The sequence below is a fragment of the Thalia democratica genome, chromosome 9, assembly GCF_965202585.1.
Source record: "Thalia democratica chromosome 9, ktThaDemo2.hap1.1, whole genome shotgun sequence".
In the NCBI taxonomy this organism is placed as follows: Eukaryota; Metazoa; Chordata; class Thaliacea; order Salpida; family Salpidae; genus Thalia; species Thalia democratica.
Genome location: NC_139173.1, coordinates 34,802,934 through 34,921,586, shown reverse-complemented (window position 1 = coordinate 34,921,586; position 118,653 = coordinate 34,802,934). Strand labels below are relative to the sequence as shown.

General features: G+C 25.1%; 4 protein-coding genes across 6 annotated transcripts; 1 reads left to right on the top strand and 3 right to left on the bottom strand.

The window, feature by feature from the left end:
* Window positions 1-3,795: 3,795 nt before the first annotated feature.
* On the bottom strand, window positions 3,796-33,340 carry LOC145843942 (PAN2-PAN3 deadenylation complex subunit pan3-like). Its single transcript, XM_082951222.1, has 18 exons — window positions 33,276-33,340; window positions 31,600-31,803; window positions 30,939-31,004; window positions 30,157-30,272; window positions 29,567-29,636; window positions 27,316-27,387; window positions 23,051-23,212; window positions 19,689-19,816; window positions 14,993-15,107; window positions 14,511-14,669; window positions 13,618-13,728; window positions 12,201-12,402; window positions 10,577-10,679; window positions 9,349-9,461; window positions 7,897-8,029; window positions 7,158-7,267; window positions 5,641-5,740; window positions 3,796-5,222 (listed from the first exon to the last, which is right to left on the bottom strand). The coding sequence occupies exons 1-18, from the start codon at window positions 33,310-33,312 to the stop codon at window positions 5,085-5,087; spliced, it is 2,139 nt and encodes a 712-aa protein (XP_082807348.1). The 5' UTR covers window positions 33,313-33,340; the 3' UTR covers window positions 3,796-5,084.
* Window positions 33,341-37,514: 4,174 nt separating this feature from the next.
* LOC145845226 (uncharacterized) lies at window positions 37,515-38,564 on the bottom strand. Its single transcript, XM_082952649.1, has 4 exons — window positions 38,407-38,564; window positions 38,204-38,335; window positions 38,039-38,138; window positions 37,515-37,748 (listed from the first exon to the last, which is right to left on the bottom strand). Exons 1-4 carry the CDS (start codon window positions 38,562-38,564, stop codon window positions 37,515-37,517), a joined length of 624 nt encoding a protein of 207 aa, XP_082808775.1.
* A 6,462-nt stretch (window positions 38,565-45,026) lies between these two features.
* On the top strand, window positions 45,027-51,407 carry LOC145844096 (uncharacterized). Its single transcript, XM_082951443.1, has 7 exons — window positions 45,027-45,176; window positions 46,767-47,000; window positions 47,251-47,819; window positions 48,213-48,368; window positions 48,818-48,961; window positions 49,388-49,733; window positions 50,952-51,407. Exons 1-7 carry the CDS (start codon window positions 45,042-45,044, stop codon window positions 51,006-51,008), a joined length of 1,641 nt encoding a protein of 546 aa, XP_082807569.1. The 5' UTR covers window positions 45,027-45,041; the 3' UTR covers window positions 51,009-51,407.
* A 6,370-nt stretch (window positions 51,408-57,777) lies between these two features.
* Window positions 57,778-97,099, bottom strand: LOC145844061 (uncharacterized). Of its 3 annotated transcripts, none has more exons than XM_082951397.1 (12): window positions 96,997-97,099; window positions 95,559-95,661; window positions 94,275-94,286; window positions 92,256-92,374; window positions 90,705-90,843; window positions 89,105-89,234; window positions 78,496-78,571; window positions 72,091-72,243; window positions 70,909-70,954; window positions 67,549-68,240; window positions 65,891-66,054; window positions 57,778-59,085 (listed from the first exon to the last, which is right to left on the bottom strand). In XM_082951397.1, exons 1-12 carry the CDS (start codon window positions 97,056-97,058, stop codon window positions 58,961-58,963), a joined length of 1,821 nt encoding a protein of 606 aa, XP_082807523.1. In that variant the 5' UTR covers window positions 97,059-97,099; the 3' UTR covers window positions 57,778-58,960. The 3 variants fall into 3 exon arrangements, with proteins under 3 accessions (XP_082807523.1, XP_082807524.1, XP_082807525.1); XM_082951399.1 differs by lacking the exon at window positions 57,778-59,085 and adding an exon at window positions 62,752-63,025; XM_082951398.1 differs by lacking the exon at window positions 94,275-94,286.
* Between the last annotated feature and the right edge of the window lie 21,554 nt (window positions 97,100-118,653).

The following is a 118,653-nucleotide window of genomic DNA, read 5'->3' as shown; positions in this document are numbered from 1 at the left end:
AGTTTAGCTGAATTAAATATTTTGTTTAAGGGCTGCACAAAAAGAAAAACTTAATTTAACATATAAAACATGATTGATTCTATAAAAAATTCAGGTTGCAAATTAAAAACTTATAGCTATTAAAAAACATTAAGCTTAATTAATATAGCTTTTTTAGTTTAAGAAAAAATATTTCCAATGCATAAAAACTTTGCAATGCTAATAAAGATTGTTTACAAAACAGTTATATTTCGTAAGGCTTACGTTTGGTGACGACTGTTCTAGTGGGCCACATTTGCCATTAAGTACCTTTCGCGGGTTTACTTGTCAAAGAATGCGAAAGCGAGTCGGAAATTTTTGAAACAAAGCTTTTAAAAAGCAAATAAGTGATATAATGGCTCACTTAATAAGAATTGCTGTGCAGTTTATATCAAGTTAAAAACTCCTACTAATACATATATCAATCTCCATTTTTTTGCATTATCTAACCAATAGAATTCGTCGCGGGCTATACATTACCCGACCCTAGGTTAACAAGAAGTAAGGAATCAGTAAAACTAGTTATTTGGCTCTACAAAGTTTTTACAATAAGCAATTTAGCATTATGTTAAGATCTTTTTTATTTCATAAGAGTTTGCCTTGAAGAACTGCCGTTCTAATGTTTGGACACTACATTTAATATCATGAGTGACTCTAGTTAATAAACTTGGCTTAATTAATATATTTACTTAATGACTGTTTTTTTCCACAGCTTTATATTTTGATACCATAGTAAACTTTTATGTAAGTCATCAAATATTGTTTCTGCTGTGTAGTTAGACCTCATAGTTGCGCGTTTTTAGAACACGCCTTCCTTACTTTTTTGTTTATGTTTTTGAACCCATATATAGTTTTTTTAATGTAAATGTACTGTTAAATTTGTTTTGAACTTACTTTGTATGGAATAAACACAATATTTATAACCATGTTAACTATTTAAGGACACATGTATTTATAATTTTAGATTTTAAATTTTGGAGGTTTTGTTGCTAAAACTCCTGGACTCATTTTCTTTGTTTTCTTAAATTAGTTTCTCAATATTAATTAAAAGGCAAGTTGTTCGTTTTACTATTTTATGGTTTTTACACAAAAGTTACTAAGAAAAAACTAAAAATCCTTTTTTGAAAATCTTATTATCATATAACAGAAAATGTATATTTTTGTTTATGTTTGAAAAAAGTTTTTAAGTGAAAAAAAAAACATTATAGAACCTTTAACTTATCATGGAAACAAAGATTAATCAATTAATTATAATGATATATCTTGATGCAAAACTTAAAACTAAGTGATTTTACACTTAAACCTTAAATTTTTAGAAGTCTTGATTAAAAAATTAAAAGTTGTTTTTAATCAAAAAAGGTAACAAATCAATTTTTAAACATATAAGTATATGTAAGTAAAAAGGTATAATAAAGCTTTTATAGATTTTATAAACTATTCTAAAACTGATTAATCTAGTATGAAACAACTGAGATAAATATATATTCTTTAAAATGTTCTAAAAAAGACTTAAACAAAACAAATCTTCATATTTTGAACAATAAAAAAAAGAATAGAATTAAGATTGTACCATAATTTACTAACTAACAACACTGCTCTTAAAAATATTAATATATAAATCTAAAATTGTAAATATTCACAAATAATACTATCTAGCTAAATATCACTTTACTGCTCATGGCCCACTTTGGGAAACACTGATTTATATGCATGTGGAAATTGGTATGGAATAATACTAAATGCTTAAAATAAAATTTATTTTTACAGTGGTAATTAAATTACAATATTATAGTTTATTAATATATTGTTTTTAAGTTAATAAAAGCCTATAAACTTAAATAACACATCAAAAATATTTTAACAAATTAGAAGCCTGCTTGAAATGTCATTTAAAAGTAGTAAACTTTAATTTAAAAAACAAAATCAATTAAAATATAGTAGGACAATCAACCAATACATCTTATATTTTACAAATAGTGATCATTAGATTGATTAATCAAATAACTTCCTTTTGACATCTATCATTTTTATCTGTATATTTTGTTAATACACAGGGTTGCCACTCTTTGAGGCAAAAAAATTAGCCTGAGCGACCAAAAAAGTTCCGAGTTACATCAAACCATTATTCTACTGAACTTATAAAAATAACAACACAAGTTTTAATTTTTTGCATTTTATTTGTTTTTATATAAGTTTTGTATATATAGGCGAATCTACGTAATCAAGAAATAAACGTAAAAAAATAATTAAACTAAAACAGCCTAATTTCATTAGTAATAAAAAAAGGGTGAAAATTAGCTTAAAAACACGATAAAAGTAAACTTAACTGTTTGTACAAATAAAAGGTGATATTTTGAACTGTTTTGGCAGTCCAAAAAGTAGAGATTCCAAAGAAAAATAACAGAATATTTTAAATAGTTAACTTTTTTCAACAATAATCTTTTGAGCATTAGTAGAAAGATAAAAATATTAACTTCATTTGTACTGAAAAATTTAAATTTGGTCCAAAATAAAATCTAATTTTTAATAAGCAAAACGTTTTGAAACATTTAAAAAAATTACTTAATATACTAGAATTTTGAAAATTTTACTTTTCAAAAATTTTACTTAGCAAGTTTTTTTAAAATTGAACAAAAATAATCATAAAAAATTTGTAAACGTCTAACTAGTATACCCTGAGAACTAACTGTTCAAATTTCAAATAAAACCCATAATTAGTTTTTTTAATGTAAATTTTTTTGACGATCAAACCTTGTTTTAAGCTGAATGAAATACCATCTTAACAACTCCAATCAATAAACAAAAGTAGCACCTTAACAATAATCATTTAACAATAAAGTCACAACCATAGCAGCTGTATAATGACTGAAATAAAAAATTCATACAACAACCGATGCTTTTTAAACAACCCTGAATTAAACTGGTTAAGTTCCTAAAACCTACTGGGATTGCAAAATGTCAACAATTTCAACCAATATTATTAAATATTCCGTAAATTTAAACAGAATTTTGCCTTAACATTGTAATTTTTGGAAAACTTTGTTGGTATGATTAACTAAAACATAAAACTGTTTATTTTTACATGTTTACCTCAACAAATATGTTATGTCGTTTATTTTATATATTTTATACTTATCTATTATTTTTGTTAGTTATAAAATAAATTATTTTAGATATCAATATTTTAATTAGTTTTTTAGTATAAAGTTGGCAAATAATAAAACAAATACATATTGTGATAATTGCTCAGACAGGTTTTTTAAACAAGTATCATAAATAATATCTTATTAACTTCTGTTTTATAATAATTTTTTTTAATTAAGTGATAGTTGTTTATAACAGATTTATTTAAATTTCAACAGCAAAAATATTCATATGATTAAATATAATTAATTAAACATACTTGAAATTAATTATTGTTTTTTTCGTAATATCTTTTAATTTTAAAATATTTTAGTCTCAGACCAAAATATTTTTGAAGGCACATAAAAATAAAAAACAAATAAACAGTTTAATTTGTTTTAAATGCCCCGTTTTAATTATAACACAAACAACTTTAAATCCATGCTACATAGATTAACATAAATTTACTTTTAAACTTGAAAAAAATATTATTTTGAATGTTAACCTAATTTATTATTATTTTGATATTATAGTTAATATTTTATACATTTTTTTAAACAAACTAACGTGTTTTAATCTATGCAATAAAATACAAATCGATTATTAAAATGAAAATAATAATGCCTAATAAACAGCACTATGTATTGTATATAATTAGGAATGTTTATATAACATCCTTTAAGATTCTTATAAAGATATTATTATTTTTCACAAAAAAGTTAGAACTAATGAAAAAAAATTCTAAATACTAATACTTTAGGTTAGTTATCAATAACACTAATATTTTTAATAGTACAAAGTTTATCTTAAAGTAACAAAAAAAAGATTAATCCAGAATAAAACTACTTATTATAGATTATTTGACTATAAATATTTTTTTACTTAAAAAGAAAAATCTTATAAATAGCAAATCCGAAACCAAAGTGCCAATTAAATCTTTAAGAACTTTGAAAAGTGAAAAAATAGTATGTTGGCGAACAATTAGTATTTTTAGCTTTGTTTACCAAAAATACCTAAGACTTACAAATTGGAAAACTTGAATCTTTTCACTAAACTTTAAAAATTTCAACTATTTTGTTTTGTCATTAAAAGTCTATCAAAAAAATTTTTTTTCAACTTTTTATTGGGTTTTAGTGGATAATTTAATAAATTCAGACTAAATTGGTTTTATATTTTGACACCCAAAAGAACCTGATTAAAAGTCCAAATACTTTATAAATAACTTTTCAACAAATTAACCACAAAAAAGTATATTTCCCCTAATTTTTTCTTTAACCACAAATGACTTTAAACTTGAAACTAAAAAAACTTCAAGTATTTCAGTACTAATATTATACCAAAAAGCTTAATCACAATAAAATAACAAAATTATATCAATTTTTCAAATCAGTCTTGGTCAATTTTTTTTTACCCATAAACTTTACCATACATAAGTTCGACTGGAAACTTGAAAAATTTCAAGCAGTCAAGGTTCTAGTATGATATCGAAACGTCTAACTGATAAATTCAACAAAGTGGTAAAAAATTCAAATCATTCTCAGTCACTTATGAAAAATTCCTTAAATTTCTACCATAAACAATTTTAGACTAGAAGCTTTCAAACAATCAAATATGATATCAAAATTCTTAATTAATAAAACGACTAATTTATAACAACTTTTTTCAAACCAGTCTTAGTAAATCATAAGAAAATCCATAAATTTTAAAACTTAAACACTGGAAGCTTAAAAAACAAATTCCAAGAAATTTACTTCTAGTATGATATCAAAAAAGCCTACTTAATCAAACAACAAAACTATAATAAATTTTTCCAAACCAGTTTTAGTCAGTTAAAACCCATAAATTTTTACCACAAATTAGTTACACTAGAAACCTGAAAAATTCCAAGCAGAAGTTTCTAGTGTGATATCAAAAAATCCTAATCAACAAAACTAATATTCTCCTCAGTCGGATTCGGCCAGTTGCCTCAGCTCCTCATAGCACTTGTTCATGGCCTTCTTGATGTCATGGTAACTGACGATCAGCAGGTTGTTGGAGTCACGTGACATCAACATCACCTGCTCCTCCGTGCCCGCGTCCAACTGGAACGAACTCGGTTTTAGTTTTAGTCGGAAAATTTAAACAGTTTTTTAGTTTTAGTCAGAAAATTTCAACGGTTGTTTTTAAGTCTTAGTCACAGAATTCTAGGTTTTAAGTAATATTTTAATATTTTATTATTTGTCAGCATATCTACCAAAGGTTTTATTCAGTATATTTAAATTACCGCAATCTTTACAACTCTACTTTGACATTTCCCAATTCAATTTGATGAAGAAAACTACTTGTCAACTCAACTCACGAGTAAATCGGAAACTTGTGAAGCGTTTTAGCGTTTCGCAAACAAATATTCAGAAAGAGAGTTTATAAATATATAAAAATTAACAAAAACAGTACCTTGTTCAAGCAACTGGTAATATGTGCAAATGAATTAATACAAAATATATCTAGTATTAATCTTACCTTGTTCAAGCAACTGGTAATATGTGCAAGGTCGATGAATGGTTTCCCACTTTCAGTTTGTTGATGAAAAACGTAATCTCTAAATAGCTTCAACATGTACCTAAATAATAATAAATATTTAAAATCTCTGAACAACTTCAACATGTATCTGTGAAAATTAAATGTTTAATAATCTCTGGAAAGTTCACTATGTACCTATAAATTAATTATTTAAAATTTTTTAAAATAAGTTCAATATGTACCTATAAAAATAATGTACTTAATAATATTCTTCAAAACTAAATAATAAATATAACTTCAAAATGTATCTTTAAAAGTATTAATTTTTTTTTAAATCTATTCACTATGTAACTAAGCCAGACAAATAAGTGAATTGTATTAATTAAATTAGTTTATAGGTACATATTTTTTATGTATGGCTATTTTACACACACGTCTACAACATTTTTGCTAATCGATGCACTTGGGTAAAACTAAATATTAAATTGAAACACTATATATTTTAACTTGTTTAATTATTTATAGCTTTTATGGTTAGTTATTTTCACACGACTGACATAAGTTATAAGCGTCGCGCTTAAAATTAAGTAAAGTACAAAAAGTTACATTCGTAACGTAAGATGCCTCAATATATAATAGCATTTTGAAGCTTATGTTTGCTTTTTAAAGCATACGACGTCATCAGAGACTTTTCGTGCAACACCATTGATATTATTATTGTTTTCTACAGTTTACGAGTTTGCTTACCTTTATAGAGAATTTGTTGTCATTGAAATATCATAACTTTTATAAATGGAAAATTTATCTCATCAAACAGTAGGTGACCAAACGAAGGAAAATTATTTTAAGCTAAAACTGTGACAATACCTACCGTTTTATTGAAAATTTAAAAAACCCTAATTTTATTTGTGAAATAAACATTCTTAAAGTTTTTGTAAACAAGTTTTCATCTACAAAGGGAGTAATTTTTTATCGGGATCTGTATAAAACAGACATTTTTTAAAAACTGTTTAGTTGACACGTTCGAGATGAAATAAAACGTTTATTATATAATTATAGATTAAAAGTTTGATAAAATTCAGATAACAGCAAAGTTTGGAACAATCACTGTTAGCTATATACGTTTACTTATTTAGTGCGTATAGTATGAATATTTTATTTGTGTAGTGTTTACGAACAGTTTCTTTTATTTAGTACTCATAGCTTGTGTAAATAAACACAGGTGTAAATGATATTAAAAGTTTATCACTGAATAATATTTGAAACTAGAAGCAAGCATAATCCCACACATCAACTTAAAAACATCTCATGCTTACAAAACTTTTATAAATGTTTTTTTAGTTGTTTATTATAAAAAATTTTATGATATTTAAGAAAAAAAAGTGCATCTATTAGCAAAAACTTTAAATTAGTAAAAAAAAAAACTTTTTTGAAAACATATCTAATTAGCTAATGCTAAATACCTATGTCCAATGTTAGCCCATTTAGACTGAGTTTTAATAATTAAATATAACTACCTATCTCCAGTATCGGCCCACGTAGATTGAGTCTTGTTCATTTTATCCGGCCTTTCGTTAATTGTTCCCAACTTGCACACAAGTCTGTACAGCTTGCTGTTTTCCGCCTCCTATGACGCAATAATAGTAAATAAAATAAATAAATTAAAATTTATAATATCAACAGTAAATATGACATGATTCCTGTGGTGGTAATAATAAATAAAGTAAGTATAATAATAGATGACAGCAAAATAACAACTGTAAATATGAAATAATTTTCTAATACTTTTTAGCGTATATCGTTGTAGAGGGAATCATGAGATTGATATTTTTTTTGTTAAAAAGTGTTTGGTATTAGTATTTATGTAAACGTTAAAACATTAATAAAAACAATACTACAATTATTGATGAACAGTAAGTTAGATTTCGTTGAAAAATTAAGTCTGCAAATAATTATATCTCAGTATATAAAAGAAATATTTATTATTTTTCATACAAATATCCAAGTTTTAAAAGCAGCTGATTTAACAATAAAATAATTTCGAAAAACATTAAATTTAATTTTTTAAGCTTGTGTTTTGAAAACAATAAAAAAAACAATCTAACAATCTTTCACTGAAGCGTATTAAAATTATTTTAACTTTTAACTAAAAACATTTCAACAAACTATCAACGCTCTCTCTTTAAAGCAGTTCCTTTGAAATCAAAAACATTTGAAACTTGTCAAAATTATTTAATGAAAAAAATTTCAACAAACTTTCAAAGCTCTCTCAAGGTGAACGTCGGACTTTTTGGTGACCGTGTCCAGCTGAGATATGAACCTGGCGCCTATGAAAGGCATGATCGCCTCAATCTGCAGCTGTTTGGACTGCGGGGACACCAGCAAGTACCTGCGAGATGATGTCTTGTTTATTTTGAGTTTATTTACTTGTTTAATATATTTATAGCTTATTTTTATATTATTATATACTTATTTTATTTATATATTTTATATATTTATTTTATATACTTATTATACTTATTAGTAAGTACCTGAGAGTATAAATACAATTTATTGTGAGTTTATTTACTACTATTTGTTTTTTTAATATATTTACAGCTTATAAGTGGAGTTGTTTGGACTGCGGGGACACCAGCAAGTACCTGCGATGTTTTGTTTATTTTTGTTCATAGACTTTTATAAGTTTATTTAATATCATTATAGCTTATATTTGGAGTTGTTTTGACTGTAGATATACTAGTAGGTATCTACGAGATGATGTTTTGTTTATTTTGATTAATTTACTTTCATACACGTTTATTTAATATTATAATTGCAGGGTTGCCACTGATCTTTGAGAAATTTTTTCCAGGTCTTTGAAAGTAAACATTTTTCGGTCTATTTTTAGTCTAGGGTAAAGCTGTATTAAATAGTATAACAACATAAAAAAGATATTATAAAGTTACTTTAAATATGTTTTTAGCAAAAAAAATTTGGCTATGACAAAATTTTTTAATTTGTATGATAGATTTTTTGTGTCAAACCAAAATTTTACTACTTAACATGTAAAAGTTGCAAAAGATTCCAGGTTTTCAAGTGATTTTGTTCGAAATTCCTGGTTTTTCCAGGAGTCCAGGTTTAGTGGCCATCATGCTATTTACACTTGAATTTAACTTTAACTTCAAGAACTCCTACACTATATATTCGTATGATACATTTTTTGATCTGTTATTTCATTAAATGCGTTTCATTACATTTGCGTTTTACGAAATTTATACACTATAAAAAAAATCAAATTGGAATTCTAATAGATTTTAATTCTTGGTTTAACTGAAATTATTAATTTCAAACATGCTTTAACTAAATCTTATTATATTTATTTGAATAAGAAACTAAATTCTCAACTGATTATTAAAACGATAACGTATTTGTATACTTTTGGTTAGTTTTAAACAACTAAACTAACTCCATTGGGTTTGTTTTTCTTAATCAAAATAACCTATAAGTTAACTGACTTTTTACAAATAAGAACAAAGCAAGTTGAACAAAATTCCATTATATTTTTTTATTAATTTTTTTGTTTAACTAATTACTAAAATGTATTTGTACATTTTTTGGATTAGGTCTATTATAAGCCAGGGGTTTTAAATTGGACTGAGTTTTAAATGTCTACGCAATAAAAACCTAAAAATTAAATAATTTTTTATACGTATTGAAACAATAACAAACGTCATGATTTTCTTGAGATCGGAGTCGCAGCTTGTTCTTTGTATCAAGCTTTCAACGTTCGAAAGCTGGCTGAAGTTCAAGTTAGGCGCTTTGTGGGCCAGGCATAGTATTACCTGTGAAAATGATATACACTTTTTATTTATTTTTTATTTATTTTTGCAAGTTTATTGTCCATGTGATGGGCCTAGGCATCAAAACCTAAACCACTTAACAGAAAGACACATAACGAAATAGATCAAAAATAAAAAATCACAAAAAGTTCATTGTTTAAAACAAAAATAAAAAACATTTTTTTTTATCTAGAAAAAAAATTCGTGTGTACAATTTTTATAGCTGAGTTATTGAAAAACAAATCAGAAATAAGGCAGGATGTTACAGGTGTAAAAATTTATTTAATAAGTGCATGTATAATGTACATGTTTTCAAATAAGTATATCAAGAAACAATCCGAAGTAAGGAGTAATAATATGACCAGTGATAATATAAAAAAGCAGAAATGATACCTATTAACTGAAACAGGCACAGTATCACCTGTAAAAATAATATAAGCAGATAGTAAAAAAATACATACACTGTATTTTTATTTAAATTTATCAAAAAAAAATCAGAAATAAGGCATAATGTTATCTTTAAAATAACTATTAAAAAAAAATTCAATTTAATCTGACAAAAATAGCAATAAAATTAAATAACAAACTTGCTTATCTAATTTTAAAATGCTCGTTTAATACGTTAGATATATTTAATTAGTAAAAACTTAAGCAAAAAAAGGTTTAAAGCATTTATTTTGAAGTTTGATTTATATGATGTGTTATAACATTGTTTAATTGAAAAAAAAATAGTACATAAATGTGCATTAACATTTGTGTTAACCAAATTCTTAGTGTTGGTAATTTTCAGCTTGTTGAATATTCAACTGTTGTTTTTATATAATAAATTTAAATAGAACATACTTGTCAGAATTTATTTAAATTTTGTTTTCGGTAACTTTTAATTTGTTAAATATTTAATTATTATTCGTATAAAACAAGTCTATAATAATCCATCTTGTCTGAATTTGATTAAATCTTGTTGCTGATAATTTTTTATTTGTTGAATATCTAACTATTATTTTTACAAAATAAATTAAATTAAACCAACTTGTCCGAATTTAATTAAATCTTGCTGCTGATAATTTTTTATTTGTTGAATATTTAATTATTATTTTTATCAAATAAACAAAACAAACTTGTCCGAATTTAATTAAATCTTGCTGCTGGTAATTTTTTATTTGTTGGGGATTCGATTCCGTCGAAATGGCGTCGTGAGTCCCACAAGCACTGATTCGTAATCTGAAAATTAAAACATTAATAAAACAATTAAATAATTTTTTTTTATAATAATCAAAGTAGTCAGTTGCCTAATGCTTAAAACTATTTACTTTAAATACATGTGAGTCAGACGGGTCATAATTACACTATTTCTAAAAACACTTATTGCTCAAGTATTAATAACAGCCAATTTTTCAATTCACTTAAAATATTTTAAATTGGGTGTAAAATTTCAATGTAAAAAAATCTGCACAATTTCCTAGGTACTTTTTGTCAACTGAAATCGATAAAAGATATATTAAACAACAACGAAGCGTAAAAGACTAACATAAGTTGATTTTAATAAAAAATAGAAAAAAGAAAGAATGAAAAGCTTAAAATTGAACAAAAATAGAGTCTTTTTGATGTAATTTCAAGAAAATAGCATATAAATCAATTGTAGTTAAATAAATTTATAAAACACCAAAAAAATTAAATGTAAACTAATCTATCAATAATGCTGACGTTTTTATAACTATAAATTTTGTAAAAAAATAACTGGATAAAATTTAAGACACATGATGAAATAATAATAAAACAATTTATTTCCAAAACAGATTTGGCTAACTTTTAGATAAAAAACGCGAATAATTTTTAATCAGTTTCTGAAGAAAAACTTAAAAATTTAAAGAAGATAGATACTTTTACTTGAAAACTAAATCTCAAATCGAACTTTTAATAATAAGTCTAACTAATTTTTCGAAGGTTTACTTTAAATAAAGAATTTCGTCTTTGTTATTGAAAAAAACTTGTATAAAAGTTTTAATAATTTCATCAAACAAATAATCTCAATCCAAACAATCACAAAAAATTATCTCGATGTCAACACAAATAAAAATTTTTATTATAATTTATTAATATTCAACAACCTTAAACAATTACTAACAATAATTTCGATCACATTTCCAAAAAAAAATTGTGGAAAATTTTAACTTTTTTGTTTACTTAAAGTGATAACCTAAGGCAGACGCTGTCGACGGTTTTGTTCATTTTAATGCAAAAAATAATAAAAATTTTATATTAGCTCATTAAATTATTAAATTCAGATGATCGCAAACAATGACTTATTCATGTTAAAACAGAAATTAGAATACTTAAAGAAACTAACTACATCAAACAGTCGGAAACAATAACTTGCTCTTGTTGACAGAAAAACTTGTAGCAAGTTATTCTCAGTCTACTTGACTAATTCTCACGTCAAACAGTCGCAAACAATGATTTTGTTCATGTAAACGCAAAAAATTTTTTTTTTTTGTAATTTATTAATATTCAACCAACCTTAACAATCGCAAACAACTATATTGTTTATAATAATGATAAAATAAAAATAGATTTGTTCATTTTAAGGCAAAAATTTGTAGATTTTTTTTTTCGTTTTTTAATAAAATTCTCACCTCAAACAGTCGCCAACAATATTTTTGTTCATGTTCACGCAAAAAATTATTAATATTTATAGAAACTAATTACCACAAACAAAACATTTTCAATCAAAGTTATAATCACCTCAAGCAGTCGCAAACGATGATCTTGTTCATGTTGACGCAACCCCTGCAGTGCAACTGCTTCGAGTGCACGTTGAACAGCGCCACGCTCAGCTGTATGACGTAGTTCCACAGGTGGCTCTCCTGATCCTGGGCGACCGATGTAAAGTGCCGCTCCATCAACGTTTGCGCGGTCGGGTGGAAGTCATGCACTATTATGGTGGCTGTATGGAGAAAATGTAAAGTTCACTATTAACATTTATTTTAATATGTCGCTTTTAGTGACAAATGCAAGTGTTGCAACACAACAATCGATTTGTGAACTTTTACTATCTTAGCGTCAGTCCTTTAGAATTTATACACAAATATTAATTTGTTGTTATGTTATGATTATAGCTCAATCTAATTTTTATACATGGTTGCCACTCTTTGAGCCAAAAAATCTTCCCTGAGTGACCAAAAATTTCCCTGAGTAACCTTAAATTTCCCTGAGTTTCCCTGAGTATTTTTCAAATCTTAAAAAAAAAATTTCTCTTCTAACACAAATTATTAATACCTCATTCTCATTTTTCTTTTTTAATAATAAAAGGAAGGTTGTATGTGTATGCTTCTGCATTAAATTTATGAAAAAAACTGTTTTCAAAAACTCAATCTAAAAGGTTTAAACCAATTAAAAATTAAAAACTAAATTTTTGCACAACTTTGTGTAAACTTGTTAGTTAATTTTCTACATAAAAGAATAAAGTTTAATTTGTTTGACATTTTAATTGACAAAATTTAATTATACTATGATAATAATTTCACATGAAGAACTCACTTAAATGCATACATAAGAACTTTTCAATGAATAGTTAACAACAACTTTCATTTCTCTAAACTGTTTGATTTTACTTAAGTAGATATAAATTTAAAACATAAAAAAACTACTATGTTAATACTAAGAATATTGAAGAACTAGCCGCAAGGCTAAAAAAATTCTAAATAACCACTTAAATAATAAAAATTACTACATTTAAACAAAATATTGAAACTGGATTAGCTAAACCTCATTCTAAGATCTAGAAAAAAATTTCCCTGAGATTTTCAAAAACTTCCCTGAAATTTAGAGAAAAAATCAAAACTTCCCTGAGTTTCCCTGAGTTAAAAGAAAAATGCCAAAATTCCCTGAGTTTCCCTGAGATTTTCTACAGTTTGAAAATTCCCTGAGATTCCCTGAGTACCCTGAGTGTGTGGCAACCCTGTTTATACTCATAAATGTATTGTTTACATTATTTTCTGGAAATTTTAAATGATGGTTGTAAAAAATTTAAAGGAACTTACAAATTATAATTTTTATAATAACATTCTACTACACCCATTAAACATTTACAATTTTGACATAAAATTTTATAAACAATAACAGGTACTTTTCCTCAATACAAATAAAACAAACAACTCACAAATATCGCCGAAAGCCTTGGTTGAAAACACTTCTCTCAGAGTAACAACGTTCGCGTTGTCCACAGACTTCCACTGTTCTACAGACGGGTTTTCACTCGGTTTGCTGATACCTTGAAATAAATTTTGTGATAAAACAACATAATTTTAAATAACAATAAAAATACGATTAACTTTGTTTACATCTAATTACATGCTGGTTGCTATTAAAAACTGCTAGTTTTTATATATAAGATAAAAACAAATTATACAGTAATCTTCCTTTATTGTACCAACATATGTTTCTGGAATAAAGAAAGAATACTGTATAATTTGTTTTTATTTATGTTCCAGTGAACTTGTTTCACTAGGATCTTTTGTTAGCAAATGATTAAATATATATTTCAAACCGTTAGTTTTTTACACAAAACTTATTTTAAAGTTTATAAACGCTGACTCAAATTAAAAAATACAATAAACAGCACAAAAAGTTATTATCATTAAAAAGCTATTTTTTAAATTTACCATTTATACAATAAGTATTTTTAAGCATATAACAACTATAATTTTCAATTAAACCCTTACCATTCATAGATGAAAAGCCTACAATGTTTGATTCAAGTTAAACAAGTTTATAAGATAAAAATTATTTATTTTTCAACAACTTCAAAGTTGGGTTAATTATATTTGTTAAATTATCAAAATTTTATGCTTTTTTACAACATAAACAACTACAAATATTAATACTAATTTAACAATGTCTGTTCTAAGAAAACAATGTTGTTTCCAAAGAATTTATTGCTGTGCAATTACAAGCTACTAAGATTTTTTTCCAAGAATAAGAATGCGAAAAAGTCTGATTTGAACAAGTTTATGAAATAAACAGGACTTTTACTTTTAACAACCAACTCCTTACCATGCATTCTTCTGAGGAAATAGGGTTTCCCGTCGTTCCTGTTGAAAGCCTTGTAAGAAGTGGTTCTGCACGGGAACTCGTTGTTGGCGTGGTTGCCATGGCGACCGTCCAGGGGGTACAGCTCGACGTAAGCCCCAACTTCCGCCGGGATCCCTTGCTCTGTTGCCATGGTGACGTTAGTTGTTAGGGTTTAGTTAAGAATGTAATGTAAAAATTAAGATATTTTGCTACTTAAAAACCAAATTATGAAATTTAAGTAAGTTAGTTTTAAATTAAAAAATCAGCCTGTTTGTTTGTAATAAAAGATAATAAACAATCTAGTTACAATAAACCTATTTGAGACTATTTTGCAAATTACCTCTGTCATAATATTACTTTATTTATATATTAAATCTGTTGAGGAAAAAAAGTATTATCATTAGACAAACTGTTACTACATCTTTGTAATATTCGCAAAACTTAAATAATTAAAATAAATATACTTCTGCTGTCCTGGGGTGGCAGTGTGGCGTTCACGTGGGCCTGCCTCAACTTGTTCATCTGCCTGTAATCCGGTCCCTGGTTGTGAACTAACATTTCCTGGTGATGGGAGTTTCCCTTTTTATAAAAAATTTGAACTAAAAAATCAAAAAAATAACTTTATTCGATGCCTACTTGTGATAAAATATTAGACAGTTCTGATACTCTGATGAACAGTTTAAAACGTACACGACATTTTTGTAAAAACAATATAATTATTAAAATATATACTGCCGTGCAATAATCACTTGGTTACAAATTGAAATAACTTATCAATTAAATTATCAAAGAAACACAACTTTTAATACGTTATAAATTAAATTAAGTTGTTCAGTAAAAAATTAACAGTAAAGTTCCAAAATATTTTTTTATTTTGTTTGTCTTATATGTTTGTCTTAAGTAAAACTTATAACGAAAACTTATTTAATGTGGTTGATAATACGTTGTAACAAACTAAAAATTTTGTTCGCGTTATTTTAATAAGTTTTCAAAACTCCTTGTTAATTTAAACTTTTATCCACTTAAAAAAAAACAATAAATTAGTTTGAGCTATTGAAATAGAATGCAAACTTTGCTATTAAGCAATAAAAGTCTTATCAACAAAATATCAAGAAAAGTTTTATTTCAGATGCAAAAAAGTTTATAAAAACAGTTAAAACGAAAAATATTATTTATTTTGATGCTATTTATAATTATTATTCATCACTTGAAAACAACCTTGAACATTTAAATACGATATCTTAAGTAGAATAAAAACAAATACATTTATAAAAAATAATTATATTTTTATTGCAACTATTAATGTTTTAAAACATTGTTAAAAGTTAAAAACAACTTCAAATATCTTAATATGAAATCACAGGTGAAACGTATGTAAAAACAACATAGTATGACGTCATAAATAATTAGCTGCTTGTTTCAAATTCAGCCGAGCAAAACTTTCATTGCAAATGAAATTAACTGCAATCAACTTTTATTTGCAGAGGAACTCGGTATATTAATAATACGTTTATTTTATTTATATTCATTAGATACAATGCATTTATTTTTAGCACACTAAAACCTGTTGTGTAAAAATTTGAAGAATTTTTTTTTTAATAAAACTAGATGATAAATTTAAAACTGTTGTTAGAACTAAAAACAAAATACTTTTATTTATTTATAGTTGCACTTGGACAAACTTGAAAGTTTTTAAAATAAATTTATAGTAATTTTAGATAACTATCATAAACTTTTTTTTCAATTATAAACTTGGACAAATGTAAACATATTAAAGATAAATGCCTAACTTACAATTTCAAATAATATTTAAATCTAAACAGAAAACAAAATAGAAAATTGTTAATGTATTAATAATTCAGTAGCTGATCACTGTAAACTGCGTTTTTTAAATTTCACTTAATAACATAAATACTTCCCATTTTTTATTAAACTATCTACTTTATTTAATCTTTAGCCACTTACTGCTAGTAATATTACTTTAACTGTTTTTTAAACTAAACACATTGTTTACTTCGTTTTAAAAGTACAATAAAAATAATTGCGCATTTAAGTAATTTCAAATACACAAGAGCACATACAAAATTAAAACTTAACTACATTAGTAAGCGGTAAAAATTACTTTAATAACAAAAACAAATTTTCAAATAACAATAAGGAATAATTAATATTGATTTTAAAAAGTAAAATTCATTAAACTAGAAAATAAGGAAATAATCAGATGATTCAACATGATTAAATAATAACTATAAAACTTTTTTTATCTTAAAACTATTATTATTTTTAATTTTTATAGATGTTTTTAACACTTTTGAAACAGTTTTAACCCTTTCAAAGCAAAACTATCTATTTTTTTATTCCGTTTTAGATAAAAAGCACTCAATTTTATTATTTATAGTTTCATCCAATAAAAGAATAGTTTTTTTATTGATAATCTATCAGTATATAATGTGAATAGCTTTGAACATATAAAAACAAAAGTTGTCAAATTATCATCACTTTTGTTTTTATTAAAGTTATTTAACACAGTTATTTTTAAGTTGTTATTTTAAAGGTTGTTGAATAAATTTTTAAATTTAAATGATGTTTTAAGTTTAAAATATCATAAAATGTCAAGTCTTCCTAACATTTAGTTTTAAAGAGCTAATTTTCAATATAAATGTTCTGATTGGTTGTAAAAAATATTGTGTCGAAATCTAAGTATAATTTATCAATACATGTTAAACTAATATAAAATATGTAAAGTAAAACACCTATTAAGTTTAGCTACGTAAAATGTCAACTTTATCTTTTTTAAAGGTTTTCTATCAAATGTTTTCATTGTAAAGTTTGGTTAGATTTTAAAAAATACATTGTTAAAATATAAATTGCAATTCCTGTATAAAACTTAAGAACAAATAAAAAAAATGTTATTAAAGTTTAAATAAACTCTGTAAAATGTCAACTTTATCTTTTTATTTTTAATGCTTTCCATTCAAACGCTTTCAGCGTGAAAACGTGAATGGTTTTCAAAAACAAATTGAAATTTAGAGTGTAATTCATCAATGGATTTGAAGTGCACTTGAACGAAAAAGTTAAATAAACAACTGACTTGATAAAAACAAATGTTTTACAAATTGCAGCACACATATAAAAATATTTATTAATTTTTAATAATATGGTAATTACAATTAATATATCAATGTATTGATTAAACAGATGTATATAGTTACATGTTTTTTTATATTGGTTATTTATATTTAAAGACTAATATTTACTTTTTATTTTTGATTTTTAATTAAAACAACTTTTTTTTCATAAAAAAAATTTAATAAAGTTGTTTTGCAAACATTAAAATAAAAAATATTATGCAACAGTCTAAGTGTGAACAACAATTTAATTTTTGAGCATATTTAAATTATTAATTTTTGCTAATCTTAAATGTATAAAAAAATATATATTCAGACATACACTTTTCAAAACAAAAATCATAAACTTGAAATTTGTTTTTATTTCAAAAATAAAAATCTAACTATTTTTAACAGTCTATTATTAAACCTAGATTAAAAAGATGTCTTTTTTTAAACATTTTTTTAATAATAGTGTTATTCTCAGTTTATTTACTACCAATGTCAAAATAGCACACGCATGCATTCATTTTAGAAAGTAATTTTTTTGAATTTTTAGAATTTAATTTGATAATACACGCTCTTATTATTACTTAAATGCTATAAATAAAATCAAATTTATTGGCTCTTAAAATTATTTTTGTAAAATTGTGAGGTATAACAGAAGAAAAAATAAAAACTCTTACGTAAGTGGGAATTTTTATTTTACAAAACAGCATGATTCACAAAATTAACCTTTAATAATTAAAATAAAAATATTACACAACACAAAACCAATAGGAGTTGAATTTTGACAAAGCGATGTTTTTTTATAAATATTTAATAAAAAACATTGCTTTTAAAAGGTTATTTAATTTACTTGAGCTGTTGAAATAATGTACATAAAAGCTCAACAATTACACTCAATAGCAAAAACAATGATTATCACTAACTTGTATAATTACAATAACTAGTGATATTATTATAATTACTGTAAACTAGCTTATATAAAATATTATACAATTAACAATATACTAACAATTATACCAAACAATTTTAACAACTATTTCTTTTCGCAAGATAAAAATAAGTTTATACAATATACTATATATATATATAACATACTATAATTATAATATCTGACTACTAGCTATTATAAAATGTTATAATATAACAATTATTCCAAACACTTTTTATAATTATTTCTTTTCGCAAGGTATAAGTTCAACTAAAATTAAGTTTTTTACTCTTTTTTTTTATGTATTTAGTTAATAGAATCTGTATTTAATGAAGCCAAGCAGTTTATTGAAAATGATTAATCATTCTGCATTGTAAAGTCAACTTTTTTTCAAACTTTTAACATTAACAACTAGTATCTGATCAATAAGTATCGTTTATTTAAAATAACTTCATCTGCATGGGAAAAATAAGTGTGCGTCGAGTACAAATTAAAAGTCATGCAATTATCTCCTTTGTATGAAACGAGCTGAGAGCCAGTAAATATTCAATTATACAAAATAAAATTAAATTACCAGTATTGTTTAATTAAATTGTTATCAGTACGGTAGTAGTAGGTTCGCATGAAATTCTACACCAGTAGAAAATTAAACCCATCTCATACAGTCACATTTCGCGAATCTACGCACATTGTGTCCACAGAAACGTGCGTAAATAAACGAGATAACGTAACTAACCGACAAGTTTTTTTGTTGTTTTTGCAGATTCGTAGAGGTTTTTTGAGAAAATGTTGTATTTTTTAAGATTTCTAAATGCGTAACAAAGCGAGTGCGTAGATTGGCGAGAGGCGACTTTACTTTGTGAATCACAACTTATAATCATTATTCAACCAAACAACTAAACCTACTTTTTTTTTCAGCGTACGCACAAAACAAAACATAAAAACCTATTTTTTATTTAAAGAGCTAGTAAATATTCAAAATAGTTACTTTTTTATCAGATATCATTGACCTAAAAACAAATTTGATCTACTTTTATGTCAGATACGTACAAAACGAAAAAAAACAAAATCTTTCTTTCAAATATTATTTTATTATTTATTTGTAATAATGTTTACTTTTTTATCGGCGTGGTAGAAATATGTGGTGCCACCGTTGTTGTACATCATCTGCTGCTGTTGAAGTGTCATCTCTGCGTTCTGTAATGACATTTCTACTTGCTGGCCGTGCATAGATGACAAATCTCCTAAAGATATAAATATTAACTTTTTGAAATTTTTATTAAGGGTTTTGTACATTTAATCATATAATTTTTTTTTGTTACAAATTAATGTGAATCCTGAAACAAATGGCGGGCAAATAAATTAAAAAGCGACATTTAAGTTTGCTAGTCATACAAAGATGACATTTCTCTCGTGTAAAAACTTTTTCACTGAATAAAAAATCTGGGCTATTTTATTGAGTTATAACCATTCAATAACTCAAGTATATTGTGTATACATCCAAAAAAAAAAAAACTAATTGCATAACAAAAAAAAGTACGTTTTTAGTTTTAAGCAAGTTGAGTTGGCTGTGTGTTTCAAGAACAAATAAATTGAATATTTACAAAGACTACGAACTATCTCATCGGTTTTCTAAAGTATTTTTTAATATCTGAAAAGGGTTAAAACAAACTTCATTTGTGTTTGTATTAGTTCTGAACATATTTAATTACTTATTTAAACTGAGTTATTAAATTTTAAATTTTAGAAGCAGGCAAGTTAAATATTGAAATAAAAAACTTTTTTAGTTTATAGTACACAACAATTGCTTATGGCAGTGAAGCAGATGATAGAAACTTTCAAATTCAATTTAATAAAAACCGCATATAAAATTTGAAATAAAGAATTGAAACTATTAATATAACTGCACGTGATTTTTGCACACTTTTGGGGTTGATCTTTCAAGAAATTTCATCGAGCAAGACAATCAACAATGTGAAGCTTTGTTATTTTAAATATTTATACACAAAATGCAGATTTTTACACAATATTTGTTTCAACGTGGGTTTGTTTCTAATAAAACCAATTTATAACTAAAACAGATTAGTTGAAAATAAAATAAAAAAGGTTTAATTTTTAAAAAGGTTTTATACAATTTCTAACAATGGCAGCTTTCGTTTTTAAATTATTTACATTATACAAAAGAAAAGTATTTACTCACTGGTTTGTAATTTTACCTGGGAAAACACTTTTTTAAACAACAAAGTTTGCAAAAGTAGGAAAAAACAAAATTTACTATTATGTTGAAAATAAATACTTACTGCTTATAATTTTGTTTTGTGTGTGTGACTAAAATTAAAATAATAAACAAACACAAATGACAATAGTGTTTAAAATATCAATTAAACATTTTAAGGGATAACATTTAAATTATAATGCTCAAAGGGTTTACAAAATGACAAAACACAATAAAATGTTTTTTCAATAATCAAATTTGTTTTAAAATAACTGGCTAGCAATAAGATTTACATTACAAGCAACATTTTTTTTAACTTAATTACAAAAACATGCCAAAAAAGCTCAAACAAGACAAACATAGGCTTAAAAGCAATTTCCAAATACAATTAAATGAAATTCTCAGCTACGTTTTCGGACGGTATTACTTCAAGACGAGTTTTTTATGACGTAATACTAAAAGGCAGGCTTAAAAGCATTAAACTTGTTTACGAGACCGAAAATGTGAAAAAAATTTAAAGGTCGCTTGTGGAAAAACTAATTTTTCAAAACAATATTTTATTAATTAGAAAAGGGACAATCATAACATTGCAAAGGAAAGTATAAATTCACTTATTTAAAACTTTTACTATCTTCAAATCAATATTTTTTTTTATTGATAAGTTATATACTACAATTAAATAATATTTTTACCTAAAAGTTGGCAATTTTTAAAATAAACTTATAAAAATCAATTATAACCATATATACTTTTGTTTACAAGTCAATTAAAAATCCATTAGAAAGTAATTAAACAAAAAATTGCTAGCTTTCGACTTAATTGTTGACGAAATTTCAAGCAACTACTTTTAAAACTACAAATAAAAACTGACCAAAATACTTTCAAAACAAATTTAAGAATATATGAAGTAAATCATCAAAACTATTTATGATTTGCATATGTTTTTACATAAAAATTTTTTAATTACGTAAAATTTTCACGTCATAAATGTATTACACGATTAGATGACTTAATGAGATTAAAAATGTTGTTACATTTAATTTACACACAAAAGTAATGTTTCGTAATTTAAAATCAATTAAGTAAAAATATTAGTGTAGTATGCCTAAAAACTAATATGTACAGTTTTGGTAATAAAAAATTAATTGTTTATTATTACCGTAAATTTGCGAACTACGCTAAAATATTGGTTTCAAAATAATCCTTATATTTTTTTATGTTTTTTGTTTTTATTGATGTAAATTAACATTGTTTTGATTGGTTTTATTTTTTTAACTAGTTAAGATTATTAATTTATACGTTTTATACAGGGCTTAAACTGTTTAAAGTAAAAAGCTAGCCTGGTTAAAAAAAAATGTGTGCCAAAAAAATATTCTAAACCTAAAACATTTAAATTAAAACGTAATAAATCAAAAAAAATTCAGAAAAAAAAATTCAAGCAAAAAATTGTCTTACTTTAAGTCTCAAATAGCCTGAGTGTGTGGCAACCCTGTTATTCTGCATATTTATATAATGTGTACTTTTTACTTTATAGATCAAAATAAAAGTTCTCGTTTTAGTAAGAAGGAGAATGATCAATTCAAATTTTAAATTTTATAACAAAACACTGTTTCACTCGTTTGAATAAAATCAAATAGATCATCAGTTGAATAAAATTTTATTCGAATAGAACTCTATTTTAATTTTTTCTAAAATAGAATAAAACATTTCTAGAATAATATTATATTTTAATAAGATTTTATTCAACTGATGATCTCGTTTGATTTAGTTTAAACGAATGAAACATTATTTTGTTATAAAATTTGAGTTAATATTTACATGGTTGCCACATGTTTTTGAGGCAAATTTTCTCCAGAATTTCAAAATTTCCTCCAGTTTTTTTATAATAAACATATTTGGGTTTATTTTTAGTTTAAAGTTAAGTTTTAGGTAAGAAACTGTGTTAAACAGTATAAAAACATTGAAAAATACTGTTAAAATACTTTAAATGTTTTTTTAATAAAACAATTTTAATGATGACAAAAAATTTTCATCTCTATGGTAGATCTTTTGAGTCAAATCAAAATTTTGCTACTTAAGTGTTAAAATTGTTAAAACTCCAGGTTTTTTAGTGATTTTTATTCAAAACTCCAGGTTTTTCACGTTTTTTTTTTTTTTCAAAATCTCTCAAATTCCAGGTTTTTTGGAAACCCTGTTTATACAATTAAAAAAAAATCAAAGTAATTAGTTTCACAATTTTTCTCTAACAAACATTATTTCCAACCTTGTTTGTTGTTTTTTCCAGTCACGTGGTTGGTTGGCGATGACGTCATCACGTCGTGCGGTGACGTCATCAGGTGCCTCGACCTCATCGTGACGTCGTTGTTGAGGCCGGCACTGGGTGACGCTGCGGAGAAGTGAGGAGAATATCGCATCTGATTGGCTGCTGTGGGGAGAAAATAACAAATTTAATTTAAAAAATATAATATTAATAATATTTAATTAATATAAACATTACACAATAAATTGTTATTAACAGTACAGTGCTTATTCAATTATCCGGACACGTTGGGCAAGTCTGGAAACATGTTCGGATAACCAAACTTCCGGATAAGTGAAGTCCGGATAAGTGAATAAGCACTGTTCTTTTAAGTTAACACATATTATTGTCTGAATTTTTAAAAAAATGTCATAAGTTGGTAATAGTTATTGATTTGCTGTGAAAATAAGTGGAAATTAATTATTTTAAAATATTTATTAAATTGCCTACTGCGAGTGTACAATTTATAATGACTTAATAAAAACTTTGATTTCAAATGAATGTAAGTAGTAATTAAACAATAATAAACAAATTTCGTAAACTATACAAATATAATTGATAAATGTTAATAATGTTCTTAAATGTTTTTGGAAAAAGTTCCGTTGATCAGTATAATTTTTTATGTATGTATCTAAATTTATATTGTATTTTAATAACGTTGTTATAAAGGTGTTTCTCAAAAAAGTAAATGCAAATGCGCACAGAAACATAAGTAACTGAAAAAAACTAGGTGCAAAACATTTAAAACTTCAAATGAAATAGGGTAGATAAATGAACGATATTTTAAACAAATAAGTTCAGTTTAATTTTTTAATTATAAATAAAGTGTTACACGAACGGTATATACGACCATTTCGTGTTTCAAATATTCTCAAAATTAACCTTACAAAACTTTCAAATAAGGTTCTCTTCAAAAACATAAATATTTGTAAAAATATTTTGTTTGTTTTAAAACGACCATGACGTCAGTAAAGACTTTTCGTGCAAAATTCAAAATTTTCAAACAAAACTGCAAATTCAAGTATTTTTTCCTTTACAGGCTTTTTGTTGCTATCTAAACACTGTAAATTTATTTTTATAACACAAAGAGTTATAGAACTTTCATGGAATCATGACATTGGAAAGACTTTTAATCACCATAAAATACGTGTTTAGCTTAAGGACTGGACTTATATCTTTTGAAAGAGAGTACAATAAAATATTTTATAAACTAGACAAATGAAAAGTGAAGCTTTAAAAGTCATGTCAATTTTTTTTTTTCGGTTTAAAAATATTGAAACCATCAAGTGAGCATATGCTATTTAAGCAAATTTAAAAACCTATCTACTGCTAAACACCTGTAAAAGAAAAATTACATTAACAAATGTGATAAAAAGAATTTTACGTTGCTAATAAAACTGCAATTGTGATAAAATATCATTATTACAAGTTGTTATCTTCATATAAACTATCATGTACTTGTATACAAAACAAAATATAAATAACTTTCGAACATGGTTGCCACTTTTTAAGTCAAAATAGTAAAAAAAATCCTGACCTTATCATATAAAAATCCTGACTAAATTACAATCATATTTGAACCAAACCAAAAACGACCTTATTTAATTCATTCCGATTCACATAATTCATACGTAAAACCATTATGAAACTATTACGTAAATACAACAAATTTCAAGTTAATCAGGATAATAAAAAAAACTTAATAATGTTCAAGAAAACTTTCCTGACTAAATGGTAACCGAAGAAAAAAAAAAACTGCCTAATATCAATACCTTCTAATAATTTATTCTACAATACAAAAAATGTTGTGACATTGGTGTTTTGAACTAAATTATCCGACTGAAACTGCCTTTTTTATTCAATCTAACAAACTATCTACTTATGCTTTTAGTAAAAACCATTGTGGTATTCATTCTAATCATCTATCGTATAATACCATTATGAAACTAATTTGGGCAATTCAAAGCTATAAAAAAAATCTTAATAATAATAATAATAATAATAATAATAATAATAATAATGATTAGTAACTAAAGAATACTTGATGAACTAAACCATCAAACTATAAACTGTTTCATTTCAATTCTTTTTAACTATTTTAAACAAAAACCATTGTGAAACCGATTGACTTAATCGACCAAATAAAAACTGCTTTGTTTCTAACACAATGCATTCTAACTGTCTATTTATAGAAAAATATGCTACACATTAATTCTCTTTCTAATAATATGTCACGTAAAAACCGTTGTGAAACTGGTGAGTGGGCAACCTCAGCGACTGGCTGCTCTTGCACCTCCTGAACCCCTCCTTCGAGGTGGTTTCCCTGAACAGCGAATCTCTGAACAGCGAGCTTTCACGCATGAGCGAGTTTGTTGTGAACAAGCTTCTCGGTGATCGATCTATGGTGAAAAAAAAATAAGATAATTAAAAAAAACAACTTGTTTCTGTATTATGAATAAAAAACTTAAAACTAACTATAACGGAAAAATTAATTAAAAATAAAATATAATTTACACTAGCTAAATTGTTTAACGAAACTACCAGGCTGTTATCTCAAAGTCTTTTACAAAAAACAAAAAGACAAATAATCTTCTTGGTGATAATAATAATATTCTTGGTGAGCAATCTACAGTGGAATAATGTTTAAAAAAATATATATATATAAAATCGAATAACTCAAAGGTGAGGACATTTTGTGCTGAAACAGCTTGTGTGTCTGACTAAAATAAAGTTTTGCTAAAATAAAATCTAACGAGCTTGGTAAAACTATTAAGCTTTGATCTCAAAATCTTTCTGACAATGAGCAAAACAATTATAATAATCAAGTGAATGAGAGTATGAAACAATTCCACATTGTGATAATTCGAAACTAAAATCATCTCACAATCATTTAGTTAAATATTTATTTAAGACTAGGTAAAAGGGGGACTTTTCTGAAATAAAATCTACTCAATGTTTTCAATATATTAAGTGTAAAAAAACTATTATAAATATTACTAACATTCGTCTAGAAACAAAAAAAAAACATAATTGCCTTTAAAAATAAAAAAACGTGTAATCTTAATAGTGAGAATCAAATCAAAAACTACCAACTTTGTAAACATCTTTCTAAATTCTGAGCTTTAACATTTGAAATTTTTAATACCCAAAACAATGTTTTTGTAAAATCAAAATAATCCAGGTTTTTTTTTCAAAATTTATCAAATTCCAGGACTAGTGGCCACCCAGAATTAATGTATTTTAACAGTTTTTATAGCTACAACTACGTGTTTGAGGCATTTTCTGTTTGCCGCAGGTTTATTTGTTACAATATAAAGTAGGAAACAGAAATTGATGTGCTTGTTGAAGACAAATATGGAGCAAATGATAATTTATGAACAACTTATTGACATAAACTTAAAGTTTTTGCTTTAAATAATGTACAAAATTTTGTATACGATTATATAAAAACAATATTTTTTATTACTGTATTCAATACATGTGATTTTTATCTTAGCTATTACTTATAAAATTCAATATACAACATCTAATTAAAATTAAATATAAACACTTGTGGAAAAAAAAGGAATAATTTTGATAGATTTTATTTTAGTTAAGATATATATATGTTTTAAATAAACAATCAAAGCGACCATTTATAGTCGATCTACTCAAAAGTCATTCAAGTGCAATTAAACATTTTTCCGGATGTATTATCACATGCTTCAAGCGTAAACACTTGATAAAAGTAAACAACTATTTTTATGAATATTAAGTTATTTTGTTCATAAATATAAAGACTTATTTAAAACAACACTGATGTTTGAGAATTGTTTATATCTAAATTAAAACAAAACAAATGTTTTGTTTTAAGTCATTTTTAAAGTACTATGAATTTATTAAAGGTCATGATTTAATTTTTTATTAACCAACAAAAAACTCTTATTAAGTTTTAATTTAAAACTATGTAAGAACGCTTATTAGAAAAAAATATTTTTCTATCTTCTAATTTGTATACTTTAGAACTTTTTAAAACAAAGCAAACATAAAAGTTTAAATTTTTGTAATCACCAGTCAGCTACTTAGTAAAATATTTCCTTTTAACAAAATGTTTTTTTAAATCCAAATAAAAACCTTGTTACTGATAAAACATTTAATTTCAAAACCAACTACACAAAATGAAGGTTGAGTATAACATATTAAAGTTTTATCTAATTTATACTTATACATTTTTATTTGTTATTTAATACCTTGTGGTTGGTGCATATTAGAAGATTCCTGGTTGAAATAATTGTTCGAATAATACATGTTTCTGTCGCCATCTGCATAAAATATTAATAATAAATAAAAGTATTTTTATTAAATATATTGTTCGAATTATTCATGTTTCTATCGCCATCTGCATAAAATATTACTAATAAATAAAAGTATTTTTATTAAATATATTGTTCGAATTATTCATGTTTCTATCGCCATCTGCATAAAATAAGAGTATTTTTATTAAATAAATTGTTCGAATAATACATATTTTTATCACCATCTGTACAAAATATTGTTAATTAATAAATTTTATTAAATAAGTTGTTTGAATAGTACATATTTCTATCTCCATCTGCATAAAAAGTTATTAAGGTTATAGATAGGATAAAACACTTTTTTCACAATTTGATCTTATTTTATATAGTTTTTACTAAGCTACAAGATGCTTTTAACAGACTAAAATTCAAAATAACTTTTGAGATGTAGCCAGTCAAAGTCGGAGGCAACAATAGGTTCCTTATGGGAGGCGCAAACTAAAACGGCAAATAACTAAAAATCACTAAAAATCTATCTCCTCCTACGTTTTTTGAGATAAACACCTCAAAAATTTGGAAAGTGTTCCTTGCAATATTTAGAAAATTCTGTCGGAACAAAATAAATTTAAAAATATATATAATAAATAAAACTCGTTTTTTGTTTATTTTTTATATAAAACTTTTGTTTTTTAATCTTTTTTTAATTCTTTCCGACAGAATTTTCTAAACATATCAAGGAACACGTCCTGAAATTTTGAGGTAGTTTTCTATATAAAATAAGATCAAATTGTGAAAAAAGTGTTTACCCCCCCCCCTATGCTCTTAATACTGATAAGTATTTTTTAGATCAATTATTTGAATAGTAAATACTTCTATCTACATCTGTAAAACTAGATACCATAAAAACGAGATAAACTTTTTATTTTGATCTTAATTCTAAGCTTTAAGCGCATACTAATCACACATGCATCACTTCAATTTCTAGACAGAACTTTTGTCTCTAAAAAAAAAATTATCAGTCAAAGTCACGAGGTGAGAAATACACAAGCAGACAAAAACAGTTAAGATAAAATTATTATTTCATACATATATTTACTGTAATTAAAACAGTCGGGACAACATTAGTTAAATAAATATACCATTAACCTAAATTTCATCTTAACTTAAATTTTTGTAGATCTTATTTAGATTAGCAATTTCTTTATTCGAAATTTTCGCTAAGCAAACATTTTTTGTTTGCTCAAAAAAATAAATATTTGCCTCTCAATTACAATTTGCAAACACAAAATACTTATCAATCTAAACACAAAATACTTGTAAAATGTTAAAAAACACACTTTATTACTTAAAATTTCGCACTGTGTAAAAATTAAATGCAAATGTAGTAAAAATATGATTGCTTTGTTTATTCGTTACTGCTAATGAATATATTTATTTTATTTGTTCATACTTTGACTTAACACTATTTAGTCTGCTTAGAAAAAAATACAAAACTAGAAAAAACTAAATTTATATTTTAAAAAAGATCTTTTTTTAATGTTTTTTTATTTATTTAACTCTTTGTATAAATAATGTATACTTGTAAAATGTTTAAAAACACACTTTTTTACTTAAAATTTTTGCTATGCAAAAAAATCAAATGCAATCAATACAAATACAGTTTTAAAATAAACTAAAAAAATATACTGTTAATACATTACTTCTGGTACTGAAAATATATGATTTTTTGTTTATTTTTTAACTCAATGCTATTTAGTCTGCTTAGACAAAAAAATTTTATATAACTAAAAAAGCTACTTCAAGTTTTGAAACTTTTTTTTTTTGTTTTCATATACTTAACTTTTTGTATATTTGGCAAAATACTATATTATTTTAAATTGAATTCGTATGTTAATTAAATATTAATAAATTTTTTATTTTTAGAATTTTTTTGAAAAATTTAAGTTGTTCCTTAGTTATTTTAAAGATACAATCAAATATCAAGACTATTTAAGTCATGAAAAATTGTGAATTTCACAAAATATGATCTTTTTGATTGCTTAAAACATAGTTTACTAAAGTTCACTTTTTAAAAACCTCTAAAAGGTAAATCTATGACCTAAAGTCTAAAAACTATAAAAGTTTCCCTCGAACTTTATTATCATTTAAAATTATACAGGTATTAAATAATTATTTTTTTTTACTTTATCATTTAATAAAAACCAACCGCTTGTGAAGTCGTTATTATTTCTGCTAGTGGATCCATTGCTGTAATTAGATGAGAAGTAGTTGTTGAACTGTTAAAAAAACTTGGTTTACTATAAAGTGTATAGTAATTTGTATATAGTCAATTTTGTTCTGTGAGTTAAATTTATACTTATGGTACAACATTAATGAATTTAAAATTTCAAACTAGAATACTAGGTAAAAAATGTAATTTTATTTTTCCAACAAAATTATCAATAAACAATCAAATACTTGCTAAGAAGTAATAATATAAGTTGCTGATAAAAATTATAACAGTTGTTATTTTGATAGTTCTAACAGAAAATTATTTAATTAAACTAGATACGAAACAAAAAGTTTATTAAAAGATACAATAACTAACTTGCTGTTGATAAATACCATTATTGTGATTAATTTAATTGAAAAATAAGTTAGTTGAACTATTACAACATAATATTTTTTTTTATTATTTTACAAACTTGCTGTTGATGAACACCATTATTGTGATTTTTGTTTTTTAAACATTTTTTTAAATATAACATTTTTTTTGAAGCTATTTAAATTTTTGTTTTATATTATACAACAACAAACTTGCTGTTGGTGAACGCCATTGTTGTGATTTTTGTTGTTAAAATCCGGCTGGTTCAGCATTCTTGGCACAAACTCTCTGGCTGATGGGTTGGGCTGCATACTTCTGGTGTCTGATTCTATGCACACGTTGAATAATCATTTATTAATATTGTGAACATGGTAATTATTTAGTAAATGATATCTTAAATATTTTTAGATTTTTGAATATTTGATTGTTGAGAACTTTTCTTTGTTGAGTTATGTTGTGCATGTCAAATTATAAATGTTAATTTTATTTGTAAAATAAAAATTTACCAATAGTGTAATTTAGTTAAGAATTCGATTATTTTAAAGTTTTGAAAGTAATTATGGGTGCTCATGTATTAAAAGTTAGATGATAATTATGTATTAGTTTCATATATATATATGTTCATACACTGATTATTTGAATAACTTTGCCGATTCTGAATATTTGTGATAAGAATGTATATATTTTCAATGTTTTAGTTTATAATTTGGCTTTAAACTCCCCTTTTCTACATAAATATTAAACATGTTATTTATCCATAGCTTACAAACAAACTCAATTTAAAAAAATACTTTTAAGAGCAAATACTCAAAAATTAACCAAAAAATATAGAAAATATTTAAATATACATGATTAAAATCAAATACAAACAAACTGTTAGTTTTATTTGCATACCTATTTAAACTAACAAGTTCATAACAAGATGTTAAAACTAACATATATACATATTACTGTTATAAATACCAATTACATTTATTATTATAAAAACCAAAACCTTGCAATGAAAATTGGTTGAGTTTCATGTGAGTCATTTGCATTTCGCTGGACATCATTGATTGGTCTGAATGAAGTTATATTTATCAATTTAAATACAATATTTTGGAGTATTGTTAATTTGTTGGCAAAAAGAATCAATGTTTTTGAGGTAAGTAAATGTTTGTTCAAAAAATCTTAAACATTGTAAACACAATTAGTCTAAATGTTAACATAACTTTTTTATTAAAATACTATTACAAGCTTTGAGTAAAATTATTAGCATAACAAACAGTTTGTGTTTCACAAATTGAGTGAAAAACACTTTAGATAAAATAAAAATCCCTATGAAAGAAAATTATTTGAGAAAAGTTTTATTTTCACTCAAAAAAAAACTTTAAGTATGTTATACATTTAATTGATGGACTTCATTTTGAATAGAATTGTTATTTCTCATTGAATGCAATGTTTATATTTATAAACTTAAAACTCTATGATACTTAAGTTTTCAAATTTTCCTGTTAAAATTATCATCTGTTCAACCAATCTTTTGTAATTGAAACTCTTTAGCATCAACAGAGTAGCAAATTATAAAAATGAAAAGTACAGCAACTAAAATGATACAAAACTCAAACTTAGAAGAGTATTTAAGTGCTTTCAAAAGTATTATTTTTCCAACCAACCCTTGATGGGCTGAAACGCTTTAGCATCAACAGAAAGATTGGCAGCAGCCCTTGGCGACATGTAACTGCTGTTGTAACCGTTGCTCATCTTGCCCTCACTCTGGTAACCGTTCATTTTGGTTGGAGTCATCATGCTGGACAGCTTGTCTGACATCTGGCTCTTTGTGGGAGAGCTGAAAGTTGACGAGTCACCGTTGTAACCTGCTGTTAAGTACTCTTTTTTAAACTAAGACTTCAAGTTAGTACATGCTATTGTGTATACACATTAGTACTAGGTTTTGTACTTTGTAAACCCCTTTTGGCAGGCAAACCCTGCCAAAATTGTAACGTTTTTGCTGTGAAAGACTCTTAATACAATTGGGAAATGTAAAAAGTAAAAGTTTTAATTGTGTATATAAAATTACTGAAAATTGATGAGACCCCGTTGTAACCTGCTGTGAATATCATGAATTCTTTTGTTATTTTGTCATATGTTAATATATAAAAAACTAAGCTCCAAAAGTTTTTTACAATTTTTTAACTCAAAACAAACACATGTAAGTAATGCACTTCAAGTTTTAAAATGGATAGCAGAGTCCTGCAAACCAGTGGTTTTAAGTTTTGAAAACAACTGTACTGAGTAAAAGTAAAATTTTGTCAATGTTAGACTTTTATAAATACATATTTTAAGGCCATAGAAAGGGTCAACTTAGCTTTTAAAAAATTGATCTTAATTTGTTCTTTTATCTTAGCTATCAAAAACTTTTAACAAGTTAATAAAATTCTAAGTAACTTTTAAAATACAAAATATTAAAGTTGGTGAACTTATTAAGCTCCTTGTGTTGGTGCAAATCAATAAGTCAAAATAAAATTCACTAAAACATAACGTCCACTCAACTTTTAAACTAATATTTCTAGAGATAGTTTATTACTTATATTTAAATACAAGGCAATTTTTAAGAAATAAGTATATTAATCAAGAAATTTATTTTTGTTTTAGTAAAAACCTATAATTTTTAACTTTTTTGATAATTCCAACATTCAAACTTTTTTAATAATTCAAAAGTTAATTTTCAGAAAACTTTAAAGACCTTTTAAATGATTTTTTTTTTTGAGTAAATTTCCAAGAAAATTAATAATAGAAAGAGTTCCATTCCATATGCATTTGTGGTAAAAAAAATTTACAAATTATGTATATTTAAGTTTAACTGAAATCATGTTTTTTTAAACTTTACTGAAGCTAATACTTAAATCTTTTATGAATAAGCCTTTATACTGAATCTTTTTTTCAAGTCTTTATTTCCATATCTTGTTAATCAAAAAACTTTTGTTGTTTTAATATGTATTGTCTGGTTAAGTATAATCTATTATGAGCAGTAAAAGTTAATGAAAAAATATTTCTACAATATGATTTAAAAATGTAATAAAAAACTCTTTAACTATAATCTATGCAAATATATTTTTAAAACTACTTAGTCAAATTTAAAATAAATAATTTAAATAACACCAAGTACAATTATCAAAACTTCAGAAAGATGTTGTATAAAAACAACTCAAATCATTCCTAAAGAAACAAAAAAGTAACTTATTCCATATAATAACACTTAAAAAAGTATTATGACTAATAAAAATGTGCCTTAGAAATACAAGTTAATTTCAATTAAAATAAAAATCAATAAAATAACTTGTAAACTAACAATAGGTCTTCATTTGATAATATTGCTGGTCTTCCATTAATTTTTAACTTTAAAATAAAATAGCCTGAAAAAATACTTGCATTGAGATTGAAATAAAATATTTTATTTGAAATTTATAAATTTGTCTTCATATAACCTAATTATTCATTTGACTTAATCTAATCGGGCCATAGGCATTAAGCAAGCTTGAATCTCTTGATGATTTTGATAAAAAGTAGACTGATTAAATTATGTAAAATCAAAAATATTTTTGACAACAATATATGCACATACCAAAACACATTAAACAAATCAAATTTTGAACACAAACTGACTTCTACGGAAGATTTTAACAAACAGAAAAATAAAAGAAACATATTTAGAAAAAATAATTTATTTCAATCCACAATTTTGCAAACCAGTTAAGACAAATATGTAGGAAAAATACTTTTTGAATTAATCAACAAGCATTGTAAAGAAAATAACAGTCTAAACAGTTAAATAAATAAAAACAATTAAGGCCATATGGGGAATAAGACATGTTTTTTACAAGTTGATTTTATTTTATAGAGTTTTTAAGCTTCAAGATGCTTTTTATTCTTATAAAAAATCTAAATTATTTTTTGACATATGATTAGTCAAAGTTGGGCCACATAATAGGTTCCCTATGGAAAGGGAAAACTAAAACAGTAAAAAAAGACTTTTTCATTTAAAATATATCTCCTCCTACATTTTTCAAGCAATCTTCTTTATCATAGTCTAATCTTTATACAATAAAAAAAAATTTACTTTGGAATTTAAAAAAATTTAAGTAAAAATATTAAAAAAAAAAATTTTTTTTTAATTTTTGTCATTAAATTTTTATTTTTTTCGAGTTATTAAAATTCATAAGTAACGTTTTTTTCTTTTAATATAAGGAATATTTCCTGAAAATTTGAAGAAGATAGCTTGAAAATGAAGGAGGAGAAAGATTTTTAGTAATTTCAGGGTTGCCACTCTATTAGTCAAAAAATCTTCATTGAGTAACCAGAAACTTCCCTGAGTAACCTTAAACTTACCTGAGTTTCCCTGAGTTTTTTCAAACCCTTAAAATTATTTTTATTTATTAAAAATTTACCATTTTAGTTCTAAGAATATTGAAGAACTTGCTGCAAGGCTAAAATTTTTTAAATAAGCACTTAAAAATAAATAAAATAAACTTTTATGAACAAAATATTGAAACAGGATTAACTAAATCTCATTCTAGATCTAGAAAAAAAATTCCCTGAGATTTTTTTAAAAATCTTAAAATTTCCCTTAAATTTTTAAAAAAAACCAAAACTGCCCTGAGTTTCCCTGAATTAAAAAAAGAGAATCAAAATTCCCTGAGTTTCCCTGAGATTTTCTACAACTTAAAAATTCCCTGAGTTTCCCTGAATTCTCTGAGTTCCCTGAGTGTGTGGCAACCCTGTAATTTTAAAAATTTCAGAGATAATTGACCCAAAAAAATTTTTGATCCATACATTTGTATCTGAAACTTTTTACAAAAAATAAAATATCTCATAAGTTAAATGATATTTTTGAATTCTATAAAAACTAGCTTGTAGTTTGTACTTGAAGCTTTCATATAAAAGCCAAAGTTAATTTTTGTAATAAAAAGTGTTGGATTATCATTTAGTTATTAAAATTTTTATAATGCTATTGTTAGATATTTATTATGCTGAATCAAACTTCAGTTTCTTTCATACGATGTTTTAAGAAAAAAACATGATACATGTATTTTAGCTTCATATCCAGCAACAAATTAATTAATTTGAGATGAAGCTAGTTTCATTTAAAGCAGATATCAAAAAGTAGGAAATAATAAGATTAAAAGTAGTTTAAAGGCTAAAATTAAAACTGTAAAATGTATATGCAATTAAAGATAGTCAAAAAAAAGTAAGTCATTTAATTGTAGTTACTTGAAACTCTGCTGTTTTATCTATTTTATTATCATTTATCATTTACAACAATTAAAATGTGGTAATCTAATCCAAGAAAACGTTTATTGATTAGTAGAAAAAACAAATATATTATTTATATTTTAAATATCATGTGGTGAAGTCATATGACAAACAAAAAAATAGTTGGATTTTAATGATAAAACAACAAAGTTCAAAAAAATCCAGAAATAGTATTAAGAAAATTAAAAAACTTTTGTTTTTTGGATTTTTATTTTAAAATTTTTCTACAAACCTTGTGACACAAAAGTATGTACATGGGTGAGCAGAGAGTTTTTTTTCAAAAAACATTTAAACATTGTGATGAAACTTAGCTTTAAGCAGTTTCGCCCATATAATTTTTTAGGACGATGATTAAATAAAAATTATTGACGAAAGTTTAAATCAGGGTTTCCCAAAAAGGGTCAAGTGGCCCCCTTGAAAGCCGTTGCAGAAATTTAGAGAGCCATAAACAGCAAAGGGGTCAAAGAAGGGGCCATGAGGTTAAAATTTAAAACTTAAACTAGATATTCTTGAGTTGATAATAAAGAGCTAAAATAAAATGTCTTAGACGTTTTTAACGGTAATCTTGAAATTTATGTTAGATATTATAGAAAAACTTATTTTTTTCCATTTGAAAACCAAGCTACTTTTCACTTGTTTTTATTTGAAAAAGTGGACTAGTTTCTTAAAAATTTAACCACATTCGCAATTCTTTACAAAGTTAAACAAAAAACATCTCAAACGATTTCTTGTGCTTTGTAGAGCCGAGATCATAAGTTTTTACTAAATATAAAGGACGATAAGTATTAGTTTTCTTCTATCAGAATGTCTAGCTTTTATACTATGTCAAGGTTAACACCTAGCTTAATACACATGTTAGTTTGTATTTAATTAAAATTTTCTTATTAACACTTCATTTTATAAGAAATAAGCTCATATTTGAAAAGTAAAAACAGGAAAGGTTTATCAAAAAGAAAAGTTTTGTTAAGTTACAATAAATATTTTTAAAACATAGTTTTAAAAGATTTTCAAAAAGTTTGTTTTGTTTTTTGTGCGTCTTAGCAATTTGTATACAGTGACGTTTTTAGATTAAATCAAAGTCACCTTTAAATTGGTTTCTATTGAAAGTTTGAACATTAAACAGGCAAATACTATAAAACTTTGATGATTTTTTTTTTAAACCTTACTTATAAATAACTTTTAAATAGCTGTGAATAATTTTTAATATTTAGTTTAGGGTTAAACTTAATTTAATTCAATTTAGTAGTTTTAAGCTTATCCTTATTATTAATTTTTCTTATGAACAAAGTTTCATCAATTGAAACGCAACTTTGAAACAAACATTAACAGATCCGCCCTTAAATAAAATATTTTTGAATTTCTGTTTCTTAAATTAAAACATAATGATTATATAATGTGGGCAGCTGTCAAATTTGCACGAGCGTACAAAATTGCACGAGTGCACAAAATTGCACGAAGATACTTTTGCACGAGAAATAAAACTGCACGAAGATAAAATTGCTGGAAGATAAAATTACATGAAGATACTTTTGCACGAAGGGTAACTTTTGCACGAGCAGACAATTTTACATGGGTTAAGTTTTATTTATTTACTTTTCAATTTTTTTAATAATTTTTTTTCTTTTTCTTTTTTTGACTACAACTATTACCCCTAACCCTTACCCTCGGTCGGTAAATTTTTGTTTTAGTTTTTTTTTAATATTATCAATGTTACCCCTAACTCTTACCCTCGGTAAGTAACTTTTATATTAATTTTTTTTTTTGTAGTTTTTTACTTTCGTGCAAAATTGACCCTTGGTACAAATTTGGCTCCATGCAATTTTGTGCACTCGTGCAACTTAGTCCCCTCGTGCGATTTAGTAACCTCATGCAATTTAGACCCGTTCCCATTTAATGTAGCTATATATACTTCTTAACGGTATAATAAAAAAATTCAATACTAATATACTATAATAGCTTAACGGACCTAATAAGGTTTTTTGTTGTTGTGTTGTTTATTAAATTATTTATAATATATTAAAACAAGTTTCATAACTCCCTTATAATTTTGCATTGACACATTGATATTATTAATAAAAAAATCATCCAGCAGTTATTCTATTTTATTAATAAAAGTATGAACATAAATACGAAATATTAAACAAAGTCAAAACAGAAACTATTCCAAACTAAAGTTTATTATACCTTGAAAGGAAAACTTAATATTCTTACCAAAGAACAAAATCACTCTACAAAGAACTAACTTTTCCCACGAACAAAGTTTGAGTTTTACACAAAATCATGAACACAACGGATGATCCACAACAAACGGAATCGGTTTAGGTCTGACTTGACTCATGACTCTCCACCTAGACGCTGTTGCTGCAGCAGCTTCAGTTCCTTCTTCGTTCACATCAACGAATGCTTTGTGGACCACTTCTGACACGTGAAGCTGACGATCTGGGTGCAAAGCGGACATCGAGCTGAAATTCGCTTCCTTTCCATCAAAAGCGTCTTCTACTCCCGCCGCAGACTATCTTTCAAGCTTGCGTCGCATTCAATCTTAAATTTAAGCAGTTTTAAATCAATATACTGGTACTCAAACTTGCTGCTATCGTCTTTGAGATCTTCAATAGTCTTGGCATCTAGTCTTTGGATAACGCCATCCAAGCCGCTCATCAGGCAAAATTATCATCATACTAAAATCCTTCTCCTCATAATCGAGTTTCACACACTTAAACTTTTTCGCATCTGCAGAACAATACTGATAAGTTTCAAGTTTTCCTATAATTTTAACGGTAGATGGTTGCTTTTCTTCTGTACATCTTTAGCATCTTTGGTGGCCTCTGCATTAAACTCTTCATTGAGATACCAATCAACTTTGAAGTAGATACAACTGACTAACACACATGCAGTGTCAGGGCTAAATTCAGAAAACATGTTTTCAATTTTACCATCTGAAACCCATTTATTAACAGTCTTCTTTACCCCTCCGCGTCTTTTTCATAGTCTAAATTCTGCATTTGGCATTTGAAAGCAGTTTCTATTTCACTTTTGTACTCAGCGGTCATCTGAAAAGCTTCCGAAGGACAGACGGAGTTAGCAACTTTGAGCTTTACACTTTTGGTATGATCATTTAATAGTAGTGGTTTAAGTTTTCAAGAATGTCATTATCTTCATTAAAACCCAACGCCTCTTCAAGCTGCTCCTTGGTTTTCCCGTCAGACCCTAAGAGTAGCATGGAAAGAGCAAGCGAAATGCTCAGTGGAGAAAATAAAACATTTCTGTCTTCATCCGAGCTTTCACAAAACTTGTTGAAGAGATCGACATAAAATGAATTGAAATTCATGCTGAATTAAATAACTATTAATTATCCACGCTGAAATTATTTATGGTATTAAATATTTATTAAATCTAGTTGTATATTGACAAATTAATAAACACTTTTAGTAAATATTAATTCTTTATATTTTAGTTTTGGTGGTATGGAAAATTGATTTATTCTTAAAGCTTTGATATAAGGTCAAAACCATATTTAAAAAAAAAAAGATTAATAGCCATGATAAAAAGCCTTTTATGTTCATTAAGGTAGAAGTTTTCAGAGCAGTTTTAGGCTGTATTATTTTTTATTTTTTTAAGTTGAAAAATGTTACTTTAAGAACAGTAAACAAAGCATTAAAGTGAGTATATTTTCAAACGTAAGGAAAAATTTTTGAAAAAAACCAAAACTTTACTTTTAATGCATTTCTTATTTTGTTTGTTTATAAATACTACTATGTTTGTTATTTTTTTCTAATTATTGCCAGCATTACAATACTTTTTAGTTACTAAAAAACTAATTTTTAAGAATTTAACAACAGTTCTAACATTATTTAATAATTAATTTTTTTAAATAATAACTGTTTTTTTGAAACCAGTATGTTTAAAACTATCTAGTGCGCAAAACTTAAGTATAAAATCGGTTTTCTTAGTAATCTTAGTTAAAATTGCTGATAATTTGATTGTGAAAACTGACAATTTAATATTTTATGATTTTCTATAAACTTATTGTAAAAAAAAAATCGTAATTTTTTTTTTGTTTTTAATAAGTAGTTTGACGGGTAAGTTGTTTTATTAATTTCTTTTTATTTGTTTAAACCATTCTTTATATAATCTAGTAGTTCTATTCAATTTATACCTATTGATAAATGAGTCATAGGTTAATATAACATTTCAATTAAAACATTCATGATAAAAATTTTTCAACATTTACAGGCACACTAATGTACAGAAATACTCATTTTTAAACCACCTTTATGATTAATACGTAAGTTAGTAAAAATACCTCGAATAAAAATTCTCAAATAAGCAGTATTTGTTGTATCAAGGTTCTATTCTAATCTTAACAGATCGATTAAAGTCTTAATTTGATTTATGCGGTTTTATAATGTTTAGACATTTTGTTGTTTGTTGGAAATATAAAAAATAAACCACAAACACAAATTATTAAAAAAAGTTTTCAATTCTAAACGGTTTTTTTTTTAATAGTTACTTTTGCTACTTTTAAACTAACTACTTGACAATTATTTTTGATCAGTATGTAGTTACTGAAGGTATTATTAACTTATTTTACCTATAAACGGCTACTATACTTAAAGATGAGTATGAGCTGAAAAAGTTGCGGAATCAGTCTTTTTTTTTAGTTTCTTATTTTAACTTTTAGAACTTTTTTTTTTAATCCTTGACGTTAAAAGGTATTAGTGCAACTAAAAGATATTTCGTGCACCAGTTCCTGGGACTAAATATTCCGAGCGTTATCTTTTGTGTTCAAATATACAATAATGATTATCAATTTTTAATATGTTTAGGTAGAAGGGTTAGGGACTAACCAAGGTGTTAGGGATATGGATTCATATTTAGAAAAAAAGCTTTACATACATTCAAAAACTATATGAAGTAGAGTGATTTAATTTTTTTTTGATGACTCAGTTTTTCTTCATCCTTTTCAGCCCAGACTGACTTATAAATTAACTTTCCCTTATAAATAGAATAAAAATTAAACAATATTAAAAAAAAAAGAATCTTAACAAAAATATTAAAAGTTCGTTTGTATTTAATCAAAATATAATAGGAAAAAACTTGGAATTACGTATGAACTTTATTTAATCTTTTAGTTATAATAAAACTTAATTATTATGCTTTTACATTTCCAATTTATTTGTTGCAAAGTGCTTTAACATATTTTTTAGTAGTTTTAATAAAATTTTGACTTGGTAGATTTTTACAAAGTTAAAAAGTAAGGAGAATGATAACAAAAATGGCTGATTTGAGACTAATTTTTATGTTCATTGTTCACAAGCTTAGTAGAAGCCAAGTGGTTACAAATATTAAAGTATAATGCAAAAGATCACCTATTCTGTGCTAAAAAGTGCATATTCATCACAAAATTGTATAATATTAATAGCTCAAAAGAATCTTCTGTGGATTTTAAAAATAAAAATGTGTCAAAATTAGCATTTGCTTAACTTTAGGTGAGCACCAATATCAACTTGAAATTATAATACATTTGATGTCCTATTTAATCATAACTTTAGGCATAACAAGCTATATAAATACATAAAAAGAACTGAATTAATATACTATAAACTAAAATGTTTAATCAACTTATTTTAGAATATCATAATCAATTAAATTATTGTATTGATATAATTTTTTTTATAAGTTAGAAAAACATCAGAAAATACTCACTCTCCCCTCTGCAATGATAAACGTTTTCTGAAGGTCAAGCAAGTGAGTTTGAGCTCATCTCATGTTATTCCATCTGCCCTATCTTTAAATTTACTACTAAATAATCACTTTATATTGTAAAATGAAAAGCAATTAAATATTTAAGTTTATTAGTTTAATATATATAGTTTAATTTTATTTGTGTATTTATAAAAGACAAATTTTAACCTTAAATTATGACTACATAAGATATCAAATGTATTTTAATTTCAGCTTGATATTGGTTCTCACTTAAAGTTAACCATAACCCCAATTTTTTTATTGATTGTAATAAAATTTTAAACAAACTTTAGTTTTCACTTACTGTTATTTTCAAATATTGTAAAAAAATATTGGCTTCAAGTTTGTGTTTATTAAGATGACAGGTTATTGGTAAGGTTGAAGTTTTGGTAATAATCAAGTTAGTTAAAATTTGGTTTGTAAAAGTTTATTGTAATTTTATTGAAATTAGGTGAATTTTTCAAAATCAAGTTTTGTAGTGTAGTTGAAAACAATGTTGTTTAACTGTTAGTTTAAAAAACTTAAATTTAAAATAAACTTACTTAGTTTATTGCTGCAATAAAAATAATTTGAAGCTTTGAACTTCTATATACTTAAACTAATTAAAAATTAAGTATATTTGAAGCCTTCATAGTAATTAGTAAAACTTAATAACATTGTCTGCTAATTGCAGCTTAAAACTCAAGAGAAGTTTTAAATACAATTTACAGTAAATATGGTTGCTTCAGTCTCTTAGTTTAAAGTTTTTTAAATCTCTGTTAGTTTGTATAAGTGTTAACCATTGGGCTTTGATCTTGCAACGCTCCACTCAGAAAGTTTTTAAAGCCATGTTATTAGGACCCTGAATAATTCAGGATTGCCACACACTCAGGGAAACTCAGGGAATTTTGATTTTTTCAAACTCAGAGAAACTCAAGGCAGTTTTGATTATTTTTATTTCAGGGAAGATTTTACAAGTTGATTTTAATTTATAGAGTTTTATCTGAGCTATCAGACATTTTTAACTACTTGAAAAATTCAAAGTAATTTTTGAGATATGAGAGATCAAAGTTGGTGACCTCAATAGGCTCCTAATGGAAAGCTCAATAGGTGGGTAGCTGTCAAATTTGCACGAGAGTACAAAATCGCACAGTACAACAGACATTTGCTCAAAGACATTTTTGCACAAGGGGATGAGATTGTACAAATATTAAATTGCTGACACTTTTGCACAAAGGGTCACTTTTGCACAAATGTGTATCATTTAACTTACCAACAAAAACAAAACTTGATCTATTTTAGTGCTTCCTTCATGCAGGGTTGCCACTTTACCTGGAAACCTGGAAAACTCTGGAATTTGACAATTTAGGCTAAAATAACATTTAAATACCTGGAATTTGAGAAATTTTGAAAATCCTGGAAAAACCTGGAATTTCGATCAAAAAACCTAGAATTTTTGATAATTTTAACATTTTCAGTTGTAAAATTTTGATTTGACTCAAAAAATCTATCATATATTTAAGATTTTTTGTCATCATCAAAAAATTTTTTTATTAAAAAACACATTTAAAATAACTTTTACAGTATCTTTTCAATATTTTTATACTGTTTAACACAGTTTCTTAAATAGAAATTAACTTAAAACTAAAAATAGACCCAAAAATGTGTACTTTTAAAAACCTGGAAGAAATTTGGAAAACCTGGAAAAAATTTTGAAAAAACGAGTGGCAACCCTGTTAGTGACTTATACTCTAACTTTTTTTCGAATTTAACATTTATCACTTGAGAATGAAACTAGTATAGCTTTGAAAAGCTTTGTGAAATAAAATACAAAGCAAAATGAGTAATTTATTTATAATAAAACTTTTAATTCTATAAAAACTGGCTTGTAGTTTGTACTTCAAGCTTTCATATAAGATCTAATGTTGTTTTTAGTAAAAATAAATGTTGGACCCTCCTATGCCCTTAACATATCATTTAGAGATTTGTTTGTCATAAAAAAAAATTAGTAGTGCTACAGTACTTTTTAATAGTATATACTGTTGAAAACATTTTTGTCTAAAGTTTATTTTTCTGCTGAAAGTGATAAAGTAATGTTTTACTTGAAAAAACCTGAAGAAATTTACAACCAGCGGCCAACCTTAAATATGACACGTAATTAATAAATTTGGCTAATTGTATATTTTCATACTGTTGTTTTTTTTGTTTAAAATAAAGGCAAGTTAATTAATTTCAAGTATTTTAATTTACACTTCTTTTCAGAGTTCTGAATGAGAACCTTGTTTTGGCAAATTCATAACAGATACGCTTGAGGAAATCTTTTGTGTACTACTTGGGACATTTTTATAACTACTTTTTAATTTTATCCATTCATGAAAACATTATTTTTTACTATATAAGTTTGTATTAAATTATAAACCATTTTAGCCAAAGTTACTGCGAAGTTAATAAAACCTGGAGTTTGATAAAAAACAACTTTTGTAAAAAAAACATGGAAAAGTTAGGAATTATTTTTATTTGAATTTTTTACAAATTTGATATAATAAACAGTAAATTCTAGCATTTTAAGACAAAATGAGTGTTTTTAGAAATGTTATTTTGGTATTTCAACAGTATTATTTTATCATTATAATTTTTTTTTATCACAGAAAAGTACTCGAAACAAGTGAGTCATCATTTTTGACTATTTTGCTTTTTTAGTATTGTACCACTTTGAAATAAAATATAAAAGATTTTTCAGTTAATAAGTGATTTACATATATTATCTTGTACTTTGTGATTTAATTTAAATAACTAAAGACCAATTTGTAAAAAATTGAATACCCTTTTTTGCCCTTTTTTCTATAACAAATGTTCAAGCAAATGAGAAACATGCTTTAAACCCAATTTTTTTTATACTAAATCATAATGTAAACACAAATTTTAAGTACAAATATTCCCTTTGACACTTTCTTGCACTTGCATAGCTCCAATGAAGTGTGTTGACACACAGAAACATTTTCTCAATATACTAACTAATATTAAGAAAATGAAAAGAATATAATAACTAATACACTATTTTATTTAATTTATAACTATTTTATTAACACTTGACATAATCAGAATTCCTAACCACCAAACCCTGGTAATAAATAGAATAGTTGATTTGCACTTTTATTACTAATACTTAAATAAGATCTATACTCAGTGATTTGAGAACTTTTTTAGTAGGTAAAACAAATATTTTTATAGCATGATGCTTACCAAACTAATTTAATACACAATATGTACTTGATCATTTATTGTCTATAACAAATGTTCCAGCAGATATTAAACATGGTTTTAACCTAATTTAATTTATACAGAATATTTTGATAAACATAAATTTAAGTATCAAGCTTGTCAAATTTATTTCATACAGACTATGTTATTTTATCATTTATTTTTATCATATTTTTCAGCAAATAATGCACATGCTTTGAAAAAATTCATTTTAAAATAGGATAATTTAAAAAATATAAATAGACTTTATTAGCATAATTAATATAAACTTTTAAATATCATTGTTTTTTATAAAAAATTTCCTTAAAATAAAACATATAATTCAAAAATTTTTTATAAAAAACAGAATCAATTTGTAAATATAATTTTTATTTCAAACAGAATCAGTTAGTAAATATAACTTATATTTAAAACAGAATCAGTTAGTAAATATAACTTATATTTAAAACAGAATCAGTTTGTAATTATAATTTTTATTTCAAACAGAATCAGTTAGTAAATATAATTTTTATTTCAAACAGAATCAGTTAGTAAATATAATTTTTATTTCAAACAGAATCAGTTTGTAAATATAATTTTTATTTCAAACAGAATCAGTTAGTAAATGTAACTTACATTTAAAACAGAATCAGTTAGTAAATATAACTTATATTTAAAACAGAATAAATTTGTAATTATAATTTATATTTCAAACAGAATCAGTTAGTAAATATAACTTATATTTAAAACAGAATCAGTTAGTAAATATAATTTTAAATAAAAACAGAATAAGTTTGTAATTGTAATTATTATTTAAAACAGAATCAGTTAGTAAATATAAATGTCAAACTTGTCAATGGAAGAGCAGAGTGGGTTTCTGCCCCCCAACAAGCAGTTCATTGAAAACCACCCACCGCCCCCCATGCCACCTCAGCAAGACAAGCAGCAGCTGTTTCAGTTGCCGCACAGAAATCAGGTTTGGTTGTTTTATTTAACTAAATTAAAATTTGTGCACACAGTTGATTTTTGATCAATTTTGAGTTATTTAATTTACATGTTATAAGAATTTAATAGTGTTTTTCAAAAGCCACATAGAAATAAGGTTTTATTATTCTGTTCCAATACAATGGTTTCTATTAAAACTTTTGTTGTAAATAATTTAAATAAAGAAATTTAACTGACATTGCAGATGAATTTCATTTTTTGATTATAAAATGTTTGCTAACCAAGCAAAAACTGTCCTAGAAATCAGGTAAGATTATTTATCTTAAAATTGACCGTCAAATTGATAATGAAAGTTTTAATAATTTAATTTGTACTTCTATTGTGTTTGTTGGAAAACAGGCAGTTTGCTAATGCAAAGTTTTTATTTTTATTTTACAAAACAAAAAGAAACAACTCTTATAATTGCTGCATAGAAATCAGTTTTGATCATTTAAGTTGAAAACGTTTCCAACAGATGCTTTTTCATCATTTCTAAGTTATTTGTTTGATTATTGAGCTTTATGTAAAAAATACTAATATTGAATGTTAAGTGAAAAAAAAATCTACTCTTTAGTCTTTAATTTTTTGTTGTATTATTTGTATATTTAGCCCAATGATTTAAATAGTTTAGTAGATGATAAAATAAATAGTTGACATTTACTTTACAATGCAGTTGATAATAGCAATTTTACCATAACAGTTTGTTCGTTTATGTCTAAAATATTTATGTACTGTATAAATCAAAGTTTATGCTTTTTATAAGTTTTTTATGTTTGTTGAAAAAAATTGGTTTGTTTGATCTGTAATGAAATAATAAAATGAAAATAGTTTTTGTTTTGAAACAACAATTTAACATGAGTTGAATACGCTACAAACAATTTGTTTTTTGAAACCTTAACCTCAAGAACTCTAAATAAACTTTTTATTTTATATTCCATAGTAGATTCAATAAAGCAAATTGTTTTTTATGTATAATAAGTTGACATTGCATAAAGACCTTCATAACATTTTTGTTGAAATTTGAGCCTTAATGCTTAAAAATGTTTCTATGTTTCTACATTAAGCTTTTCTATTTATAATATTTTTGTTTATTTTAGATAAACACCATCAAACATCAACTGTAATAAAATATTTAATTCCTTTACTAGTTAAGTTGTAACAAAATTAAAACTTGATCGAATACAATTTTTAACCAACTGGCATACCCAATGAACTTAAGTTTACAATAAAAATTAACATATAAACTATGATAGTATTAATAATAGTATACAAGCAAGTTTGATTGTATAACCAGGCACATCCAATGAAGGGCTTGCAGAAAGTTTAATATATAATGTTTTATTTCTATTGTTAGAGCTTTTTTAGGACTCCGTAGATCTGTTCTTAAATTTGTTTGAGAGCAGTGAAACACCATTAGTCGGAATAAAGTTTTAACACAAAAACATCTGTGGTATATAATGTTTTATGTGTACAACATTTATTGACATAACCAGGCTTACCCAAGGAACTAAGATAAACATCAAAGTTCTAAGATTTAAACTATAATAATAATAATAAAATTTATTTAAAATAATATATTCAGGCCTACCCAATGAACGGGTCGCAGAACCACTCTGAAGTGCCCACCAACTACCCCCTCCACCCCCCTCCAAACCTCAACCAGCCCCCTCCCCAGCAACCGAGACCCCAGATGCAGTACTACCAGTACAGCAACCACGGTTACCACGTGCCGCATCACCATGGTTACAGCGGGGACAGCCAACAGCCACCCCCACCTCCCCTGCAGGGATTCAACAGCATGTACGGCAGCAACCCCGTTGGTTTTTGATTCTTTTAATTTAAATACATTGTTTGTTATTTATTAGTAGGTTAAGTATAGTTTGTTGCCCAATTTATTATTCTGTTTTATTAATGCCTTCAGTAAATTATATGTTATACTGCAACTGAAATTAAATCTTAAGAGTTCATCAAAAGTTGACAAAAACTTTAATAAAGCATATCAAATACTAGAACCTTATAAATTTAGTTTATATAAGGCTTCCCACTAACAATAATAAAATGTTTAGTACTCAAGTTACCATGGAAACAATCAAGTTTGGGTGCCACAGCAGCAGCAAGTTGAACCCACAAACAAGCAGCCACCGGTCCACCATCACTACCAACAACCCCCACCTCCCCCTAGCAACACCAGTTTCCATAGCAACAGTTTCTACACTCCCACACCCCAGCAACAAACCAGGACCCCACACGTTCCACCCCCTGCCTTCCAGGAACACCTGGTTGCCAAGGAAGCGGCTGTTGCCAGGGACACCTACCAGCAACCAGACCCTGTTCACTTCATCAGCCACACATTGTCTGGTATTGACCTGGGCCTGTCCAAGAAAATTCAGGTTACCAAGGAAACACCACAGCAACCAAAAAAGGATCAAAAGGTTCAGTCATGGGCAGCCATTGCGTCAAAACCTGCCAAGACCCAGGGTCAGGGCGTTGTTAAACAGAAACAGGTTGCCAAGCAGCAGGGTAATGTGTTGCTAGGGAAACCCAAGGAAGCTGCCCCTGCAACTTTTGGTGGGGGTAACAAGGTTGCCTCCCCGCAGAAGAATTGGGGAAATAAAAGTTTTGGAAAGTATCCCAAGTTTGTTTAATTAAATTTTTCGCAAGTTATAGCTTTTCAATTAACAGAATGAACTTTGATAAGAGATTAAAAAATAAGAGTTTTAAATTAAAATAACAAAATATATGCCAATATATAATATAACTTATTGTAGCCAGTATTTATTTCGGCCATCGTCAACAAGTTGAGATGTTTTATGCCATCGAATATAAACAATGAACTTCACAGCACGATCAACAACAACAGCATCCGAGATTGTCTCGGATGCTGTTGTTGTTGATCGTGCGGTGAAGTTCATTGTTATATTATATTATATTTTATAACTTATTGTAGAATTGTATAACAATATGAAATATTAATAAGTTACAAAACAACTAGTGTTTGAATGTGTAAATCATAATAAATACCATGCAGTTCCGCAATGCAATCACCAAGGCAGCAGCAACACAGCGAAGAAAGCCACAACGGAAGTGCGGAAGATGAGGGAAAAGTTTCGGAGACGCTGAGAAAATTGAGGGCTGAAAACGATTTCAACCCGAAAAGGCTGACACTAGATGTCAGGAACGCCAGGTAAAATTAATAAATAGAATTTAATTGATGAATTAGATTGATGATTTCAGCAGATTAATGTAAATATGCTGAAATACAAGGTAAACAACTAAGCAGCCTTTTTTTGTAAAATAACTTTACTATTAAGATCTTAAAAAACCTGCTATCCAGTTTGAATTATAAGTTGTTCATTCATATGTTAGCAGCATCAAAACTAGTTATTTGACACCAGCCACGAATCAGAGGTATTAAATTAAATGAAAAGATTTTAGGTTAAAGGGTTAAACAAAAGATTTAAAGTTAGGAAGTATTGATTGGCGAAGAATTACAGGTTAAGTTCAAAAACTGCAAACAGAATTTTAAATGAAGGTTTAAAAGTTAAAGTCAGGCGTTAAACATACTCAATCTCACTCTACATAAACAAACAAGAAGTAACTTCAAACATGTATTATATATATAATTTCAAACAGGTATTTCGTCATCAAGTCTTACAGCGAAGACGACATCCACAGAAGCATCAAATATTCTTCTTGGTGCTCCACGGATCACGGGAACAAAAGATTGGATGCCGCGTTCAAACAACAGAACGGAAAACCTGTTATTTTATTGTACAGGTAGAAACTATAATAAGTATATTGTATTGATGTGCAAGTAGAAAATATCCTACGGAAAATAAGAATGATAATTTTTAAACATACATGAAAAACTGTTCTTTTAAATGTTTTTGTACGCATGAATAATTGTAAACGTAGTAAAAAGAAATACTTACACTCTTGAATGAACAAGTTACATAATGTATCACTTTAACAAAATAAGCATGAAACAAACATAATTTCTTGCCATTTAGCAACAACCTAAACTAGAAAAACTTATCTTTTAAATATTTTGTACGCATGAATAGCTGTAAACGTAGTAAACATTGTGTGATTTGCATCATACAGGTGACATGCAAATCACACAATGTGTTACTCTAATAAAATTTTCTTGAAACAAATACATTTTTTCTCCTTCTAGTTTAACTAAATTTTCAAAACAAAAAGCGTGAACGGGAGCGGGCACTTTTGCGGGGTGGCGGAGATGACCACCTCGATCGACTACACGAAGAAGGCGACGTACTGGACGCAGGACAAGTGGCGGGGGTCGTTCACGGTCAGGTGGATCTACTGCAAGGACGTGCCCAACTCCTCGCTGCGCCACATCCGGCTCGAAAACAACGAGAACAAGCCGGTGACGAACTCGCGGGACGCGCAGGAGGTGCTGGGGGAGAAGGGGGTGCAGTGTCTGAAGGTGATGAGCAACTACAAGCACACGACGAGCATTTTCGACGACTTCGACCACTACGAGGCGCGGCAGAGGGAGGCCGAGAACAACAGGAAGAAAAATCAGGTTTGTTTTTTTTGTTGTTGATTTGTAAGTTTTTTATATTGTGATTGAGGAAGAAATCAGGTTTGTTTTTTGTTTGTTCGACATGTTTGTTTTCCGACTTCCGGTTTTAACCAATACAACAGCTGAATTGCTTCTTAATAACTTTATCAAAAAACAAGCTTTCATTAAGTTATATCTATATATATTATGATTGAGGAAGAAAAATCAGGTTTGTTTTTTGTTTGTTCGGCATGTTTGTTTACGTTTATCATTGCTGATGTCTTTTTGAGTGATAAACGATGAACTTTACCACGAGATCAACAACAACAACAGCATCCGAGACAATCCTACGACCGGTTTCGTCCTAATTACCGGTCGTAGGATTGTCTCGGATGCTGTTGTTGTTTTTGATCTTGTGGTAAAGTTCATCGTTTATTATCAATGGCAAAAAACATCTCAACTTTGTTGATGATGGCCGAAATAAATACTGGTCTTTTTGAGTGGTTATCCTTAAAATAACTTGTGTAAATAAGTATCTCTTATTAAAGGTTTAGTGGTTAAGATGAAAATGTAAACTTGTTATTTTTCATACTTAAATACAAGGTTAATGTTATCAGTAATTATTCTATATAACTGTTTTTAAAGAAATTTAAAGTTAAAAAAAACTTTTTACAAGTTAAATCAAGCTTATACTCAGTTGAGATGTAACTTAATGAAAGCTTGTGTTTTTTTGATAAAGTTATTAAGAAGCAATTCAGCTGTTGTATTGGTTTAAACCGGAAGCTGGGAAAAAAAGTTGAATCATTCCAAAAAAAATATAAACTTATAGCTTTATTGATAATAAAACTTGGCTGTATATATTTTTTTAATTAATAAATCTAAACTTTTTAAAGTTTACATGTGTTTTTTAGAATCATGACATTTAGTTTAATTCTAGTGTTAGTTTTCTGAAAAATCGAAAGTTGTTGTTTTTTTCAACTCATTGTATCTACAAATTTAACTTTTGAGTTTTATTTTCCAAATCTATTATATTTAGAATTCTTACATGGAAGACTTATAAAAACTTTAAACTCACCCTAATTCAGGTTTTTTAACTAGACAAACCGATTCGGTACTTGATTTAATTTCAAACTTATAATTTATTACGCGCTACTGATTGTTAACTTTTAGTACTACTCAATACTTACTATTTAATCTGTAATTTAGTTTTTATAATAATTTATATATATTTTTTTACAGAACGGGAAACCTGAAAGATCTAAAAACTTCCATCAGTACAATAAAAAAGACAATTAATAAAAAAAAAACTGAAAAAATTAATTCATCAACTTTGCTGTTTTATATAACACGAACAAATAGACTATGTATTTATATAAATTAAAATAATCTGCAATATTAATAAATTCGCACTAACTAATTTAAATGTTTTTGATCGTAGCTTAGATGAAGTTATTTTTGTTAAGTAAGCTGATAATTTTTTATAAAAGTTAAAGTTAACACGTTGTTTCATTTAAATTTGAACATAAATTTTTCTTCGTTAGGATTAAAATTTTGGCTAAACTTTTTTGTAAACAAGTTTACATAAATTAGGATAAAAATTGAATTTAAATACATGTTTTGAATTGTTTCTAAATTTAAACAATATACATGATTTACATTCAAATTAGTAGTCGTTTTTTTCTCCTGTGTTCAAAGCTAACATTTATTTATTTAAAAGGTGAACTTGATAATTAACAAAATAGTAGTGCTAGCTTTAATACATCATTTTATTAAAAACTTATATTTTTTAACATTAAAATAAAACACATCAGTCTTTCTGAGCGATTAAGAAATGTTTTTAAATTAATAGCTTTTTATTTAAGTTGTCTTAGTCATTTTCAAAAAGTAAATTTTTGACACAAACTGAATTAAAAGGCAAATTGATTGAATTAATAAATATTTAATTGCATATTACTTTTATTGAGTTGTTGTTGTTTTTTTTTTCGAAAATTTTTTGTGGTGTTTTGTATATTTTCATATATTTATAAGGTAAGCTTTAGATATTTATAAGGTAGTCACATTTAGAATTATGTTTTAAAACAAAATTACCTTAGTATAAAATCTAAGTATGTTTAGAGCTTATAAAGCTATTTTTTGTAATTTAAATTACTTACTGTACATAAAAATGATAAAAGATATCAAAAAAATTAAGCTAGTGTGATAACCACATTAGACAGGGTTACCACTTTACCAGGAAACCTGGAAAAACCTGGAATTTGAGAAATGTTGAAAAAAAACCTGGAAAAACCTGGAGTTTAAAACTTTTCTCATGTTCAGTAGTAAAATTTCGATTTGAATCAAAAAATCTATCATATAAAAATAAATTTCTGTTATCATCAAATTTTTTTAAAAAGTAATTTAATTTTTAATTTAAAGTAGCATTACATTATGTTTTCAATGTTCTTATACTATTTAACACAGTTTCTTACCTTAGACTTAATTTTAAACTAATATAATAAAAATAGACCTAAAAATGTGTACTTTAAGAAGGAAGAAATTTAGAAAACCTGAAAAAATTTTTTGAAAATACGAATGGCAACCCTGATTAGAAAAAGTACTTAAATGTTGGTTTTGAAAATTAACCTTTATTATCTACAAAACTATTCTTTTAAGTAAGAAAAAATACTATTTATATATCAGGGTTTCCAAAATACCTTAAGTTTGATGATTTAGCTTTAAAATATTGAGTTTTAGAAATTTCGAAGAAAAGTTTTATCCATAATTTCATCTAAAGTAATGAAATTTAGATTTGACACAAAAAATCTGTCATAAGGATTCAAATAGACTAATTATTAATTTCTTTTTATAAAGAAATACATTTACAGAAGTCTTACAATATTTTGCTTTTGACAGTTTTATACGTTTTTAATACTTCATTGTATATTAAAAAAAAAAACCAAAAACTTCTAATTGCGAAAAACAATAGCCAGGTTTGCTACACATTCAGACTTGTTTATTTTTGGTAAAACTCTGGCTAGTTTTCATTTTTTACCCAAGCAGCAGGCTAGTTATATTAGACTTTAAATGTTTTTTGCATTATGTTTATGATCTTATTACGTCCTTTTGTTATGGTACTTCTAGATATTTAAAATTAATTAACATAAGTTTTTGGCTAATATTACTTCAGGTTTTGCCACTCGGGTTAGATCCCAAAGATTCGCAGCCCTGTATAACAATTGCATGAAAAGGTATACTTTTAAAAGCCTTGAAGGGTTGACACACACAAGGCTAGTTTGGTATAAGTTTCAGAATCTATACTAAAATACTTGATAAAAATTCAACTACACTTTAAAAAAAATTCTTAAACCTCGAATGGTTTTCAAATCGAGTCTAGCTTGTTATTCAGCTTTTCCGTACTTTGCTGTTTAACTTTATTTAGTAATTGAAATTTCCCTCGTGGTTCTTTCTTTTTCAAACATTTACAAGTTTATTTTTGGGCTGAAACTATTGATAATAACGGAAATCGATTAGATGAACAGTTATACATTTCACTTAACATTTAGTTGATAATGTTTACTCTTTGTACTGACTACTGTTGTATAAGGATAAAAATGCTTCCCGAAAAATTGCATGTTGTTAAAATTTATTTAACCACATTTAAAGGTACGAACTATAAAATTAAATTTCTTAAACAAGTTAATTAGACCAAAAATCTTGTACTTGGCTAAAACTTAAATCTTAAAAACGTTAGTATATGTTGTTAGTAACGTAAATATTATGTATTAAGTACTAAAGTTAAGTCAATGATACAGATTTTGAATTAAAACAATATTTATTGTCTGGCAATAGTTATTTTACACCTATTCTACATTTATTAACTTGAAGCAAATTCCTTTGAAAACTTTTTTAAAGAGTAATGATGTACTTTAAAACTTACATATTCTTAAGTTTAAAGTCAGGTTGATGTATTATGTTTAGTCAAAACGTGATACATTTGAAAATTTGCTCACTAAAATGCTTTGTTAATTGTTTTATAACTAAAGTAACAGTTTTGAAATTTTAGAAATATAATCCTGGACATAACGTTAAACTGTTTTGGTGTATGACTCGATAACCGAAATGTTTTTTCGTTCACCAGGTCCTTGGACCAAACTTTTTGAACGTTTTTTTTTGTTCAATAAACAACAATAAAGCATTATGTAGCTTGAAATAACTATGAAAAATTCTATCTTAATGAACATTTTATAAGGCTCTTTTATCATGGCTTTTATTTGACTTTTTGACCTTAGAAAAATAAATCATTTTTAAACACCATTACAACTAAGAGATAAAAGAACTAATATTTATAAAAAAAGTTTTATATAGTTGTCAGTCTACAACTCAATTTATTAATTATTTAATACTATAAACTGTTTCAGCGTAGATAATTAATATTTATTTAATTTAGCGTGAATTTCAATTCGTTTGATGTCAATATCTTCAACAAGTTTTGTGAAAGCTCGGGTGAAGACGGAAATGTTTTATTTTCTACACTGAGCATTTCGCTTGCTGTTTCTATGCTACTGTTAGGATCTGACTGGAAAATCAAGGAGCAGCTTGAAAAGGCGTTGGGTTTTAATAAAGACGATGACATTCTTGAAAAGCTTAAACCACTAGCGTTCAATCATCATGCCAAAAGTGTAAAGCTTAAATTTGCCAACTCCGTCTCGTTCCCAAGATCCACCCGCGATCAAAATCCACTCAGCCAAACTCGTGAACCGCTTATCGATCGAGGGTAAGGGTTAGGGTAACAGTGATAGTGAAAAAATAATATAAAATAAATAATTAAAAAAAAAAAAAAGGATTTTGAACGCAGGTGGATTTTGATAGTATACCAGATCTAGTACCATTGAAAAATTACAGTTAACATTTTGTAAGCTCTGAGACAAGATCTTGTGGCGTGCTTGTTTACATTAAAAACTCAATCTATAACCAATAAGACAAGACCTCAAATTTAATGTCAGTAAATATGAGTAATTATGGCTAGAAATATCTGTAGAAATAATTAATAATAATAGTAAGAACATCTTAGTAGGGCTAATTTATAGACATCCAGGACATCCAATTAATGAGTTTAACACAGAAATTTCAGATGTTTTAATTAAGAACATAAACAGTTATAAGGATTGGAGCCATAAATATAAACTCTTTAAATGATGAGGTTACCTCAGTGAAAAATTATTTTAATCAAGTCAATAGTTTTGGTCTAACAAAACTTATCTAAGTACCAATTAAGATAAATAGTATAGAAGGTACATTGATTGATTATTTTTTTTGTTCGTGTCCAGAAAAAGTAACTAATTCTTAAATATTACTGTCAAATATATCAGACCATTTTCTACTTTATACTAAGCTATAAATTTAGATTTAATTAAAAACAACTCTAAGTACAAAAATAAATATTTTCAAGACTTTTCAAAATTGACACCAATAAAATTTTTTAGTGGTGCTTCTCACATTCTCAACAAACATGAAACAGACAAAAATATTAAATCTAAAAATTCCTTAAATACCAAATTTGATTACTTAATAGACAAAATAAAAAAGATTACTAACCAAAATGTTCCAACTAAAAAACTTTTAGAGCTAAATTAAAATTAAAGTCTAAACCCTGGATAACAAAAGAAATACTTAAGTTTAAAAAAAGAAAAAACAAGCTATATAAAAACCTCTGCAAAAAAAATTATTAACCCAGTTAAACTAAAAAAATTGAAAAATATAGAAATAAATTTACAAAAAGCATAACAAATTCTATAAAAGCATGCTTTGAAAACATGCCAAAATTTTTCTATAAAAGTACATCGAAAATTTAGACTGTAATAAATAACATCTCTAATAGACAGAAAAAATCAGCTATGTTCCACATTGGCTAGAAGTGAATTAAAAATACTATACAAAACCAATAGATGTAGTAAAAAACTAAAAACTCATTTTTCTAAGACTGGAAAGCTAACCTCATCAAACATAGCTAACCCCTAGGCTTTAATGAAAATCTGAGAAATGTAAGTAACAGTTTTTATTGGTTGAAACTAAAGTGTCTAATAATATAAGAGCTTGAATCCAAACAAAGCCAGTGGTGAGGATAGTATATCCATAAAGGGCCATATAAAAATCTATAAAGAAAATGAACATTTTAATATTTTCATTACTAAATGAATTTTATAAAGGCGTATTTTAAAGTATCCTAAAGCTTGCAAAAATAGTACCAATTTTTAAACCAGTACCAAAAAAAAAAATACCAGGAAGTTATGCACTTATTTCACTTCTAACTGATTTAAATAAAATATTTGAAAAATTAATCTGCGATCGCAATTGCGGTTTTTTTCTAAAAACAATGTTTTAAGTTAGTCGGAATGTTTTTGAAGGGGTATTGTTCAATTTTTATAAGAGAGATGCAGCTTGTACAGTCTTTTTGGGTTCAAGTAGAGCATTTGATAGTGTAGATAGAAGTATCTTAGTAAGGATTTCCTAATATTATTTCGAATATTAAGGCAAAACTAGCACAGAATTTCTTGACGTCTCCCTGGATCTATCCCTAAACACCTACAGTCCCTACCGTAAACCTAATTCCAAAACTAGCTACTTCAACAACAATTCCAACCACCCTAAAAATATACGTAACAATATACCAAAAATGATTGAAAAAAGATTATGCAAACTGTCTAAAAATGAAGAAGTTTTTAATAACATAAAAGGCTTATACCAAAATGCATTGGTTAAAAAACAAAAGTAATTTTATATATAATCTAACCTACAAACAATTTAATAGTACAAACAATAGCAAAATTAGAAAAAGAAATTGCATTTATCACAATCCCTCCTTTTGTAAATCTGTACAGACTAAAATTGGCAAACTTTTCCTGGATTTAGTAGATAAACATTTTACAAAGACAGCATCTACCACAAAATAATTAACAGAAATTTTATAAAAATATCATACTGCTGCACACCAAATACTATGGCCCTCATAAATTCACACAACAAAAAACTCATGAAAAAATCAGATAAAAACGAAAAACTTTGTAATTGTAGATCAAAAACAAACTGCCCCGTGGATAACAAGTGTTGCCTTAATAACGTCATATATCAAGCTAAGGTTTCCACATCCGTAAATGACCACAAAATTTACATTGGTACAACCAAAAGAACATTTAAGTCTAGATATAATGAACACAAAACCCTTTCCCCAAACCTTTTAAAAGCAAACCCAAAAATTGTACCAGGCTTGCGAATCACCTATGGGATCTACACAGTAACCATATAAGATACTTAATTTAAAATAGTAGAATCAGTAAAATCTAACACAAACCATACTAACATGTGCACTTAATGTAATCTAGAAAGACTCCATTTAGCTTAGTAGACAAAAGAAAAACCTTAAACAAGAGAAACGAACAGATAACCCAATGCCCACATTAAAGATAAAGTTAATTAGTTTTAAGTCTAAAAATGTTCTCTACTTCTATACTATATTTTTAAGTTTTAGTCTTAGCCTGTATTTTCATTTTTATCATATTAGACAAGTTTTTGAGTACAATTTAAATAAAACAAATCTAAAGTAAACACATAGATGATTAATTTTTGTTTAATTCACATTTCTATCATTAACTTTATTGATTGTTTTATTTCTTTAGGTTTGAAAGTTTAGATTAAATGTTTAGTTTTTTTTAGATAGTAAGAAATTGTAAAAGTATAAATAAAGATTTATTTAAACATTTTATAGATAATTCAGTTTTATACATGTTAACAGACAAATAAAAAGTTTATTAGCAAATAAAAAAAAATCGCTAAAACTTAAAATTAACAAATCAGAACTTTAAAGTATACCATTTAAATGACTTGTATAAAAAGTTATTAGAAAGCAAAATCTATTTCAAAAACTCTTATATCATATAAAATTAAACAAGTATTTTAAAAAGCCTAGGCTAAAACTTAAAAGCAACATTTTTTTGTAAAAATAAACTTAAAATAGTATTTGTTGTTTAACTTCTTACATTTAAAAAATCTATAAGTTAGAAAATAGAAACTCAATTTAACCTCATTAAAGTATGTCTCTTGATAACAATTCATCAATAAAAAGGTATATAAAATTTATATCAAATGATTTTATTAAACTTTTTTTTTTTTGAGCTTGAATAAAAAAATAAAAAGTGTTAAAAAAGAAATTTGTCTTAAAAAAGTTATTATTAGTACATAGTAATAGTACACACATAAAGTTTAAGTAACTTTAGTTAAAATTATACAATCTAATTTATAATCTTTTTAGTTTTCAATTATTTACAAACTGATGTTCTCAATGTGACTTCATAACACAAGTTAAAGTTTTTCACCACTAGAAGGCGATATTAAGCACTCTAAATAGTCAGTTTGATGCTCAAAATGCAGCAAAAAGATCAAAAAAATTATTAACTTTCAACTAATTTACATAATAGATTTTTGTAAAAATATTTGCAAAATGTGAACAATAGCTTATAGAAATATATGTAGAGTTTAACAAAAGGGCAAATCATTTAAGCGAAAGATGTCAGATGTTTTTACAAAAATACTACTTAAACGGAGAGTGAACCTTGTATACGATCGTGCAAAATAAATATTGTTTTTATCATAAGCTTCTTCGACTGCAAAATAACAAAATAAAAATTCTACAAAAGTTATAAACATTTTTATTAAATCTAAGGTCAACAACAGATCCTATCAGGCAAATAAAAATTTTATTATTTTTTATAATTATGTAAACATTAAAAATGTTTTGATTCACCGCGCTTTTTGTTAGAAAAAAAAATCGATGAAACAAAATGGCTTCGCGCGCATTCGGCACTCACATGTTCGTCACGTGGTTCTGACGCCAAATATGGTCAAATAGAGAATAAAAAACTACCGCGAAATTTTTTAGAAAGCAATCGACCGAAAAAAACAACATCGCAATAAATTAGTTGAAAGAGAGAGCGAAATTATCCGGAAGCAAAATAGTTTTTATCAGCATGTTTACTTTTGCAATCTGAAAACCTGAGAAATTCGACTGAAATTAATCAAAATAACTACCAAAAAAACAGTTCCTCTCTATTAAATGTGTTAGTAAAAGGGTGTGAAATAAATTAAATTGAAATTTTCCTGATTTTTCATTTCGTGTGTAATCCAAGCCAACCGGGCTACAAGGTACCAAAAAAAACACAAAAATCCGCGGGAAATTCGAGACAACCGTGCAATACGAGAGAGCCTCTATCACATGTTCAGTCGTCGGACCTGAGAGACCCGGATGTGGAACCGGGATTGTGGGACTTCCTGATTAGGTTGTTCAGGTTTTGGTACCTCGCCTTGGATTGCAGGAATCTCCTCTGCAGGAGAACTAGTTCGTCTGTTTTTATTAATTTATTTGTTTATATTAATTTTGTTTTTAATTAATATCTTAAACTCATAACAGTTTTATAAATGCTTATAAATTAATAATCAGGTTACTAGGAAAAAAAAATCACAAAGACTTTTATAAATCAAAAAAAAAAAAAAAAAAACAAATTTTTAGTAAGATAATAAACAAGTAACTAATTTTTACTTACTTCAGTTTAATAAAAAATAATAAAAAATCAACGTTTTCTATATTATTTATTGTAAAAAAACCAAAATTTGAATTGTGTAGTAAATAAGTGCACCTTTTGACTTTGAATCAATTAAAATAGAAAATTTATTATTCAAAACCAAAGCTTCTAAACATTATTGAAATCAATCTTTTTCCCTGGTATTTTGGTTATTTTAATATTTTAATTTTATTGATACAGTCCCTACTTTGGTAAACTTTAAAACACAAACTATTGTTATTTAGTTCCCTCAAATAAAAAACTGAAGGTTTGTGTTTTGATAAAAAGCTCAAAAAACTTTTTATATGTCGCAGAGGTTGAAATACACTTTTTATAATAATTTAACTTATGTGTACTTTAAAAAAAAGTTTTTATAATTAATAAGTAACTTTATTTTTGGTGTCCTGTATGATTTTATTGTTGGATAGAGTTAAAAAGTAGCCATATAGAAAGTAATATAAAACAAATTGCATTTAAGAACAAAATTACTAAAGTATTGGACGATTTTTGAGACTCAATAGTTATAGAAGACTTTAATTATTCTTACAAATTTAAACTTTAACATCTCACTTTTGTCAAATACATATATATATATAGTTATTAAAAAGTTTTAAGATGTACGATTATTTGCTAACAAATTTGTTAAACAACATAAATAAACTGTGAAGTACATATAGAATAAACTAAAACTTGTTTATAAACTATAGCATTGTAATAATAATTTAAATTGATGTGAGCTTTTGTATAAGCGTGATTTTAAATAAAATGCCTTTTTTTGTGTCAAAGCAACATTTTTGTATAAATTTACTAAAAAAAAAATTAGTTCAAACCTTTAATGGTAAAAATAATTTACAGCTAAGCATAAACTTTATAGAAGTTAAAAAGTCCATATCATTAAAAAGTGACAATTAATAAAATATCCAAAGTTTATGATTTTAAGAAAGCTCAGAACTATTTTGTTATAAACTAATTTTTGATTATAGCTGAACAAACTAAGAAAAACGTTTAATGGCGAGCACTGTCAAACTATTACAATTAAAATATGTAGTGATATAACAACTTATATTGCTTAAATTTTATACTTGGTAAAATTTAGTGAAAATCTAGTAACACAGATCATGAACAAGAGTGTGTAGAGTTATTTTATTCCTTATCACTAAATCCATCAATTTAGTGAGTCCCTTTAATTTATAACTTTGAACTAAAAATATATTTGCGTATTAAATTTTAGGGTTTTTCCAAACAATTTGTCAAAATTGTATATTAGAAGAGAAAAACAATAAGAATACTAATTTTACCTTATCTCATGTGTAACTTAAGGTTATTATACAGTTTTTACATAACATTTATCAACTAAAGTTGTATTGTTACTTAGCTTAATAAACTGATTTAAAGTATACAATTATTGACTTTAATGTAAAATTATGTGTTTTAATTTCTTTAGAATTAGTGTATTTAGATACAATAAAAAAAAACAAGTACTAATATAAAATTATAATACTAGTTTAATAATAAATTAATTGCTTAACTTTTAAATAACCGACCATAGTTGAACATATTTTTCAATTAAAGTTTTATTATAAGATATAATATACATAAAGTTACACCACTAAAAATATTTTAAAAAGAAAATTTAACAAATAACTCTATACAAAAATAATTTAAACTTTATATAATAAACAATTTGATTATAGGTAGGTTAAATTCTTAAGATCATAATGTTCAAAAATCAACAAAAAAAATAAATGTTATATTATCTATTCTTGGTTTATTTTATTTCATTTACTTTAAAATATTTTACAGTGTAAAACCTTAAGATAGAAAAAAAATATTTTTAAAACAAAATATATCTGTATTAAACAATACTCTGAAAATTTAAAATTAGTTGTGCTATAAACTGGTTAAGTTTATTGTTTAATAATTGATTAAATTAACAAATTTCAAATAAAAATTTGTACATATATGTCAATAAATTTATGTTTTTTAATACTTTATTTTCATAAAAGTTATTTAATTTAATTTATAAAACATTAAATTAATTTCATTTATTTGAACTCAGACCAACTTGTTTAAACTTTTATGACCTTGATAAACACACCAACACCATATGAAGCTAAAAACCTTTATTACTGCAGAATAAATACAAAAAATTGTACAACTTCAAATTAAAAAAAAGCTTGAAGGTTTAAAAAAATCAAAATTTTTCAGAATAAATAAAATGTCATGCAAAAATAAAAATCTAAACAATTTTTTTATTCAGTAAACTGGCAGTAGTCGAAATTTAATAAATAGTGAAAAATTTCAAAACAGCTCTGTGAATTTTCTAGTAAACATTTTTTACAAAATTTAAAAATTAATTTTTAAATTCTTGTGTCTGTAGCAAAGCAAAATAGAAGCAAGTATGAAAATGAAATAGAGGCATGCAAATTTTTTAGAAACACTCGAAAATTTCTTACAATTATTCGAAGAGTGGTGTGATGATTTTTCGCAATTGTCTGTAACAAGGTGATAAAAACATTAATTAAAATTTAATTATTAAGTGTAAACAAGTTAAACTTGATAAGAAGTTAACTAAACATTTTTAAATAATAATTAAGATTTAATTAAGGAATTCATTAACGCTAAAGTCTTAGTTGAACAATTTATTTTAAACTTATTAAAGTATAACAATAATAATTATAAATAATTAAAAGCTTAAAAAATCAAAATGCTTTATAACTTTTAAAGATCAATCAAACAAAACTAGAGTAAATAAATAAAATGATGTATTATAAGTTAATTAATTTTTTAGTATCTATTCTAATTGGTTAGTAACACTAAAAATAAAACTTTTACTTTTCGTAAAGTTTTAAAACTTATACAATGAAACGGGCACACAAAAATGAATAACTTTAAAAATTCCACAATTCTATAGATGATAAACACAATTGATTGTTGCAAAAACTAAAGGCATCGAAAGACACTAACCAAAACAAAATAAGTAAACTGCAACTTTGATTTAAAATAGATAAACTAAAACCTTATAATTTAAAATATGGTTAAGTTATGGGTAAGATCAAGAAATAATCTAGTGATGAATTAAAAAAAGCGTTTTCTATACAAATCAAAACTATTTTTTGACTATTCTAACTGCAAAGTAATTATTGAAATAAATTCTTTATTTACAAACCTTTTTTTATAATCATAGATCAATTTTCAAAAATAAACAAAAAGATATTATGAAACAACAAGAAACTTTAAACAACAAAAAAAACATGTTTATGAATGGCAAGAACACCTAAAACATAAAAAGAAAAAAAAAGCTGAAAAACAGCATAAAATAAAAACATTGGTCACTTTTGATTGTATCACCAAAATAAAAATAAAAAGATTATTTAAAATAAGCTGAAACAAATTGTTAGTCTTTCTAATTGAAACTAACCTAAATTTCCCCGTTAACAATCCTTATGACGTCATAAAAAATGTTCAAAAGCGCGCGCAAATTTTCGGTCTCAAAAACAAAATCACAGTGAAGAAAAAAGTGGATTTTTCAGGAAAAAAGTAGAAAATAGCAGAACACAAAACAGATTTTTTAACAAAATGGCAGCTTATGGCCCGTGAAATGTCTTTATGACGTCATAACTGCGTGTCTGTGACGTCAAAACGAGTTGCTCGTGACGTAATAGCCGACCAAAGCGAAGAATCCCATCAGGAGGATTGTCTTGCCGTAGAAACCCCTGTCACCTAAAAATTTCAGGGTTTCAGCTCTCAATCGCTCAAAACTTCTTTATTTTTTATTACAACGAAACCATGCTACCAGCCACTTTCGACGACGTTTTGGCGGGTTTTTGTTAGAATTTTTGGCGGGTTTTGTGTAATTATAGTTAATAATTTGTTTTAAGGTTCTTTGACGCAGACTAGGTATGAGGTATTTTTAAAGTAATTTTTGGAGGTTAAAAAAAAAGAAAGTCGTTTATAATTGAAGCACAACTTTTACACAAAAATCTTATGATTACTTTACTGATCATTACTAAATCAAGACTTTTTTAATTGATGTTGTAGTTGGTGCATAAAAATTAAAAAAGAAAATCTTTATTTAAATTTGGCTGAATGTAAACTTTGTTTAGTTTTTACCATAATATACCATTGATAAAGTTTAAAAGATCAAAATTTAAAGTATCATTAAAAAATAAACACTTTTTTGAGTAAATATTATGAACATATCTCTTTTTTATCTCTTACTATTTGTTTCAAAAAACAATTTGTGAACAACTAACTTTAAGAGCTTAATTGATTTTTTTTTGGTAACTGTTATGAGATGAAAACTTGTTTTTTTGAACAAACTTTCATTTCGATCATTTTTAATTCATATTGAAAAAAAAAAGTTATTAAATATGCGAAAAAAACATTAAAATACTCGTTTATTTTGAATTTCTATTCTTTGTGACTAATTTTTTTTAATGCCGCTAAAGCTTGCCTTTGTGCAAAATTTTGTTTATTTTTTTAAATGTTTCGTGGTTCACAAAACAGAAATGATTGAGCTGGTTTTTAGTTTTTCATTTCAAACATAAACATCGTCAAGGTGTTAGTTGTACTTGAGCTTGTTTAAATTATGAAGGGTTAGAAAGTTAGTTTTATTTGTTTTAGTCCTTTTTAACTACAAAACGAAAACATGCAGCTTTTATTTCACTTGTTTTGATGGCAAAAAAAAAAGCTTTAAAAATAAAAGCTGATTAGAGTTGTACGAAAATAAAGTTAAAAATTAGAGTCAAAAACTTTGTTTCCAAGCTCAGATGTTTTCGAAAAAAAAAAGAAACCTACACTTTTATTAATCTCCGCCACCTTTTAAACCCCTAAAACGCTCTTTAGACAGAGATATGTAAAAACAGTCTCAAGTAAAATCGCCCACTGTATACGCTTATGTAACCAGTAGATGACTTAATTGGAATCGCCTACAACTTGATGGTCTGTTCATTCGCACTTTAGCCGTCCGTACTGCGCTCGATTTTCCTTCACGTTTCAAACAAACTACTTCCATTACGAGTTTTTTTCAAAATTTTCAGGTTTTTTCAAAATTTTTCAAATTCCAGGATTCCAGGCTTTTTAGTAATCCTGAAAGCAACTTTCGTTACGAGCTAACTATTCTATTTTAAAAAGGCTAAAATAATTGCTTAAAAATTTCTGTGCATGGCAACTCAAATCAAAAGTGAAATACGTTTTCACTGGTCTGTTGCGTATTAAGACATTTTTTTCTCAACAACTAAACAACATTGATTACTTTGAAAAGCACATTTTTGTTAACACTGAGAAAACGATGGTAATAAATCGAAGCAAACAAATAAAAAACTGAGTTAGTACAAATAATAAACAAGCAAAAATGCACAGTTATATAAAATAATAAAAACAATCGTACAAAGGAAACAACAACAGTAAAACACAACATGAAAAACAAAAACATGATAAATTTACAACATAAAAAAATGCAAATAAATTATATAATGATTCAGATGATCAATAAAATTAAACAGCAAACTAAAATAAATTAATATGATTAATGTAACGAATGGTTATGTAAAAACTTAACGTAGGGGTTAGAGTTTAAATAATTTTAGAAAAAACTAATTGCTTCGTTTAACATTTTATCAACTTGTTGGCAGAATGTACACATTTACAAAGCAATTTATTTTGAACTAATTGGCTGCAGTTTGGTTGAATTATTTTGTTAAAATTAACATTAAGGACTTGCGCTTTAGTTCAGTAATTCATTTTGAATTAAACTTTAGTAATATTAGCAGTAGTGTTTTGAATAAATTGTTTTGATATTTTTAGAGTTAATTTACTTTAATCTTTAATTTAAAAGTTATAATTACTTTTTTTAATGATCTAGTCAAGTGTATGCAATATCATTTACTTTTGTTAACTGTGTTAAAAAGTAATCATTTTATTTTAATAATAACTATGTCTATTAAAAATGCTAATGTTTAGTGATACACTATTAAATAATAAGCATAAATATTTCACATATTAGTGTCGCCGTTTAACTACATTTATCAGAATTGTACATTTAGAAATTACTATGACTTATTTCTGCTATTTAAATAATTGCTTTGGTCAAATTTTTTTTTTAAAGTTGATTTTAAAACTTGTATTCTAAGTAGTGGCCATTGTTGAATAATGTAAAAAATTTTTTAAATTTTTTACTCAGCAGTTTTTTTTACAACTTTACTTTAGTTCACAATAATAGACCAAAGTTCAAATAAACTTCGATATTTGATTTGACCTCTGACTTAATTTTTTCAAGCAACCCATTTATCTATTTTAATAAAAATTAATTCTGATAATTGTACAATTTATAAGAAAAACCCCCGTTTCAATTAAAACTAAAATCAAAAATAAAAAAATTGTTAAGTAAATTTTAAATATTTCAACCCTACTCTAACCTTAATTAAATTAGTATACAATAATTAATTATAAATTAAACTTAAATTCAACAAACTAGAATTATTGATAAACAATTGATAAAAAATACAAAAAAAAAATAAATAATTATATTTCAAGGTTTAAATCGATTTCGAAATTTGATTTAATATTTATTTTATTTTTACAAACCTTGCGATGACGTCATAATGTTTTTAATCATCTTCCTGCCTCGCGATTGGCTCTTCTGAAACCGGGTGAAGTTCTCCTCCATCTCGTCGATCTCTCGCGCCAGCTTGTGACGTAATCGTGACGTCATCTCCTCCGTCAGCATCGACGTCGAGTGACCGAACAGTCTGCATGAAAAAAAACTTGTTTTTTAATGAACTGAACAAAAAAATATTTTATTAAATCAAACTTATTGGACAATTTGAGATAAGAAATAGAGTTATCGAATAATCTGACAAAGAAAAAAAAATATTACTTGGAAAAGATAAATATAACCGTATAATCTATTAGATGAGGAAAATTAATTTAAAGTTAAGTTAAAAAATTAATATTAAACAGAACTTTTGAGCGTATTGGACAATGTGTGTAAAAATAAATTAAAAATTTACAATTATAAAAAATAAATATAGAGTTATCGGATAACATGAGAGAAAAACAAATGTAAAACTAAAATTAGTAATTTTCATAAGGGAAAAATATTCTAAAATTAAATTCAATGTTGAAAAGGTCAAATCACCTTTTAAGATGAAGTTTAATTTACTTTAATTGATTAAAAAAGAAAAATAATTTAACATGTTTTAATATTTCAAAAGTAAAAAAATATTGTTGAATGTTCTTTATTTACAGTTAAGTCCTTTTTCTTACTTTAAAACTAATTAAATTTTCCTAAAATTCCGACTCTAAAAATACAACTTTTAAACTTTAATGATCTGTACATCACATGCGAAAATGATGAAAATTAACTTGTCGAAGTATGTAAAGTGTTTTATAAATTATGTTATAATTACTCTACTCTATAGTATTTACAAAAAATATTCTAGGCGAAAAATCAAAATATTCTAGTTTGTTTCTTATAAATAAAACATATTTTTTGCTATTAACAATTTATAAACCTGTTATTAAACTAAAGATTAAAAGTCTATGTGTTTTCAAATGGGTGAGCAACAATTTAAGTTCCAACAAATCAAATTTCAACATTTCCAATTATAACAGTTTTAAATCTATATTTATAAAACTATTATATTCGTCAATTTGATATAATCATGACTTCCTAGTACATTTAAAAAAAAAATGATTTAAATACTTTTTATATTAAATATAGCAAGTATTTGTAAGATTTTAAATCGCCGGTATGTTAATTTAATGTAACAAATATTTAACTTAGATTTAATTTTTCAGTAAACCAGTTTATTTATTGCAAATATGTTAAAAATTTTCAACCACACAAGATTACTGTTCATTATTTTCATTTTTAATCACAAACACCTGAGATCACGCTCTAAAAATTTACACTCAAATATTTTTTTTTCAATTTAAGTCATCCATTGCAAACAACAAAACTAAATTATAAATATATATATATATATTAAAAAAAATCAGATTACACAAAATATGATTTTTTTATTAAACAATTTTCAAGCAACACAAAAGCCACATGACGCTCTAAAAATTTTTACTCAAATATTTTTTTTCAATTTCAATTAACTATTGCGAAAAACAAAACTAAGTTATAAATATTTATTTATTAAAAACAATCAGATAACACAAAACTAAATTGCTCATACTTTTTATTATTTGATTTTTTTAAATTTATTTTATTTTTATTTTTTAATCACAAATACCTGAGGTCCCTCTCGATTCCCTGCCGCTTCTGACGCAACTCCGACAGCAGCTGGTCGTTCTGCTGTGACGTCACAACAGCCGAATAGTCGGACTGCAGAGAAAGTCGCTGCGGGTTCTTGCGCGCCCTGGTGGTCGTTGACTTCTGCGGCGTTATGACGTCATAGTGGTGCACGGGGATGGGTATGCTGCTCACCGAGGCGGAACGCGACATGAACTGGTGTGACGTAACAGTGTGGTTGCGTAGCGACGTGAAAACGTCGGGAGAGTTTGGGTTAAGGTTCAGTGACGTCATTGATTGACTGTCGCACTCGGAAATGACGTCGTCGTACGACGGGGGTTCGAGGGGAATTTTTGTTTGTGTTGTCATGGGAGCCGCTGTGACGTCATTTTCCTTGGAGTCCTCGTTGCCGTTGCTATGCACGACGGGTATTTCTTTTGTGACGTCATTTTCTGTGGGTTTGCTGTGTGTGACGTCATCATTCGCTTCTCCGGCTTCGTTGTTGTTCGTTACATCATTTTCAATCATGACGTCATTTTGCGTGACTTGCGGTTCCGGTTCGATGGTTTCCTGGGGAATTTCAACTTCCTGAAGACTGTCTTCCTCAATTTCTCCTTCAATTTCTTCTTCTTCGTCAATTATGACGTCATCTTGCAGGTTTGTCGGTGGTTGGACGATTCTCGTTGGACCCGTCTGTTGGGAGAAAATATATTTATTAAAATTTATTAGTTTAATATCTAAATTGTAAAATCATTGGGGAATAAAAATAAATTTGTTGGGAAAGAATATATATACTTTTCATATAATTTTAATAGTTTAATTATTAGTTTTGTAACAAAAACATTTAAAAATTAATTCATGGTCGCCTATGGATTTTTGCAAATTTTTTCAAAGATTTTTGGTACATTTTTAGTTTAAAATTAAACTTAAGATATGAAAACTGTCTTAAATAATATAAAAATATTTTTAATAAACTGTAGAGTTAACTTAATTATGTTTTTTAACAAAAAAATAATATTGAAAACAAAGTAATTTTATTTACATGATAGATTTTTTGTGTCAAATGAAAATTTCATTACTTTATATTTAAAATTGTTTGAAATTCAAGGTTTTTTTCAGGTTTTTAGTGATTTTTGTTCAAGTTTCTAAATTAAAAAAAAAACTTTCAAACTCCAGGTTTTTCCAGGATTCTAGGTTTTTTGGCAACCCTGTTAATTTAATTTTGACTATCAAGTTTAAGTACAAACAATTTCATTTATTTATTTTTGTTTTTACCTACTTTTTTTTAAAACATTAAAAAACTTTATTATTTATTATGGTACTTAATGTATAATATTACTTAATTAGTTGTATAAACAACAAAGAAAACACAACATTATTTTTACTTATTTGTCAAACTTTGAGAAAAACTATACTTTCTATACTAATACTTTTAGTGAGGATTTAAAAAAAATTGTTAAACAACAATAGTTTAAAACAGCATGTGAAAAAATATAAGAGAAACTCATTCACATTAATAAAAATTAAATTGATAATTTCGTCATTTATGTGTTTATTACTTCCATTTTAAATCAACAAAACCTATTGAAACTTTTAAAGATCAAACGTAATAATGTGAAATATTTGGAATTTGTGCAAATAAATTTGTTTTTGTTGGTTTTGCATGACACTAAATGAGTTTTACAATTTCAAATAAGTTTTCTCAATAAAATCGAAAATATTTAAATTCTATTTGCAAAAATTTAAATTTTGTTAAAAAGTTTAAATTGGGTCATCAAACTATTTCAATTACTTTAATTAAACATTTTTTATCAATATTGAATACTTTTAAATATTGTACTACTAGACAAAAAAACATATTAAAATAAAGGTATCATTTTTTCTCAAATATCTAAAGTTTTTAAAATCTATTTGTAAGTAAAATAATTCTTAAAAGACGTTTTTTACTATTTAATTATAAAAAAAAAATTAAGTTTTGCATACTAAATAATGTATTGTTCTGAAAACATCTAGTAAAGCTACCTAAAAAAAGGAAAATATTGAATTTTTTTATTGAAAAAGTGCATCTAAGTTTTATATAAATTAAAGAGGATACTACTTTAAAAACAAAAAAGTCTAAGTTCAACTCTTTACAGAAATATTTATCAATTTTTTTAAGTTTTTAGTTTAAAGTCACCAAGATAACACATAAAAACTTTAAAAATATATGGCAAATACCAAGTAAAAATTGTTGAAAACATCTAATTTTAGAAAAAAAAAACTTAATGTTTTAAAACAACAAATGGAATTAACGAAAATTAAAGAAGATCTTTTTTCAACCATTTACACAAGTTTTATTTATACTAATATACAAAAAGTAATTTATGATCAAGTTACCAAGTAACTACAATCTAAATCATTTAATTTCATAGAGCTTTATTTAAAAAACTACATTAAAAAAAACAAATGAAACTAACAGAAGTTAAAGAAGGTCTCTTGTTAAACTTTAATCTTATTGTTTTAAAAAATACAAAGAAAGTTACCAAGTAACAACAATAGAAAAAAAACATCTAATTTTAGAAAGTATCCGAAAGTTTAAAACAACAAATGGAATGGCATTCCATCAACAGGGTATGTATTGGTTACTAACAAACAAATATATTAAACAAATATTTATTTAATATGCTACGTGATACGTTCGAATGCACGCAACATTTTGAACTATGACGTTTTTCACAAACTTGTCACTTTTCATCTTAAATTTTGATTTGGAAGGTAAAACGTCTAGTAAAAGTTATTAAAAAATTTGTGAACTTAAAATAATGTTCTAAGAAAAAGCCTTCAAACTTATATTTATAGTTTTAGTTATTCACAAACTTGTTACTTTTCATCTTAAATTTTTATTTTAAAGGTAAAAATATTAGGACAAACTGATTTTTTAAAATGGTGATTTTAAAAAGATTTTTAAAAAAAAATAACATTTTTAAAAAGATTATTGAAACGCTAAGAGTAATATTATTAACTGTAAAGCTTTTTTTTTGTCTTTTACTGTGGTTTTCAGTGTAATTTTTCCAAGCTAAACAAAAACTTAAATAAAAGAATATTAGTGGTGATGTTAAAAAATTATAGCATTGAGACTAACTGCTGTTCAATTACACAAAGTATCTTTTTTGGACTTGTAGTTTTACTGTGAATTAAAGCGAAAATTTAAGTTAACTAAAGCTGACAAATAAAAAATCATTAAGATAAACCTAAATGCATGCACTTTTTTTTACAACTAAATTTGTTATTGATAGTAAGGTATCATAACTTTTATCTTTTATTTTAACAGAATAAAATAATCTTTAATCATAATTTAAATATAAAAAATAGTTAAACTCACTGTGATCCATTCGTGTTTTAAACTTCTTTTGATTGTAAACCGTTTTCTGCAAAATAAAAACTAACCTATCAAAAGTTTATACATAATTTCAACAATTTTTGCTCACTATAATAACACCAACAAGTATTTTAGTGGAAAAAGTTACGCTTTTAACTGAAAATTGAAAAAAAAATATACAAGCTCAAGTAATTTCTAAACATTCCATACTTTCTTTACATAAACTAAAATCGTCAGACAGTAGCAAAGTCATTGAAAACCATGATATTGTTTTTAATTTATTCGAACAAAGCTTTTCTAGCGAGAAGTTTGTTAAATAAATTTTACGGTATAGTATACAACATTCTTTTCTGTTTTTTTTTAGTTATTCAAAAAACTTTCTTTAAAAAACTATGATTTATTTTATATAAACTTTGAAAAATTATTTTTTTTTATAAGAAGTCCGATAAATATTTTTAATAATTTATAAAAATAAATTAAAACTAAAGTTTGAAAATTGTTTTGAATTTACAATAAATAACTAAATAAAGTTTAAATTTCTGATTTCTAAGAAAAATATTATCATTTTAAATTACTATTCTTTAGCCATAACAGCACACTTTAAGCTAAAAATGTTAAATCTATCTAACATACTATCTAATAAATAATAACTTCTGATTTTTAACAAGGAACTTATTTGTGAAATCTTTTGCTAAACTAGAAACTTCTTAGAAATAGTAAAAGTAAATTCAATAAAAACCTTTGAATTTTAACAAGTAATTTGTTTATGATATTTTTCGCTAATTCAGATACATATTGAAAACATTACAAATAATAAAAACAAAAATTTATAAAAACTCTGACATTTAACGAGAAAATCATTTATAATATAATTCTTTTGATTAATTAGAGAATTCTTGGAAATATTAAGAATATAAATTAATTAAATAAAGATATCTGATTTTTAATGATTAATTTAATGATGAAATCATTTGCTAAATAAGAAACTTAACAAAAATATTAAAGACATAAGTTAATTTAAAAACCACTGACTTTTAACAAGGAACTTATTTATTAAATATTTCGCCAATTTAAAAACTTCTTGAAAATGATAAAATTAAAACAAAAACCTCTGATTTTTAACGACGAACTTGATTATGATTTTTTTTCCGAATCACAAATATTAATATAAAAATAAATAAAAACCTCTGATTTTTTACAAGGAACTTATTGATGAAATCTTTTGCCAAATCAGAAACTTCGTGGAAGTACTCCTCGTCAAACTCGTACTCAACCGCCGAAATGTTCTGAAACGTTTCGTTTTTGTCGTCTCCCAAGAACGGAGAACAACCGCTCAATCTGTGAAATAAAAACATGTGTTAATATGCAATTGGTTTATTTCAAATACATTCATTACTGTGAGGAAAAGTAGATTTTAATACTCAATCTGTGGTAAAAAAATGATTAAAAAAATTCAGTTTTGTGCAAACACTAATTTGCAATGTTACAATTCGTAATTGATATTAAATTAAATTAGATTCGCTTTTTTAAATTAGGATTTGTGTTAATAAAACTATATTAAAATGCTATTTTTTTACTTCAAAAAAATTTATTTCTGTGCAAAACTTAATTTGTATTACTACGAGTAAATAAAATAAATTCTTAGAACGCCTACATAACTCGTTTATGAAAAAGTGTAATGAAATTTGTTTACATTGAAAATTCAAAATATATAGTATAGTAAAATATTGTTAAAGAAATCTGTGATAAAAATATATGGTAACATGCAATTGCTTTATTTCGAAAACACACATTTTTGTGCGGAAAAGTAGATTTTAATACACTGTTGATTGATATAATAAATTTTTTGAACACCCAAGTAGTCTAGTATCAGAGTTGGCAAATTTTTTTTGAAATTTTTTCCAGGTGTTCAAAATTTTTTCCAGGTTTTTGAAAGTACACGTTTTTGGGTCTATTTTTAGTTTAAAGTAAAAAAACTGTGCTAAGTAGTATAACAACACTGAAAAGATACTGTATATCTACTTTAAATGTGTTTTTTAATAAAAACATATTTTGTTAATGACAAAACATTTTTATCAATATGGTAGATTTTTCGTGAAAAAAAATTAAAATTTAACTACGTAAGATGTAAAAAATGTTCAAAACTCCAGGTTTTTTCAAATTTTCTCAAATTCCAGGATTCCAGGTTTTTTGGCAACCCTGTAGTATATTAAAAAAAAGTTTCAAATTCTAAACAAAATACAGAAGGATGATAATAAACTTAAAAAAAAGTATTGTTTGGTTCAGTAATAGTTTCATACCTAATAAAACTTTTCAAAACAATGTATACTTAATATGGATTTTGCTGAAAAATATTAACTGTTAATTCACACAATAAAAATAGCTTAAACTGTAATTCAAAAACTTAAATGAAAATTTACTTGTGATATTTGGTAGAAAAACTTCTCAAATAATAATTTAAATGTGGTGAACCGGTATTATTATTCTCATTTAAACCAAAGAAAATTAAATACAAGGAGAAAAAACAACAATCTGAACTTTCAGAAATAAAGACTTTGAGTGGTTAATTTAAATAACTTACAAAGTTAAATAAAATTTTTATCTGTATAAACTAGCTAAATCCTACTTTAATCACCTTTTGGTTAAAATAAAACTTTACAGACTCATAAAAATATTAATAAGAAAATAAATATAAAAAAAATACTTTAAGAATATATATTGTTCCTTATAAGGATATTTGTTTACTTACAACTAATTTAATATGTGATTATTTAAACACTATTGTTTGTTTGAAGTACAATTAAAAGTTTCATTCCGCGTTCTTGTTAAACTTTTATGAGAAAATGATTTTGATTACAATGAGCACATTTTTACTACAAAAATTTCTCAAAAAAAAGTTGTGAGGTTTACCAATGTAACTATTCTCATTGAGCTACAAAAACCACAGGCCAATATTAAACGGCTTAAATTGTAACAATTATAAGTTTGGAAGCAAAATTTAGACAACACGAATGGTTGTTTAAAGTTTAAAAATACAAAATATTATTTAAATATTTTGTCGTTTAAATACCCTGAACATTATTTAAAAAAACTTGTAACAAATTGGTAAAAAAGATTTTTATTTAGAGAAAATCATTATAAATAGAGTGATAGCAAACTGTAATGTTCACAATTATAATTAAACAAAATATATTTTCGAACTTGATAATTAAACAATGAGACATTAACTTATAAGAACAATTCTTGTTAATTTTTAAACAAATTACTGTATTAAACTAGTTGAAAAATTACAAGTTTAAATACTTGAGTATGGATATGTCGTAGGTAAACCTTTGGAATTAAATTCAAACAAACTGAATAAAACTTTAAATTCCCCAAAGTATTTACAACAATATGCTGTTATTACAGGCAGGAAAAGACCGCTTTGAAAACTAAAAAACAAATAAATTTAAACTTAAACAACAAAGTTTTTGAAAGAAATTTTTTAAGTCTTGAAAAAGTTTCCTTATTTCCGAAATAAATTATCATTCATTTATTGAAATTTTTGTAATAATTAATACTATCAATACTATTAAAAACTTAAAAGACATTAACTGTTTAGTTACAATGTAAATTTTACCTAATACTAAAACATCTTCTATTTGTGAATGGATAACTAAAAACAATTAAATTAAGCAATACATCAGTAAGTATAATTGATACATTACATAAAAAACTAAAGTTAATAGTTTAAGCAACATTTGAGGTTAAACAAAGTTCGAAGCTTTAATAAATTAAATAATTTAAGTAATTAAGCTAATTAATTTTACTATGTATATTTAAAAAACAAAAATATATACTGATATTTGTACAACAAGACCATCTACTAACAGTTATAAAGATACATTTTCAGTAAATGATAAAAACATCTTAAGTTGGACTTTTTAATTGCTGGCAATAAATAAGTATAAGTACTGTTTTTGGTAAATACTTTCAACTGCTTTTTAACATTTACCTAGCATTTAATTTTTTTTTTAATGAAAAAGTTTTGTTGATTAACAAAAATCAGTTATGTTTTAAATGTATTATACATTCCTAAAACCAATTAAAAAACTTTTCTACTAAAAATTAAGGTAAAATTTTAGGTCAAGTTATAAGTTATTTGTAATTATTGGAACCATTATAAGTAGAAGCAAAATGAGTTTAGTGTATTAAAGTTTTTTTCTAACAATTAAAGCCTATAGGTTTTAAATAAAATACAATTTTAATATAGAAAAATGTATAAAGAAATGTTCTATATTATTTATCCACATTTTTTTAAACATAGTTAAACAAAAAAGCCACGAATAAAAACTTATTTTTACAAAAAATAAATACAATAACCGTTCGCACCAATAAAAATAAAACAGGTCCAAAAACTCAAAAAATTAATATTACTTTACTTGTAAACATTTGTCAATACAACATCTAAATTGGAAATAAAAACTCTTTGAAGTGTTTACAACTGCTCTTTGAAGTGAAAATTACAAAATACTGGACATTTATTACAATGAGTCACAGTGAGCAAACACTACGATTATAAATTTGTAAGAAGCTGAAAGTTTAATATTCGTGCTGAAATGGACACTCATATTTTCATTGTGTGAAACTTCAAGATTTTTTCAAGTGATTATAGTGTTTTGAGTTGTTATGAAAAATATACTTTGCTGAAAGAAAAAGTTGGACAAGTTTTAGTTTGTAACATTTTATAGTTTATGAAACTTTTGATTGAAAAAATTAAAAAAACTGAATTTTTATTACTTTTAGATATACATTGATAGTTTCAGTTTGAACGGGTTAAGAACAGTCAATAAGAATATGTCTTAAAGTTTTAAAACGTTTAATTTTAACAAAGTATATTTTATATCCGCTTAACACAAAACAACTTGAAGATGTTTTCAAAGTAAACAAGTTTTTAAAAGTATTAAAAAACAGCAAATAAAGTATAAATTAAGCTGCAAACTATTTATTAACTTATATAAATCTAAATTCTAACAAACTCCATATGTAAATACTTATATATTTGGAACTATATATTTAACTCTACTGTATACATAATACATAACCTTGATGACTTATTAAAAAGTTCGTGTTTAGTTAGTTTGTTAACTATTAAGTATTTAACTTGGGTGGTTAACAATCGACAATTTTCTATCAGTAAAAGTTGTGAGAAAATTATAAGTGAAAGCGGTCAAAAGAATTTCATGTCCACTTAACAGAACGCGACTCTTTTATATTTAAAATGTTGGGAGAATATCGTTTGTCAAGTGAACATCAAACAAGTTTTTCTTAAAGACATAAAAAATATAAATATATACATCTTGTTGTGAACGCAATTATTAGGTTTTATAACTTTTTTGGATCAATTAACAATTTTCTTACCAGTTTTTTGTACCATGAAAGCTTTTAGATTTTACTAAATGCTAGTTTCAATTCTTTTTGCTAGCTGTAATAGCTGTATTTAATTTTACGTGAGTCAAAGAAATCAAACAATTAAACAGCTTTTTACTTACAACAGACAAATTAATCAAGTGTTTCATGTATCAAGCCTCAATTATTATATAAGCGAGCAACACTTTCTATAAACTGGCTATTACGTCATAGAGGGTTAGTGCAGGTCGTGACGTCACAAGACGCACTATGACGTAATAAGACTTGGAACTTTCAGCTTATCAGAAGTTTTTATCAACATCAAGTGCGTATTGCACAATAAGTAATCCTGACAACTTTTATGTTAAAGCTGATTTTTTGTCACTATTTTTATTGTTTTAATATAAACATCGCATATCTAACTTATATAAATATATATTTTACACATTATAAAAACAAATATTTCGGTTGAAAGTTTTTATTTGCTGCAAAAGATTAAAGTTTTGTTAATTTTAATTATGTTTGTTTTCAAACTTTGATTGTTTTTTCAAAAATCTTAAAACTAAAAAACAGTAAGAATTTTATTGTTGATAATAAAATTCATCACTTAAAAGCAGTTTATATAAACTTATTAAAAGTTGTTTTTCAAAGTAAAATGTATGTGGGATGCACTGCACTACTTACTGTTTTGTAATCAAGTTATTTCATCTTTGATTTAAATTTATTAACTCTAATTTGACTTCTTTAAAATCATTTAAATGCACAAAAACGTAAACTAGTTATTTTTGTACAAATATTGTATTTCTTTTATTTTGCTGATATTGAAGTAATAGTGTTAGTTAAAGAAAATTGCTAGCATAAAAAATTAACCCATGTCATTCGATACACAAATAAATTTTAACCAAGTATATTTTTGTATATTACATCAACTTTTAGTTGCTATTTCATTGCTAAGGGACTTTAGCTTTTTTATTTGAAATTTGAAATATAAAAACTTGATTATACTTGGCAAGTTTGGTTGCAAGGGGTAAATTCAAACCGAGTGTATTTCATATTTAATTGATGCATTTCAACTAAATTATTTTATTAATATATGGTTTTTGTTTTTTCTAATTAAAACTTTCAAAACTGTTACAAAAATGTGACTAAATATGTCAGCATCTTATAAATTAAAAATGAATTTATTCTTTCAAGAATCTATTTTTCAAACTAAGTTTCGGTCAAAGACCTCGTCAGTGCTTAAATAAATTTCAAAAGATATGTGACAGTCATGGAAAATAGCATTTAACAATTAAATTAAAACTAAAACAAATTTTTACTCAAATAAATTCTTGAAAGAATAAATTCATTACTTTTCCTCCAGTAGTTGAGATCTCTTTATTTGTTTTCTTAAAACCAAAACACAAAACAAATTAAAATACTACTTGTTATTTCACTGATGAGGAATTATAGCTTTTTATATTCCTCAAAGTTCAAAATACAAAAATGTGACAGTGCAAGGGTAAATGTGTCAACTTGTGACTTTCACAACGCTTTCAAGTTCAAACTTCCTCAAATGAAAGTGTTTATGCTTAATTAAATTGTTTTTAAATGTTTGTTTTGGAAATAAAAATTTGCTCAATTGCAGACTTATGTGCTTGGCAAACAAATGACACTTACGTAAAGTAAATGTGTTTATTTATTTTCTTTTAATTGTTGAAAATTTTATTTTAATTTGAATTAGACCAGTTATCAAGGTGTTGTAATTAGGAAAATTGAGACAAATACATTTAATTAAGTAGTAATGTAATTCAAGCAATAATAGTATGTAAGAATAAGTAATAATTTGTATAAATATTTAAAACACTAACTATATGTAAGTAATAACTCCTATTTAGTTATTAAAAGTTATGCTACAATATACTATTATGTATAGGTAATTACCCCAACATAATAAAATGATTATTTAAACAAACTAACAATAAATAGGTAACTACTCTAACACAATTAAACAAATATTACAACAAACTAACAAACATAATAAAATCTAACAATATATACGTAAATATTTATATAAACAAACTAACAGTATATATGCGTGACTACTTCGATATTAAAACAAACTAACAGTATATAGGTAATTACTCCGATATCAAAACAAATTAACAGTATACAATAGGTAAGAACCCTAATATAATTAAATAACTATTAAAACAAACTAACAGTATATAGGTAATTACTCCGATACTCCAACAGTCAGCGGGCTTTCCTATTGGTTCATATTCTATTATTTCAGGTGCTGTTACGTAATAATACAATTGTTAAAAAATTAAAACATTAGAGAATTAATTAAATAATTACTTAAAGTATATACGCAAAAATTTAGATCAGAAAAATTTAATTTAGTATAAATAAAATGTTTTAATTATAAATCAAGACGAACATACTAGAACAAGATCTCACCATAGCAGTGAAGAACATATGAAGAACATACTCTAAAATTACTTTTTATAAAAAGACTTTAATGTACATGTACTAGAATATTATCTAGTGTTTCATATTTAACTCTTGACACTTACTGGATTTATACAATAAAAAGTCTGTTTATTTCATTTATTAAGATAGGAATATACAAAAGTTAGAAAAGCATCAAATTTTTAAACTGGTTAAAAAACTTTAACCAAGTTTTAAAACTACAATGTTCCTTTTAAAATGCTTATTTTGTGAAATAAAAACATACTTTCAAAAAAAAGTGTTGTTTACGACAAAGAAGGTAGAGTTTTTAAATACGTGTTTTATTAAAATATGATTAATAAAATTCTTAAAATAAAAAACTTTATAAATGCTTTATATATATATATATGTGTGTAATACTTTGTTAGACCTAACATTAAGTGTTATTAAATATTTTTTAATTTTATTCACAAATTTATAGTGTACATTATACATGAATAAATGATTAGTTTTTTTTGGGCTTTTAAAAAACAAAACAGTATTTTTGAAGCTACTTTGTTTCATATGTAGTGTCATTACAGTTTAAAACATCTAACAATATTCAAATTTAATTTAAAAGTATTTGTTGCGGCTAGATTGCTTTGTGGCGTCATAATATGCGTGACGTCATAACAATTTGTTGCAACGCACTGTCGCTTGGATTGACGTATTAATATCAAACAAAATATATATATTATACAACATTAGAAACATATAACACATATTTAATTCAGACTTGATTGCAATATTATACAACATATAATTTGTTTTTCATATATGATGTTGTATGACTCGTTCGATTCGATTTTACAATGAATAAGTTACATAAAATAAATCTGTTTTTTTTTGTTTTAGCTGCCACAGTGTAGTAAAAAAACAAAGAAAACTTGATCAAAATGTAATTTACTAAAAACAAAAGTATAAGAAAATACAAACGAGGTTTTCAAAGATGATGTGGTTTATGTACAACATTGAAAAACAATTACTAATTGAAAATTATTACACGCTCAGGTTTAAATAAATAAACTTGAACCTGCCAAACGTTTTATGTTAAATATTCAAAATATTTTTCATAATATTGACGTTGGCGGAAGTAAAAACCTGCAGTTCTAATTTCAATACAACATATTTTTTAGAATATTTTCTGCTTGGAAGTTTTTATTTTAATTGACAGAAAAAATATCTAATACAGGTATGCTTTAAAGTCTTATGTTTTAATTAACTTAATTTCATGAAGTAAAACGTTTTAATTTAAACAATTTATACTATTTAGCTCTTAACTTCTTCTTATTTTAATATAAATTTTTTAAAACATTTTTATTTTTGCAAATCTCGACTTTAAATGACAGAAAACTACAGCTAATACAAGTGTATGGTAAAACTTAAACATTTTACGTTTATTAATGGTAAGAAAAATATTTTGAACTAATTAGTTTAGTTATAATTATAATTATAACTAAACTATAATAATAGTTTATAATAGTTTAGGACTTGTTTTAGGATTTAGTCTAGTTTCATTTAATCTAATTGATACTATTGTTTTTTTTTGCACTAATTAACAAAATGTTATCACCAAAAAAGTTTATGTGCATTTAAAAAAATATCAGAAACTGCGATACAAATATTCTAATAATATTGTTTATTTAACTTAATTAAACATTACACCAATACTACAGTTTTAATTTTTATAATAACTTTTTATTAAGATTATGGGCTACTGTTAATACAAATAGTTCAAGTTATGAAATAAAAAATACAATTATAACATAGTACATGATAATTTTTTTTTAGAATACCTCTACAAAAAGATAGATTGCACATTTTCAATTAGAAAGGCAATTGAATTACTACATTGAAGACAAAACTTTTACTCATACAAAAAACATAATTAATTCAAAGGAAATTTTCAAAACAGAAATCAACAGTTGGCGTTCGAAATCTTCCATATGTTTTTTGAAAAACTCCAAAACTTTTAATCTCTTAATTATTCATTAATCACGAGCAAAAGCTGTGTTTTCGGTCGAAATTAAATAAAATTTAAAGCAAGAAATTAGATTATGCAACAAAATTTATGCAATGAGTCATTTTAAAAAACAATTAAATAAAAATTGGTGATTCATTGTTTCAACTAGTCAAGTTCAGTTGCTAATCATAGAACTTTTAACTTTTCATTATTACGTTTCAATTAGCCCATTTACTGCAGTATATAAGTTAAAAATAGTAGGTTCCCGAGCTTTAATAAGCTGATGACTTTTGATGAGGGTTTGATTGGGGCAATTGAAGTCAGGGTGTTTTGTAACTTTTTTATTTATACTGTTAAATATTTTTCTATTTTCTTCACAATTGGTCTAAAAGAAAATATTTTAAAAAATACAGTCTTTAACTTGCATTTGAATTAAATTGTATAAAAACAATTCTAAAATAACAAAACAGATTAAAGGCGATTAGGTTTTCTAAAACTCAACCTAATTATGCTTTTTAAATAGAGCTCTAGCTATATTGAAACTTATTTATACATACAATTTAACAAAAAAAAATTTAAAACCTAATTATAATAACTTAGTTTGATCGAAGTTTAGAAATTTAATTTATTTACTTAGGGCTTAAATACAAGAAATAGCGTAAAATATTTTCCAAACAAACACACATTTGTTAGTATGTAAATCAAAAGCTTAAACTTTCAAACAGAAAGTTTGTTTATCAATCCGTTTATTCAAAATATGTACCTTAAAGTTTATTCAAGTAAACTAAGTTAAAGAAGTTAAACACTTTATAAAAGTTAAACTTAAAACTTATACTACATATAACAAAATATAAACTTATAAAATTTAAACTATTTTTAATCTACGTAGAAAGATATAATCTACAAACAAATACTTCAATACTCTAATGATATAAGTACAAATGAGTAATGGCGGTTAAGACAAACTTAAAACAATATATATATATATATATATATATATATATATATCAAATTTAAATATCAGTATTATCAATAAAATATCAAACTGAAATATTCATTGTTAAAGTGAACATTTCAAACATCGAATCCAAATATCTAAGTTATCAAATCCAAGTATTCAAAATATCAAATAAAAATATTTAAATTATCAAATTGAAATGTAGGCATTATCAAATTGAGTGAAGTTTTGGAATTTGCAAAGATATAGCTCGGCAAACAGCTTGATACAGTATAGCCGAGATGGCTGCTTTATAAATAGAAGTGACAAAGCACAGCCTCCAAATGTCACCAACAATCGCTGTTTTGTAACAAATTTCTTGGAATACATACTTGTTTGTAATATAGTTGTAACTTATGTGAAATATTAACTTGATTTTAATATAGTTGTAACATTGCAATATACATGAAATATAAACTTGTTTGTAATATATTTGAAATATATACTTGTTTCTAGTATAAACTAAATATAATACATACTTCTTGGAGTATAAACTTGTTTGTATAACATTTGAATGTAGTATATAAAATAAATATTATTTTCTCACATATATCAATTATATACTTGTTTGTGATATATTGTGGCGTATATGAAATATAAGACAGCTTGTAATATAAATGCATATAGATATATAGTTAGATGTAGTTTATAATTGTTGTAATAAAAAAAAGTTTAAATAATTTTTACATAATATACGGTTTTTGCTAATATATAAGGAGTACATATTTGTTTGTAAAAAAATCATTCTTGATAGAATTTTTAAAATATAAATTTACTTGTAACATATTTTTACACTAACAGAATGCAATTGTAATACATTACAGTACACTACCGCTTAAGTACGCAAATTGAACCCGACCAAAAATTGCGTACTTAGCACGATAGTGCGTACTTTTTGATGACATAGTATAATATGAAATTTAGTTGTTTGTTTTCTTTTTTACAACTAGCCACCAAATAATTAAGTCAAATAAACAAGTCTTTTTATTTTATATAACATTTAACACATAATTCTAATTTGCAAAATGATTTATTTTAACCATAAAAAGCTTCTACATAATTAATAAATACATTTAATATAAAAAGTCAATGTCAGTCTAGTATAACATCCTTTACTTTGTCTTTCTGGATAAGTGCGTACTTAAGGCGTGATGCGTACCAAAAAAAGTGCGTACTTAAGCGGTAGTATACTGTAATATGAAATATACACTTGGAATAATATTAGTGCATTTAATAGTTCTTAGTTGAAAAAAAAACTTTAAAAAATTTTAATTTGAAATGATTTAAACATAATTACACTTTTCTTCAAAGTTATGTGTCTTTCAAAACATATTTCTTATAAATACATGAATTAAAGTGTTGGTAACTTATTTTACTCTAGTCACCGAATATTTTAAAATATACTGACCTCTATTTTATACTATACTGACTTCGCATAAACAATATTTACTTTTGTATATGTTTGTTTAATACTTTCAAAAACTTGAGTTTTTATTTATTCATATAAGACGCCATTTAACTTCAGTAAACATATATGTATATACTTGTAGCTGTTGCTAATTAACCTTGTAGAAAAAAAAAAAACTTAGTCTTGATAAATCTGTTCAATAAATCGGTTTGAGAATACTATTAAATAGTATATAAGCTTTTTTAGTAACATTAATATTTTTCTATGTAAGTTAATACTTGACTGAAAGATGTTTTTCTTTTAACTTTTTATGGTAAAAAATACAGTCTTTTGCGACAGACTAATAACCAAATTACTGATGTGACTTGAAAAAAAGTGGCAAAAATTTCATAAGTACTAAATTTACTTGAAACATGTAATTTTTTTGTCCTTTCACAGCATAAATCATCAGTCAAGAAAGTTAAACATTTCAGTTGTCAATGAGTTCTGTTCAACAAAAGAAGTGTTTAGTGAAAGTTTATTTTGATAGAAAGCAATTCCATTACATCAGCTCTTTTATGTTTGGGCATGAATAAAACGTTTATTTCCACAAACCATTTCAAGTAAATATGCACATTACGTCAAAAATAAAAGGTTTATTTCCAGGGTAGCTTTAAACGCATTAGTTCACCAAATATTATAAATCCACTATAACAAAATGATACAATACGCTTTAAATAAATCTCTAAATCAAACGAAACAAGAATGTTTCTTGACAACTTTAATAAAACAAGTTATTACGTTGCGTCAAAAGTAAAAGGTTCACTTGTTTCCAATGTAACTAGAATAGTCTGTCTTAACAAGTACTATATAAAACACAATACAGTACACTACCGCTTAAGTACGCAAATTGAACCCGACCAAAAATTGCGTACTTAGCACGATAGTGCGTACTTTTTGATGACATAGTATAATATGAAATTTAGTTGTTTGTTTTCTTTTTTACAACTAGCCACCAAATAATTAAGTCAAATAAACAAGTCTTTTTATTTTATATAACATTTAACACATAATTCTAATTTGCAAAATGATTTATTTTAACCATAAAAAGCTTCTACATAATTAATAAATACATTTAATATAAAAAGTCAATGTCAGTCTAGTATAACATCCTTTACTTTGTCTTTCTGGATAAGTGCGTACTTAAGGCGTGATGCGTACCAAAAAAAGTGCGTACTTAAGCGGTAGTATACTGTACATAACAAAATGATGCAATATGCTAAAAATAAATCTCAAACAAAACAACACTGTTTCATGACAAATTTTAACTAAAAAGTTGTATTTGACAGGTGAAACCACATTATGACGTAACAACAGCTGAATAACCTCATTCAGTGAGAGTTCTGAACATTAGCAGCAACTACCAATTTGTAGTAATAATCTAAATATAAATGTATGAAAGTACGAGTTTAAATAAGGAAGGTCTGTTTAATGCTGAGAGCAAAGTTAAAATAAAGAATCAAATGTTCTTAAAACAAAATCACAATTTATAAATAAATTTGCTGAGAGCAAAGTAAAAAACCATGAGCTAAGTTTACTAATAAAAAAATAAAACAAGAATTTATAGGTCAGTATGTTAGTAATACTCTGAAATAAATATACAAAAGTTTTTTTTTTATCATTCAAAAATTAAACCTGTATCGAACAAGCTTACTATTAATGACTATATTACGTTAAAACTTTTTTTAAATTCAATCAACTAAATTTTAAATTTATCTTAAAAGCCTTCGATCATTTTCAACTACAATAGCTATAACGTCATTATAAAATACACTAATATATGATGTAAGTATAACGAAACTTTATAAGAAAAGCATTATGTTTAGCATGATGCTTTACTTATTTTTAGCACACATTAGTACTTAAAAATCTAATGCTTTTTATTGGTTTTTAAATATTTTAGAACTAATTGAACATGAGAAATTAATAATTAATAATTAAAATATCCTTAAAGTTACTTAGTTTTAACAACACGTATTGTATAAAACATGCAAAAAAATTATTTTAAAACAAGATGAAACTGTAATTAATGTTTAAATTTTTAATTGTAAAATAATAATTAGTTTTACGAAAAATATAAATATACAAATAATACACGTTCTAAAAGTTTATTATGAAATAATAACGTGAAAATTACAGGCAGATACAATTTTTTGTATTCGTTATGAATGTTAATTAAAATTCTCATAAAATACTTTAACTATTCAATTTTTTTTTAATTAAACGTAAAAACACTAATTAGTATCTAGATAACAAAACTAAACGTAATTTATTTAAGCATAGTTTTATGTACGAATGGGAAGAAAAATATTATAAAATAGGGAAAACAATTAATTTCTAATTATGTGAATAGAAAATAATTTGATCTGTTTAAATATAGTCGAATAAGTTATCATTTAAAAAGAAAAAAAACTTGTTTATTATGTGTTTCATTTTAACTATTTTAACACAACTTTTTTTTTTGTTTTTATGCTAAAAAATGTATAGAATATATCTTTTATAAATCAGTTGGACATTATGTATTATCTTACAGTTTAAATTGTAAACATTTTCTTAAAAATAATTGACTAAAACAACGTTTTAATATAACTATAAGTTTGTGTACATATATCAATTGCATATTACGTTAATTTCAGTAAATCGTTATATTTTGGCTAATAACATTTTAAATACATAAAATGTTTACTTTTTAAACATAAGTAAATTTTAAAATATTGTTAAGATTAAAATTATCAACATAAATTTAAACCAGTGTAAGCTACGTTGTTCAATACAAAACACATAAAACAAAAAGCAATTTAAGGTTAATAAAAAAACACAGTTATTCATTAATCTATAAAAGCTTACAAAGTCTTATAAGTGCATATATAAAAAAAATTTGAAAGTTTTAAAACATGCATATAGGTTAAGCATAAAGTTATACAAAAAAAACAAAGAACAATTCTTAACGAAAAAAAAATTGATATAACAACTAATATACTAAATTATTGAAATTTAAGCAATATTGAAACGGACTTTTAAGCTGAAATAAATAAAAACAATTAAAAAATATGTATACAAAATAACGTAATAAAATTACTAAAGTTAAATAAAAACCACATACAGAACAATATTACCTGAAAAGTTTATAAAAAGCTAAGAGATTAAAGTTTGTACTAGTAAAATAATTTGATTGACTTGTAATTTGTTTTAATTTAAACAAAATTCTTTGCATTTGAAATTATTAATTTTGTATTTAAAACAAATTCTAGTAAAACTCAAACCTTTGTCAACAGTTAATTAAATTGTAGTTATCTTTTAAGTATTTTTAACAACTTCATAGATTGACAGCTTTAATAAATGATTTAACTATTTATAATTTAATCATAAACACTTATATCTAGTTAGTTGCACCAACACTAAATGTCAACTAAATTAAAAGATTACTTTAAACCTTTCGTAATATGAACGCTTATTTAAAATAACTACAACTATTCTTTTTATTGAATATTTTCATTTATTTAGTTAAACATTTAATAAAAGTATAATAAAAAAATATACCATTTTTTTTATCAAAAAGTTTTTATTTATATCTTCATGTACGCTTAAATTAACTCAAAACAAATATGAAAAGATTTTGCTAAATTTGTCCTATAAAAACATTTAAAGCACTCTTCACTTAGTTTATTTAATGAACTAATATTTTTACAATACTAACATCTTTGTCTAAAATACAAAAACACCACAACTAGAAAAAGTATTAAAACATGTTAAAAATTTTTGTTCAAATTGAAATTTTCATAAAAACAATCATAAAAGGTTTTTGCAGTATACAAAAAGTCGCAATTAAGACCAATTAACCTTTGAAATTAAGATAATTATTAAACAAACTTCCTTTTATACTCACTAATTGGTTGCACCATGAAAACTTAAATTAATAAGTGCATTTCTGAACTAAAATAAATAAGAACTACTGCTCCAACGAAAGTTGTGAAGTTTTGTAAAAACTGTTTGTTAAATCAATGCATAAATTTCACTAAAAAAACAAACAAGTTATATCTGAAGTCATTAAACGTTACAAACCAACACATTTTAACACAAAAATGAGACACAACTTCCAGTTTTTAAAATTACAAAGCTATAATTGTAATTTCGACTTAAAATATTCGCAAAAAGATTTTTTTGTAAAATTCCGGCCAATTTAAGTGACATATTGCTAAGACTGCCGCAAATATTCATTTAATCAGCAATTATTTAATTTAAAGTCGCATTGGACAATTCTGTGCAATTTACGAAAAAAAAACTGACAATTTTCAGAATCGAAGCGTTTTTATAATACGAATTTCCAATAAGATAAAGCATAAATAGTTTAACTATTTAAATTTAACTCTATAATTGACTTTTAAGTGGTTAATATGTCATTATTTTTGTGATTTGTTTGAAGTTCTATTTTTATGTTTTACCTGAAAACAAAGGTTAATGTATTAAGTGTTTCTAAAAATATAATTTCAGCAAATTTTTATCTTTTTATTGTCAAAAAGCATAAAATATTTAAATAAGCCAATGTTTTATATCCTGATTTTTTTTCACTTCAATATCAAAAAAAACCTATAACTTTTTTTTAATGTTTTTATAACAAGAAGATTTATAATAAGCAAAAACGTATTTCACTTTGTTTTATTGACAAAACTGATTTAAACTATTTTGAGTTTGATAAATTTTGTTTAATAGTTATTTTGGTCAATGAGTAATTTTTTTTTTCCAAACTGAACTTGTAATAAAGTTCAGTAGTTTATTTTAAAAGATTACAATTGCTTTCTTAAAAACTTACTTAATTATTTTAAAAAGAATTAAAAAAGTATAAATTTAAGTCATTATTTCAAAAACTTTGACTTTTTCAATTTTTTTAATGCTAAAGCATATTGTAAAACTAAAACTTTTCTATGTTTTTATTACAACTAGATTTCTAGCATGCACGTAGGTTACTTTGTTTAATTGACAAAGTAAAAAAACAAAACACTTCTTTTTAGTTAAATTTTGAATGTTTCACTTGATAGCTAGTTTGGTTAAGGATATATAACTATTTTTTAAGTTTTGTCCTAAAGCTTAATTATTTATCTTTTTCAAGTTTTTAAGCAGTGTTTTAAAAACTTGACTTACTGAATTTATAAGGAACTAACTTGTTAATTTAGCTTTTAACCGAAATTTAATAAATTAAATACACTCAAATTAAACCAAAAACTAAAATATATACCTCTATAAAACAGTCAAATCCAATATTTAGTACTAAAAAGAATCCCAAATTAAATACAAATAGTTTTTATTAACCATTCAACTTAAAATTCAAAACTTACAATAAAAGTTATCCACTAAAGAAGTGACTGCAGATAAATAATCATGATAATAAAATTAAAAGCTTTTCAATAATTTCAGTATGCTACAAACTAGCTACGGCGTTTCTCTAACCTAATAATTTTTATCATTTTAATAACTCAATCTTTTTATTATTAGTTTCACAACAAAAGAACAGAAACAATCAAAACTTTTCAAAACAATCGACTTGATTGGCCACCTTGATAACTTTCATGCTTAAAAATACTTCTAAAGTACCAAACTTATATTGAAAAACTTAAGTCGCATCGACTGTTTAAGTTATTTTAATTACTTTAAAAACTAATAAGACCAAATTTAATTATACTTATTAGAAATTTACTGATCATACTCATTGTCTATAATAATTAATTATTATCGTATTTATTGATTTGTTCAAAGTTATAAAAACATATAATTTATATTGATACCAACAAAGTCATCAACTATCTTTAGATTCACAAAATTTTCTTCAACTAGAAATTGTTTATGACTTCACAAAACTACGAATGGGGGGGTCTTGATTGACTCTGACAACTTTTTATATTTACATGATTTTAAAACCAACTATGACGTCACAAACCTACGAATTCGGGTGTGCCGTGCAAGTTGCGGTAATCCTGCCCCGGCTTGATCCTCTGCGCCAACCCGAAATCTATCAGCTGGATTTTCATTTCGGGGGAAGTCCGGTCCAGCAGCATAATGTTCTCTGGCTGCAAAATTAAATTTTAAATATATTTAGTAAAATAACTTTCATCATATATAAACAAACAAATTATTTAATATTAAAATTATTAATATTTAATTTATGTTATACAATATTATTATAATATTATATAATAATTATTATAACAATATAATTTTTATTAAATTTTAATTAAAAATATTAAGTAAAACAACTTTCATCATATATAAACAAACAAGTTATATAATACTAACAACTTTGTACCAATATTTAATTTATGTTGAAATATTTTCTAAAAAGCAAAAGCTCTATCCTAGTTTTCTTTTTTAATTTGGGGGAAGTCCGGTCCAAAAGCATTATTAGATTTCCGACAAAAAATTATAGAATAACATTATGATAGTTATACAGTTTAAATAATGCATAATACTGACATCTTTGTATTAATAAAACAAATTGTTGAAGTCATTTGTATAAAGCATGGTGCTCTAAGCGAGGGAAAAAAATAAATATGCTTCCAAAAAATTTGTTTTAAAGTTAATTTGTGACTTAATAGTATGTTAAGAAAAATAATAAATAGTAATAATGATTTACTGTAGCAAAGTATCTGCTACAAGGTTTTACATACACTAATAATTTTGTGGTAATTTATAATACTTTTTATAACTGTTTATAACTTTTATGTACAAACTATAAAACTCAGTAGTATTATTTTTAACTCACTAAAAGATGTTAAAACATCACTTGGTTAATAAAACTTATTGAGAAGACAACTGTAATATATACAGTGGTAACAATATAAAACTCATAGTAAAACTTTACCAAAGTTGTTGTAAAGTTTCAACCAAAACGGTTGTTCTTATTTTTAGGAAATTTTGTGTCATTACAAAGTGAGCTAATAATCTAATTTAACAAAGTTATTAGCAAAACTACTTGGTACTAAAACAAAAAAGCATATCATTATGATAGTTTTTTTCAAAAAACGAAACTTGAAAACTAAATACCAGAGCTTTACCTGGAGAGATGCTATTTATGAGCAATTACGTAATTGAAAATATTAAACAAAAACAATTAGTAATTAGTATAGCTCGTTCTACTTGGTTGCTGACAAATTATGTTTATCATATAAATATTTACCCATAAATCACTTGCAGACATTAACATTGAAAAGACTCTGTCTTGATAACAGCTAAAAATATTTTTCTTTAACATTTAGTTGTAATAAATCTTAAATTGAGAAAACAATGATTGGCAAGTTTTTAAATCGAAATAAAAAAATTTTCCTGTCAACAAGTTAACCCGCCATAAACAAAACAAAAAATTAACATTTTTATTCAAGCTAAGCAAACTTTAAGGTTGAAATGAGCAATTCCTCTATCATGTAAATAAACCAAAAAAATAAAATAATAATTTATATAAATAAACAAACTTTCAGATCAACATGTGCAATCCCTCTATCGTGCAAATGATCATAAAAAATTTTTCAATAAACAAAACAAACTTTCAGATCAAAATGAGCGATCCCTCTATCGTGTAAATAGTCCATGGCGCTCAAAATCTGCCTGATGAATATCCTTGCCTCGTCTTCCCTGAGAAACTCCTTCTCTGACAAATAATCGAACAATTCGCCTCCCGCTACCCTGATAATAATTGATAATTTTTGTTTTATTTATTATTAATATTATTTAATTAGTTATCTGATAAACAACCGAAACTGTAAGTTGCTACTAAAATAATTAAAAACTAGTTTTCTGACTAAAACATAACTAAGGTTTATAAAACTGTTTATGATCAACATGTTTAAAAAGTTTAAAATTAAATAAAGTATACTACCGCTTAAGTACGCACTTTTTTTGGTACGCATCACGCCTTAAGTACGCACTTATCCAGAAAGACAAAGTAAAGGATGTTATACTAGAACTTCAAGAAATTCCAGTTATTTTGCTTAAATTTTCAATCATCAAGTTTTTCCAGATTATTTTATGTTTTCAGGTAGAATGGCCAACCTGCTGAGTTAGCCTGATACTTTCACAACTTTTAGACTAGGGTGAGTAATCCTGAGTAGGCCAAGTGGCCTGAGATTGAGACAGTCCTGTTATCAAATGTTAACACACTAAATACTTATGTAGTGGTTGCAGAAAAGTAAAAAGAATAATGATATTTGAGCTGTAATGCTATAAAAAAAATAAATCTAGATGACAAAGTTAAAAAAAATCTACATATACAAAATAGTTAAGTCATAATTTAATTTAAATGCACATACATTGATGTTTTGAAAATGTTTGGTAAACACAAAGTAGTTTGGTTCTTTCCCTCTAACAAAACAAAACGTAGCTTAATATTTTTTTTAAATCATTCACTGACATTGACTTTCTATATTAAATGTATGTATTAATTATGTAGAAGCTTTTTATAGAAAAAATAAATCATATTAAAATCTATTAAAAAAATTTGCCAACTAGAATTATGTTTTAAATGTTATTTAAAATAAATGACTTGTTATTTGGCTTAATTATTTGTTGGCTAGTTGTAAGAAAGAAAACAAACAACTAAATTTCATATTATACTATATCGTCAAAAAGTACGCACTACCCGTGCTAAGTACGCACTTTTTGGTCGGGTTCAATTTGCGTACTTAAGCGGTAGTGTACTGTAATGTTATTTTTACAATCTGATACACTCTAATTAAATTAACATTTGAAATACTTTAACTATTTTTTGTCTATTTTCAAAACAATAATGTAATATAGTGTTAAATTTGTATATAATAACACATGATTTGTAATAATCAAACTAAAATTTGTAGTATTAGTAAAATTTCTTGTCTACTTTGAAAATTATTTAAATTTTACTTTTTCAAATTATATTTTTAGTCAAACTCACATTTGTAAGATTAGTACAACTTCTTATTTACTATAAAAAAAAATTAACAACTTATTATTTTCATTATATTTTTAATCAAACTAACATTTGTAATACTATACGACTTCTTGTTAACTTTAAAAGAAAAATTACATTTTATTATTATTAACTATACTTAAATTAAACTCACATTTGTAATATAAGTACAACTTCTTGTTTACTTTCAAAGACTTCATGTAGGGATATTATGTTGGGGTGTTCGATTGACTTTAAAATTTCTACCTCCCTTTCTATATCTTCCCTTGTAACCTAAAATTAAAATAATAATCATAATAATATGCATTTAATTTTTTTCTTAAACACTATTTTAATTTTAATTTAATAAAGTTTTGCTAATAGTTCGTAAACTTGCAATAGTTTATATAAAGAAAAGTAAAAATTATATTTTTATTTAATTGGTTTTGGTCGTTGTATATTGGGTGTTAAATAATTTTAAATACAAAATCAGTATTAATAATTTAGTTGTTCAATTGATATCAAAAAAAAAATTGTATTGTTGTTTAATATAAAAAAATATAACTTTTTTCATAAAGAAATAAAAATAATTCATTTTAATAACTTAGTGCAATTTTAAGATATACATGATTTTTATCATACTTGATAAAATGTATAAATAATTACAAGAAAAAATCTAAGACTTGAACAAAAAAAAATCGAGACCTATTTTATTTAAAACATTAACAGTTTTTAATTAGGTGTATTTTTAAAAATAACATATGATATAAAACTTAAAAATTTACACAGTTTTTAATTCATTAAAAAAAAAAACATTTTACAAAATACTTCTACAAATTAAAAAGTGTTTTAAATTACTCTGTGTTAAAAATGTTTTCAAAGTATGAGACTTATTAATCATTTAAAAGCTAACTAAAACTATTAATACTATAGTTCTGTGCAAATTTGAAGTTTTAAATAAAACATATTCGATCTTTTAGGTAAATAAATTTAAAATTGCAGTAAGTTTTCGCTAAACAAAGGAAATTATTTCCCTTTTTCAAGTAAGTTATTCAAGTTTTAAAAGTAATTTAGTAAGTAAAACTTAAACTTTTATATTCATAAAGGAAAATACTTAAAATATGTTTAAAACTTTTAAACAACGGTGTAACAAGCTTAATGCATTCAAAAAGTGTTTTTTTTTTACAATCGATAACTTTATATAAAATAAAATTTCACAGACACAGGTAACAGGGTTGCCAAATGTTTTTGGTAAATTTTTCCAAGTTTTCAAAATGTCCTCCAGGTTTCTAAAAGTACACACTTTTGGGTCTACTTTAGTTTTAAGTTAAGTTTAAGGTAAAAAATCGGTTTTTCCAGGTTTTTTAGCCTAAATTGTCAAATTCCAGATTATTTCAGGTTTTCAGCAAGCCTGCAAGTAATTAAAAAAAAAACATTTATTTGTAGTTATTTTTTAAAATTAGATATTTTAAGTAAAAGTTTTAGATAAAAATATAAGGAGATACATTTATCAGCTTCAGTAAATTTTGAGCAGAAGCTCAAGTTGTTATGCTGAGAAAGATTTAAATCTAATAAATTAAATATCATTTTTAAATAATAAAATGTGCGTCAGAAGCAAAGAATCTGTGAAACGAAAACCACAGTTTACAAACAGAATAAACAAGCATCGAAAAAAACATATGCACTGGTTGACACTGGTAAGAGTTGCATAAAAAAAATTAAATTTGTCTAAAAAAAATAAATCATCTAAATAACTTTAAATTTGCATTCAAAATTTCTTTGCACTGGTTTGACATAGTTGCACAAAAATGTTTCAACTTTTTGTAAACTATTTTTTTTTGTTTTTTTAAAGCAAGTTTTATGGTCGGCAAACTTTTAAATGTTCAAATTAATATGGTTTCAAAACATTCTATTAGTACTTTAAAAATGTTATAAACAATAAGTTTTGTTTTTACAGATACAAAAAACTATATATATATATTTTTTAATAAAATATTTTAAACACGAAAAAAAATCTTTTAAATGCTAAAAAACAAACTTTAACTGAAGCATTTTTAAATGTTGGTAGGGTCATTTAAAAATTTGTACAAAAAATTATTTGTATAACTTATACTTTATTATTTGAAACAACGAAAAAGAAAGCGTTAAAAGCAGAAAGCGTTTTTGGAAGCTTCAAACTAAAAAACATACTTACTCCCAGGTCGTCCTAAATAGAAAGAATTCATTTTATTAAAAGAAGAAAGAGAAATAGTAATTACAAAAACACAAACCTAATGAAACACTACAAAACTAAAAAGAAGAATTATTAATTTGCATAAAAAAGAGCCTTAAACAAAAATTATAAAAGTAAAGTAAATAGGTAAGAAATGATAAGATAGAAAAACTTTCTAGTTTTTCAAATTCCTATTTACTAATATACTTTAAATAAATAACGAAGGTAAAAAAATCTTTCTAGGTATGATTTACATATTTTGCCGTTAGCTTTAGTATTCACAGCCTGAAAAAATTCGAGCCTAGGGTAAAAAATAAACCAAGCCTTCTGAACCTTCGATTACAGAAAGTTTTCTGAAAAAAAGGTATGCAAAAAAGCATATAAGCTGGTCATGTAAAAAGAAACAAAACAAGCTTTTAATTAGTCATTAAGTTGCTACTACGCTGCTGTGGTATGGGAGAATTACTTATTATGTAGTAAAACTTATTCATAAAAAACTTATTTTAATTGATTTGAAAATTTCTTTTTTGCACTTAAATATCTTATGTATGATACATTGCAAAAGGCGTAAAAAACTTAAATAAAAAAATATACGTTAGCCTACAATACAAAAATTATTGTTTTGATATGAGAATTAATAAAATATAATTTGTCTACTGAAAAATAAAAATGATAACTTTCTACCTAAATTGTATTTAATAACATCTTTTGGCTTAAAAAAAACTTGGTTCAAATAAAAAAGAAATATTTTAATGCTAAAAATAATTTAAACTTATACACTCCGCAAAAAATAGTTTTAATAAATTAAAAAAAAAAATAGAAATGAGAAAGCTGAAAAATATACATAACAAATAGTAAAGGCTTTATTTCAAAAATTTCTTTTAATTTATAGGTATGGCTATAAAAAAAAATAATAATTACTGCCTAATGAGCCATTTTAAAAATTAGAGTTGAAATAATTTTTTGTTAAACTATTCAAATACAGATCAGTATTTTTTTCTTATCATTTAATTTTTTTTTAATTATTCACAGACATATCAGTAACTTATTTTATCAATACATAAATTGAATTATAGTAAAAAAAACAAAATGAACAATGTGAAAAAATTCTAATTTATCACCATTAATATTAACTTTAAAAATATACAATTGCAGCCTAATGTACCTTTTCAAAACTATCTAAAAAACACTTAAAAAAAAAAACTTTTTCTAAACACATCAGTAACTTTTTTTTATCAATATCTAAATAACAAATCAAGCACCAACCCCCCTCCTGCTTGCTTTTGCTCTTTTCTTCTTGATGTATTTGGCCGCGTAAACGTCGCCCGTTGATTTCTCAACGCATTTGCGCACGACAGCAAACTGACCACTGAGAAAAAAAAAGTTTTTTTTTATTTGACTTTTTTTTACAGGGTTGCCACTTGTTTTTTCAAAATTTTTTCCAGGTTTTTCAAATTTCTTCCAGGTTTTTAAAAGTACACATTTTTGGGTCTATTTTTAGTGTGAAGTTAAATTTAGGGTAAGAAACTGTGTTCAATATTATAAAAAGATTGAAAAGGTACTGTGCAGCTACTTAAAATGTATTTTTTAATAAAAAAATTTTGATGATGACAAAATTTATTATCTATATGATAAATTTTTTGAGTCAAACCAAAATTTTGCTACTGAACATGTTAAAATTCTTAAAAATTCCAGGTTTTTTGTTCAAAGTTCCAGGTTTTTCCAGTATTTAAAAAAAAAATTTTTAATTCCAGGTTTTTTTTTGCCTAAATAGTCGAATTCCAGGTTTTTTCAGGATTCCAGGTAAAGTGACAACCCTGTTTTTAGGTAAAATAGTATTAACATTAGAAATTTCACTTAAAGTTTTTATTTTTAAGCATGATATTGATTAAACAGTGAATAAGTACTTTTTTTATGGTGAAATCAAAATAACACTTTTAACTATTTATTGTTATGCATAAAGCATTGTGAAAGTTTTTTTATTTATTTATAAGTTCTAGCTTTTGTACAAAACTTATAATTTTTGAAGATAAATAGTTTAAAATATTTTAAAGTTTGGGCAATTTAGTTTTTGTTGAGTTTAAAAAAACTATAGTTTTCATGAAAGATTTTTATGCATAAGTATACCAGTAATTTTTTTATTATTATTTAAATTCATATTTTTGTATTATTATTATTTTTAATTTCCTACTGATTTTATTGATTCGGCATAACAATTTTAATAAAAAGTATTTAGTCTCACTAATTAAACTTGGTTTTACCAACTTTTCTTAAGTGTACTAAAGCAAGTAGTTAAAAGGGGTAATGTTTTTAATTTAAAAATTTAAATATTAAAGCATTAGTGTACAATCTGTGTTAAAAAAATAATAATACAAATTGTCTACAAATTGACTGTTTTAAAATATTTGAAATTTAAATAACAAACAATTTTTTGATTATTGTATTCAGCCTAAAAAATGTTTTTTTTTTACTTGATCATATTTTACAAAGATTTTTTTTGTAAAGTAACCCATGTGCTTATTAAATTAAATAAAACACTCTTTATAGTAAATAAAAAACTGATTATTATCTAAAGTTTACAACCTCTTTTTTTAAACATCAATTTAGTGCATGTTTTTATATTTTAAATCATTTCTAAACTTACAATGTATACTTATTTTAGTTGTGATGCTAATAATAACTACAAAATTAAAAACTAATTTACCTTCCAATTTCTTCTGTGACCTCATAATAGTCTTCAACATTGTCCTGTTTGAACTCGCACATCTTTTTTTTAATTTGTTTGTTTGCTGTGTAACTTAAAATAAAATTCTGTAAAACATGCGAAACATTTATGAGCTAATGTTATACTCTCAGTAAAAAAAAATACATGAGCACAAAAAAAAAATTTTAATTAGACTAATTTATAGGTAGGTATAAGCACAAATTATCAGATGATACTGATAAAAACTTATTTTTGGTCTACATAATTTAATAACTTTTCAGTTAAATCTTCTAATTAGTTTAAAATTTTTATTTAGCTCAGTTTACTGTTTAAATTTAAAAGAGCAAGCATTTTTTAATGTTACAGTAGTCTGCTTACAAATAGTACAAGTTTCTTTATGACTAACTTAGAAAGGTATTAGAATATTTTTAACATAAGCTTATAACTACTTATAACATATTTAGTATTAATATTTTAACTTATACTTAAACAAAACCAGTCATAAGTAATTTTTTTTTCTAATTAAGCAAAAAAACACTTTACATTAATATTTTATCTTCTCGAAAGTATTTCAGGATCTCGAAACAAGCACATGAGTTATTTCAATGCAAAAAGTTGTAAAAAAAATATAACTTGGTTTTAATATACTTGGTTTATATAAAATTAAATTAGACTTTTGATGACACAGAGCAACATAAACTGCTTTAAACTTACATTTTCTATAAAATTCCTTTACTTTAACTTTGTTTTAATTCCTGTAAAAAACTGCTATATAACTTATATTTGATGTGCTCCTACAACATCATGTATTGATTTTTATTTTATAATTACGATTCAACCCTGGCTCTACAGAAAGCAAGTTACTATTTCTCCATCATTTACAGGGTTGCCACTCTTTGAGTTGAAACATCCAGCCTGAGTGACCAAAACTGTCCTAAGTTGGACCAAACTAATATATGTCTGCCTGAAATTAAAAAAATTAAATAAAAAAATCCAAAATAAATTTATTACTGTTAATCAAGCTTAAATACCTGCAAATTTTAAAAAACACATTTTAGAAAGAGGAGATTCAAAGTCATAAAAAACTAGCCTTAAACTAATAAAAATGTGAAGTTAGTCTAAGTCACCTTTTTTAAATGTTCTAACTAGCTGGAGTTATGAGAAGCCAGTGGCACCTTACACATATTAATAATTACACACAAAATAAAAATAAATGAAAACATTCTGAACAAACAAAGATTAAAGAAATAATACTTTTACAAGTATTGTTAGTATCTAAATAAAAAGAATATAAAAAACTAATGCAATGAACATTATTAATGTCACATATTTCTACTCTAAAATTATTAACTACCAGTATTAATATATAAGTTAATTACGGTTTATTAATTACTGTTAAATTTAAATCTAAGCACTAAACCAACTCATACTTATTTTAAATAAAACAAAATACATTAGATTTTTGCTCAAACACATATAACTTGGTGTAAACCTATTTCACTAGATTTATTTTAAAATAACATGTATTAAAATAGTATTTAATATTTTAAAGGGATAAAAGCAGATTAGAAATATTACTAATAAAATGTTAGTTATATACTGTGGACAAAAGCAATACTATAATAAAAAAAAATATTTAAAGCCAAAAGTTTTTGATTATGTGTGTAAAGTATTAACTTGTATCACTATTACTAAAAAATTACTTAACATATAAAAAGCTAAGTAGTTTTTTTCACTTAAAGTTCTGTTTTACTTGAAAGAAATAATGTAAATGAAACAGTTTTAAAGTTATTAAGCTTATCTTCAGATAAATGATTTAACAATTTTCTTTTTATTTTAAAAATCTTTCAAAAAATATTAGTTTGGATATGTTTCATAGGCAAAAAAAGACTGTCTTAAAAAGTAATCTTTTATTTTTGTTTATATTTTTTATGATGTTCAGTAAAGCACACTATTGCAATAAAGATCCAAAAAAATAAAGTTTAGTTTTTTGTTTATTGTAAATATATATAAATGTATAAGTTGTTAAACTAAAACAAGTTTTTTTGGTGTAGCAGTTATATTATACAAACACTAAAAAAAAAAAATTATAGGTTTGCTTAAAATTTTACTTAATAACAAAAACTTTATGTGAAGTTTTCCTACCTACTTCAAACTTAAAAGATTCTTTTTCTGTTAGGTATCTAGAAAACTGGACATAAATTACTTAAAATTTATAACAAGTTGAAATATGTATTGAATACAAATTTAATTAAAACGTTAAAAATAAAAAATTACATACAAAAAAAAATGTATTATTAATAATTTTCTATTTAGTTTTGAGTAATTTGGTATATGAAACAAGGTAGATAAAATAAAACTATGACAAATGACAGTAAATAATAAATAATTTTTTAAGCAAATAACAACAATTACTATTTACTAATTTTTAAAATTAAAAACTAATAAAACAAAAAGTGTTTTTGTCCCTGATTTTTATCAAAAAATAAAAACATTCTTAAACAACAAAAAATCTCTATTTTGGTTTCAATCAACATTTTAAAAATGTGTTTTATTTTAAAAATTTAAGTAAACATATCTACTTCAACAAAATTAGTATATTAAATAAATGTAAACTAATCAAAATTCTTAAACTTAAGAGCTCAATATTAAGGGGTGTTATTTTTTTTTTCATTCTGTAGAACAATTCTGCCAACTTTATCTAATTTAAACTAAGTTTGTTCCGCAAAACTAAATTTAGCTGCTTATTTTTTAATATAAATTTTTTGTATACAAATAGTGGATAATAAATAATTAAATGTTTAAAAGTTTCTTCAAATTTATAAAACTATGAACTAAAAAAAAGGTTTAGTTGAACATAGATTTTTTTTACTTTTGTAATAGCTCTTATTTTTATCAAACAAACTTATAATTAAATTACATACTTTTGATGTTGAACAGAACTTTATATTTTGTAAAATGAAATAAAAAAAAGTATTGAAAACTAGATTAGTACAAAAGGTTGCTTAGAACCTAATTTTAGTGAAAAATATCAAAAAGTTATCCACATTTTAACAAGATCAGTAAAAACTAAGAAATAATAAAAATATGAAACAATACCCTCCACATTTATGGTCGACTGACCAAGAGAAAAATCGAAGGTGTTAATGAGCTGAAGTTTAAATCTCTCATCATTTAAAACAATTTATTCAGGTTTAAAATATTATTAACTAAAAACTTGAGCTTAAAATATTACTTGATCTTAATACATTAACTTTTACATTCTTTTTCATGATTTGTGCAACTTTTTCTTAAACAGTTAGCTAACTATTTTTAATAACAAAATAATACCTCATTTGAACAAAAATTCTGATTAAACATTACTGGACTGAACTATGTTTCATGTATTTTAAAATTTTATTACTTTTTACTCTTTTTATAGTTGTACCACAGTTCATATTGTTCTGATGCATTTTACCATTATGTTTGGCTTTATTGACAATTTAAGTTTTTTTCTGTGACTATAATGGATTATAATTAAACTATCGCTTCAGCCCGAGATTCGAACTTAAATTAAACTGTTTTACTTTAGTGAAAACCAATATTTATTTTAATTTGATAATCAACATTTTTGACTTTTACGCCAGTTTAAAAACTCAGCATTTTTTTTTTAAATCAGCTTAAACTCAAATTTGCAACACATTAAAATAGACAAACTATTAAATTTAATTAAGATGTAGTAATATGATATTTTAAACTGTGAGGCGTACGCTGAACCCTTTTTTGACTATAAAACTTTTAAAATCTCATATTGCAGCTCATTTGTTTTGTATTATTAGTAATATGAATATATAAGTAAAACCTAAAACAACTTTTAAGTTTAACTACTTAATGCTCACAATACTAGTGAACACTTATTTAATCTTTTTATTTTTTTCTTCACTTAAATAGAAAAGTAGAAAACTTAGTTTTTTTTTTACAAAAATCTGTTAAGTTTTTCTTTTAAAACGTGTTACAGTCGTGAAATAAAGTTTTAACGCTTAAAAGATAAAACGTTTAAAAAAATTGCATTTTATTTTACTTTCAAGTAAAGAATGAGCTATAAACTAATAATTCTTACTAAATTATTTTAAAACAAATCAAAAAATACAAGTTTTGTAAATGTAATATATCATGAAAATTAAAACAAGAAGTTATCATAAGCTTAAATAAAGAAATAAACATTTGAAAACATTTTATAAAACTTTATAACAAACAATACTTTTTTTCATTATTTTTAGCTATCGACTAAATACCATTACTAAATATTTATTGACAAAAAATTAAGTATTTTCTAGCTTTTAAAGTGTATAAAAACATAAAAAGTAGGATATATATTGATTTTTTTGCTTTTCTGAACTTTATGTATTTTTTGAATTAAGTTACTACTATTTATGTTTAGATGCAATTTCGTTAAGATTTTGTATTGGCTTTAACTTAACAATACGATAATAAAAAAACAAAATACAATAGAGTATAAAACTTATTTTATATATTTCTTTTTTCTTAATTTTAAAGTTTTTTTTTCTTTTCAACTTAACTGTTTTATTCAATACACTTTTATACAGCTTGGCTTAAAGTTATGTAAGTAAAAAAATGTTCATACTATTTTAAAGCCCACGTTATACTTTTACGGTCAAACAAACTTACGGTTTAATAATAAAAAAAACTAAAGTAAAAATCACTAAAGAGTTTAAAGTAAATTTAAATAAGTTGAGGTTATACAATTATACTAGTTGTAAATTTATCAAAAAATTAATTAAGTGTAAGCCTAGTTTAAAAAAGCATCATTTCTAACTTTATAGACTAATTCTTATCTTTTGTTTTTTTACTAATATTGACATGTTAAACATTGGAAAATAATTTAACATTGCTCAGAAAAAAAGAATTAGAAATTAAACATAATAAATTTTTTAGAAGTCTCTTGTTTTGTGTAACGCACCCAATTTATTTTCTAATTATACTGTTACAGTTTTTATGTGTTCTAATTATTTAAAATTTATGTCTGTAATTATTACCAAACATTTAGAACTATTTGTCTTTTTTACAACAATTTAACCTATTTTTACATTAAGAACTATCTTTTTCCAAAACTGCTGTTTTAAATGGGTGTAGAGTAAAAGCATGCTTATGGATTTATTAAAGTTTATTTTAAGTTTGTTTACTATAAGCCAATCTAATGCATATTATAGTTCTGTATCAACATTTTTACTGTTATCTAAATATGAGTTTTTGTGAAGGTTTTTTATAACATAGTGTCATCTGCAAAGTTGAACGCTAAAACTATAATCATTCCATAAGTCATTTATATATACTAAGAACAATAATGGTCCTAGCACTGAACCGTTAGGTGCATAAAATTTACTTTGTTCACAGGTTGACTCTTTTAAAGCTAACGCACTGTTTCCTTTATTAGATATTGTCTAACTGATAGATTCATATTACCTCTTACACAATAAAATTCCAATTTTCTTAGTAAGATGCTTCTCTTAACACTACCAGATGCTCTACTTAAATTCAAAAGCACTTCATAAATGCGTTTCCTTTGTTGGACACTTATGCACAATTTTATTTTCCCTTATGTGTCCATATGTTGATAATTTAAAGAAATTAAAGTTTTTCACTTGATATTATTTTTCAACTTGTACTTTTTATTTAATTGTTAGAAGATTACAATAAAATGTTACAAACTGTTACAAATGTTTTAAAATCCATACATTCATTTAAAACAGAACTTATTTTGAAAAACCATATATTTAAACTATAATAAATAACTTACAAACTTTAATCAAAGTTATTTTGCGAGCGAGAAATATATTTAAATAACAAAACTTATAAAAAATTACTGAGTCCATTTTAGTCGATGGAAATTTACTCAAGTTAATGATTAAATTTAACACAGCGCTGCAACTTTGTTTACTTAATAAATAAATATCAATTGTTAATGCGCTTCTTCATTTGAGCTTAACCTTCAGTAGTTTTTGTTTCTTTGATTAGTATTTACAGTTGTATATTTATTTCAGGTTAGTTGAATAGCTAGCAAATTTTTGTTCATTTTATTAAAAATTTAGTAAGTTTAAAACAAAATGTTTCTATTGGATACTGTTTAATAAAAGTTTAACTTTGTTAAGTTCAAAGTTTTTCTGTATATAATGGTAATATTTGACTACTATAATTTATTTAACTTATAAGTATAGATGTATAAAAATTCAAACAGTTATTATGATGTTGATTTTTTTCATATTGTATCAGCTTAACACTAGTGTTATTTTATACTGTTTTTTTATTTTTAGTATTAACAATACACACGAGAAACAAAGCGCTTTACTCAATCTATCTTTGTTTATATTAAAAAGCAAGCAATAAAGTTTTTTTTTTTTTTGTAAAGTTAAAACTGTTTACTAATAGCTTATATAGTATAACTAAAACATTATAAATTACTTTTAAATACTATGAGTTATTCAAGCACAATTGTAATAAATCTGTCTCAAAACAGTTTTAATTTTCAACTTTTCTGCTCAAACCTTATTGTTTTTAATTTATTTTTCTTTAATATTTACGGTTTGAAAATTTTATTGTTCAACAGTTTTACACAGACTTCTAATAAAAACAAAATAAGTAACCTTATAAAATTATTAGTTTCTAATTGATAGAAACAAAATAATTCTGTATAAATTTACTAACTTATAATAATATAAATTTATATTCAAATTGTTGCACAGGAAATTTAACAGTCAAATATAAACCTAAAAATTTATAATGACCTTTTTACTACACTTTGATATCAGATAAGACCAATCATGACGTCACCATGTTAAGCACGTGTGATAGTGACGTCACACTACAACGATACACGACCGGTATTCCCCGTTGTTGAAAAAAGTAAGCTTTTCGCACAAAATGTCTTGACAACCAAAATGGCTAGTTATGGTGTACCTGGTATCATTAAAGACGCCAAAAAAAAATTAAAGCATAAGTTTAAATAGTCTGATTTTTAAATGGTTTTAAACTATTAAAGAGCTATTTTTTTTGTGGCAAGATTCTTTAAAAAGGTGCAAAATATTTTTTACACGTATACCAGCAAATTATCAACAAATAGTTTTTACTTTTTTAAAGTTGAATTTTAGTATTAAACCGATTGTAAAAAGCACCTAAAATGAAAATATGCAAAAATAATTTGTTGTACTAACGGAGAATTGCTTTTATTAAAACAGTATTTACTGAAAATTTACTTTTATAATATGCTTGTGTTTTTTTTTATCTTTAGTACTCAGAATTTTAACGGGTTCTTGTCGTAAAACAAAAACCCTGTTGTTTAAAAAAGTTTAAATGTGCTTTACTTTAGGTGTTTAAATTCTTTTGAAGCTAAAAGCACTACAATTGTATAAAATTCTTTGTTTCTGCATTTTAACAAAATTACAAAAACTGATTTTGTTTACTTTGCCTTTACATTTAAAACTAATTTTACACAACAAGTAATTTACATACTTTTTTTTAGTTCTCTTTTAATAATTAGCTAGATGTTAAGCTTTTTGAGAACACTAAGACTATTATTCTCTAAGTCATTTGTATATAGTTAGAACAGTAACGGTCCTAACACTGGGTCTTGTGGTATCCAAGTTTACTTTGTTCGCAGGTTGACTCAAATCCTTCAAAGCTAACAAACGGTTTCCTTCAATTGAGATAATATCCAACTAGTAGATGCCTGTTACACCATAACATTACAACTTCCTTAGTAAAATTTTTCTACCTACACTATCAATTTCTTTACTCAAATCCAAAAAGCTGCACAAACAGTGTTTACCTTATCAAAATAAGACAGTAGTACCTTTTCAACAAATTCTGAGTAGGGGAACAACCTTCTCTAAAACCAAACTTAAAATTGCTTCAAATATTGTTTTGAGATAAAAAAAACTGTACAGGAGATTGTAGATTACTTTTTCAATCTTTTTAGTAAACTAGATTAAAATGAAACGGATCTACAATTTATTGCTAAATTTTTCAACTCGAAACTTGTGCTTTTTAGTGAATTTTAAGTAGATTACAATAAAACGTTACAAATTGTTACATATGTTTTATGAAAATGTATACTTTTAATTAAATGTAGCATTTTATAATAAAAAATTTATTTGAAAAAATATTTATTTAAGAAATATAAATAGTTTTTGACAAGTTAATTTTTGAGCAAGAAAAAGCAAAATTTACAAATAACTATTGAGTCCATTTTAGTCGATGGAAATTTACTCAGATTAATGATTAAATTTAACACAGCACTGCAACTTTGTTTACTTAATAAATAAATATCAATTGTTTATGTGCTTTTTTACAAGAGCTTAAATTTAAGTTTTTTATGTTCTCAAAAAGTATCAGTTATTTTTGTTTGTTTAAAAAGTATTTACAGTTGTATATTTATTTCAAAAAAATTGAATATCTAGCAAAGTTTTGTTCAATTTGTTAAAAATTTAGTAATTTTAAAGTAAAGTGTTTATATTTGATACTGTTTATTAAAAGTTTAACATTATTAAGTTCAAAGTTTCTCTGTATTTAATGGTAATATCTGACTACTATAATTTATTTAACTTATCAGTATAGATGTATAAAAATTCAAACAGTTATTATGATGTTGATTTTTTTATATATATTGTATTAGCTAAAGACTAGTGTTATTTTATACTGTTTATTTATTTTTAGTATTAACAATATACACGAGAAACAAAGCGCTTTATTTAATATATCTTTGTTTATATTAAAAAGCAAGCAATAAAGTTTTATTTTTTTATTTGCAAAGTTAAAACTGTTTACTAATAGTTTATAAAGTATAACTAAAAAATTATAAATTACTTTTTAAATACTATGAGTTATTTGAGCACAATTGTAATAAATTTGTCTCAAAACAGTTTTAAATTTCAACTTTTCTGCTCAAACTTATTGTTTAAAATTTATTTTTCTTTTATATTTACGGTTTTAAAATTTTATTGTTCAACAATTTTACACAGACTACTAGTAAAAATAAAATAAGTAACCTTTTGAAATTTTATGTTTCTAAATAATAGAAACAAAATAATTCTGTATAAATTGACAAAGTTATAACTTTTTAAATTTATATTCAAACAGTTGCACAGGTAATTTAATAAATACATATTAAACCTAAAAATTTATAATGACCTTCGTACTTCACTCTGATGTCACTTAAGCCCAGTCATGACGTCATAATGTTAAGCACGTGTGATAGTGACGTCACACTACAACGATACACGACCGGAATTTCCCGTTGTTGAAAAAAGTGAACTACTTGCACAAAATGTCTTGACAACCCAAATGGCTTATTGTAGTGTACTTGACATCATTAACAACGCTTCAAAGAAACTTTAAAGTTTGAAATGAAATCGTTTGATTTTTGTTATTTTTTAAAACTAATAAAGATTTTCCATTATTTTTTTTTTGTGGCATAATCTCTTAAGAAGGTGCAAAATGTTATTTTTATATTCACACCAGCATACTATCAGCAAATAATCTTTACTCTTTTTAGTTTGAGTTTGTAAATTAAACTATTTTTAATGAGCACTTAATTAAAGTAAAGGAAAAATAAATAATTTGTTGTACTAATAAAGAACTGCTTTCATTAAAACATATTTAATTTATTGAAACTTTATTTTTTTATATGGTTGTGTAAGTGTAAAATCTATAAGATTCAATTTTTCAATAAGGCTATGATCGTAAAAAAATCACCATTAAATTTAAATTAAGTCTTTTCAAAGTAAAATGTGCTTTTGTTGAAGTGATTTGTTTTTTTTAACTGCTAGAATAACAAGTGTATTAATTTATAAAGCTGAGCATTTAACGAAATTACAAAAGATATTTTTTAGATACTTTGCTAATGTATTGAAAATTATTTTTTTCAAGTAGTATGTTTGAAATAAAAACTTTGAAGAAATGTTTTATTCCTTTTATTTTTATTCTTTCTTTAAAACTAAGTCTATAAATAGCTTTTCGTAATATAGCTAACATTAACTTTTATATTGCTAAACACCAAAAAAATATTTAGTTTTCTAGACAAGATTGACATTTTATAGGTTTATGAATTAAAGTTGTTTTTTCAACAACTTTCTGCTTACATTTCTTATCATTTTCTTATACTTTTTAGCAGTTTAAATCAAAGTAGTTACTTTCAAAAAATCATATTTTTGTTTTGGAATAAGTATGAAAAAAAAAACATTTTATTTTGAAAAGATGTAACAAAAAAAAAAGCTAAAGAATTAATAATTTTTCATGTTTCTTCTTATTTCTGAAGTTTAAGATAAAGTGTTTTCAAGGTCAATAAGAATTACTTTGACCTACGTTTCAATAAATGATATCTTAAAACGCATCAGATTATTTGCTTAGAAATATAGTTTTACATACTTTGCAAGTTTAAACCTTTAAGAAGCTAACATATACCACCTTTACTTAAATTATAACAACAATACTTAAAAAAATCTAGCACAGCAAAATATTATGAAATAAATAAAATTTTTATTAATTTTCGAACAACTTATTGGTTTTTTTTTTATTGCTATACGTATAAAATGCTTTTATACATTAATTATTTTGAAGTTAGTTGTAATTGATAACATGTTTAACTTATTTAACAAATTATGTTTATCTTAATTACAACAGTTTCATTATTTGAAATCTCAGTTAAAAGTATCATAAATTTTGATAAAAAACTTTTACCCTATTTTTTGTTAATTGTCTTTCTTATAACATATGTGTTATATTTAATTTAAACTAATTATTCTTTCATTTGCTACTACTGATTGTTTTTGAGTTATTAATAGTGTTTTTAATTATACCAACACACTTTAACTTTTGACAAATTGTTGTCTATAGCATAATCTAATAAAAAGTATGTATTCAAACTTTTTGTTTTAACTTACTAGACGCTAATAGAAAATCTTATGAAAATATTATAAGTGGTTCATTTAACTATAGATATCTAAGTTTGATAAAATTAAATTATGTTATGTACATCTCAAAATAAAACTACAAATACTGAACGATACAATATTTACAATTATTTGACAAAAATACAGTGTTAAAGTAAATAAACTGAACATGGCTGATAATAGAAATCATTCTGCACCAAGCACTTTAAAGCAAACTAAATCCGAAGAACAAAATTTTTATGGTGTTAAAAGGTTTGTTTAAGGTGAAATAACAAAAGCAAGAATAAAATCCATATTCAATTAAAAAAGACAAGTTTTTTTACACTAATATTAAAGTTACTTAATGTTAATTCGACTTAATAATAATAAATTTCACAGATATGATGTTAATAATTACCTAATTCAAGGAAACTTGCATATTGGTGGAAACTTGCATATTGGTGGAACTCATGCATCAGACAATTCTAAAGTCTCTAATAAAAATGAAGTAGGAAATGCATCTTGTAAGTTAAATTTATATAAACTTAACTATCATAAAGTTTCTTTTTAATTTTAAATTGCACTTTTTCTGATACTTTTTTAGAATGAAGTATACTTATTATAAGACTTTGTTAAATGTTAATTTGTTTTATAAAATATTTTTAACAACAAAGTGTAAGTTAAGATAATTAATAAAACTCTTCAAGGCTACTTAATCTGTATTTTATATAAATTAGCCTACCTCAAGAGTAATAAAAAACAAAACTATTTATTTATTGTATTTGTTTTTTTAAAGAGTATTTTTTGTTGTACAAACAAAAACTTTTACTGAATCTTATATTCATAATTTATTATTTATAACTTTTATAAATCTAAATTCAAATTATATTAAACTTTTAAATAATTAAATTTCATATCAAAAGAATAACTTTTTATACCTTTTTTTGACATTTGAAAAACGTATATTTCTCAAAGTTTTATCTTATGAATAATTTTTTATGTTAACGTTAATTTTAGTAACTTTTTGATATTAATTTAATAACATATAAAGTATAGAAGTGCTAACTAGCACATGTTCTTGCTAGAAAAAAAAAACTAAACTAATTATTCAAACCTTTTAAATGAGGAACGGGTCAAAATTGCACGAAGAAAAAATTGCACGAGGAAACAAAATTACCCGAAGAAAATTTTTCACGAGAGTAAAATTCGAACAGAAAGTAAAATATGCTAAATAAAACGGATAAAAAAAACTATATGATAAATTTAAAAGAAAAAACAAAAAAAAATGTTACTGACGGAGGGTAAGGATTAAGGGTAACAGTGACAATAATAAAAAAAAATAATAAAAGTTTTTTCTTTTAAAAAAATAATAGCAAATAAAAATAAATTAATAAAAAAAGCTACCGACCGAGGGTAAGAGTTAGGAGTAACAGTTATAGTAAAAAAAAAAATCAACTAGTGCAAAAATGTCTCCGTGCAAAAGTGACCCTTCGTGCAAAAGTATCTTCGTGCAATTTTGTGCCCTCGTGCAATTTTGTACGCTAGTGCAAATATGACAGCTACCCTTTTAAGTGAGCTTTTACTAAAAAACACTTACTTTAATCAAGTATACAAATAATAAATCTATTTTAAAAGTAAACGTTTTACTTTAAATCGATTCATAACAAATTTCAAAATAATTATTAGTTTTATTGGTACTGTATCATATTCTGAGTTTCAACTCTTGATTCAATTGACTTAAATATATAGCTAGTGATCTACCGAATCCAAGATTCGGACTCGGATTCGGCCGAACCCGGCCTTTTTGAACTTGGATTCGGATTAAGCCAAATCCTAATTTCAATTTTAGATTCGGACTCGGCCAAATCCAAAAATTTGGACCCGGTCCACAACTTTAAACTTTTTGAATTTTATTTAACTATTTGTCAAAAGTTAAAAGAAATATAAAACTAATTAAAGATTGTATGCTTGAATTTAAAAAAAAGTGCTTTTTCACACTTATAAAAGCCTTCTCAACTTTGATTTGAAGTTTTGCACACAGTATGAAAACTGTGATAAATTAATTTTGTTAGACTCTCAAATAAAATTATTTACATACTTAGGGTGTTTAATCTCAGCTTTTTGGAAAACCGCTCCTACGTATTCATCATAAGTTTAGTTTTTTATGTTTGCTCGTGAACCTATTTTAATTTAAATCAAACTTTGGCTTTTCTCCTACAAGAATATAAAAAACAAATACACTTGTCGGTAATTTTATTTACTTCATTTTAGTAAGGTTTTCCTCAGGTTACCTCAGTTCAGTGAAATCTTATCAGCATAGCTCAGGCCTTACCAGGTTTTTTTCTAAATAACTTTATTAAGGTTATCTTTAAAACTTATGACATATATTTTATGGATAAAGTTATGGAGTTTTTAGTAGGGAGGCCTAGTTTACATAGACTATGTAACTATTTAAAGTATCTTTAGTTTATTTAATATGGTTTTCAGTCTCCATTCAGATGTTATTGATTATTTAATTAATAAATTATTGTTAATTGTGACAAAGATTGTTAGACTTATATATTCTATTTACCTTTTTCCTAATATATAAAATAAAATTTTTGTTATTGTGTCTTTTTTTGGAGAGCCTGTTAATTAAAATAAAAAGTATTAATTATAATTTGGTTGTTTTTTTTTTGAGATTTTTTATATAAAGGTCAATTATTTATACAAAGAAAAAGAATTCAACTTAAATATGTAACACCAAAGCAGATGCTTGCATACTTTTAGCTATATTACTTAATATTTTTTATATATCTACATGATAAATTTTATTTATGACATACATTTATAACTTCAAAAATTTTAATATTTTATTTACAAAACAATGTACTAAAGAATAAAAAATCTGTTAATAACAAAGTTATGATAAATTTAAAACTTTATTCTATTTGATGTTCTACTTTTTGGAGTGAAAGATTGTTATAAAAACAAAATCTTAATATCAATGAAGTTGTATCATTCTCTTTAGCAATATGTGTAAGACCTTTAAGTGTTATTTATATTTATTTTGAGTGCAAACATCGTGTTTGGCGTTGCCAGGAAATGGAGAGTGAGCACACTGGCCAAAACATTTGTAATTGCATTCAGGATATACTTAGTAATTGAAATATTACCTCGGATCATGTTCACGTTTTTTACGAGACAATCCAAGAAACATCATTTAAAAGCACAAAAAAAACAAAAAGCCTTGCTTCTTGTTCAAGATGTGGATACAAGGTGGATCTCAACATATCTTATGCTAGAGAGACTAAAAAAGCTTAGATCAGGTGTCCGGTACAATTTGACTAACTATAAAAATGATCAATATTCGATTATTACAGCTATAAAATGGCAACTGGTTAATCACATTATTATACTGCTCGAACCTTTTTTTGTAACAAAGGAATGTAGAAAAGCAATTCATTACTTTCAAGCGTGATCCCGCATGCAAGATCACTGACGAAGTATGTTGACACTTGTGAAAATTGAGAAGAACTATCAAATGTTTGTAAAACTTTAACCAAAAATATAAGAGAGGATTGCGAAAAAAGGCTCTATACTAGGGGTGGGCAACGTTTAAAATCGGGCCGGATCCGGAGCATTTTGAATTAGTGATTTACCAGATCTCGTATGCGGATAATGCATTTTTAATCCCGGATCCGGCCGTATCTTAATTTGAAAATTTTATCCGGATCTGATTGATACTAATTTGAAATCGAGATTCGGATCCGGTCGGATTATAACTTGAATAAAAGTTTTCGGCTTGGCCGGAATTTAATTTTATAGAAACAGTTGATCACTTTTCTGAATCCTTCTAATTTACAAAAATTTTTCAAACGGATAACTTTAGATGTAGATTGAGACATGTCAGATGTTTGTGTAATGTCTACAAACAGAATTTACATGGTATTGACAAAGGTTGGTGTGTAAAATAACAGATTAAAAAAAAAACAATTTGCTTTGGGTAGTTTGACAAAAATATATTCCTACTAAATTAGAAGAAAACAAAATATTATAATAAATTGGTTTTTTATTAGTAGACATTAATCTAAAAGGCCATTTTAAACATGTTTTTATGTCAAAATCTTACAGTTTTGTTTTGTAAAATATGTTACAAAGTTTTTTAAAAATATTGTAATATTGAACTTTGAGAGCCGAACATTTCTATTGCGGGCCGGATTCCATTGTAATTCAAAAAACGGTGAGGGGCCGGATTCGGCCCGCGGGCCGTACATTGCCCACCCCTATTCTATACCGATAAGAACAATTCAAACATGAATGACAATAAATTGCTACTAGTCACAACAGCTTTTGATCCACGATATCGACTTTCCGTTTACTCTTCTTACCTAAAATATAATGTTAATGAGCAGCTAAATTAAATGTTAAAAAGCATATCTCTTTCGAGGCTGATCAGAAGGGAGTTTTTCCTATATTACTACCAACGAAAGCAAAACAACAACCCTTTGTAAATTTTGATCCGAAAAAGTTTTGAACTTACTATTGTTTGAAAAAATAGAATTAAAAACACATCTACACAGAAGGGCAACCAGCAGGATTCTGTTAATTAAGAAATTGAAGCTTTTGAATAATGGGCTTTTTTGCTACAGATAATTTGAATGCATAAACTGAAGATGTTAAAGTCTTAAACTGGTGGAACTTGAACAAGACAAAGTACCTACATTTTGCCAGCTTTGCAAGGAAATATCTTGCTGCTCTATCATCTTTTGTGTATTTTGAAAGATTGCTTCCTTTTAGGATGGTAATTTGTACGATGAAAAGCGTAATTGATTGCTTCGACAGACCGGCGAAAAACTTAATTTCTTTACCACCACTTGAAAAATAGAATAGTCTTTTTTAGTATCAAAAAGACATATTTTCCAATTGAGTTTCTTTTATTTTTTTAAACAGTAGCTATGGTTAATTTATATTTATTTTTTGTAAAGGTAAAAGTGTAATTCTAAGTAGAATTTAAAAACATTTTATTAAGATTGTAATTTGTATTCTTTTTTAGACCTTAACTATAGTTGGTATTATATTTAAATATATTACGGCTCCATGTTATTTTCAATTGCACTATGTTTTATAAATATGAACACTTGCAAAAATTTATGTTCAGATTCGTTTATGGTCACATTAAAAACTAACTCTTAAGTTGAACTTAAAATGCTTTAACTTTGTTTGTGATTTTTTTTCTGCTTTCAGAATATTTTAAAGTCGATGATATATTTATTTTGCGTAACAAAAACACAAGTTAATGGTTAATGTTGCTTGCATGGACATCAAAATATTGAAACCAAGTTCTTGTGTATCTAGCTTAATTTATTTTTTAGCGAAACATTCGTTTTTAAGTTCGCTCTTAAAACAAGTTATTCTTAAATAAAAATGTATTTGTTTATTAACACGTTAAAAATATTGTTCAAACTTAATTTACTAAATAAGTAATAATATAAGAATATTTATTATTTTTGAACTTGTATTGTGATTACATTAAATTTAAAAATTGAGATTCGGATATTGATTCGGCCGAATGCTAATTAGGAAATAAGACTCGGATTCGGATCCAGCATTTCCAACATTTTTTTGGATTCGGTAGATCACTGTATATAACAAAAAGTAAAAAAAAAATCTCTGAAATTATTTTAAGTTGGTAAAATGTTTTTACAAAAGTACAAAAATGTATTCTTTAAAGTTATATCTTATTTAAAAGATATTGTGTAGAACACTTAAAAAATAATTTACTATTAGTTTGGAAAATTTGTATTCCTTAATTAATAAATAGTCGTATGTCCTTACAATGATCTATAGTAGGATTTGGCATCTTATTCAGTCTACGTGCCAGATGTGGTAGCATTTTGTACAAAACACGCCGGGTATATTCGATATAGATATTTTATACACTTTTGCGGGAAATTTTACCTTTGTGAAATTAAGAAACTAAAACAAAGTCTATAGAGTAAACTTTACGAATATGAGCCAATAGATATTAAAGTAAAACTTTACACTTGGAGTTTTTTTTTTAACACAGCGTTTCATGTACTAGAAAATATTGACAAAAAAAAAAGCAACCAACATAACTACTTACATAAATTATTAATTTTAACAAAAACTTAGTCATGATCATTAATCATTATTCTTCATAACTTATAATTGTTTTTTATATAAATTAGAGTTTATTATTTAAAAAGATTCAAAAGCTACTGAGAAATAAATATTAGTAAAAAATGCTTTTTTAAAAATTGTGAAAAAAGTGGCATAAAATCTTGAAATACTTTATCAAAATTGTCTTTGAAACACATAATTAGGTTATACTTTTTTTTTACATTTGACAAGTAGAAAACTTAGTAAGTAAAATTTAATAAAAAATTTCAGCTATTCAGCTGCAAGAGGAACTGAAAAGAAAAGATCAAAGAATAGCAGAACTAGAAACATCTGAAAAAAAACTACAAGAGAGGTTAAAGTTTTATAAAGATCGAGAAGAAAATACATTGGAAGCTACGAGTAATAAAAGTTTGTGAAAATAATTTTAGATTTTATGTGGTTTGTTTGAAGGTTAAAAAAATTAACAGTAAAAAGCTTTACAATAATATTTATGTTTTAGTAAAAATATAAACTTGTGTTATACCACAGTTAAGTTTGTATTAGTTTTGATAAGTTATATTAAAAAATTGTCTCTTACGCTAAAGTTGTATTTAGCATAAATTATTTTATCATATATATCTATTACCAACAATATAATTAAAAGTTTAGCTTGAAATCGATTATATAAAATGTTTTTTTATTTTTAATTATTGTACTTACAATAAATACTAGGCCACTTCCAATATTATCTTAAATAAAATATTTATCTTAAACAATTTAATTTTTATAATATAATTTTAAAGTGCAACAGATAAGTAAAGATATAAAAAATTACTTTACAAGTATATTTGAAGCAAAACATTTGATAAGTTTTAAATTTATAAAAATTGTCAATATACTTATAGTAAAGTTAAGAAATATGTTTTTGTCTTCTTAAAAAACATTTAAGTACACGTCTACAGTTTTATTTATCATAAGTAAAAGTAAAAATAAATGTTTAGTTAAAATAGGTTTTTTGGTTAAAGTTTTACTTTTTAAATGTTAAGTTTTGTCGTTTGTTGACAGTTTTTTTTAAAGAAAAATAACTAAAACAAGTCTCGGTATAAGTATTAAATAAACTAAAGTTAGTTTAAAAAGAAGGATCATTTAACAATATTTAAAATTACAACGATCAGATAAACAAGAAAGGCTGAAAACTATTTAAATAACAACAGATGTCATGTTGTTCGGAGGTGTAAGGAATAAAAAATCTTGCTACTTATTTTCCCCTTCAACTCAACAATGGACAAGACTTCCAGATCTTCCGACTAAAAGATTTCTTCATAAAACTATAAAAGTGAGGAACAATGTTTTCCTAGTTGGAGGTCATGGCAACAATACTATAGAACAATACGACGTTTCATCGAAATCTTTTAAAATAATCGCCACAATGAAAACACATCGACAATTTTTTGAACTATGTTTGTATAATGACGAGTTGTTGTTAATTGCTGGTGGTAAAGATGATAAAGATGTAACTAACGGTTGCTTTTTATTTAACACAACCTCCGAACAGTTTAAAAATCTGCCAAGTATGAATATGAAGAGATATTTTTAAGAGATGATTTTGTTTTAAATTTGACTTTAGTAGAAAACTTTGTAAGTAAAATTCAATAAAAAATTTCAGCTAATCAGCCGCAAGAGTTTTTAACGTTTTTAAACTTAAGTTAAAAAAATATTTAATAGAAACTAAAAACATAAACTTAAAGATACTTTTCCAAAAATAACTTTTAGTTTGTAAAGTTATTTTAGTGCATTTTTAAGTTTGTTCACAAGCTTCGTTTAACATAGACAATAACAAAATAAATTTAAATTATAAATACTTTAAATTGAAAACAGTTTTTTATTAAATAGCCAAGAGCATCGCACACCGCGCGCAAAGCGCGCTTTTGTGCTGCTATCCGGGCTGATAAATAATATAATAAGTAAATAAAATTATTAATTAGAAATTTTTCAAATTTATGATAATTTTGAAATACTATTAAAAACTCTTAAAATTTTAGAAAACTTATGTTCAAACTAAGGATTAGAACAAATTAGTTTGAAATAGATAGTGTAAAAAAAAGAAAAAAATTAATATAACTGTTCACTTGACTATAAAACAAAAAGAACTACATAAGTAAGAAAATAGTTTGTCATAAGTAGTTAAAAGTATCGCACACCGCGCGCAGAGCGCGCTTTTGTGCTAGCCAAATAAAGCAAATACTAATAAATTTTAATTAATAATCAATAATAAAATAAATAAAATTATAATTAAAATGTTACAATATTAAAAATTTTTAAATTTTGTACTTTTTTTCAAATACTCTTAAAAAATACTTTAAGTCTTTAAACACTGCCGTTTAAACTAATTATTAAAACAAAATTACTCCACTAATTTTTAACTTTAAACAAATCTAAATTCGTTTTCTTAATTCCTGCCTTAAAAACTTAAATTTCTACCTTAAAAACTGCCGTTTTAACTAACCATTAAAAGATAATTACTCTACTAGAAAAAAAATGTTATTTTAACTTTAAACAAATCTGAATTTGTTAATCTAAATTCCTGCCTTAGAAAGTTCCCTTTCTTTTGGTTTTGCTTCGCAAAAAAGGCACGCTTCGCGCGTGATCTTGCTTTAACTTTCATGCCTCAAAAGCTTTGCTTTCTTTGTACGTCCTAACCTCAGAAAGCTCCGCTTTCTTTCGGTTTTGCTTCGCAAAATAAGCACAACAGCGCGCTTCGCGCGCGATTGTGCGATCTTGCTTTGACTTCCATGCCTCGAAGGCTTCGCTTTCTTTGTACGTCCCAACCTCAGAAAGCTCCGCTTTCTTTCGGTTTTGCTTCGCAAAATAAGCACAACAGCGCGCTTTGCGCGCGATTGTGCGACTTTGCTTTCAGCCTTTTTCGTACTGCTGTTTTCGATTCGTTTTCCACTCCCGCCCACCCCAAAAATTTTATCCAATATATATTTTATATAATTTTATAAATAACTAGAAATTTTATGTTACGTCACTAACTCTTCCAGATGTTCTGTTTTAGTCGACATAAAATCGTTCAAAAATATGTATAAAAAATTTGCATAAAATTAGCATTACTTTTTTTTTTGAGTTGTTTATCAAATTTAATATATTTGGAACTTTACTTTAAAATTACTGTAATAACGTTAATTCTTAATAAATAAAAGTGTTATACGTTTAAGAAATAAATAAAATATTACACAACTGTAATAACTAATAAATAAAACAAAGAAAGTCAATGTGCTATAAATTTTAAGTATACTTATTTTTATTATATTTTAGTATTTTAAGCTAATACTTATAAATATTAATTAATAATCAATAATAAAGTAAATAAAATTATAATTAAAAAGTAACAAATATTAAAAATTTTTATATTTTGTACTATTTTTCAAATACTCTTAAAAAATTTTAATTTTTAATTAGAAAATAAGACTCGGATTCGGATCCGGCATTTCCAACATTTTTTGGATTCGGTAGATCACTGTATATAACAAAAAGTAAAAAAATCTCTGAAATTATTTTAAGTTGGTAAAATGTTTTTACAAAAGTACAAAAATGTATTCTTTAAAGTTATATCTTATTTAAAAGATGTGAGCTGCTGTATCTGCCCTGGTATCCATTTTCTTCTTATTCGAGCGCGTGGTGATTTGTTGTAAAGACAACGGTTTATAATTATCCTTATTCTTATTATGATGTTTCGACATATATGATTTTAATAAAGTAGGTTTAAGCTAAAATATATTTCTTTTTTAGTTGTGAAATTTATTTACAAAATTATAAGAGAAATAAGTGCATGCAAAAACTACAACACGTGATTAAAAAATAATACAATAGTCAAAAGACTAACAGTTTCTTCGAATTTATACTAACTATCACCCAACAATCGTAGTGAATTTCCGAACTCTTAGTCCCTTATGCGTCGATAGCAACTATTGATTTAATATCTTGAGTGATAGATTCTCTACGACGTTACTTCCCACAGTTTAACAATGTTTAGTGACGGATGGTTTTTAGAACTCACTCTTTTAAGAAAACGCGCTGATTTTATATTCGTTCAAAGGAAATTTTACTCCTTATATAAAAATATGTTTGTTTTTTTATAAAAATATGTTTGTTTTTTTAATACTGGAAGCACGTCACAAAGTCTGCGTAAAACAGTCCACAACATTCGCTTTTTAAATAAATTTATCGAGTGTTCACCACGACATTGTCTTTATTTTACTAAAAAATGACGTTTATCGTGTAACTTTTTAATAAATACAGATCAGTTCTTTTCCCACCTAGTTAAACAAAAAAAAAATTTTTCATTGCGGTTTTTTACAAATTAATCAGTACTTATTCGAGAAACTGTAAAATTAAAACAATATTATTTCGGTCGATTGTTATTTCGGTCGATTGCTTTCTAGAAGTTTTCGCGGTTTTTTTATTTTCTACTTGACCATACTTGGCATCAGAACCACGTGACAAGCATGAAAGTGCAGATTGCGCGCGAAGCCATTTTGTTCCATTGATTTTTTTCTAATAAAATAATCGGTGAATCAAAACATTTTGTAATATTTACATAATGATATATAAACACAAATTTTTCTTTGCT

Excerpts from the sequence above, each read along its gene's own strand:
- LOC145843942 (XM_082951222.1), bottom strand. The coding sequence starts at position 33,312 with ATGGAAGACCAGCAATATTATCAAATGAAGACCTATT. Across the intron at positions 15,108-19,688 it reads TCTACCACGCCGATAAAAAA|GGAAACTCCCATCACCAGGA; the intron begins GTAAACATTATT and ends TTTTATAAAAAG. Across the intron at positions 7,268-7,896 it reads ACCTTGAGAGAGCTTTGAAA|GAGGCGGAAAACAGCAAGCT; the intron begins GTTTGTTGAAAT and ends ATTGCGTCATAG.
- LOC145844096 (XM_082951443.1), top strand. The coding sequence starts at position 45,042 with ATGTCAAACTTGTCAATGGAAGAGCAGAGTGGGTTTCTGCCCCCCAAC. Across the intron at positions 47,001-47,250 it reads GCATGTACGGCAGCAACCCC|TACTCAAGTTACCATGGAAA; the intron begins GTTGGTTTTTGA and ends TAAAATGTTTAG. Across the intron at positions 47,820-48,212 it reads AGTTTTGGAAAGTATCCCAA|TTCCGCAATGCAATCACCAA; the intron begins GTTTGTTTAATT and ends AATACCATGCAG.
- LOC145845226 (XM_082952649.1), bottom strand. The coding sequence starts at position 38,564 with ATGAATTTCAATTCATTTTATGTCGATCTCTTCAACAAGTTTTGTGAA. Across the intron at positions 38,336-38,406 it reads AAGGAGCAGCTTGAAGAGGC|TGTAAAGCTCAAAGTTGCTA; the intron begins GTTGGGTTTTAA and ends TCATACCAAAAG. Across the intron at positions 38,139-38,203 it reads TATGAAAAAGACGCGGAGGG|CCCTGACACTGCATGTGTGT; the intron begins GTAAAGAAGACT and ends TTCTGAATTTAG.
- LOC145844061 (XM_082951397.1), bottom strand. The coding sequence starts at position 97,058 with ATGTGCGAGTTCAAACAGGACAATGTTGAAGACTATTATGAGGTCACA. Across the intron at positions 89,235-90,704 it reads TCGCTCATTTTGATCTGAAA|CCAGAGAACATTATGCTGCT; the intron begins GTTTGTTTTGTT and ends TTAATTTTGCAG. Across the intron at positions 68,241-70,908 it reads TAAAACACGAATGGATCACA|ACGGGTCCAACGAGAATCGT; the intron begins GTGAGTTTAACT and ends TTCTCCCAACAG.